General features: G+C 36.5%; 10 protein-coding genes across 23 annotated transcripts; 7 read left to right on the forward strand and 3 right to left on the reverse strand.

Annotated features, from left to right (window-relative positions):
- Nucleotides 1-1,024: 1,024 nt before the first annotated feature.
- Nucleotides 1,025-6,888, reverse strand: LOC122306424 (dipeptidyl aminopeptidase BI). 2 transcript variants are annotated; one of them, XM_043118851.1, is made up of 11 exons: nucleotides 6,460-6,886; nucleotides 6,201-6,379; nucleotides 5,807-6,029; nucleotides 5,551-5,692; nucleotides 5,256-5,456; nucleotides 4,709-4,840; nucleotides 4,449-4,577; nucleotides 2,854-3,272; nucleotides 2,327-2,543; nucleotides 1,793-1,983; nucleotides 1,025-1,631 (listed from the first exon to the last, which is right to left on the reverse strand). In XM_043118851.1, the coding sequence occupies exons 1-11, from the start codon at nucleotides 6,801-6,803 to the stop codon at nucleotides 1,454-1,456; spliced, it is 2,355 nt and encodes a 784-aa protein (XP_042974785.1). In that variant the 5' UTR covers nucleotides 6,804-6,886; the 3' UTR covers nucleotides 1,025-1,453. The 2 variants fall into 2 exon arrangements, with proteins under 2 accessions (XP_042974785.1, XP_042974789.1); XM_043118855.1 differs by lacking the exon at nucleotides 1,025-1,631 and having other exon boundaries at nucleotides 1,841-1,983; nucleotides 2,909-3,272; nucleotides 6,460-6,888.
- A 2,440-nt stretch (nucleotides 6,889-9,328) lies between these two features.
- LOC122306469 (B3 domain-containing transcription factor VRN1-like) lies at nucleotides 9,329-12,364 on the forward strand. Its single transcript, XM_043118900.1, has 6 exons — nucleotides 9,329-9,596; nucleotides 10,062-10,632; nucleotides 10,727-10,908; nucleotides 11,102-11,351; nucleotides 11,527-11,729; nucleotides 11,880-12,364. The coding sequence occupies exons 1-6, from the start codon at nucleotides 9,492-9,494 to the stop codon at nucleotides 12,216-12,218; spliced, it is 1,650 nt and encodes a 549-aa protein (XP_042974834.1). The 5' UTR covers nucleotides 9,329-9,491; the 3' UTR covers nucleotides 12,219-12,364.
- Nucleotides 12,365-18,457: 6,093 nt separating this feature from the next.
- LOC122306459 (B3 domain-containing transcription factor VRN1-like) lies at nucleotides 18,458-21,902 on the forward strand. 2 transcript variants are annotated; one of them, XM_043118890.1, is made up of 7 exons: nucleotides 18,458-18,771; nucleotides 19,275-19,845; nucleotides 19,941-20,122; nucleotides 20,315-20,564; nucleotides 20,742-20,944; nucleotides 21,095-21,387; nucleotides 21,557-21,902. In XM_043118890.1, the coding sequence occupies exons 1-7, from the start codon at nucleotides 18,667-18,669 to the stop codon at nucleotides 21,651-21,653; spliced, it is 1,701 nt and encodes a 566-aa protein (XP_042974824.1). In that variant the 5' UTR covers nucleotides 18,458-18,666; the 3' UTR covers nucleotides 21,654-21,902. The 2 variants fall into 2 exon arrangements, with proteins under 2 accessions (XP_042974824.1, XP_042974826.1); XM_043118892.1 differs by having other exon boundaries at nucleotides 18,460-18,771; nucleotides 21,095-21,341.
- LOC122306432 (B3 domain-containing transcription factor VRN1-like) lies at nucleotides 21,557-26,993 on the forward strand. Of its 7 annotated transcripts, none has more exons than XM_043118868.1 (8): nucleotides 21,557-21,644; nucleotides 22,873-23,072; nucleotides 23,772-24,339; nucleotides 24,429-24,604; nucleotides 24,817-25,084; nucleotides 25,185-25,427; nucleotides 25,521-25,693; nucleotides 26,324-26,993. In XM_043118868.1, the coding sequence occupies exons 2-8, from the start codon at nucleotides 22,977-22,979 to the stop codon at nucleotides 26,576-26,578; spliced, it is 1,779 nt and encodes a 592-aa protein (XP_042974802.1). In that variant the 5' UTR covers nucleotides 21,557-21,644; nucleotides 22,873-22,976; the 3' UTR covers nucleotides 26,579-26,993. The 7 variants fall into 7 exon arrangements, with proteins under 7 accessions (XP_042974802.1, XP_042974796.1, XP_042974807.1 ...); XM_043118862.1 differs by lacking the exon at nucleotides 21,557-21,644 and adding an exon at nucleotides 22,048-22,719; XM_043118873.1 differs by lacking the exon at nucleotides 21,557-21,644 and adding an exon at nucleotides 22,048-22,719 and having other exon boundaries at nucleotides 25,527-25,693.
- A 1,048-nt stretch (nucleotides 26,994-28,041) lies between these two features.
- LOC122306474 (putative B3 domain-containing protein At5g66980) lies at nucleotides 28,042-32,890 on the forward strand. Of its 3 annotated transcripts, none has more exons than XR_006241467.1 (5): nucleotides 28,042-28,310; nucleotides 29,705-30,095; nucleotides 30,194-30,339; nucleotides 31,681-32,110; nucleotides 32,548-32,890. XR_006241467.1 is itself a non-coding variant. In XM_043118912.1 (5 exons), exons 1-4 carry the CDS (start codon nucleotides 28,155-28,157, stop codon nucleotides 31,981-31,983), a joined length of 996 nt encoding a protein of 331 aa, XP_042974846.1. In that variant the 5' UTR covers nucleotides 28,042-28,154; the 3' UTR covers nucleotides 31,984-32,031; nucleotides 32,548-32,890. The 3 variants fall into 3 exon arrangements, 2 of the variants coding, with proteins under 2 accessions (XP_042974846.1, XP_042974841.1); XM_043118912.1 differs by having other exon boundaries at nucleotides 31,681-32,031; XM_043118907.1 differs by lacking the exon at nucleotides 32,548-32,890 and having other exon boundaries at nucleotides 31,681-32,317.
- A 7,082-nt stretch (nucleotides 32,891-39,972) lies between these two features.
- Nucleotides 39,973-42,090, forward strand: LOC122306486 (cytochrome P450 CYP82D47-like). The gene is made up of 2 exons (XM_043118919.1): nucleotides 39,973-40,993; nucleotides 41,382-42,090. The coding sequence occupies exons 1-2, from the start codon at nucleotides 40,037-40,039 to the stop codon at nucleotides 42,006-42,008; spliced, it is 1,584 nt and encodes a 527-aa protein (XP_042974853.1). The 5' UTR covers nucleotides 39,973-40,036; the 3' UTR covers nucleotides 42,009-42,090.
- Nucleotides 42,091-52,246: 10,156 nt separating this feature from the next.
- On the forward strand, nucleotides 52,247-54,372 carry LOC122306490 (cytochrome P450 CYP82D47-like). 2 transcript variants are annotated; one of them, XM_043118924.1, is made up of 3 exons: nucleotides 52,247-53,255; nucleotides 53,620-54,046; nucleotides 54,136-54,372. In XM_043118924.1, the coding sequence occupies exons 1-3, from the start codon at nucleotides 52,305-52,307 to the stop codon at nucleotides 54,144-54,146; spliced, it is 1,389 nt and encodes a 462-aa protein (XP_042974858.1). In that variant the 5' UTR covers nucleotides 52,247-52,304; the 3' UTR covers nucleotides 54,147-54,372. The 2 variants fall into 2 exon arrangements, with proteins under 2 accessions (XP_042974858.1, XP_042974856.1); XM_043118922.1 differs by having other exon boundaries at nucleotides 53,620-54,372.
- A 2,573-nt stretch (nucleotides 54,373-56,945) lies between these two features.
- On the forward strand, nucleotides 56,946-62,246 carry LOC122306504 (protein root UVB sensitive 4). Its single transcript, XM_043118935.1, has 10 exons — nucleotides 56,946-57,557; nucleotides 58,225-58,371; nucleotides 58,800-58,946; nucleotides 59,677-59,739; nucleotides 59,823-59,899; nucleotides 60,618-60,723; nucleotides 61,186-61,288; nucleotides 61,407-61,558; nucleotides 61,659-61,724; nucleotides 61,911-62,246. The coding sequence occupies exons 1-10, from the start codon at nucleotides 57,075-57,077 to the stop codon at nucleotides 62,148-62,150; spliced, it is 1,584 nt and encodes a 527-aa protein (XP_042974869.1). The 5' UTR covers nucleotides 56,946-57,074; the 3' UTR covers nucleotides 62,151-62,246.
- Nucleotides 62,247-62,527: 281 nt separating this feature from the next.
- On the reverse strand, nucleotides 62,528-65,291 carry LOC122306499 (exocyst complex component SEC15B-like). Its single transcript, XM_043118930.1, has one exon. It carries the CDS (start codon nucleotides 65,220-65,222, stop codon nucleotides 62,814-62,816), a length of 2,409 nt encoding a protein of 802 aa, XP_042974864.1. The 5' UTR covers nucleotides 65,223-65,291; the 3' UTR covers nucleotides 62,528-62,813.
- A 12,211-nt stretch (nucleotides 65,292-77,502) lies between these two features.
- LOC122306512 lies at nucleotides 77,503-127,380 on the reverse strand. Of its 3 annotated transcripts, XM_043118941.1 has the most exons (36): nucleotides 126,880-127,380; nucleotides 126,660-126,756; nucleotides 121,368-123,604; nucleotides 120,441-120,555; nucleotides 116,723-117,487; nucleotides 116,222-116,507; nucleotides 115,703-116,145; nucleotides 115,396-115,522; nucleotides 114,727-114,851; nucleotides 112,932-113,599; nucleotides 112,724-112,841; nucleotides 112,509-112,625; nucleotides 97,338-97,432; nucleotides 96,458-96,609; nucleotides 95,633-95,688; nucleotides 95,337-95,550; nucleotides 93,516-93,935; nucleotides 93,153-93,430; nucleotides 92,855-92,940; nucleotides 92,681-92,767; nucleotides 92,286-92,547; nucleotides 91,764-92,174; nucleotides 90,297-90,393; nucleotides 83,274-83,587; nucleotides 82,679-82,795; nucleotides 82,385-82,552; nucleotides 82,080-82,208; nucleotides 81,887-81,976; nucleotides 81,682-81,788; nucleotides 81,450-81,598; nucleotides 80,342-80,424; nucleotides 80,171-80,266; nucleotides 79,941-80,063; nucleotides 79,349-79,432; nucleotides 78,575-78,718; nucleotides 77,503-77,974 (listed from the first exon to the last, which is right to left on the reverse strand). In XM_043118941.1, the coding sequence occupies exons 1-36, from the start codon at nucleotides 127,158-127,160 to the stop codon at nucleotides 77,636-77,638; spliced, it is 9,480 nt and encodes a 3,159-aa protein (XP_042974875.1). In that variant the 5' UTR covers nucleotides 127,161-127,380; the 3' UTR covers nucleotides 77,503-77,635. The 3 variants fall into 3 exon arrangements, with proteins under 3 accessions (XP_042974875.1, XP_042974877.1, XP_042974884.1); XM_043118943.1 differs by lacking the exon at nucleotides 112,509-112,625; XM_043118950.1 differs by lacking the exons at nucleotides 77,503-77,974; nucleotides 78,575-78,718; nucleotides 79,349-79,432; ... (6 more) ...; nucleotides 82,080-82,208; nucleotides 82,385-82,552 and having other exon boundaries at nucleotides 83,274-83,583.
- Between the last annotated feature and the right edge of the window lie 15,346 nt (nucleotides 127,381-142,726).

The raw sequence follows: 142,726 nt of genomic DNA on the forward strand, positions 1-142,726 counted from the left end.
GGCATTCCTGACTTAATAAGAAGAGCATTATCAGACTGGAAAAAGTTACAGTAATCAATCAAAAATTGGCTAGTTAAAAGGAATGGAATCTATTTTCTCGTTTGTTTTCATCATAACTGGGCCATAACCATTGTGTTTGTTCCCATGGAACTATAATGGTAGGTGGAATCATTCTTCTTTTTTCCCATTGATACGTGGATTCTGTGTTCTGGGGAAGCTTGAGAGGGTCCCCTGTTTCGTCAAATCTGGCAGTGTATGAACATAGCACTAACCTTAATCCTTTCCAAAGTACAATGATTTTATCCGGCACCTTTTTCCTTTGTAGGAATGGTTATCTAAAAAGAAATGATGTTCTTTCCTCTTAATTTTTGTTATCTCAATATGTTACATTTTAAGTAATTTTATATAAAATGTGCCACATCACCATGAAACTGGAATGATAAAATTAAGATGAAGAGTATTATTCATCTTATAGGGACCAAAAAAAAAAAAAAAGCAAAACAAGTAACCTACCCAGGGCAAATTTACATTTTTCTTAGAAGAATACAAAGAAATTATACAAAAGTAATATCACGAATTGATATTTTTTGATGTAGTATGTCAGATTATAAATTTATTTTTATTATAAAATATATTTAACAGATTCCATAAAACCACGTCAAGTTATAGCTTTACTTCGAATAATTTCTTTTCTTAGGGTATATCTTTTATACCATCTAAAAGATTGGGATTAGAGTAGAGAAAGAATGGTATAATCTTTGACAAGACCATTTTTTGCGAGGAAGATGTCTGAAATGGATTTCACATTGTCGTTGGTGACAGCTATCCGTTGACAAACTTAAGCCGATGGAAGATGCAGTTGGCTATTAAACTAATAGATTTCGAAGATAATTTCCGTCATAATTGTCAGCGTCATCAGAAAATACATACCATGATAGAAACATATAAAATTGGATCATCAAGTTTCTGTAATTTAAGAAGTCATTGTCAGATGATTAAAAGATAAGAACAGAACACCTTCAACTTCAAGAAATTGTTTTGTATTTCAGTTATAACCAATAAGGTACATGAAAGTGTACATATGACAAACTTAGCGATCTCCTCTTTCTATTTTGGTGTTTTTTTTTATAACAACCATAATCTAAGGTCTTTTTGCTCCACCTACTATAGAAAACCACCCTTTTTGTCTGGACCATAATCGAAGTTCAAGCAAACTGAACCATCAAGTTAGGCCAGATCGTCCACACCCCTAAAAAAAAGTGGGCTTTATATGGCACTACAGCAACAAAAATGAACATTCAATAAACAACACATGCTCTTAGGTCCTGATTGGATCCTGGTTTACTAACTGATGGACAGTTGGGATTTGAAAATTTGATTCCTAAAAAGATGTTTCTTCCCCATTGGAAGCGTTTATGTCTTGCCAATATCAACAGATTTGTTGGTAGGAAATCTAAGATTCCATTACCTTGATAAGAAATGCGGTCTCTAATGCTGATTCCTTGCACTGCAGGTACCTGTTTTCCTCCACTATGTCTGTCGTTAAATTAAGCAATATTGGACGTTTTGGATCATAGATTGCACGTTCACGGACACGTGCTACCCATTTTGCAGCTTCCCACACCCCAAATCTGAAACATGTCCAAAAATATAATAAATGCCCTATATATTCAGTTCATTGGCTAATAAAAAGGCAAAGATAAAAAACCAACCGTGGAAGGCTTTAAAAAGTTAAACATAAAGTCACGCTTTCACAAGTTAATGAACATAACGCAGGAAAACATAATGCTACCGTGTATTGAAAGAGGAGGTAACCAAAACAGCCGGATAAAGAGCATCCTTCTGAATATTATCATAAGGAGAATATTTCTGTATGGCATGAAAATCATCAACATCTCCAGGGTACCCAAATTCTTCGTAGTCAACAGCTGTAAGTGGTAAAATGGGATAGAGAAGAGTGTTGGTTGGATCAAGAAATGGGACCTGAAACAGATACAGCAGATGATGTGACTTGCAAAGTAGAATGCAATAAATGAATCTGGGTCTCTGAAAAGTTTATATACCCAATATCTAGAAACATATGGACATCTATGAAACAAACACAAGAAATTCACATTGCCTTCTTACAACTCTTTAAATTCAAGTGCTGAACTTCAATGCCAAAAGCCTCCTTTTGTTCATATGGTGAGAGTATAATAAGTACCTCTTATACATAAGAACAGTGAACTCCCTTTGATCAAAGCATGCAGACAAAATACCATACAACTAGCACAAGTGAGACTCTTAAGTCTTAAGACATGTAGATAGACTCATCTCTCATGCATACCTCCAAAATTGCAGCACGGAATAAATCTGGACAACAATTTATGGCTGAAGCAACCAAAAGTCCACCAGCACTATATCCCCAACCAGCAAGCTTGTTATCTTGGATGATCCCTTTCTCAATAAGGAATTTCGCACAGGAGAGATAATCTTGAATAGAATTCTGCTTCCCTGTACGTCTGCCATCATGATGCCACTTTTTACCCCCACCACCTCCACCCCTGGGACAGATCATTCAGACCATCGTAGTTAGCAATAGGTAGTAAAACTGCTCTGCAAAATTACAAGTTATCCCAAGCCTCTGAAGTAAACAATTATTATCCAAATGGGGACTTTGAACAGATAACAAGCCACTGGAATCAAGAGGCAGCTCAGTGAACAGAATAACCTTTTTTTTTTTTTGAGTAAACTGTAGTCTTAATAAGGATAGGCATAGCCCCAGTACACAAGATGGTATCAGAATAACTAATTTCTTTGTGAGAAATAAAAAAACCCCAGCGAAACAAGACGTTCGTAATTAATAAAACAAACCTAACATCAGCATAAGCAATAACCCAACCACGATCAAGAAGGCTTTTCAACTCACTGCGCCATCGTTTGTCTAGTAATTCACCATAAGCTCCATGTACATGAAGTAATCCAGGGTGCTGATTCTCTTTCTTGTTTTTGCGTGAGTAAACAATAGTTAAAGGAACCACAACCCCATCGTAAGAAAAGACATCATAGTATTCGCAAGCATAAAACTCAGAGAGTTCATTCCACATGTGATGATCATCAACCAAGACATTGTTCTTGTAGTTGGAGTTTTTGCTATTTGAGTTGCTTTCAACAATGCTTGCAGCAGAGGCTGTTCCATACAATATTCGCGTTCTTTCATGGAGAAAATTTTGCTGCTGAATGATATTCCACTTTCTGTTTAAGAGGTCATAATCGACCACCGCATCTGGCATCTGAGAAAAATTCAAGAACACGTGTGATTAGATTGGAGGCACACACTATCTCATAATAATGTGAAAAATAAAACAACTCATCATCATTACCTTTTGAATTAAAGAACACTAAGCTACCAAGTGAGTTACCCAAGGGTATGAATTCAGTTATTCATCAAGCTGGAGCATGTATGCTATGTATAATGAACCTAACATCAAAGCCTCAGCAGCTGAAAACCCTCAAAATTGAAATCAAGCAGGTGAAATTTAAGCACCAGTTTTTTTTTTTTTTTTTTTCAAAAATGTCAATCGGGTGAAATTGGTCCAGAAAATGTTCAAAATCTGCTCAGTCATACAGGAAAATATTAATCTGCAGGGCCTACTTTGAAAGCCAGAAGCCTGAATTCTAGATGCTAAAAACATTTTTTTCCTGCATAAGATATGTATCACCTATGGCGGTAACTCAGTGCTGACCAATTAGATTTGAAAATACATAATTATATAAATAATTATATAATTTAATATATAAATATAACTGAATTTATAATTTATTTATACATCAATATAATTCAATTGCCAACAAATGTTTGGTTCTTTTAACAAACTTTATGTTGATAAATTCAAGGTTCTAGAAATTCATTTCAGATAATTGAGAGGAAATAGCCCAATGGTAGAGCATAGCCTTGCCAAGGCTGAGGTTGAGGGTTAATTGTAAGTAATCCAATGGCCCTTTGGCCTAATGGCACTAACCCCAGTCCTTATGTAAGGTGGGGTCCATGGTTAGGGGGTTGGGTCTCCAACTACTAGGGTTGATGTTCCTCAAAAAATCCCCAAGCAAGAAGAAAAGTAATCCAAAAACATATTATGTGGTCCCTTAATAACCATTGCAGAAACTTTTTCCCATGAACTAGTGTACAAATATATATTTTTTGATCGGTAAATAAAATTTTTTATTGACGAGAACTAGGCAAAGCCATGGTACACGGGACAGCTAGCGTACAAATATTATATTGAAAACACATCATTCTCATAATAAGTTCCAAGATCCATTTTCCATTCACATCTCTCAACTTTGTTTTCATCAGGATTCATTAGCAAATTGTGGGCCATTACAGTTAGCTAAATGTGATATCAAAATAGTTGATAATATTGCTTCCCAAACAAATTATCTGAAAGACATGATATTTACTCACGTACCACAGGCGATGAGATTGTAAAGCGCATTGTTGACGAATAGTAGTCATAATTAGGTCCAGGTGAAATTTGAGAAACATGTTCAGGAAGAGGGAGGAAATACGGGTTAAGTTCTTTGAGATGCACAGCTCCCTGCCACGAGAGTGAACAAGATAAGAGTAAGAATGGCCAAGAACGTGAGATAATCATGTCTGTGGTGAAACAATTGTTGCCAATGCATGATGCAAACAAACGCAGAATATACATGTATTTTGCGTGCTTACCTTCCTAACAGGCAGAGGGAGACTAATTGAACAAATTCTGAATTTTCGACCTTCCCTTGTAATAAGAACCAAGTGTGTGTCACTGAAATCAACATCTTCAATGATCAAATCTTGGTCATCACTAAATACGTTCTGCAGTAAATCAGACTGCGATTAGTAAACAATATATTAAATATTTGTCATCAAAGGAATCTACATAAACAATCATGAGCCATCAAGAAAAACTAAGCAGCCATAAGCATATAATTAATTAATGCTCATGATTGTTAAATTCTTAAAAAAAAAAAAAAAAAAAAAGAAAAAGAAAAAGAAAAGAAAAGAAAAGAAGCTAATGATCTTTCAATGTGGGAAATTTCTAACAACATCATTTATTCAAAGAATTAAAAAAAAAAAAATAAATAAATAAAAGAGTAAAGGAGAAATGCAGTACACCACAATATATCTCAAGCAGGTAAAGTATCTTACTAAAGATATAAAAAGAAAGCCAATAATCTTCATGTGTAAGAAGGGAGGAGTTTGTTTTAATAGACATGGGTGACCCACCAACCTCCCATTTTCTTGGACTGGAAGACGCATCAACAGGACTACGAAGAAGATAATGATAATCAACTGATTGGCCCTGTTTGGCAGCGTCTGTAAATAAATAAAGGCACCCTTGATGATGCTCAACTATGCAGTGGGATAAACCTTCACACTCCCAAACTAATGTCATGCCAGACAATGGATCAGCTGCATTTATCACAAATACCTAAAATATGATCTCCATCATTATATCACTTCGTCATTAATCAATACAATAAAAGATTCTTAGCTCGCCATGAAAATGTATTGCATAGTGATACCTTGGAAGAAGTAATAGAGAATGTATTTACAGTCACAAATCGGAAATCCTTTGTGTGTCTTATGTTTACATGAACATTATCATCTGATTCTTCCAGAAGCAACACATCTTCGTCAGTTGATCCAATCATGCTACAGTATATCCTGATCCAAAGAGAAAGAATACCATCTCCATTATGTTAAACCCAAAGGGCAACCAATAAAGCATATAGAAAAATGATTGAAACAGAATCAATATAAATTCTAACAGCTACCCACCGGTATGGCCTCTTGTTGTTATCTGTAAGGACATAGAGCAATGCCTGCCCATCCTTCGCCCATGCCAAATTCGAAACACGTTCAGCTTGAGGTTTACTACATAACGAACCAGAATTCAAATTCCTTACAGACAACTTGAAGTAGTCATTGTCCTTATCATACATAGTATATGCAAGAAATCGATGATCCGGAGACACTTCCGATAATTCTTCATAAGCATAACCTGTTAGTAACTGAGACTCAATAACCATCGAATTTGACATTAAAAAATTCCCATTTTTTTTGCTATTTTTATTTCTATTTTTTTGTACTTCTAAAAATTCACAATTAGGCTAAAGTTTATTAATTTCTATTAGGAAACTAATTATTACATAGAAAAGAAAAAGGGCAGCACCTCCAAATCTCTCGGCTTCCAAATTGTAATCAAGCAGCTTCTGCTCAATTCTTTTCCCCGAGGTAAAATCAAATCCAGCTGATGGAGATTTGTGAGAAATGAATTCCTCATTTAAGCTCGCCAATCTCCGACATAGAACTGGATACTGTTTTCCTTCTTCTATTCGCCGATAGTATAACCTGCGCGGCGACAGATATGTTATACCGACAACACATTCTTGAGAATATTGAGAATTGATTGACCATACTCACAGGCGTACCAAGGGCCCCAGCGTAGAGGAGGGGTGGAGAGTTCGAAGGCCAAGCGAGAGGCCATCTCGGACTGGAGCTTAGACTGGAGGCGCTCGGTCCCGGACATGACTGCCTCTGTGTACTTCTCTTCCTGCTCCATATACACGTCCATGTGACGCATGGCCACCTTATCGCTCAGGCTCGACATCCAGCTGTACGGGTCCTCCCAAGTCGAGTCGTGGAAAGTGAAGCTCTGGGGCTTCCTCGGGGGTTTGGGCGGCGTCGGTGGAGCCGGTGCGGTCGGAACTTTGAAGCGGGCCGACCGGAGTAGGAATAGCCTGCGGCACCGGAGTGGGGTTAAGAGGTGGCGCATGGCTGGGGTTTAGGTTTCGGGGTTAGGAATTGGGAAATGCCTTAACCCCTATCAGGGTTTAAGAGTCCACTACCACAAAGCCCATTGTTCACGGGCTGCTTTTCATTTATTATTCTGGTTCATGGGCTATTTAAGTCAAAGCTCCATAATTTTTTTTATTTTATTTTTAAATATAAATTTATAACTGCCAAACCACTGAGCAGTATAGTAGCACTATCCTATAAAAATAAGAATAAACTATAAGAGAGCTATACAGGAAATCTATGAGATAATGCAAAATTTTGTATTATCTCATGCATTTTCTGTAAAAAACTTTCTGTAAAATTTCATTACTTGTATTATAATTCGAGACAACTTTTCTTCAAATCAAATTATATTATATAAGTTTTGCGGGATTTTGATGCTTTCAAGTGGCTATTATAATAATAAAAAAGAAGAAGTTAAAAAGTTAAATATTTTTTAATACTATCAATTATATATCAATGACTTTAGGTGTAAACAGTCTAAACTTTTACAAATATATTTATTCGCTTATAATATATAATTTCAATATTTTTGCTCTTCCACTAAATTTTAGAAACAATGGGTGTAAATAGCCTAAACTCTCTTTCTTTTTTGGACCAGTTCAATGTTCATACCTTATTTTTTTGGCTGGAACAAGGATAGGGGTGTCAAATTGTGTTAACAGGTCGTGTTCGTGTCGTGTCAAAATATGTATATTATACTATATAGGTAAACCCTAACCCGACCCGTTAAGTTTATCGTGTCAAAATCTCAAACCCTAACACGACCCACTAATATACCGTGTCGTATCGTGTCAACCCGTTTTGACCTATTAATGAATATTACTAAATAGGTTGACATGACACAATACAACCAATTTCAAATTGTTTATATAAATGAGTTGAATAGACCTGAAATTAACCTGTTTGACTTAATTAAATTTAACATAATTTTCTGTAAATGTTAAAATCACAATATCTATAAAAATTATAAAACTAACTATAAGTCTAAAATTACAATCTAAACAATAAAAATATTGAAATTAAAATTCTAATAATTTTACTTTTGGTAGAAGGGTATAATTATAATTTTAACTTTCTTAACGTATCATAACGGGTCAAAACGGGTTGACCCGTTATCAACCCGTTAAGCAATCGTATTTTAACGGGTCAACTCATTTTGACCCGAACCCATTAAGACTAAACTCTAACCCACTATTATCGTGTCGTGTTCGTGTTGGATTAACGGGTCGTATAACAAATTGTCACCCCTAAACAAGGATATGGTGTAAACATATAAGAAAACCTTGATTTAAATATATGGGGTGGATTAAATAAAATGGCAAGGAAAAAAATAAATAAGAAGAGTAAGGGATTACTTGAGAAAATCACAGTACTATTCTAAGAACAATCCACATTGGAAAAAGAGAGAGAGAAATATGGATAATACACATTGACTGGAAAATAATGCTCGACTTTTAACTTTTTTAAAACTTTTTTGATGGAGATTGTAGAAATCTAAAGACGAATAAAAGTGATACCTCACAAAACATGGTGCAGTCATGTTTTATTTGTTAGAAGAAGTCATTTTATCACTTGGCTTTGTTGTATGTTTATCAGATGAGATTGATCTAAGCATGTTTTTATCAGCAACTCTAACGCCTGGTTTGATTACAAAATATCAAATCATCTCATTTCATCTCATTTAATCATTACAATTTTTTCAAATTTTTATCAAATTATAATAAATAATTCTTTTTCAAATTTTAAAATAAAATTAATATTTAAAAAGTATGTTATAATAATATTTTATTCAACTTTTAACATAGAAAAATTCTATACACCACGATGTAACCCTTGAAATCTGTTTCCCTCTTTCTCTTCTCTCGTCCTCTTTCCATTTTCTCATTTCCTATTTTATGTGAATTTCTATTATTTTTGACTTCATTCAAAGTACTCCTTCTGTTTTTGTTGGGAAACTTGGCAAGCCATTCTCATCGTGAAAACTCAATCCCTGATATCATAAAAATGTCAATTTGATCTTGAACAACCCAAAAACTGGATTCTAATCCTTACTCTCGACTCCTCGATTCCTCCAATCTGTCATCTATTTTCCCTGAAGCTCAACGGTCTAACCCTTTCTCTAGAGTCCTAGGCTATTGGAAGTCGTAAAACCCCATGCATTTTTCACATGGAATATACGTAATTTTTGAAACGGGAACCTTTGCTTTGGTTTTTTTATTTTTTGGGCGTTGGGGGGGGGGGGGGGGGGGGAGAACACTTTCTGCAACGTGAGAATCTGGTGAGAAATGAATGCCTGAATTCATAACAGAAAACGTAGACAGTAAGGAAATGTTTTTCAATCCTTATGTATCTTACAAGATGTCAGACAAAAGCTGACTTTCTCTCTGCAATTAGATTAACAGCTCTTCATAAGCCTTCGATGAACTCTGACCCTCCTATTTATTCCTCCAATCTGAAGTAAGTTAAAACAAATACATTTACCAAGTAAAGAAGCTAGGAAGTAATTGTGAACTGATTTGCGTCAGAATTCACATCTGTCCCCAATGAGATAACAATTAAATCTCTGTATTATTGAGCACAACCACCCAGCATGTTGCACTGTTAATAGAAGCTGTTTTCATGCTTATTCTGATCCTTACAAGGGAAAACTTCAGGTTTAACTATGGCTTCTCAAGGCCAGAGAGACGATCAAAGTCCGGGAGCTGTGGTGAAAGCCCCACATTTTTTCAAGATAATTCTTGCTGATTCTCTACGACATGGGAAGCTTGTAAGAAGATTCATTTCTATTCATCTGATTCAAGAATTTGACACTGCTGTTTTGTGAAAAATAATCAAATAAAGAACAGTTTCTTTTGGTTTTGCTGTAAGATGCTGAACACACAGAGAGCAGAGCGAGTCTAAAGCCATTAGGTTCTTAAACTTCGAAAGCTGAGAAGCTGTCATAACAACTAGTACTGGCTGAACTTACTCGGAAATAGTACTACAAAAATAAACAAGTCCTTTTCTCTGCTTCAGTTCAGTTTGTAACTTTAAGAGTAGTTAAGTAGGTACACTTTATAGCAAGTATTAAGATTGTTATTTTGTTGGCATCTAAAGAAACAAAGTGTTTTCTATCAAGTGACAGTAAAAGTAAGAAAGTCTCAAGTGTCAACCCAAATTTTGTGTGTATGCGTTTGATGTGTTCTGCTGCATTTTTTTTTTTAATGTAAACTTAATCATGGATTCTTTATAGATGATTCCGAGAAGGTTTGTAAGGAAACATGGAGAAGGGTTGTCAAACCTAGCATTTCTTAATCTTCCAAATGGTGCAGAATGGAAATTAGAATTGACGAGATGTGATGGTGAAATCTGGATACAGAAGGGTTGGCAAGAATTCTTGGAGTATTACTCTGTGAAGCCGGGGCACTTTCTAGTTTTCAGATATGAAGGAAATTCTCGCTTTCATGTACTCATATTTGATATGAGTGCAACAGAAATAGATTATCCCACCCACAGCTCCCAAGTTAAGGGGGGAAATTTTGGTGAAAAACTCCAAGTTTCACCAAAGGAAGAATCTGAAAATGATAGTTCTGTGGAGATATTAGATAGCTTTAGAACATACTCCAAAAGGAGGGAGAAGTTGCCATGCGATCCAAGGCCTCAAAAGATGAAGAGAACGAATCCAAGTGCTAAAACTGAGAAAATCTCCAATCTACCTAAATGGGTTCCTCATTCTACACCAAACCGCACTCAATCTACAGAGGAAAAGCCTAAGAAGCTAAAAGCACTAGGAAATCTGCATCCGACCAAGCAAGAGTTTGAAGGTCTGGAATCTTATATATTACAGTTAATTTGGTTTCTCTCTTCGGGTTAAAGTTTTTAATTATGTCACCTTATCATTTTTTTTGTCAACAAAAGGTGTTGAAGGCATTTCTACCAAGGAAGTTGGATGTCCAAAATCTGAGGTTCTTACAAGGACTCGACCATTGACTTTGATTGAAAAAGCTAGAGCTCTTAAGAAAGCAAGTGGATTCAAATGCGAAAACCCATATTTTATGGTTGTCATGCAACCATCATATGTGCAATTTGGATGGTGTTTGGTAAGCTTTAAATTTAAAACCCATTCCATCATCACAAGTTCTACCACCTTCAAATTGCAGATGATTTACCATTAAAAGATAGAACAAATTTGTGCAGAGATGCTTTGTTTCTGAACAACACCGCAAATCTTTTCAGTTCTGTACTTACGAGGATTTTAATAACGTTTTTAAGTTTTCTTATTCTTACTCTCAGAATGTACCATTAAAATTTGCAAAGACATATTTGGATATGACGCTTGGTGATGTGGTCCTTCGGGCTTCAGATGGCAGAAACTGGTTTGTTAAGTACAGTGCAGGCAAATTTTTATGTTGGAAGGAATTCTCACTGGACAATAATCTGAAAGTAGGGGACGTTTGTGCGTTTGAACTGATTAAGGGCATTAAAGTTTCATTCAAAGTTGTAATTTTCCGTGCAAATGAAGGACAATGCCCTCTATCGCCAGGTAAGAAATCCGATTTTATTTTGTTTATTTTTATTTTTTCAAATTTAGAGCACGATTATGTCTGGAGAACATCATATATATAGGGAAACATGAATAAAGGCGAACATTATATAAAGAGCACGCTTAAATCATATCTGCTGATTTAAGTTTTTTCCTGTATGTTGATCTGGGACAGGGGGACTTTATTTTTCTTCTAAAGGAGAAGGTGGAAGCATTCCTAAATCTCCCATGTGCTTTCAATCTCACATTTTTAGGAGTAAAAAATGGACAGCCAGTGAAAAAGCTAGGGTTCTTGAGAGAGCTATTGCTTTCAATTCTCAAAATCCATTTTTTATGGTCTCCATGGGCACACCATATGCCAATGGCAGATGCAACTTGGTAAGCTTTCCATTCAAAGCATGTTGTAGCATAACAACGTTTGCCAACTTCAATTTGCAGATAACATGCATTAATTGCATATTGAATAGATTTCAATTAGTTGGAGATTTTTCTTTCCTAATTTTTTTTTCCCTTTACTCAACCCTTCAGAATATACCATGCAAGTTTGCAGAGAAATATTTGAGTGATCAGAAGCCTGGCAATATCATCCTCCTGGTTTCAGGTGGGAAAAGTTGGCCTGTCCAATACATTTCTAGAGATTTTGGTAGTCAAAGAAAAACTGAACTTTCTATCGGTTGGAGGGCATTCGCCCGGGATAGCAAATTGAAAGAAGGTGATGTTTGTGTATTTGAATTGATGAAGGGCATTGGAGTTACAAATAGCCATCAATCTCTTGGTAAGAGATCTGAGTGTACCAGCATCATCAGTAAACAGCAAATACTCACGTTAATCAAGCAAACTACGCCAATTTTGAATACCATGATCTGACAAAAAACAGTGTTAGATCTGTGTTGTGTTTTACTCAAGTCTTTCATCTTAGAGTGCACAAAAGTGTGTTTTTATCATTAAACTGAGTAGGGATTTATGCTGATGGTACTTTTGAACATCTGTAGCAGAAAGAGTTTTCAAGAGTAGTGATGCTTGAGCAGGTTGGGGATAAATCGTGGGTGGTGAAATTCTTGAGTTACAACCACAAGTTAAGTAGATGTTTTTGTCTTTTTGTATGATGAAAAGTCCCCATTTTGAGATGCCTCAGTCAAGTTGTTATGGTTAATCTAGCAAATTAGCGAATTTGTTGTTTTATGATGTGTAATTCTCGTCTTACGTTCTTGTTTGAAGTTAACCATTTCAAGACTCAGTCAAAAGAACTTTGAGGAAATGTTGATTTCCTTTGTTTTCCGCGTTCTAATAAATCACCATTTTATTTACTAATGTAAAGTTATATTCTTGAAAACTATGGGTTAAGGGTGCCCATATTAACAGAAGCAAAATTTTCTGCTTATATTATATTAAATCATTATTAATTTTAAATTATTTTCGCACATCCCTCGGATTTACAACTAATCTATAAAAATATTTAGCATATTATTATGGAAATAATATTATTCCCTGCTATATTGGACTCCTCCCAATTAGAGCAAGTCAATTAACACTGCTATTATACATAGAAATACAAAGCTTATTTTCTTTTCTTTCTTTCAATTACATGCTTGCTTCTTGTATATCACCACCAATCAGCTTCTTAGAGCTGGGCAAGATGCCACTGGCTCATCAAATTATAGTCAATTATATCAAAATTGGTCTCCTTTGGACTAGCCGAAACTCAATGGCTTGAGCTTTGAACTATATTGAGCCTTGAGCTACAGAATTTCCATCACTTTCTCTAAATTGGGTTTGTCACTGTTTAAAGATCAAACATTATTTTATTGAATAAATTTATCCCAATGTCTCTTCCTTCCCTTGTTTTTCAACTCTGCTATACTCCTTTTGTTTTTTTATATTTTTTCTGCTCTTCATTTTCTCTCACGCCTAATCACACCCTCTCATTTCTCTCTGCCACTTCTTTCCTTTCCCTCCCTCCCATTTTCTTTCCTAGCGATTTTGCCAACGCTAAACCCTTTCTCTCTAATAACACCATCTCTCTCTGTGTGTGTGCTTTTGAGGCTTTTTAGCTCAGAACAATTACTTGCATGATAATACTCTGTCTCTCTCTCTCTGTGTAAACTTTTTGATTAGGAAGTATTATACCACGAGTGTGATTTTTTGTTCAAAGAGAGTATATTGTTTTGAACATGTTTTTACGTACATTTCTTTGTGTTATCTCTTTCCTGAGCATCTCTCTCTCCTCTCAATTTTTTTCTCACAAAACTACCAAAGTCTGTTGCATTACCTCGAATTTTTTCACAGAAATTTATGCTTCTTTGCTCTGCCCTCATGAAAATCGACTGGGCTCGGGAGAACATCACAGATTCACAGTTGCCTCACCCGCAGTGGTTTGGTCTGGTCTTCGTGACCCCACCGCACAACCTTCTCCTCTCTCTCTAATCCTGCGTGTTATCTTCCTCTCCTAGTTCGACTAGGTATGAGATGTTGATAGAGTGGTCTGATATTTCTTCTTCCTCACACATGCGATTTCTCTACCACATCTTATCGCTCTCTCGATCTCTCTTGCTCTAACTCTCCCTCTTTTTGGTGATTAATTTATCATTTCTGATATGGAGAGAAGTTTGTGGCATACCATCTATGAATTGTTGGGAATTTGGATCTCCAAATTCACTTCCTTAGGATCTACCCTTTACAGGAATAACAAGAAAAATAGAGAAATAATAACAACACAAGAAATTTACGTGGAAACTCCAAAACAGGAGAAAAACCATCAGACCCAGAGAAGAAAATTTACTATGTGAAAAATTGTTACAATCACACAATTTTTCTCCTCACCACACCCACAAAGCTACCCCACTAGTAAAACTTTAACTTTACACATCTTCCCCTTTTACAAAAGGCTAATAGAGGAATTTAACTAAAGTCAAAAGTTACTAAATAAGCTTTCAACTGGTGCACTTAAACTAAGAGGCTAAGGCCCTTATTTATAGCCTTAAGTTTTACCCCTCATTTAATAACCCACCGGTGTGGGACTAAAAAGAAGCAAAACTCAACAATCTCCACATTGCGATTTTGACTGGTCCCACAGCCAAGCTCCACCTCAATGAAGATATTCATAACTTCCGCTATCATGCTTTACCATAAAAGCATACCCACTTAGAATAAACCAATTCCAAGTATTTCACTTCGGCCCATGTCGAAAACAACATTGCTAAAAATTATGGTGTAACTTCCACGTTTGGCTCTCCTGGAAGTTCATCAGCCATTGACATGAATTTCCACCACACACCTTGCATCAATGCCAAATCAATGCCTGTGTGCAAATTTGTGGACCCACTAATATTAACACATCCTCTATCATGGCAACTTTGGGAATTAGCGGCATGCCATAAGGATGTACATTTTTTTTTTTAAAGATCGAAATCTTCCATGGAGAGAGACACAATATTAGCATCAATATCAGTATCTCCATTTACTGACTTGGAGCCACTTGCCGAACCTGCTCCAGCTCTTGGACAATTTTTCTTGACGTGCCCAGATTGTCCACACCCCCAGCAGACTACTTTTTTCTTCATGGAGTTCTTCATCTTCCCATTTCCAGCTGCTACCATCGCTAAGTTCTCAAGTTGAACATTACTTCCACTACTTAGTCTTCTCTCTTCAGAAAAGATTTTACTGGTAACCTCTGAAAAAATTATTTTCTCTTTCCCATGTATCAAAATAGGTTTCATGTGCTCATAGGAAGGTGGAAGAGACCAGATGAGTCTCAAGGCTTGATCCTCATCATCAATTTTAACTCCAATAGCTTCTAGCTCAGCGACAATGCCATTGAGAACACTTAAATGATCTGAAATAGTTGTACCTTCACTCATCCTCAGTGTATGAAACTGCTCCTTCAGGTACACGCGATTTGAGACGCCCTTCGTCTGATACAACTCTTCAAGTTTTTCCCAAAATTCCTTTCCCGTAGATATTCCATGCACATTTGCAAGAACATTTTTGGCTAGGCACAGACGTATCGCACTTGTTGTACTCAAATTCAGATCCTCCCAATCTTCATCGCTCATTTTAGATCTGCTACTTTCACCAGTCACACTAGTACCAGTGCTGACTTCAGGTGTTGGTCTGCCCTTCAATGCCTAGTGTAATCCTGATTGAATCAAGACATCCTTGACTTGTACTTACCACAAGCCAAAATTGATTCTCCCATCAAATTTCTTCACCTCAAATTTGACAAGATTTGAAGGCCTACTTCCTGACATTGCTTTGATGAATTTACTGTAGAAATGAATAGTACCTCACTAAGTCAGTTCCCAGGAAAGATTGGAGGGTCACAATGGACACACTTAAAATTTCCAATCTCCTAGACAGAACCTCCTTAGACTGTACGTATCCACACTACCACATCAAAGCTCCACCCCACAAAAAGAGCCTAGTGGCTCTGATACCAATTGTTGGGAATTTGGACCTCCAAATTCACCTCCCCTAGGATCTACCCTTTGCAGGAATAATAAGAAAAATAGAGAAATAATAACAACACAAGAAATTTACGTGGAAACTCCAAAACAGGAGAAAAACCACCAGACCCAGAGAAGAAAATTCACTATGTGAAAAATTGTTACAATCACACAATTTTTCTCCTCACCACACCCACAAAGCTATCCCACTAATAAAACTTTAACTTTACACCTCTTCCCCTTTTACAAAAGGCTAATAGAGGAATTTAACTAAAGTCAAAAGTTACTAAGTAAGCTTTCAACTGGTGCACTTAAACTAAGAGGCTAAGGCCCTTATTTATAGCCTTAAGTTTTGCCCCTCATTTAATAACCCACCGGTGTGGGACTAAAAAGAAGCAAAACTCAACATGAATGCCTTTTTGAGGTTTATTGGCGTTTTCTAAGGTCTATGTTTGCATTTGTGTTCCTTGTTTGATGTTACAAAATTTAAGACTTACGAAATGGTTCATGTTCAATCTGATTTGGGGCTTGTTTGTAAGCCATTAGATTTCCACATTCAGATCAAGTAGTAGAAAATAATACACACAAAAGGAAAGAATCCAAACAACAATGGTGATCTTTCCAAACCAATGTTGTGAATTCCATTCTGTACTGAACTGGTACGGTTTAAATTTTTCGTTTTGGTGTAGTATCCAGTATACTATACCATACTGTTCCTTTTTGCTCTAAATTCCGATTATTTTAGTTCCGTGTCAGCTATTTTGGTCAAATTTCGACTGAAATGGGTGTTTTGGTCCGCATTCCATTTCGGACTTTTTTTGTAATTTTCTCGTACTTAGATGACATTTTTGTAAATTTTAAATCCAGATAATATTTAATTAATTCTAGAATAGAAAATTTATTTATATAATTTTAATTTTTTTGTAACTTTAAATATTTCCCCCCATTCTTTCCTTTTTAAATATCATTATTTTTAATTATTTATCTATTATTTTATTTATTTTTTTATTTTTTTTGTGTCTCAACTCAAGTTTGTGATTTTTTTAACATATATTCATTTTATAAATATTCAATTATTTCATATATATACACATATACATGATACACACTTATACATATATATTTATATATGTATTTACTTATATAAAATATACATATGTATTTATTCTATTTGTTGTTAGTTTATATATACATATTAATATTTATATATAATATATAATTAATTCCAAAACAATATATCGAAACAGTACCGGTACGGAAATATTTCATTTTAGTGCTTTAACCGAAATAGTTATTGAAACGGTATTTAAAACTTTGCTCCAAATAGTAAACACACACACACACACACAATCTTTCTAGCTAGGGATGAGCACCGATTGGATTAGAGTTGGAATGGCTAACCTTTGACCTCTGACTCCGATTTTGTCGGAAATTGTATCCAACCTCCAATTCCGATTCCGAGATGCACTACTTTAGCTCTGATTCCGACTTGTCGGGGCGTAGTCGAATTTTGGGCTTTTCTTTTTATCTTTTTTAACTTCATATTTGGCCCACTTTTTTTTTTTTAATAATTAAAAAAAAAATTATGTGAGCTTTCAAATTTTAATGTTTTCAAAAATTATAAAAGAAATTAAAGGAGTATTGGATAGTAACTGAAACCTCAATTTGTCAATCATCTTCACGAAGTAAGCTAGCCATATTGGTGGTTAATTCTACATTAAGATGTTAAAGTATAGAAGGTTAGTATCACAAAATGTCAAAATCAACGATTCAACATATATAACAATTTACAAAAATTTCTAAATACATTATTTGAGTCTAACTTATAGCTCTCCGCATTATTAATGGTATCCGAATAATTTTAACTCAAGCATATAGGAGTGAACTTTAATCAGTTTTGCGCACACACAAGAGCATCTATAGTTCTAGGAGCCAAAAAACTCCTAAACGGACCTAGGACACGGCCTCCAGTGCTAAATGACGACTCAGATGCAATAATGGTGATTGGAATGACTAAGATATCTCTTGCCATTAGAGCAAGAATCAGATATTTGGTGGACTTGACATTCCACTAAATTAAAATGTCGAAATTCCCTAAAAATCTCAACATCTTTCAACAAATACCGCTTTAACTTTGACTTACAATCAATCAAGGATGCTAATTTCCACTTTTTATGATAGTTTTTCAAAAAGTCCAAGGGGATTATCAATTGTATGGGTACCATTACTCCCCATTGATGCACTATCTTCATCGTGAGGAGTTGACTTAGACCAGTGATGCACCCACCACCAAACTTAACATATTGTTCATACAAATATTCTATATCTCTCTTGAAGAGTGCAACAAATTTCTCACCCCTCTCATCACTTAATATTTTGTTGAACCAATATACTTAAATAACTAATTTGTATGGTGATCAAGAATGACAGCAATAAACAACGACTTATTTTATCTTTCCAAGATCCAAACATGAGCAGAAAACGTAAACAGTAAGAAATGAATGCCTGAATTCATAACAGAAAACATAAACAGTAAGGAAATGTTTTTCAATCCTTATATATCTTACATGATGTCAGACAAAAGCTGACTCTCTCTGTGCAATTGGATTAATAGCTCTTCATAAGCCTTCGATGAACTCTGACCCAACTATTTATTCCCTCCATCTGAAGCAAGTTAAAACAAATACCTTTACCAAGTAAAGAAGCTAGAAAGTAATTGTGAACTGATTTGTGTCAGAATTCACATCTGTACTAATGAGATAACAATAAATCTCTGTATTATTGAGCACAACCACCCAGCATGTTGGCACTGTTAATAGAAGCTGTTTTCACACTTACTCTGATCCTAACTTGGGAAAACTTTGGGTTTAACTATGGCTTCTCAAGGCCAGAGAGACGATCAAATTCCGGGAGTTGCGGTGAAAGCTCCACATTTTTTCAAGATAATTCTTGCTGATCCTCTACGACATGGGAAGCTTGTAAGAATATTCATTTCTATTCATCTGATTCAAGAATTTGACACTGCTCTTTTGTGAAAAATAATCAAATAAAGAACTATTTATTTTGGTTTTGCTATAAGATGCTGAACACACAGAGAGCAGAGCGAGTCTAAAGCCAGTAGGTTCTTAAACTTTGAATGTTTAGAAACTGTCATAACAACTAGTACTGGCTGAACTTACTCTAAACTATTTCCAGTGTACTACAAAATAAGCAAGGAAAATCCATTTATTTGCTTCAGTTCAGTTTGTAACTTTAAGATTAGTTAAGTGGGTACTCTTTATAAGAAGGATTAGGAGTGTTATTTTGTTGGCCTCTAAAGAAACAAAGTGTTTTCTATCAAGTGACAGTAAAAGTAAGAAAGTCTCAAGTGTCAACCCAAATTTAAGGGTTTCAAATGCAAGAATTGTGTGTACGTGTTTGATGTGTTCTGCTGTATTTTTTTTTTTTCCTTAGTGTAAACTTAACCATAGATTCTTTACAGATGATTCCGAGAAGGTTTGTAAGGAAACATGGAGAAGGGTTGTCAAACCTAGCATTTCTTAATCTTCCAAATGGTGTAGAATGGAAATTAGAATTGACGAGATGTGATGGTGAAATCTGGTTACAGAAGGGTTGGCAAGAATTCTTGGAGTATTACTCTGTGAAGCCGGGGCACTTTCTAGTTTTCAGATATGAAGGAAATTCTCGCTTTCATGTACTCATATTTGATATGAGTGCAACAGAAATAGATTATCCCACCCACAGCTCCCAAGTTAAGGGGGGAAATTTTGGTGAAAAACTCCAAGTTTCACCAAAGGAAGAATCTGAAAACGATAGTTCTGTGGAGATATTAGATAGCTTTAGAACATACTCCAAAAGGAGGGAGAAGTTGCCATGCGATCCAAGGCCTCAAAAGATGAAGAGAACGAATCCAAGTGCTAAAGCTGAGAAAATCTCCAATCTACCTAAATGGGTTCCTCATTCTACACCAAACCGCACTCAATCTAAAGAGGTAAAGCCTAAGAAGCTAAAAGCAGAAGGAAATCTGCATCCGACGAAGCAAGAGTTTGAAGGTCTGGAATCTTATATATTACAGTTAATTTGATTTCTCTCTTCGGGTTAAAGTTTTTAATTATGTCACCTGATCATTTTATTTTGTCAACAAAAGGTGTTGAAGGCATTTCTACCAAGGAAGTTGGATGTCCAAAATCTGAGGTTCTTACAAGGACTCGACCATTGACTTTGATTGAAAAAGCTAGAGCTCTTAAGAAAGCAAGTGGATTCAAACGAAGAAACCCATATTTTATGGTTGTCATGCAACCATCATATGTGCAATTTGGATGGTGTTTGGTAAGCTTTAAATTTGAAACTCACTTCATCATCACAAGTTCTACCACCTTGAATTTGCAGATGAATTACTATTAAAAGATAGAACAAATTTGTGCAGAGATGCTTTGTTTCTGAACAACACCGCAAATCTTTTCAGTTCTGTACTCACGAGGATTTTATTAACCCTTTAAGTTTTCTTCTTCTTACTCTCAGAATGTACCATTAAAATTTGCAAAGACATATTTGAATATGACGCTTGGTGATGTGGTCCTTCGGGTTTCAGATGGCAGAAACTGGTTTGTTAAGTACAGTGCAGGCAAATTTTTCTGTTGGAAGGAATTCTCACTGGACAATAATCTGAAAGTAGGGGACGTTTGTGCGTTTGAACTGATTAAGGGCATTAAAGTTTCTTTCAAAGTTGTAATTTTCCGCGCACATGAAGGACAATGCCCTCTATCGCCAGGTAAGAAATCCGATTTTATTTTGTTTTATTTTCATTTTTTTAAGATTTAGAGCACGATTATGTCTGGTGAACATCATATATAAAGGGAAACATGAATAAAGGAGAACATCATATAAAGAGCACGATTAAATCATATCTGCTCGTTTAAGTTTTTTCCTGTATGTTGATCTGGGACAGGGGGACTTTATTTTTCTTCTAAAGGAGAAGGTGGAAGCATTCCTAAATCTCCCATGTGCTTTCAATCTCACATTTTTAGGAGTAAAAAACGGACAGCTACTGAAAAAGCTAGGGCTCTTGAGAGAGCTATTGCTTTCAATTCTCAAAATCCATTTTTTATGGTCTCCATGGGCACATTATATGCCAATGGCGCATGCAACTTGGTAAGCATTCCATTCAAAGCATGTTGTAGCATAACAACGTTTGCCAACTTCAATTTGCAGATAACATGCATTAATTACATATTGAATAGATTTCAATTAGTTGAAGATTTTTCTTTCCTAATTGTTTTTTTCCTTTACTCAACTCTTCAGAGAATACCATGCAAGTTTGCAGAGAAATATTTGAGTGATCAGAAGTGTGGCAATGTCATCCTCCTGGTTTCAGGTGGGAAAACTTGGCCAGTCCAATACATTTATAGAGAATTTGGCAGTCGTAGAAACACTGAACTTGCTATCGGTTGGAGAGCATATGCCCGGGATAATAAATTGAAAGAAGGTGATATTTGTGTATTTGAGTTGATGGAGGGCATTGGAGTTACAAATAGCCATCAATCTCTTGGTAAGAGATCTGACTGTACCAGCATCAGTAAACAGAAAATACTCAAGTTAAGCAAGCGAACTATGCCAATTTTGAATGCTATGATCTGTGAGAAAACAGTGTTAGATCTGTGAGAAAACAGTCTTTCATCTTAGAGTGCACAAAAGTGTGGTTTTATCATTAATTGAGTTGGGATTTATGCTGATGGGACTTTTGAACGTCTGTTTTTTGTGCAGACTGTACCAGAAAGAGTTTTCAAGAGTAGTGATGCTTGAGCGGGTTGGGGATAAATCGTGGGTAGTGAAATTCGAGTTACAACCACAAGTTAAGTAGATGTTTTTGTCTTTTTGTATGCTGAAAAGTCCCCATTTTGAGATGCCTCAGTCAAGTTGTTATGTTTAATATAGCAAATAGTGTGTTTGTTATTTTATGGTGTGTAATTCTCGTTTTAGGATACTTCATTTATGTTGAATGCTTTTTGTAGAAAAATTTTCCTGTAACCCGAATTTAAGAGCCATCTTAAGTTCTTGTTTGAAGTTAACCATTTCAAGTGGCAAAATATATAAAGTATGTCGTACAATATTTATTATTGTCTGTATAAATAGTTTGGATAACATTAAATAAATATAAATATTATAGGACTTACCATTTTATTTACTAATATAAAGTTATATTCTTGAAAACTATGGGTTAAGGGTGCCCATATTAACAGAAGCAAAATTTTCAGCTTATATTATATTAAATCATATATTAATTTTAAATCATTTTCGCATATCGCTCGGATTTACGACTAATCTATAATAATATTATTATGGAAATAAAAATATTATTCCCTGCTATATTGGACTCCTCCTAATTAGAGCAAGTCAATTAACACTGCCATTATACATAGAATACAAGGTTTATTTTATTTTCTTTCTTTCAATTACATGCTTGCTTCTTGTATGTCACCACCAATCAGCTTCTTAGATCAATCTGGACGATTATGTGCAAAAACGCCCCGTTTTGACACGCTAGTTTTTCCACTCACTTCAAGTGCTCCTTTTTGCTTTGACTCAGTCCAACAAGTCCAGCCCATCATTGATTAAAGTAAAAATATAAAATAATCTAAAACTTACGTAAAAAATATAAATATATATATTTTTTAAAAGAGATGATATTACAGTGAACCATAAATGGTGCATCCATAAATAGCAACAACGCTTGTTATGTTATCATTGTTATGAATCCGCACGCCAAATCCATGGGACGTGCATAAACTTCTTGTGATCCAGTACACACAAAAGAAAGAGCCCAAGACTACAATGGCGATCTCTCTCCAAACAGTAAACACACACACACACACACTCTCTCTCTGTGTAGCGTTTCCATAAGCTTACTGTTCTCTTCTAGTTGAGAGGTTCGAGGTTTTGTTATTCGTAGATTCATTAAAAATCTGTTTGTTTGTTTTTTTAATTGAAATAAGGCGTTATGATCTTAAAGATGTTAACTTGGGCAAATTCAAGTCTAGTTTGGAATTGTATTGATTAACTCTTTTTTCACACAATTACAGTGACAGAGTGTATGTTCATGGAACCCGACCACTCAAAAGTGCAGGCGCTAGCGCAAAAGCTTCTGTTTCATTTACTCTGACTCGGAGCTGGTGGAAATTCAACCATGACTTCTCAAGGCGGGAGAGAAGAGCACAGTCCAGTGAAATCTCCACATTTCTTCAAGATAATTCCTCCTGATTCTCTGCGAGATGGGAAGCTGGTAAGCATATTCATTTATCTCTCTCTTATTTGAGAATTTAACACCACTACTTTTCTCCCTTTTGCATTACTAATTGCAAAACTAATCAGATAAAACACAATTTATTTGAATCCTACTGAATGGTAGTTTGCTTTAAGTAATTGGCTTTTCCGGGACTTTATTTTTGCTCGTTTTAAAATTTCCGGTCTTATTTGATGCCTTAATGCATGATACTGGCATTATCGAAGACCCAAACCAGAAAAACCAAAATGGGCAAAAGTAGGAAGCCTCAGATTTTCCAACTGAGAACGAAGTACCTGATGTAGTTATCTTGAATGGGCAGGGCTGTCCTGTGCATTGCATTGCGCGGTCTTTCTGGTCATGCCAAAGGTAAACGCTTTCATAGCAGCAAATGATTCAACTTAGACTAATATCTTTAGTCTGGACTACCGGAACAGTAAAACCCCCGGTTTGCTTCAATTTGGTTCGGGACTTTTAAGAGGACTACAGTATCTATACTCCTGACTAAATTTGTTTCGACCAGAATCAATTTTTAATCAGGCGGCCCCTTCATCTAGGTTTCTTTGTTTTTGTAGGCCTCTTAAGAGAATATTTTAAGGGTTGTATTTGAACAATAAGAACAGTGTGTATGTATGTGTGTTTTTTCACTTTTCTAAAATTTCTGGTTTTTATGTAAACTTAACTGTAGATTCTTTACAGAGGATTCCAACAAGGTTTATAAGGAGATATGGAGAAAGCCTGTCAAACCTAGCATTGATTAAGCTTCCAAATGGTGCAGAATGGAAACTAGAGTTGGCAAAATGTGATGGTAAGGTTTGGTTAAAGAAGGGCTGGCGAGAATTCATGGAGTATAGTTCTCTAAAGCAGGGGCACTTGCTGGTTTTCAGATATGAAGGAAAGTCTCACTTTTGTGTTCTCCTGTTTGATGAGAGTGCAACAGAAATAGATTATCCATTTAATAGCTCCCCTGGTGAGGACCTGAAAATTCATGAAAAGTTTCCAGTTTCTAGGATGGAAGAAATGGAGAGTGACATTTCTGTTGAAAGATTGGATGACTTTCCAGCATACCCAAAAACAAGGGAGAAATCACCATTGTCATGTCCTCGTCCTCGCAAGATGATGAGGACAAATTCAAGTGCTCAGATTAGGAGTACTGCCAATCTTTCAAGGTTGGTTCCTCACTCTACAAAAAATAAATTGAAAGAGGCAAACCTCAAGAAATCAAAAGGGCAAGCGAAATTTCATTCCACCATGCAGGAGTTTGAAGGTGTGGGAATCTTTAGGTTTCTGTTTATGTTATTTCTTTGGGTCAAAGTTTCTAATATTGTCTCATTTTTATTTGATTGTAAACAAAAGGTGTTGAAGGTATTTATACTACCAAGAAACCCCCAAAATCTGAGGTGCTTAGAAGGATTCCAAAAATGACTACTGATGAAAAAGCCAAAGATCTTCAGAAAGCAAGAGGCGTTAAACCTGAAAATCCTCATTTCGATGTTGTCATGCAAGCCTCATACGTTCGTTTTGGGCGCGTGGTAAGCTTTTAATTTAAAGCCTACTTGATCATCACGATTTGTAAGAAGTTCAAATTGCAGATGATATACGATAGAAGAGAAAACAACATTTGTGCAGAGATGCTTCTTTCAGAACAGCATTGTATATATTTTCAGTTCTATCTTGACTAAACCTGGAAAGTTTTCTACCTTTTTTGCTTTTTGTTTTTTTGTTTTTTTTCCGCTTTCTTCAGAGTATACCATCAGGATTTGCAAAGAGACATTTAAATAAGAAATGCGATGATATCATCCTTCGGCTTTCAGATGGGAGAAGATGGTCTGTTGGGTTCAATTTCAACAGGCGTGCTGCATGCCAATTTGGAGGTGGTTGGAAGGAATTTGTACAAGACAATAATCTGGTTGTAGGTGACGTTTGTTCATTTGAACTTATTAAGGGCATTAAACTTTCTTTCCAAGTGGTGATTTTCCGTGCCACTGAAGAACATTGCCCAAAATTGCCAGGTGAGGAAGCTACTTTTTCTTTTTTAAATAAATTATCAATCAATTTTTTCTGCAGAGCTTCATATATATTCTTTGTTTGTCCCTGTTTTCCAAATGGAAGAATCTGAGAGTGATAGTTCTCTCGAAATCTTGGATGACTTTCCAGCATACCCAAAAATGAGCGAGAAATCACCGCTATCATGTCCTCAGCCTCACAAGATGAAGAGGATGAATCCAAGTGCTAAGACTGGGAATACTCTGTCAAGGTTGGTCCCTCATTGTACACAAAATCAATGCAAAGAGGCAAAGCTTGAGAAGTTTAAAGGACAAGCGAATTTGCATTCTACCAAGCAAGATTGTGAAGGTGTGAAATTTTGTATGTTTCTGTTTATGTTGTTTGTTTCTTTTGGCTAAAGTTTTTAACGCTATCTCATTATCATTGGCTTTTCGATAAAAGGTGTAGAAGGCATTTCTGCCGCCGATCGATGCCCGGAATCTAAGGTTCCTAGAAGGACTCAAACAATCAATGAAAAATCTAGTGCTCTTCAGAAAGCAAGTGGCTTTAAACCTGAAAATCCTTATTTCTTGGTTGTCATGCTGCCATCATATTTGCGTTGTGCATTAAAATCGGTAAGCTTTTAAGAAATTTTGAATCAAAATAATTAAATCCAAGAGAATTTTACTTATAAAAAAATTCCAAGAGAATCTCAAAATCAAATCAGCAATTGATTATATGTAATTACAAACATAATAGTACTAATTATCTGGATTTGGCAAAGGCAAATTCAAACGGTTGATATGTAAAGGGAGTATCTGTGAGCATGCTACTCAAATGAATCCCCTCTTTATATATTTCTACAGTAGCTTGTGAGAAGTATGGTGCTGTTGTAAGGTTATGCACATTCTCTCTGCTACATTTGAAGCACTGATAGAGAAATATCCTTTTGCTTTCCCTAGGAGACCATGCATTAGACCACAAGCAAGAGACTTGTTACTTGATATAGAAAGTACAGCAATAAAATGTTACCTTGTACAATACATACCAATGCTGTGATGTATAAAAATAGAAAGAGGAAAGGCTAAGCATGATAAGCAAAAACACATCTTCAGCTATATCTATTATGATGCATGTGAAAGTTCAATATATAGATAATTAGTCGAGTGAATGGTACCAACTCAAAACTGGGATTTATATAAAAGAATCTTCATCAGTGATTAGTGGATTTATGCTCAGTAACTTCGAATATCTCTCTTGTGCAGGCCGGACTAAGTAGCTTTCTTAACATTAAAAGTGGACAGATAGTGATGCTTCAGGTTGAGGAAAAATCATGGCCAGTGAAGTTTAATAGCTATCCACATTGGTCATACGCTGTCTTGTCTGCCGGTTGGCGTACCTTTGTGGCAGATAACAGTCTGCAAGTGGGAGATGTTTGTGTCTTTGAGCTGATTAAGAGTGATGATGTTATGCTGAAAGTCTCCATTTTTAGATGCCCCAGTAATCCTTTTGGGGGCTAATATTGATTCGTCTTTAGTTATTTTCAGACCTCTTCTTCTGCCTTTTAGTACAGATAGTTATCTTCTTGTCTGTTCTAAGTTCTTTTCCAAAATGACTTTCCTTGAGGTAGATTGGGTATCTTTTGGACTGTAATTCCATAGTTTTTGGAAGAATTTTGACAGATTTGGAATTGATGATTGCCTTGCGTGACCACTGCAATGCCAGGCTTGTATGCCCTTCTTAGAACACAACATTTAATGTATACTTCTTTTAGAAATCCATAAGAAAGCATAAACATGCAGGGCCTGACCTTTCGGTGCTCAGAAGGTAGGGGAAGATTCATATTCCCTATAGATCAATTATCTTAGGGATTCCTTATCTGTATTGGCTAATCATTCGGAATAGTCACAAGTTATAAAATTTGGTGGACAAGCAGATCAGCGGAGTACCCAACACATCTCTTTTTCTAATCTTCTGATACATACACCAGCACGAAAGTCTCCAAAATAGGCTAACCAAAATTCACCAAACCCAGTTGGATTATAAAGCCAATTGGAAAATGCAGAAAACATCCAATATCTCAGTATTCGTAGCATTATCATTATAACAAACGCAACAATATAACAAACTTTTCACCATTATACAGATAGCAAAGTGAGTACATGAGAGACAATAAAATCACCACATAGGCAAAAACAATATGTTTCACCCTCTAAAGTTTCGTGGGCGTAGGCCTTTGGCCCGTTTAATTTTACAGTTATCTCAATTCTCAATTCATCTATCTTATATCATTTTAACGTCAAAACCTATTTAAATATAAACACTTTTTAATTTTAAGTTTTTAATTTTTCAAATAATTATTATAATTTTTCCAAACTTCTAAATAAAATTAAAAAAAAAATTTCAAATCCTAAAATAAAAATAATATTAAAAAATAATTAAATAATAATGTTTTAATCTTATAATATTTTTATTCAATTTTTCTTTTCTCTAATTTCTCAAAAAACTCTATAAAACATGTTAATTCAAATCATTTCATTATTATTCATAAACTATTTCACTATAATTCATAAAATTTTCATCTCATTTATTCTCATCTATATAACTAAATGAAATTTTAATGTCGAATCATGTAAATCTTTACGCCTCTTTATTTATATTTTCTACATTTTAAAAAGGTGTAAGATTTGTAGACCCTTAGGAATGTACGAAACTGGTACTCATTTTTGTTAGGAATTACATCCCACAATTTCATGGCCATATATATGAGTAATAATAGGTTTATTATCATATTATTATTATTTTTTTATTTTTTTTACTTCATAGTTAATAAAGTGGTTATTATTAAAATTATATATATTTTAAAATTTTTTTAATAATTAAGGATGTTAAAAAAATATTTAAAAAAAATAAAACATAAAAATTTTAAATACACAGTAGAAGGCAGTAAAAGGGTAGTAATTGCATCATTGAACTGAAGTTACCCAAGTGCGGGGGAGAGAGCGCGCGCGAGCGAGGAACGTAAAAAGAAACGTGTGAGGCACTGAGTCCGAGGACAGAGTTTGTACGTAAACTTCCTTTTCAATCCGATTCTGGATGATATCATTGGGTTTCCACGAGTGTACTAGAAAAGACAGAGGAAGAGCCGGAACAACAATGCCGTTGTTTCGAGGACGGAGACAACCCTATTTCCCTGAAGACGGCCCCGAGTTCTTCAAAGTTTTCCTTCCCTTTACCTGCTCTCACGAAATAGTATTCTCTCTCTCTCTCTCTCTCTCTCTCTCTCTCTCTCTCCTTGCCATAAAGCTCACTGCTTCTAGTAGTTGGTGGATATGAGACTTTGTTTTTCAGCTATTCAAGATTTTGGTGTTTGTTTTGAATCAAACGGATAAAGTATCCTTTTCTTTTGCTCTCATTGATTCATAAAATTCTTTTCTGGTCTATTGTTTTACCGTATTCTTAAAATCCTGCTATTCTGTTTTGTTACAAGCGAAATCAAGTAAAACAAAAGGCATAGTTTTAGGTGTCAGGGATTTGAGAATTTCCCATATGTCCAAGATATGAAAAGCTACTTGTTACTTGCTAGAGTGTTGTCTATGATATTGATATTCTTGAAGGTTCGTAACTTTGCGTTTTATTTTGTGACGTTTTACGAAGGGATTTAATTTTTGGCAGCCATACTTTTCATCTCTGTTAAGTTATACCCTTATTTCCACAAACCATTTCCTATTTATAATGTTCTTTTGTACTTCTGTTTTTGTAAATTAAGAAATAAAGAGAACAGTGTGTTACTTCTTGAAGTAATAGAAATAAAGCTGTTCATTGTGAAAAATGTATGAGACAACGTGCTTTTAACATCTTAATGGAGCATTGTGCTCCTTTCCCTCCAATACATATATGTATGTATTGATGTATGCAGTAACAGGTTAAGGATTTTCTGAAGGAAAATACTCTTTTACCAGGGCGTTTGATTTTTGGATTTCTTTCTCAAGTATTGATAAACAACATATTCCATTTATATATATATATATATATATATATGTTTGTATATGTTCTTTCTAGAACCTAAATTTCATTTTTCATGTTTGATATGTATGCTAAAACACCATCTATACTCAAAGGAAAAATGTTGTTAAGTATTATGATAGTAGTGATACAAATATAACTCTTTTTACCACCTTTTTTACAATTTTTTTTTTTTTAAATGGAGAGTATCTTTCGTAAAATAGGCTCTAAAGTTGTTATAAGAGTATTGTTATTTTACAAAATTATCCTCTATTTCAAGCGAAGTTGTAAAAGAGTTTTCAAAAAGGTTCATATTTTTCTTTATATATAAGTAAAATTAAAACTTTATTGATGGTAAAAGGAATAGCCCAAGTACACAAGAAGTATACACAAAATACATCTAATAACCACTAAACACTAGTGATGGATACAAGCAAATTATGAAAGCTGTTCCCATTGCAAACAATGATGGAAGCCCAGGGAAATAAATGTGTTAAAAAAGAATCTTTTCAACTCTTCCAATAAAGTGTTCTATCTTTATCATCATGCAATAGACAATAGATAGGATGGGTATCATCAGTGGTGTTTTTTGAATTTAGATGGACTGTTTAATATCTGATGAAATCTCAATCTATTTGCAGTCTATCCCACCCACATTTATCAAGCACTTCACTGGAAACATACCAAAGAAGGCCATTCTCATTGATCATACCGGAAACTCTTGGCCTGTTGAACTGGACCAAATTGGCAGCCGCTTGTGTTTCAAGTGTGGCTGGCAACAGTTTGCAAGTGATCATTCTCTGGAATTTGGGGACTTTCTTATATTCAAATACAATAGAAGTAATGTGTTTAAAGTCAAGATATTCAATAAAACTGGATGCATGAAATATGAAGCTGAAGCTATGGGTAAGGCTCTTCCATGTCTGACCCCTGAAGAAGATTCTACAGCAGGGCAGACTTGTGGTAGATTGACTCGTGGTGGCAAACGAAAGCTTTTGCAGATAGGTCTCAAGACCAATGAAGAGGCAGGAGGTGAGTTGTACTTAATACTTATTACTCTCAACTAGTTGCTTTCTCCCATTTTTTGTCTTTGAATACAAATTATGTATTTAGAAATTGTATGCTTGCAGTTTCATCAAAAGCTAATCAACATAAATCAAGAAGAATTGCTGGAGCAAATCTTGAACAAAACAAGAGCCCTAAAGTGGCCCGAGTTGTTGCACCAAAGAATCCATATTTTGTTACATCCATTACTAAATTTATGCGATATACCTTGGTGAGTTTTCTGGTATTGTATTTTTCAGTGTTTATATTTATCTTTTTGCAATGTCCATATGGTACATTGGGATTTTGATATATGGAGAGGTAAGGGTTTATAATGCTTTTCAGATGATATATTTTGGGTGCAAGGATCGATGATGGACAACACTGTTCACCTAGGAGATGCATATATACTTTTTCTGAACTATTGAGGTATTTTTATTTGGAAATTGGAGGAAGAGTGAGAAGGTTATTGGGATTTTGCTTGTGGATCGTAAGATTAGATGTGGAGAGTATCGTTTTATTATGTATCCTTTTATTTGAGTCAAAACGGTATCACAATGATATTATTTGATGTTTGTTCACTTTTTGATTACTTGGAAATGTATTGGCTGTCCCTTTCCTAAAAATTGGTGTCTCCCTTTGTATACATAATACCTGAGTCCCACAGTGGGAAATAGCCCACATAGAATGGGTAGGTTGTAAAGGTGACTGAGTCAGTGAGTCCCACATTGGCTATTTACTAGGTAAAACTGGGCTTTATAAGAGATTCCATGGAATTTTTAATTGGACTAGTCTTTTTGAGTTATAGTGCTGATGTGGCTATTGCATTCCCGGGTTGTTTATGGTATCAAAGTCATCTAGAAAGGCCAGCCATGTGAAACTGTAGCACTGCACACGTGGCCGTGTGTGGACATTGGGAAGTTAAAAGGGGGGAGTTTGTAACGCCTTATTCCCACATTGTGAATATATATAACCTACATTAAAGGTAGTCATGGGTGCTAAATCCCGCATTGGCTACTTTCTAGGTGAAATTAGGTTTATAACTAATTTTAGGAAACTTCAAAGTGACTGTCTTTCTGCTGTTAAAGCGCAGATATGGTTAGTGCTTTCCCTGGGTCGTTACAGTATACCCCTAGTGTACTTATGTTGTGCTTCTAGCGCTTTTTGATAAAATGTGATATCTTTACATACCAATAGAGAAAATATAATACTATAAATTTAGGAACATTTGGTGGTGTCATCTTGAATGAGCGAGTAGAAACTGAGCTGGATGTAACATGAATACTCATCATTTGTTATTGTTTCATTAGATTCATCTTTTTTGGAAGGCAAAAACTAGTCATTTTTTAAAATTGTCAGAGAGAACCAAAATTGATTTCTATTCTTGCAATATACTCATATTTGTATCAGAACCTCCAAATTCATAATTATTTTTACTTCATCATTGCCATATATGTTGTGTATCAAATAATTCTCTTGCTATTGTGAGTTAACCAGTTATGTCAGCAGGTCCACATGCTTTCTGTAAATGTTTGGAAGAATAGATTTCTCATGACATTGGTTCTGGCTGCAGTGTGTTCGTAGATCTGTGGTGAATGCGTATAACATCAAGCTGAAGCAAGAAGTGGTAATTCGCGGTCCAAATGAAGAGAAATGCCCTGTGAAAATCGTTAAAAGGTCGAATGGTCGAATCATGATCGCGAATGGGTGGTCTTATTTTGTAGAGAAGAATGCTGTACAACCTAAAGACCAATGTGTGTTTGAGTTTATCCTTGGAAGAGGAAATACATGCAGAGAAATGCGTGTTCAAATTCTTCGTGGAAATGCAAGATTCAAGAAGTTACCTAAGGATTGGTTGTATAGGGAGAAGGCATGATATACAAAAAAATCCACCCCCAACCCCCAAGTGCGGCCCAACTTCATGGTAGAAATGCAAACCCAACAGTGCTTGTTCTCATGGCACGAGACAACTTTTCTCAATTCCGCTTTGCAACACATACCTGGTTAGGTTATAGTGCTTTGTACTATATTTTCCACATAGGAGTAAGTTAGGCACTTCAGTAAACCCTTAATCATTCTTGCTGTGGATTTGAAATTGGCATCTTTTTATTCATATACTTATTTTCATCATGAATGAATTGTGGTTTCTTGTCTCGTCTTGCATTTTGGTAGGTTATAACTATCATTATAAGCATGTTTTGTTGCTCCAAGTGGAATGGATACCTTGGGAATTTCTTCATTTTGTTGACATCGTGAAATTTGTGTTTGGGCCACGAGAATCATTCATGCCATCTTAGGATCGATTGCATTGTGCACAATACATATATTTACAGCTAGCAGTGGAAGTAGGGAGTTCACACACATTGTTGGACTAGACGAAAATGAGAAATATGGTAATAATCTTTGCCTCTGATTTGCCTTGTTTCTTCTTCGTTGACAGTTGACTCTCTCTGGCCACTTATCCAAGCCACCATGAATGGTTCCCTCAAGATTTTGGGTTTGAAGGCGGCATTTCTGCAGAAATTTCTTCTTTTAGCCCACCAACAAATGCTCCAATTTAAGCCCTTTGTGGCCAATTGACAACTTCTTCAACAAGTCTTTCAAATTCATAATATCATTCTCTCAATGTTTCTTACTGCCTGATGCATAGGTAGCTTTGTCAAAATTTGCATATTCTATATAACTAAACTGTACTGCATATGCTCCACTAAAATCCCTTCCTCCCTCTTTCCTTGAGGGTTTTGGTAATGGGAAAAATTATACTGTCATTAACTAGCATCCAATTACTCTCTCTCTCTCTCTCTCTCTCTCTCTCTCTCTCTCTCTCTCTCTCGTTTTTAATTTTAAATTTTTTTAAATTTTATTTATTTATTTATTATTATTTTTTTCTTTGGGGGTAGAAGAAAAAGAACAATTGGATTGGATTGACTTAGCCGATGACATCTTCTCAATTTTTAACTATGATGGATTGGGGTCAGAGGTTCAGTTGAAAAGCCATAGTGTTGGTCGTGGTGACTAACGAAAGCCAATTTTAAAATAGTGAATCTTAAAGTTTTTGCTTAAGCTGGAGTGCGATGAATATGGCAGTCATCTAACTTATTTGTGATAGTTCATGGGGATGATCTCAAAAAGTCACATATTCTCATCTTCCTAAGAATAAAGACAACCATGACAATAACTATATGAAAGTCAAAGATCCCTCTAAATTTACATGTTCACTCAAACCCCTTCTTACTCTGCCATGTGAGCTGCAACAAACCCTAATTGCTGTTGACTCTGACGCTGAGCTCAAGCCTCTTTGCCCTCCTAGCTAGTTTGTATATTTTGTAACCACCAAAAGATTCCAATTGTTAATGAGCAAAAGACCTGCAATGCTCCCCAAGTAGGTCGTAGGTCACCTATTATCAGCCATATGCACCTCCTAGGCGGACACAACTCACCTAAGAAAAACTGGGCGCCATGGCTCACCAGTACGGTTCAGCTCCAGAATTTCAAGTCTACTTGCATCCCTTTACATCTTTGTAAGTGCTGACGTGGCACGAGGAATTTTTTTCTCTCAAGTGTGAGAGGTGATTAGGGTTGCTATATGGTGCAAGCCTCTGGCCCCATGTCTTCGTTGGTAGAATAAGGGGCTAGTATAGTGAAGGTTGATTAGCTAGAGTAGGGGAAGACGACACATCCTTCGCGTCTTGTAGAAGGGGCATGGGTAGTAGGCTATGCGGATGTTGTGCTTTCGAAACCGCAACTTCTCCCAGAAGTTGGTATTCTTGTGTGTGAGCCTCGGTTTCAGGAGGGAGAGATGTTTTTCCTTTTAAAAGCAAAGATTAGACTCTATATGTGGATTCATCAAAAATCGATGGGGCTTGAAATCGATATCGGTGATTGGGCAACCACGAAATTCATGCAATGTTTTGGTTCGCATGTTGAAGGAGGATGATTTCATCAGTGTTATGGCACGAGGAAACTCAGAGATGCTTGGAAGTCATTTTCGGGTTTTCCATGGGACACCATATTATTTGGAGGATGAAGATTCTCCTTGGGCTCCTGTTTGGCTTACATTACCGGGTCTGCCTCCTAACTATTTCCAGGAGTCTATGTTAAGGAGTATTGGAAATGGTTTTGGTCGGTATCTAAAGTGAGATAATGCAACGGCATGTGTGACTCAGCATGAGGCTGCATGTATATGCGTGGAGTTAGATGTCTCGCAACCACTACGTAAATCTTTTTGGTTGGGTCCTCTGGGGTTAGCGTCTAGTCATTACCAGGAGGTTGTTTTTTATTCTACACCTGCCTTCTGTTTTTGTTACTGAAAGCAAGGGCATTTGATAGCTACTTGTAAACGGAGTATGCAATTTGAAGACGATAAAAATGAATTGCAAGTGGGTATGAAGTTGAATGGTAAGACACAATCCAATAAAAATATTTGGAAGGAAGTGGGAAAGAAATCAGCAGTGGATATGGTGAAGGGGGAATCTTCGAAGTCTCGTCGTGATTTTATTTTGGAGGCTATTCAGAAGTGCAAAGAAGTGACTAATGAGACTCCTAAGAAAGTATGGTTTGTGTCACAGGTGGGAGAATTATTTGATTCGTGTATGGGTGAGATCAAGGAAGGTGTACCTCAGGAATCAGATTTTCACGTCCAGAACCAACAAGTGGGGGAGATCCAAAATTCTGGGGAAGATTGGATTGGCATGGATGGGAAGGCTGCCGAGTATTGATTTTCAACGTAATGCCATGGGGGAGGTGCAGGAACCATCAACTGGGGGGTCTGTCATTTCGGATAGGAACTAGTTTGAACATACTGAGGATGTTCTTGAGGAGGATGTTCAAGAATTACGTAAAATTTCTGAATCAAGAAGTTCTTTGAAATTGGTGGATGAAGCCTTAGAATTTGAGTTAGGAGGCTTGGGCAAGAGGGCCTTGTTTGTGGATGAGGATTTGTGTAGGGCGAATTCTGAAGGGGATTATGAGGAACTTAATGAACTTGCTGCTAAGTGCTTCAATTCGGATCCTGAGATGCATGTACCTTTGAAAAATATGAAAGGTATACAGAGAGAAAAATCTATTGTTGTGTTGAGCGATGTACTCGTTCCAAAAAATTACTCTAACTTTTTAATGCATATTCTTATCTGGAATATTATGGGATTCTTTTGTCGAAACGTAGACTTCGGCATCTCTTGAATAAGTGTCGACCTTCAGTGGTTGCCATTCTAGAATCTTTCTTAAATTCGAATAAATGCAGGCAATGGGTGAGATAGATGAAATTGTTGTGCTATACTAATAATGCTTAAGTAGGGAGAAAATTTTGGCTGTTTTGGGATGATGGCTTGGACTTCAAATTGTTGGCTATGTCGGATCAAGCTATTAGTGGATGGTTTGCGCATGGAAATTGCCGGGTGCTTGCCTCTTTTGTTTATGCCAGTTGTTTTCAGGCTAAACAGTTGGAGCTTTGGGACTTTTTTAGGGCACAAATGTCTGGTGGCCTCCCTTGATTTATTGGGGGAGATTTTAATATCATTCGTAGTGATTCCAAAAAGATTGGTGGTCTTCTACAAGCCTCTCGGGCCAAAATAGAATTTAATGAGTGTATTCATGATTGTGCGTTGGTGGACCTACCTTGTGAAGGAAATCGTTTGTCATGGTATAATGGAATGTTAGGTGGCTGTCGAATCTGGGCACAGTTGGATAGAGTGCTCGTTAATATGTCTTTTTTAAACTCCTTTAAGGATATTACGGTTAAGTACTTACTGCGAACCACATCGAATCATGCCCCATGGTTGTTCAATTATTGCGAGATCGGGTGTCTATCCTTCAGCCATTCAGATTTCTTTAGATGTGGGGCTCTCATGAGGGTTTTATTCCTCTAGTTCAAGGTATGGATTACACGTGTGGATGGATGTGTAATGGTTCAGATTAGCTAAAAATTAAAGCTCCTTAAAAGTGCTTTGCGAGTTTGGAATAAAGAAGTATTTGGTCGTATAGGGGGGGAGTTAAAAAATTTGGAAGATCGAATTATTGGGTTGGAACTTGAGCTATCTAGTGAGTACTCGACGCAAGTTGAAGCATAGTTGTTGAATTGTAAGCAGAAACATTTGAAGTGGGTCCATTGTGAAGAGATGTTGGCCTGTCAAAAGTCTCGGATAAAATGGCTGGAGGAGGGTGATTCGAATACCAGTTTCTTTCATGCATCCATGAGAATGAAGCAAAAAAATAAAAGGATTGACCGATCACTTCTTGAGGATGGGCGTACGTTGACTACGTGGGAAGAGATTATGGACGGGGCGGTATCCTATTTTCAGGAAATTCTTTCAACGTGTTGACACGCTGCAGGAGGATTTCGAGTTGTTAACACCAGTGGTCTCTATGGGGGACAATGAAAGTTTGTGTACTGCTCCCTCTATGGAGGAGGTAAAGAATTCTCTGTGGTCTATTCTTGCAGATAGTAATCCTGGTCCAAATAGGTTCTCTACGAGTTTTTCATCCTGTCCTGTGATATTGTTAAAGATGATCTTTTAGAAATAGCTAAAGAATTTTTTTAGGGGAAGCCACTGACTACATTTTTTAGGACTACAAATTTGGTATTAATTCCAAAGTTAGACGAGCCTTTGGGTTTTGGTCAATTTCACCCGATAAGTCTTTGTTTAGTGGTGTATAAAATTATGTCAAAATTGATGGTTTTTCATTTGGCGCTGATATTGGAAAAACCATTTCTCTTGAGCAGGCTGCATTCATTTGGGGTTGTAGTATTTTTGAGAATATGTCTCTAGCTCAGGAATTGGTACAAAGCATGGACAAAAAGGTGAGAGGTGGGAATGCAATGTTGAAACTTGATATGGCTAAAGCCTATGATCGGATGAATTTGAGTTTTTTGTTAGAGATGCTACGGCGATTGGGCTTTTCGGATCATTGGAGGAATATTATCTTTAATGCTATTTCTTCTCCTTTTTACTTAATAATATTGAATGGGAATATTAAAGGTTTTTTTCAAGCTTCGCGAGGGTTACGGCAGGGTGACCCTGTCTACCCCTATTTATTTATTTTGTCTGAGGAGATTCTCCCTCGAATGCTAAAGCGGGAGTTCAATTTGGGGTGAATTAAGCCTTTTCACCTGGGTGGAGGGACTCTTATTACTCATTTTCTTTACGTCGATGATATCCTGATTTTTGCCAATGGTGGAAAGACATTTATTCGGAATCTTATGGCGGTATTGAGAAGGTATGAAGCATCGTCTGGACAGAAAATTAATCCCGATAAGTCTTCTATATTTTTCTTATCTTCTATGTCAATTGATCGTAAGAATGGGTTGAAAACAATTTCGGGTTTTGAGGAAGGCCAATGGCCATGCATGTATTTGGGCATCCCTCTTTTTGTGGGACCATTGAAAATTCGTATGTTTGAGCCCCTATTAGCTAAAGTTCAAAAGAAGCTTGCTGGATGAAAGAGTAAGATACTATCTTTTGGGGGGGAAATTGTTTTATTGAAACGTGTCTTGAGTAGTTTACCTATCCACATGCTTTAGGTATTAAATTTGCCAAAAGTAGTACACTCGCCTATGAAGAAATTTTTTTTAGATTTCCTTTGGGGTTCATCGAGGGAGACTAAAAAAAGGAAGTGGATTTTTTAGAGGAAAATTTGTTTGTCGGTTAAAGAGGGTGGACTCGCAATTCGAGATCTCCAAGAGGTTCAAGAGTCATTGCTTATGAAATTTGCTTGGAAGAGTATAAAAGGAGGATCGATGTGGTCGGAGTTTTTTCATCACAAATATGTCAGTAACTCTCATCTATGCTTAGTGTTGCAACTCAGGAAATGATCCAGATTCTGGAAGGGTCTTATGGATACCATGCCAAAGGTTTTAAGGAACACAAAGTGGTTGATATGGGGGGCCAGTCCAAGTTTTGGATAGACAACTGGATAGGGGATGGATCTTTGTGTGATTTGGTGCCTATTATTGGAAGTGATGATTTGTGTGTGGTGGACGTTTTCACGTCTTCGGGCCCCAAAGTTGAAGGACTACAGGAGTTGGTTTCGGATGATGTTGTGCAGAAAATATGTGTAGTAGGCGTGAGATTACGACAGGGTGAGGATGTTTGCGTCTGGCAGTCTTCTATTGATGATGACTTTATGATTAAATTAGCTTGGCATTTAATTCGACAACGAGGGGACTTATGCATATGGAAGAAATTGTTGTGGAGGAATTGGTTACCAAAGAAAATGTCGTTCTTTGTATGGAGAGCAAAAAGAAAGGTTATCCCAACTGATGATGTTGTCCATAATTTAGGAATCCCTTTGGTCTCTAAATGTGAATGTTGTGCTCAACCTCGCATAGAAATTGTTAATCATATTTTATGTGAGGGAGAGGGAGCACGAAGAGTATGGAATTTTTTTGCTGATGCTTGTCATATTAGGATGTCTCATATCCGGAATTGAGAGGAGATGATGAATTTCTGGTGGCAAAGAGCGGTAATGAATTCTTAGGTTGGATGGCTTTGGGGTTTTATTCCCATTGTGATTTCTTGGGCACTTTGGAGAGCTAGGTGCATGGAAAGAATGGAAGGGGTGAAGTTTAATGTTGTAGGTGTTATTTGATCAATTAAAATATGCATTAGAGAGGCATCGAGGATGATTAAAAAATTTTGAGTTTTGGGTGAACATGATAGGGCGATAATTGAGACTTTATCTTGTCCAGTTATTCTTGTGGTTACAAAGAAATTGAATTTAGTTGTTTGGAGACCACCGGCTAGAGGAAGACTTAAATTGAACATTGATGGAGGATCTTGTGGGAATCCAGGAGAGTCAAGGGGAGGTGGCATTATTCGAAATCATAAAGGTGAGGTTATGACTGGTTTTGCGCACTCATATGGGTATGCTACGAATACCATTGCTGAATGCTGTGTCCTCCTTGATGGTCTTCGAATGTGTAAGCAAATGGGTTTGTGGGATTTAGTGATCGAGTTGAACTCAATGGTGATAGTTGGCTGGTTGGCTTCAGGAGTTTATAAGTATTGGTTTCTATGGGATTTTTGGGAGGATATTAAAGTGCTGGTCGTTGATCTTAATGCCAAGTTTCAACATATTTTTAGAGAAGCTAATATGTTTGCAGATTTTTTAGCAAAGCAAGGGGTTCAAGGGCGTAACGATGAGTTTTATGGCGCAAATTATGTTCAAGGAATTATTAGGGGATATATTAGGCTTGATATACTTGGGATACCTTATATTAGGCGTTGATGGTGAGTTTTTGGTTGGTGGGAGGGCTGGTCTGGATCTGGGTATTATTGTAAGCAACTGGGTTTTCTTTTGATTATGTTTGTATTGATAATTTATAGGTGTTTATGGTTCTATTTTACATGGTATTCTTCCCTCATGAGGGAGGGTTTTTTGAATAAAATTATGAGTGAGGGTTTTTTGAATAAAATTAGGAAGGGATACTAATGACTCATAAAAGGTGATATCAAATCTTTTCTTAATAAAAAAATATAATAATAATAATAATAAAAGAACGACGGTTCAGCTTTAGAAACCCAAGCATCCTTTAAATCCCGGCCAAGTGTCAAACGAGGTCGTGAAGTCCAAGTTGAGCGTTTCCAAGTAACAGGACAAATTACCAGATATAACAAGATTGTTGTTTGAAATTCTTGGGTAATCGGTCATGGAATTGCCGTAGTTCTGATTTCGACAACAAGCACTCATTTTCTTTATAATAGAAAAAAAAAAAAAAAAAAAATTGCTGGACTGAAGTCAACATGTCAGCGGTCGAACTTTGTTTTTTCTTGAGAAAATGGCAACAATCTATGGCCTCAGAAGTCGGCTATTCTTATCTTCCGAAGAAAAAGACAAACATAAGAAGAAAACAACATTATAATCAAAGAGGATATCTAAAGTTACTTAATTCGACAAAACCTGTCCTGTTAGTGACACTCTCAGCTCTAACAATGGATCCTCTACTCCAATTCCTATTGACTCTGTTCTCTGGCTTCTTTGCTTTGCTAGTATGTATCTGTTTTCAGTACTTGAGAAGGAAAATTATTCGTGAGAACAAGACCTGCACTGTGCCTCAAGCTGGTGGCGCTTGGCCTATTATAGGCCATATGCATCTACTCGGCAGCCGGCAATTGACCCACAAAACACTGGGTGCCATGGCTGACAAGTACGGACCAGTTTTTACTATTAGGTTGGGTTCTCATAGAGTTTTGGTTCTGAATAGTTGGGAAATGGCCAGAGAGTGTTTCACTGTCCATGACAAGGTTTTCTCCAACAGACCAAGCATTGCAGCCTCAAAGTTGATGGGATATGACTATGCTATGTTTGGGTTTGCTCCATATGGATCATACTGGCGTGAGATGCGCAAGATAGCAACAATTGAGCTTTTGTCGAATCATCGGCTTGATATGCTGAAGCATATACGAGCTTCAGAGGTGGGAACTGCGATAAAGGAATTGTACCAGTTCTGGGTTAGCAAAGGCAGTGCAGAAAGTGGAGTTCTTGTGGACATGAAGCGATGGTTTGGGGATTTGACTCATAATCTTAATTTAAGAATGGTTGCAGGTAAGCGATACTTCGGAACCAACGCTGATTTTGATGAAGATGAGACACGTCGCTGTCAGAAAGTGATGAGGGAATTTTTTCATCTGTTTGGCGTGTTTGTGTTGTCTGATGCAATACCGTTTCTGGGGTGGTTGGATTTAAATAGATATGAGAAAAGGATGAAGAGAACTGCGAAACAATTGGATGCTCTAGTTGGAGGGTGGCTGGAGGAGCATAAACAGAAGAAGTTGACAGATGGGAAGAGAAGAGAAGAGCAGGATTTTATGGATGTGATGCTCAACACCCTCGAAGATGCCCAGATTTCAGGATTTGATGCTGACACCATCAACAAGGCTACTTCCCTGGTAAGTTCTTCGTGACTTTCATCTCTTTCGCAACGAGTCCCGAGGTAAAAACTTGCCGGGTGATAGCTAAACCACCCAAAATAAACAGAGAATAGAGAAAGAGGGTAAGAAATCCTGAAAAATATGAACATAATTCAATACTCAAGTGATCAAAACAATTTATTAATTTTTTATTTTTTTTTGTCGCATAAAGTTTTCACTTTCAAGGCTATATCAAGGAATCCTTAGGGGCTGGCTCAACCATTAAGGGCTGGCTCAACCGTTAAGGGCGTTGGTCTTGGGGATATTCCCCAAGTTTAAGGTTTGTTAAAAAAAATTAAAATTAAAAAAAAATCGCCAGAAGAAGGTGGATGATTTATTGTTTAGTCACGAGTTATTATTTTGGCAGAATCTAATCTTAGCAGGAAGTGACACCACAATGGTCACTCTCACATGGGCTCTGTCTTTACTACTCAACAATAGTGATGCACTAGAGAAGGCCTGTGATGAGTTAGACATAAACGTTGGCAAGGATAGACATGTGGAAGAATCCGACATAAAAGACTTGGTCTATCTCCAAGCCATTGTCAAGGAAACAATGCGCCTATACCCACCTGGTCCGATCATTGCTCTTCGTGCTGCCATTGAAGACTGCACCCTCTCAGCCGGCTATCGCATTCCGGCCGACACACGGTTAATGGTGAATGTCTGGAAAATTCACCGAGACGAGAACATTTGGCCCAACCCTCACGAATTCAGACCGGAGAGATTCTTGACTACTCACAGGGACATGGACCTGAGAGGTCAGAATTTTGAGCTCATTCCTTTCGGTTCAGGAAGGCGATCTTGTCCAGGGGTTTCCTTAGCTCTTCAAGTGGTGCATTTGACGCTCGCCAGCTTCTTACACAGTTTCAACATTTCTAAGCCATCCAATGAAGATGTGGATATGACTGAGAGCGTTGGCTTGACAAATTTGAAGGCAACCCCACTTCAAGTTCTCCTCTCTCCACGTCTTAATTCTGATCTCTTTGTGTAAAAATACTACTTTTATCTTAAACTTTGTCATCTTCGGTCACATTTACTGATATGATATATTTTAAATAATTTTATATGTCTAATACTTAAGGACAATCACTTAAAATGTGTCGTATCAACAACTATCAATTATGAAAATTACTTTAACTATATAGAAATTACATAAAAATAAACTCACAAATTAATATAACTTGATATGGTATATCAGATTATAAAATTACTTTACTTTTATAATAACGTAAATCTAATAGATTTCATAAAACTACATCAGTTTGTGAGTTTATTTTATGTAATCTCATTGTGTATTATTATTTTAACTTGTATTTGTAAATGTTCATACCGGAAATTTAATCGCATATTCCAAAATTCGAGAAGGCTAACTCGTGGGGTAGGTTTGACCTACCTATTTCTTGCAATCAACTCCAATGTTATTGCGTTTGGAGGAAGAGGCGACAATAGTTGTTCAAATATGCTCGAGGATTCATGAGCAAGGTTTAAAAACCCTCTTGTTTCGGTCAAAATGATCAGAATTTTATGTGTCATAATAGTAATTGAAAATGTGTAATGTCTTCTTCCATTTTGGCTCAAATTTTAACTGTTCTAACCTATTTTGGTCCATTTTGGCTAAATTCCGATGTCTCGACGAGAGCATGTACTCCGATATGAAATTGGATTAAATAGCAATTTGGAAAATATTTTAAAAAGAAAAGGGCAAATTTGTAAAAGTCTCAACCCTTTTCATCAAAGATATATACACCATTTTCCATACAAGCAAGTTAATAAAGCCCTTAAAATCTAACATAAAGAAATAAATACACAAAAAATGTTAATACATGATTTGAAGTAAAGTACATGGGTGAAAGAGGTAAATAGACTTGATAATCTTTTTAAGGTAATTAGAAATAAAGGATTGCCAAAAGGGCCCCTAGCAGCGCAAATGCATTGAGTTTTTTTTATGAGGACATTTGATTTGTTTTAGCAATTTTTTATTTTTTTTTACATCAATTTTTTTGGTAGTGTGATTGGGAACTAATTACAATTTAGAAATATTATTGAGTTTTTTAAATATATACATTTTTAAGATTTGTATTAATATTATTTTAAAATATAATTTATATATATAATTTATCTATATATTAACTATTCCGAAATAATATATCAAAACATAGTGATATTGAAATATTACGTTACAATACTTCTGCCAAAACGGACACAAACAGAATTCAAAACTTTGTTCACGAAGGCCAATAAGGCCAAACGGACACAAACAACCCTGTTGAGTTGATCCACCTGTTTCCGGGTGCAGACTTTGGGCGTGTTGGAATCAGGACGGGGAGCGCTGACCCTATAATATTTGCTGGAGTGCATCTCTGGCTAAATGTTGGCCTTTACCAAAGTCAAAAGCTTCATCCTCTGAAGCATAAACCAACGCAAAAAGACATGCATCAAATTTAATGATTGCCCTGGGCTCCTACCATTTCTATAAATTTCTTAAGAAAACTTGGGCCGAATTATTAAAATCAACATTTTATTGTCCATTTTCTACATTTTCTAACAACCCACTAGATTTGAATATCCAAGAAAATTCTCAAAAACTCTTAAAAACAAGAGTTTAGTTAGATACAAACATATTTTATGCATTAATTTGCGTATTGATGACTTTTTTTATTTAAAAAAATATTAAAAAAATTGAAAGAAGAAAAAAATCTTTTATCTCATGAAAATTATTTTCGTCTTCAATTCATATCGTTTTATTAAACATATACTTTACATATCAATATTGATGCGCGAATTAGTGCACAAACTACAAAGTGTGCTTGCAAAAAGATTTTTCCTAAAAACAAAAACAAAAAAAAATCTTGAGGAGCTAGCATCTTTAAAAAAAAAAAAAACTAGCATATATTTCTTTTTTGAAAAATAAATACTAAAAACCAGCTACTATTCACCTCAACACACACCACATCTGATGTCATCAAATTTTTTTCTTTCTCTTTTCTGAGTTTTGTTACGCATAAGCTCACTTACCACACACCACACATTTTTTTACTTTCTTATTTTTTAAAATTTTTTTCTAAATTTTTTTTGAGTTTATTCTTCTTAAACTAATTGATTTTTTTTTTCATTATCCATATATAGAATATTTGGTAAAAAAAAATTTTAAAAATATAATCTGTGGTGTGTAAGTTATGTTTAGAATTTTTTTTTTTTTTTTTTAATATCAGGCCCATGAAGCTATTTCTTTCTGGAGTCTCTCCTCAGTCTACCTTTTCAACCACCATTCGCCATCTCTTTTATCAAGGTCTCTCACTCTTCGACCTCTCTCTCATCAAACCCTCATCTCTCTCTTTAATATCTCTCTCCTCAAGTTCACACTCTCTCTCTCTCTCCTTAAGCTCCCTCTCTCTTCTACCTCTCCCTCCTCAAGCTCTCTCTCTCTCATTGAACCCCTTTCTCATCAAGTTCTCTCTCACCGAATCCCCACCCCTCTCTCTCATCAAGTTTTCTCTCTCACATACCCTCCTTAACTATTCTTCCTATTCAGCCAAAACCTTTTTTTTTTTTTTTTTTTTAAATCTCTTCCCTCTCCCTCCTCATCCTTTTCTTATCAATGGTTAGTCTAAGTGATACGTAAGATGTGGGGGTGTAAAATGAATTAAGGGGTGATGAGAAGAACAATTCTTCTTATTTTCAGTTAGGTAGCAATTTAGAAAATTAATTATTAAAAAATAAAATGAAAAATAATAAAATGGTTGAAAGTAGGGAGTTCACACACATTGCCGGAGTAGATGAAAACAAGAAATACGGTAATAATCTTTGCCTCTAATTTGCCTTGTTTCTTCTTCCTTGGGGTTTGATACTGTCAGGCCGCTTATCCAAGCCACCATGAATGGTTCCCTCAAGATTTTGGGTTTGGAAGGTGGCATTTTTGCAAAAATTTCTTCTTTCAGCCCACCACCAAATGCTCCAATTTAATCCCTTTGTGGCCAATTGACATCTCCTTCAACAAGTCTTTCAAATTCATAATATCATTCTCTCAATGTTCCTTGTTGCCTAATGAATGAGGGAGCTTTGTCAAAATTTGCATATTCTATAGAACCAAACTATACTGCATATGCTCTAGTAAAATCCCTTCCTCCCTCTTTCCTTGAGGATTTTGGTAATGGGGGAAATTATATTGTCCTTAACTAGCATCCGATTGTCCTTTCTTTGTTTTGTGTTTTTTTTGGGGGTCGAAGAAAAAGAACAATCGGATTGGATTGACCTAACCGATGACATTTTCTCAATTTTGAACTATGATGGATTGGGGCAGAGGTTCAATTGAAAAGCCTTAGTGCTAGTCGTGACAACTAACAAAAGCACCAATTTCAAAATAGGGGGAGCTTAAAGTTTTATTTAAACCGGAGTGCAATGAATATGGCAGTCATCTATCTAACTTATTTGGGATAATTTATGGAGATGACCTCAAAAAGTCACATATACTTATCTTCCTAAAAATAACAACCATGAGAATAACCATATGAAAGTCAAAGATCCCTCTAAATTTACATGTTCACTTAAGCTCCTTCCTGCTCCGCCATATGAGCTGCAAAGGACCATTCTCCTCTAATTGCTGTTGACTCTGACTCTGAGCTCAAGCCTCTTTGCCCTCCTAGCTAGTTTGTATCTTTTGTAACCACCAAAAGATACTGTAAAGGTAAAAATTGGCTAGAATTAAATAACTATATGATAAGACTTATCTTATCATTATATTTGAAATTGTTGGATGAATATAAAATAATTATTGATTTATCTCTAAACAATGTTGAGTCTATTTAGAAGTTTTAGAGATTGTTTAGATAAGTCATTGAGGTAAAAATCGAGTCCAGGATGATCTATATTTATCCAGAATGAAAGCTTAACAGAGATCAGTTACTGCAGAAGAGTGTTATCGCAAAATGTTAGCAATTCGTCAGGAGACATTCTCACAACATATCTATCTGTTAGCAGAATCATACTTCAACTGGAACCCTTTCCAAATTTTTTATTTAAGAGATCCTATTGGGATCTATAGAGATTCAGATCTACATATTTTTTAGAGCACTTTCTAGTGCATATTTTGGTAAGAAAATTCCTTAGTGAATTTTCATATCTGTGATCTCTCATTGTGTGTGATTGTACTTCAAGTATGAAGAATCATTGATTAGATTTCAGCCACTAAAGAGAAGTCAATAGTTTGAAGATTGCTAGAAGTTTTAGCTGCTACTGCGGTAGAAGAAAAAATAAGTCATTTGTTTGGATAAATAAGAGAGTCAAGTTACAAAGGTTTTGTAATTGAGAATTACTTGTAATTGATTTTTAAACAATAAGATTAACTTTCCTGGGTTTGGCTACTCCATAGAGTTTTACCTTTAAAGAGTTCTTTAAAGGGTTTCTCTTCGTAACCAATCATTGTGTCTTGTAAGTTTGATTATTTTCTTTAAGTTTTTTATTCATTTAATAATCATAATATTTAGATCTAATCAATTTGTTTAAGGAAATTGGTAGACAATTTCGTGATTTTACAAGGGTACGTGGGAATTTCAATTGGCATCAGAACGTGGTTCACTTATTCGAGTGTAATCCATGGCCTTGTAGATCATGTCGACGTCATTGTATGTCCCGCCACACTTTGATGATGATATAGATCTCATTGTAAGGAAATTCAAAAAATTCTTGTTTTACAAGAAAACTAATGGAAAACAAAAACGAGGTAAGGAGTTTTCTACAAAGATAAATTGATGGGAACCAAGGTGAAGCTATCCTTAAAGATTCTTTGTAAATTCCAGATGAGCCAATTATAAGATCAAGAGCCAAGAAGATTAAGGAAGCAATGTAAAGATTGGTGCGATCCACTTGGGATGAAGTTAGGAAGAGCCCAACACTCAAGATGGACTTGAATGAAGAAGAACCAATTTTGATCCACTTGATACAAGCTATGGAAGACATAACTTAAAGATTGGGTCTATTGTTGTTAAGCCTTTCAATTTGTTTTACGATATTTTATTATTAGTTTAGAAGAAGTGGGCTTGATGATTCTTGGCCCACATATGTCTTATTACTAATAGACTAGGGTTATTTTTGGGAATGCCTTGTATTTTAGTCAAGGGTTTGTTTGGAAAGTTATAATTTTATATCTCACTAGGATTTCAGAAGTTACTGTAGCGCGGCGTATGGCATTGTTCACGCTACAGTACCTAAGGCATTGTTTACTTAGGATTTTTGGGGATTGTCTATTTAAACCACTTGTAACCTCATTTGAGAGGCAGACTATATGGAATTGTCATTGAGAATTGAGTTATCTCCTCTTGTTCTTCTTGAACTTTTGAACTTATCAAAGGTAAATCAAAACTTTTGTGACGTTCCTCCTTTGAAATCTAGGTTATTGAGAGGGGTTCTTCAACGGGTCTAGATTTTAATATAATCTAGGTTTTTTGAACGAGTTCTCATCGGGTCTAGATTCTCCATCCATATACTTGAGTTTGGCTTTCTTGGGGTTGTTTTTCCAGTATTCTTGTTGGATCTCAAAACAAGTCGATTTGGGTTCACATCATAAATGAGTCTAAAAATTGGAATAAAAATAAATTTGAGAAAAATGATAAAGTTAAGTGCCATGAATGCTTAGGATATGGTCATATAAGAGTTGAATTTCTAAACTTTAAGAAAAATAAAGGAAAAGTATTGAATGCCACACTTAGTGACAATTCAGATTCTGAAAATTCAACCTTATCATTTAATGATGAAAAATCTTTTATAGCTTTTCCTACTATTGTGAATGATTTTCCTGATATTGCATTAACAAAATCTAAAAGTGATTGTGATTACAGTAATTCAGATGTATCACTTGTTGATACTGACCAATAATTAAGTTTACAGGAAGCATATAATGATGTGTGTGAAGAAGTGATCAAATTAAAGAAACTGAACAAGAAACTGTATAATAGATTTATTGCTGTGGAGAATGAGAAAAACAATCTTTTTGAGGCATTAAAAATTTCTAATATTGAAGTATCAATATTAAAATATCAAAAGGTTGCACTAGAAAAAGAATTAGAAAAGTTTCATGAGTGCAAGCAAAAAACTGCAACACAGAAATTAGAAGGGATGTTGAGTTTTCAAAAATCTAGTTGTGATCGCACTGGTTTGAAGTCTATGACCTCCTAAGGTATGGAACTTAAAAGCTCATCATCTGCTACCACTTCATCAAAAGATATCATTTTTGTTAAAGGAATTCAAGATGAGGAAACTCCAAAGAAGGTCGTGTCTAAAACTTATGTTCCAAGAGTCTCACCTGATTGATCAATGACAAAGAATCTCAATCAAGGTAAGTTTACTCTTACTTGTCATTTTTATGGTATTATTGGCCATATAAAGTCACATTGTTTTAACTTGAGAAAAATACAGAAAAATAAAAGAAAAATAAAATATACAATAAAAGAAAAGAATTTAGAAAATAAGATTGAAAAGTTGAGTCATCGAATAACCTCTATAAGTCTTAAGTTTGGTGAATTAGCAGAATTTTGTTTTCAAAATAAAGAAAAGATCATACAAAGTGTTATTGATGAAAAGAATATGTCAAAATTTAAAGTAAAGTGGGTGGTCAAAGAAGATGCCATGTCACATTAATCGATATGACTACTTGCATGTTCTTGTATTCTTTATATTATTACATTAGTATAGGACATGCATTTTATTTTTTTGTTTTACTTTTAGGTTTCTGCTTTTTAGTTTTAAATAAGAAAAATATAATATAAAATTTTTCTAGTTTGGTTCAAAGTTTTTCTTTAAGAAAAGTTCATGCTTGATATGTCAAAATTTGAGCACTTATGTTCTCACTTAATAAATTCCTGAACCTATGCATCTCTCTACTTTGTGCAATTTACTTTGTACTTACTAACACAATGGATTATCGCGGCAAAGTTCCTTTATAAAGCATTGTCAGAAACTTATATGTATGCATATAATAATTAAAGTTTATATTGTTTAATGAGATATTCAGTATAGAGGAAGTTCATGTCTTTAATTGATTAATACTAGTTGAATCTAGCACATTAATAAAGAGTTCTCTCATTGCCAAATGTAAAAAATTGATCCATATAGAAAAAGTAGGTATTAAATTATTGTGGAAAAAGACTAACACCCTATACAAATCTATCTCCTTAAATCCTTATAAAAAGAATCGTTACTCAAATCATTGTAGAAAAAGATGAGCAACAAAAATGAACATAAAAAATAGACATTGTGCAATGTAGTGTTTGGAGGATATACTCATGTATCTAGGCTCTAGCATAAAGTTTGACTTTTGAGGTAGGTGACAATCTCTTGGGAGCATCTATAAGAGAAAAATACTCATGGATAATATTATAAAAATATATTGAAGAAAAAAAAAAGTTACTACCTTATATAAGTTTGCTCACTCATACAGTCACATGAATTTTGACATTGATGATTTTATGAGAAGTGAACATCTATAATAATTGTTGCAAATAAGAGGGTATACTCTATTGCATTTGTTTTATGAGTTACACTATATTTGAACTAAGATGTATCTAGACATGTTACTTACCCTATTGCTTATTTATATATATAAAAAAATTCAAATTTTTTATTTTTTTATTTAATCTCTATTTATTTTGGTTTATATAAAATAAATATGAAAATAGAAAATATAGTTTGGATTTGGTCAATGTTATTTATTTGTGATTTTGAAGTATAAATCTGAGACATGTTTTTTGGTTTAATGGTATAAGTCTCAATGGGACTCTATAGCTCAAGGCACATGCATGAGCGTTATTCACTTAAGTCACTAGTAAAGTGCCTAGGCTTCTCCCGATATACATGGCTCGCAGCACTTCCCAGATGCGAGTTGTATCCCTTTGCATCTCATTCACATCTCTTTCGAGTTTTTTGGGATGAATACTCAGTTTCTAGTATCTTGATACACTAATCCATCATGGTAAGACTTCAATTTTATTCAAATATATATCTCTCCTTCTAGTTATAGGTTTTGACACTTACATATATGGAGATTGGGATTTTGATTGTTATTTAGATGTTGGGGTTGGAATATCTTAAGTTGGAATATCTTAAAATCTGAAATATATGCTCATATGGTTTGATTTTATGCATGTATTGAGGACGATTTCTAGTGGGTTATGTGATTATATATTTTAGTTTTATCCTAGTGCATACCAAGTGTTTGATTTTATTTTATTTTTTGTCTCAATCAAGTTGTCTCAATTATTTGCTCATTGTTTGACATGCATTCATACTTATACATCAGGTGCATTTAATCCATGAAAAGTTGAGACACATGGAAGTTGTTCATCATGTCTTTCTTAGTGTTTTCATCTTGACACACATAAGTAATATTTATTCTCTTATGAGTCTTGTCAGATTAGTGACAAAAAGTGGGAGTATTGGAAGAACAAATTAAATTTTGGTATTGTAAAATTTAGAGAGAGTTTCAGTAAGCGTGTTGCTGAGTGAGTGAGAGTTTAATGAATTTTCTAAAAATAAAAAGGGGAAGCAACAGAATATTGAGGGAGAGAACTATATACTTTAGGGGAGCAGCAGAATATGGATGGGGAGAAATAAGTACTGAACATGGTTATTGATGATGACTAGAACACTATTTTTGTAGGTTTAGATTATGTCTAACTTTGATTATTATTGAGACTAATTTCAAAGAGTGTTGTATGTCATTTCTTCTCATTACTATATTAATATTTTCTTCACGAGATCTAAATCTTAGTTTGCTGGTTGTTTTTGTCTTAGGTACACAAGACATTTCTTAAGTTTGTTTTGTCACTAATCTACCAAATAGGAAGATTGTAAATGCAAAATTTGTTTATGATTAGATAACTATATAATAAAGTTTATATTATCATTACATTAAAAATTGTTGTATGAATGTAAAATAATTATTGATTTATCTTTAAACAATGCTGAGTCTATCTAGAAATTTTAGAGATTATTTAGATAAGTCATTGAGGTAAAAATCAAGTCTAGGAAGATTTGTATTTATCCAGAATGAAAGTTGAACAGAGATCAATCACTGCAAAAGAGTGTTGTCACAAAATGTCAACAATTCGTAAGAAGACGTTTTCATGACAGATTCTATTCGTCAGCAGAATCCTACTTCAACTGGAACTCTTTCTAGATTGTTTATTTAAGAAATCCTATTGGTTAGGATTGTAGAGATTCAGATCTACATATTTTTTAGAGTACTTTCTAATGCATATTTTAGTGAGAAAATTCTTTAATAAATTTTCATATTTGTGATCTCTCATTATGTGTGATCGTGCTTCAAGTGTGAAAAATCATTGATTGGATTTCAGCTACTGGAGTTTTAGGAGAGAAGTCAATAGTTTGAAAATTGCCAGAAGTTCTGGCTGTTACTGTAGTAAAAGACAAATAGGTCATTTATCTAGACAAGTAAGAGAGTCAAGTTATAAAAGTTTTGTAATTGAGAATGAATTGTAAATTATTTTTAAACAATAAGATTTACTTTCTTAAATTTGGCTGTCCTGTAAGATTTTACTTTTAAAGAGCTCTTTAAAAGATTTTTTTTCGTAATTAATTATTGTGTCTTGTAAGTTTAATTATTTTTTTAAAATATTTAATTTATTTAATAATCATAATATTAAGATTTAATTAACTTATTTAAAAAAATTGATAAATAATTTCGTGATTTTACATGGATTATGTTAGAAATTTCGGATACCAACTGTTAATGAGCAAAAGCCCTGCAGTGCTCCTCACGCTGGTGACGGGTGCTCCTCAAGCATATGGCTGACAATGCACCTCCTTTGAATCCCTGTCAAGTGTCAAAGGAGGTCTTGAAGGCCAATTTGAGCGCTTCCAAGTAACGACAAAGTACCAGATCCTCCGGATATAACAAGATTGTAGTTTGAAATTCTTGAGCAATCGGCCGTGGAATTGCCGTAGTTCTGATTTTGACAGGTTGAGGCCGGTTACAAGTGGTGGGGTTAGGTTAAGTCATCGTATGCTGGCAACAAGCACTCATTTTCTTCATAATAGAAAAATAAATAAATAAATAAATAAAATGCTGGAGTGCAGTCAACATGTCACCGGTCGAAATTTATTTATTTTCTTACTTGAGAAAATGGCGACAACCTATGCCCCGGAAGTCGGTTATTCTTATCTTCCGAAGTAAACTACAAACATCAGAAGAAAACAACATTATAAGGAAAGAGGATATCTAAAGTAACTTAATCCGACAAAACCTGTCTTGTTAGTGACACTCTCAGCTCTAACAATGGATCCTGTACTCCAATTCCTATTGACTCTCTTCTCTAGCTTCTTTGCTTTGCTAGTATGCATCTGTTTTCAGTACTTGAGAAGGAAAATTATTCGTGAGAAAAAGACCTGCACTGCGCCTCAAGCTGGTGGCGCTTGGCCTATTATAGGCCATATGCACCTACTCGGCAGCCGGCAACTGACCCACAAAACACTGGGTGCCATGGCTGACAAGTACGGACCAGTTTATACTATTAGGTTGGGTTCTCATAGAGTTTTGGTTTTGAATAGTTGGGAAATGGCCAGAGAGTGTTTCACTGTCCATGACAAGGTTTTCTCCACCAGACCAAGCATTGCAGCCTCAAAGTTGTTGGGATATGCTATGTTTGGATTTGCTCCATATGGATCATACTGGCGTGAGATGCGCAAGATAGCAACAATTGAGCTCTTGTCGAATCATCGGCTTGATATGCTGAAGCATATACGAGCTTCAGAGGTGGGAACTGCGATAAAGGAATTGTACCAGTTCTGGGTTAGCGAATGCAGTGCAGAAAGTGGAGTTCTTGTGGACATGAAGCGATGGTTTGGGGATTTGACACATAATCTTGCTTTAAAAATCGTTGGAGGTAAGCGATACTTCGGAACCAAAGCTGATTTTGATGAAGATGAGGCACGTCGCTTTCAGAAAGTGATGAGGGAATTTGTTCATCTGTTTGGTGTGTTTGTGTTGTCTGATGCAATACCGTTTCTGGGGTGGTTGGATTTAAATAGATATGAGAAAAGGATGAAGAGAACTGCAAAACAATTGGACGCTCTAGTTGGAGGGTGGCTGGAGGAGCATAAACAGAAGAAGTTGACAGATGGGAAGAGAAGAGAAGAGCAGGATTTTATGGATGTGATGCTCAACACCCTCGAAGATGCCCAGATTTCAGGATTTGATGCTGACACCATCAACAAGGCTACTTCCCTGGTAAGTTCTTCGTGACTTTAATCTCTTTCACAACCAGTACCAAGGTAAAAACTTGCCGGGTGATAGCTAAACTAACCAAAACAAACAGAGAATAGAGAAACAGTGTAAGAAATCCTGAAAAATATGAACATAATTAAATACTCAAGTGGTCAAAACAATTTTTTTTTTTTTGTTGCATAAAGTTCTCTTTCAAGGCTATATCAAGGAATCCTTAGGGGCTGGCTCAACTGTTGAGGGCTTTGGTCTTGGGGATATGCCCTAAGTTTAAGGTTTGAATCCTTGATAAATAAATAAAATAAAAAATAAAAATCATCAGAAAAAGGTGGATGATCTATTGTTGAGTCATGAGTTATTATTTTGGCAGAATCTAATCTTAGCAGGAAGTGACACCACAATGGTCACTCTCACATGGGCTTTGTCTTTACTACTCAACAATAGTGATGCACTAAAGAGGGCCTGTGATGAGCTAGACATAAACGTTGGCAAGGATAGACATGTGGAAGAATCCGACATAAAAGACTTGGTCTATCTCCAAGCCATTGTCAAGGAAACACTGCGCCTATACCCACCTAGTCCGATCATTGGTCTTCGTGCTGCCATGGAAGACTGCACACTCTCGGCCGGCTATCGCATTCCGGCCGACACACGGTTAATGGTGAATGCCTGGAAAATTCACCGAGACGAGAACATTTGGCCCAACCCTCACGAATTCAGACCGGAGAGATTCTTGACTACTCACAGGGACATGGACCTGAGAGGTCAGAATTTTGAGCTCATTCCTTTCGGTTCAGGTAGGCGATCTTGTCCAGGGGTTTCCTTAGCTCTTCAAGTTGTGCATTTGACGCTCGCTAGCTTCTTACACAGTTTCAACATTTCTAAGCCATCCAATGAAGATGTGGATATGACAGAGAGCGTTGGCTTGACAAACTTGAAGGCAACCCCACTTGAAGTTCTCCTCTCTCCACGTCTTAATTCTGTTCTTTATGCGTAAAAATACTATCCTTTATCTTAAACTTTGTCATCTTCGTCACATTTATTGAAGATGTCATATCTGCAACTTAAAAATTTAGCATGAACAACAGTAATCTTTTGTTTTTTTAGCATGTATTTGTGGTCACTGTGGTCTATGCCAAAGTCGAATGCTTCATCCTCTGAAGGAAAAACCAACGCAGATAGACATGCATCTAGAGGAGCTAGCATCTTAAAAAAAGAAGTAGCATATATTTCATTTTTTTGACTAAGGTAGCAATTTAAAAAATTAATTAGTCATTAAAAGTTTAAATGAAAAATAATAAAATGGTTGAAAGATTTCAATATTATTTAAAATGAATTAAGGTATTATCTATAAAGTATCATAGAGAGGAGTATAAGTATTTTGGACTTCAAGTTCTAAATTGTTTAGTAATTATTGACATGAATTTTAAATTATTCTAAACTTAAATCATTTAAATACATGGTCATTTAATATAGGAGTGGATAATGTAGCTCATGGTGGGCAACAGATTCACATCACAAAATGTTGGGGGTATCCCCTACATTAGGCAATAGACAACACAAAGAGTTGCTTTATTGCTACCTAATAGCCTTTTTTTTTTTTTTTTAAAGGAGGGCGAAACTTCCGAAACTTAATTGAAAACCCTCACTTTTAGCGTAGGAATACATTTGTAACATCTCAAACCAGCTTATTAAAACAAATCATTAAAATTAAACAACGTCTAATATCTAATAAAAACCTTAACAAAAACCAACTAAACCCAAAATTGAGGTATTCCTAATTTTCCAACCTTCAAAAAACCTCTTAGTAGCTTTGGAATATCTGCATAATTCTCCCAATGATCCAACAAGCATTACGCTCCTAATTTTGTAAGAAAATCTACCGAAGAATTACCTTTCCAAAAAACGTGTTGAACCTTGACATCCATAGACCTCAACAATACTTGAATTTTATCCCAAAAATCTTTTAAATACCAAACCGAACACCTATTATCTAGCAATCATTTTATAACCAACATGAAATCCATTTATATATAAATATGCATAAAGCCAAATGATTTTACAAACGGCAAACCATGCAATAGTCCCAATAATTCCTCTTTATTATTAGTTTCTTGGTAGGTGAAATTGGCTTTGCAATGGTTTCAAGAAAGTTAGAACTGTTTGTTACCTTGACAGATTGAAAATATTACCATTGAGAATTTAAATATTCTTTTAGTTTAGTTTGTAAAAGATGTCGCTAGAGAGTTCAACGGTCATTTACGTAAATATTAAAATTAGAACTTTTGAGTTCCTTGAGTGAGCGAAGCGAGCTTTGGGTGTTGGAGTGTAACCAGAGGGCAGAGAGTTCGGGGATGTGCTCCTTGAAACGAATAAAGTAAGGAGTTCGAGTTCCAGTGTCTTCAACACAAGTAACCAAAGCTGAAAATTGAAACTGTTTGTTATTGTATCTTCCGTGAAGGGAGATGAGCATGGCGAAGAGGATGAAACGCAAAGAGTTATAATGATTCTTTGCACTTCTTTAAATTCTTGTATAAAATATAATAAAATATTTAATTTTTTTAAATCTCAAACTAAAATTGATATTAAAAAATTATATTATAATAATATTTTATTCATTATTATTCAAAATATTTAATCTCATCTTATCTGAATTGAATAATCAAATGGAGTCACATTACTCAAGTAATTATTTTCTTTTAATGGTTATACTATACTTCCTATTTTAAGTGTTTTTTTCCTTTTTTCTTAAAATACTAGGAGAGGTTTTTAAAATAAAAATATGGAGTCTAAAATCCTCATTTTTCAAAAGGGTTTGCTACATACAGTCGGCGTGCAGTCGGCTATACAGAATGAATAAAAAAAAATTATAAATTTTTTTTTTATATTCAGGGAGACCTACATGAATAAAAAAAAATTAAAAAAATAATTTTTTTTTTCATGTAGGTCCCGTATTAATTTATTTTTTTACAGCCGACTGCATCTACCGACTGCAAAAAGTATTTCTCTTTTTCAAAACCAGAGACCTTGTCTTTTCCATTTGACATGGATCCATTTGTGTGCCTTTCTTTCGTCTTTTCCAGTTCTAAACTTCTAATTTCTATCTCATTATCTTCTTCTTCTTCTTCTTCTTCTTCTTCTTTTTTTAAATAATAATAATTTAAAATCAATCTCATTAAGTTTTTAATGGAACTCAAATAAATTTCGATCTAGAAGCTTAACGCCCGGATTGGTTAATTAAAACTAAAAATCTCATGTTATCATTACAATTTTTTTAAATTCTAATACAAAATATAATAAATAATTTAATTTTTTAAAATCTCAATATAAAATTAATATTAAAAAATTATATTATAATAATATTTTATTTATTATTATTCAAAATATCTCATCTTATTTCATCTGTGTAACTATTTAATTAATATTGAGGGCATCAAAATTTTATTAAAAATAATAGAAAAGAAGAAGTTGAAATGGAGAATTTTTTCTAGAATAATTACATTTTCTTTTTTGGTTAAGTGAATAACTATTGTATCACTTGCTCTCTTAACTCCTTTCTTAAGTAGCATTATTATTATTAAAAAATTATATCATTTAAATAAATTAATATAATATATTTTATGTGCAACTGTTTAAATAAAAAATTGATTAAAATGTAAAGTACAACTCATGTATAAAGATACCCTGTTAATTGTTAAAGACTCTAACTTCATGGTCAGCTCTAAAACCCTAAACCCTGCACCCATCCTTAAAAAAAAAAAAGGAATTTAGGCGGTAAAATATCCCCCAATTCCAAACCCTAATTTCACTCTGTTCTTAATTCTCATGCAATCGACATCCTACACAGCCCCCAATTCCCAACACTTTTCTCTTCCATGGAAATCTCCGGAACCCCATTTTACCACCCGGAAATCAACCCCCTTTAAATCCAAAAGCCGCTTCAAGACCCTCACTCTCACCAATTCCCTGAGACCCTCGCTCGACTACGAACCCGAGGAAAGCATCGATAAAGGGCCCGGACCCGTAACCGCATCCCCGGGTCGACTCCCTGTGGTGATTCGGAAGTCCGGTAGGGTTTCTAGGTACTTTTGGGATGGGAATTGTTTGCGATTGGTTCGCGTGGATGGCGGTGCGTCGTCGTTTTCTTTCGATTTTGATGACGGGTTTAGGAAATTGTTTAGAATTCTTGCTTCGGCTGTCAGGGATTTCTTTATTCCAAAACAAGTCAGTGAGAGTTACATGGACTATGTGAAGTGGAAGTTTTTGCACCGGGTTTTCAGCTCCGCTCTCCAGGTGCTTGCCACTCAGGTAATAAAATAGTGCATTATTTTTCGAAAAAGAAAAGAACTTTCGCTTGAATTACTTGGAAATGCAAAGATAGGTTATATAACGTGTCCTTCTTTGGGTAGCTATGTATACAGTCTCTTGAGCTCAGTTTAATACTGAACTTAAAGTGAAGTTGGTATTAAGGTAATTGTTAAAATCTTTACAGGTAGAGGGGCGTTTAAATTTCTTTGTTTATGCGTTTGAGCTAACTTAAAACTATAATAAATATTTGATGATTGTGATTGTTCATTAGAGCATGATACCACATCAGAGAATTGACATAGGGTTGGTGTAAGAAGGGTTTCAACTTTTTCAAATGAACTGAAGAATTACTACCGGTTTCTTCTGTGATAATTATTTTAGACTAAATGAAAAGGGAACAACGGAGAGTCTGCGTAAGGAGAATTCACATATTGTATTGATAAGCTTTTTGAGACAGAATATTCTGTAGAACCTAGCAGATGCAAATTAATTTATTGAAGACTCTGGTATCTCCCCCAAATGACTCTTTCTTTTTCTTTTTCTTTTTTCCCCAACAAAAATCCTTTTTGAAAGGAAAAAAAAAAAAAAAAAAACCTAAAAGGTGTAACATTTAGATGAAGATTCGGTACACAAGCTTTCATACTGTTTGGGGAATGATTGATATCAGGCAATGTTCCGGGCTATAGGAATTGGATACTCTCATTCACTTTCGTCTGCCGCTGCTCTTAACTGGGTCTTGAAGGATGGACTTGGACGGCTAAGTAGGTGTATCTACACGGCTAGCCTAGCCTCTGCTTTCGATACCAATCTAAAGGTATGACTTCCATTCCTGTTAGAATTTGGTTAACTTATTCTTTCTCATTCTCATTCCCTTCAAGGTCGAAGGTTCAACACCTCATGGGTGCAAACAATCTTTTGGGGCCACACCCCCTGGTGAAAAGCCAACGATTTAACCAGTTCCGTGTAGGGAAACTTCCGAGGGTGCGGTGCACGGGATCGGGGTTTATTCTGCAGGGGTGGGTCCAAAGGGCCCTGCCTTGGAGAGGTTCCCCGACATAAAAAAAAAAAAAAAAAATTATTTCTCATTAGTTTTGTGTTTCTAAGTATCTTTATTTGCAGTGCTTGCAGTTACCAGCACTGTATTTTGGCGTTTGGACAAGATAACCAAAAGTCCCAAAGTACAGTGATTGTATTTCTTAACATTTGAAATCCTCATCATTTTTTTTTTTTTTCTTTTTGAAGAGAGTTAGGTTCTCAACGTCTGTTATCTTCACTTTGAGCATTGGAGTGGAGTTGTTGACTCCTGCATTTCCGCAATACTTCTTGTTGCTTGCATCTGTTGCTAACATTGCCAAACAAATAAGCCTTGCATCCTACTTAGCTACAAATGTAAGGATTCGGACCTTAATTATTTTTATGTGATTTTTCATATCTATTGATTTTTTATTTTTTCTGATGAATGCAAGTGTTGTTACTTGCTTGAAATCTTTTTTGATCGGTTTACTTGCTGGAAATATGATGATTTACACTATCGCATGCTTTTTTTTTTTTTTTCCCTCATACTCTTTATTCTTTACTAAAACCTTCCTAGTTTAAATACATCGTCAGTTGTGCAATGATATTTCTCTGTATTTGCTACTGTTTTTTTTTTTTTGGCTAACAAATCGAAGGTAAAAGAATAGTCTAAATTTTTTTGCCAGACAATCATGCATGGGTGTTGCTCCTGTATATGTCCTGTTTACTTGGCCTATGCTTATTTCTTTCATCGATAAAATGCTTCCTTACAGATAAGAAAGAAATAAATAAACAAAATTCTATGCCACATGTAAGAAGAATTTTTGCCCACTACATACCCTAATCTCGTGCGTAAAAGATCAAACAAATGGGTGACAGGAAAAAGGGGAAAATGGAAAATATGAATTACTTTATATTCTTAAACCTAACAACTACATGTAGCACATTATTTCTTACAAATTATTTTTTAGTTTTTTGGTTTGAATTGATCTATGTAATTTACCTTCACAAATTCAGGGAGTACTGTGATTGGGATAGCATTTTTCTTGTTACAGAATATTAAACCTTTACAAGTGGAGTTTTTATGTTGTCTCTGTTTAAGCAGACAGCTGTTCATCGAAGCTTTGCAATAGGAGATAACCTTGGTGAAGTTTCTGCAAAGGCACAGGTTTGTTATAATTTTTCATACCATGTTAGTCGTATATGCTTCGGTAGCATGGGATATATCCTGACTTTTGGTGTGGGTTTCAGATTCAAACAGTATGCTTTGATAACCTTGGCTTATTGCTTGCTGCACTTCTGAATATGTTGTTGAAGAACAGTCCCAGGTTTTTCCGCCCTGGCTTTCCCTTTATCTCATTTATTTTTTAGATGAATTTATCAGCTTACTAAATATAGTTTGCAAGTCCATTCTTCCCATTTTTATTTGAAAGAATATATTTTGTAACATTGAAATCATTATCAATAATGAAATAACAGAATCTCCCCGCCCAAAACAGCAAGTAATGTGGAAACCTGTGGATTGGTGTAACTATCTGCCAATACTTCTGCCAAAATATTTTACAGCCTCCCACCCCATATGTATTTTATCAACTTGGTTGAGAGAAAACTATATTGACTTCCATGCGTTCGTCACTAAAGGTATTCATTCATGCTACAAATACAAACCTAGTAAGTAGTTATAGTTGCTGTTGTAGTATAACTGATTGAAAAGAATTTAAAACATGCACGGTCCATATCTGTTAACCCTGAGGGTTAGCTCAGTTGGTCAGACCTCAGATTTGCTCCCTAATGGTCACTAGTTCGAGTCCCCTCAGGGCCACTGGAGGTTTACCTGGCCGTTAACTTCAGGATCCCATGGGATTAGTCGAGTTGCGCGGAAGCTGGCCCAGACACCCAGGGAAAAAAAAAAAAAAAATTGTTTTTATGTAGAAAAAAATGCTGCCTGTCATTCGAATCCCTGTCATTTGGATCTGTGCTTGACATGTTTATCGTATTCATTATAGTATGCTTCCATGGTTCCCTAACTTTCCATTAATGCTGAAGATTGCTAGCAGGTTTACCATTTGTTATATACCCAATTTTCTCAGCATTTGATCTTATTGGAATATATCAGGGGCTTAAACATGTCCATCTGCCGACACTAACTAAGGTGAGTTGGCATATGAGTTATATAAAGGATCGAAATGACAGTTGGCTCACATTTTATTTTCTTTATAACTAACATTTGAGGAATGCAAGATTGTGCCCTCCATGTGTTCTATATGAATTGCCCACAGCCATTATTTATTCAGATTTGTTTGCTCAGTGGCCAGTCTTAAAGAACATGAATCTTGTTGGAAAACTTTTCCTATTTGCCATCCCTGGTTTTGGTGTCTTCAATCATGACTATTTGGTCCAATTGGATTTTGCATACAAAAGCCCCACCCTGAACAGCCTCCTTCCCCTGCCCTTTCATAATACACAGGCACGTGGGCTCATATAACAGCCCCTCTATTAACAAGTTAACTTCCACAAAATTTACAATATATGTGCACCGCTACTACTTTCCATTGTTTTCCTTGCAATATTATGGAGGTCATGGTCTGAATTTTTCTGTTGCTTTTATGATCAGGATAGACTTGAGATTATACTAAACACTTGGATTGAGTTAGGATATGTCCCTTCACCCGCAGATGTGAGCAAAGAGGAAGGAGTTGATTTTCTGTGGAGCAAAGGTGAGGTCTCAGCATTGTGCTTCTCACAGCTGTGTTATAATGCTTTGATTTAAGCTGCTGTAGAATGGAGCGTGCATCATTGATGTAACTTATACCCAATTATCGAGTTTTGAATCAGGAAAAAACGCTTGGCCCATCAGAATAGGGTGCTTAAGTCCCGAGGATCAGATACCCAAATGGTCAATGATGGCAATGCAATATACAAGTAGTGAGGATTATTACTTCATATGCATGGAAATCTTCCGCAACAGAGTGAAGAGAACTAAGCAAGTATGTTAGGAAACCTATAAACTGAGTTTCCACCTCATCTATAAAGAATGTTTCTCACATTTTCACTTTTTCTTCCCCTGCCACGTTTACTAAATTCTAGCAAGGAATGCTTCTTTGTCTACGGGAAGGGGCCATCACTGCAAATATTATCATGGGTTTTTTACAGGTAGTTTGAATGCTTTCATTTCCTATTTCCTTTTTGTTTTTGGGAAAACTACTTTTTAAGTGCACGTATAATCTTTAGTGTGCCAAATGCTCTATTACCATGAACGGAAACTTCGTCTATAATTTCCATGTCAAGTAGTTTTCCTGATCTTAAAGTTTGGTGCAATCTGTATGTTCTGTACTGTAGGCGTGCTACATTCGGAAGGCAATCCTTGTGAAGAGGAGTTGGTGGGAGAACATTATTGGGGGTAGTGATCCATTGGATTCTGTTTTCAATGAATGGTTTCAAGTGATGGAGGATAGCAAACGATGTGCGCAGAAGGATTTGTCTCTATTGAATGAACAAATGTTGGGCATGGGTTGGGCTGCTAAAAACATTTTGTTAAGTACACCGGAGCAGGCTCGATACAGTTTTGTAGATGACTGAAGCTTTGGGAATGTTTTCTTGAGATCGGCGGATCTCTCTTTATACGGAGAGTTTTGGGGATGAATCTTTTAATCTAAAGCTATCAATTTTTGCAAATCATCTGTAACATTCTGTTTGTCCAATCAGCAGTTCAAGCTTATTTGATAAATATATATATATATATTTATTCCATTTGTAAGAAGTTAACCCATAAAAAATTAACGTTCTTTTTGTACATGCTGTTTTCATATGTTGTATGAAATTATTACTATTTAAAAGGAAAAAAAAAGGTTTATATCTAGTTTGGAAACTTTAGACCAAAAGCCATACCTTCTGAGAGAATTTTCACCAAACTTTCATAAGCCCACATATTACATTCAGAATAACTAGCACGCAAGGATGGAATTGCATTTGCATTGAAAGATCAGACATAAGTCCAAGTTAGAGTAAGACAAATAAAGTGATATGGCTTAAAAAAACTCAATAAACAACCAATATAATAATCATGAAAGGGATACATACAAGATAATTCAAGCAAATTTCCTGGGACAACCAGGGAACACCTATTGGCAGGCTTTATTCTCAAGCAAATGTTTGCAAATAACCGCTATAAACAAATGCAAATGACAATCAGCACAAGTAAGAGAAGAAGATGAATGATTGTACATACAGTCAGAAATCCGATCAGCTAACATCCTTGAGTCTTTTTATCAAAGCGTCCAGAGACTTCTTTTTCGGGTTCTGCTTTGCTCCCCGTGTCCCAAAGGTTCCAAATAGCCGATCTGAGGAATCCCTCAACTTTTCTGAGATCGTCACGACTTTCCTGTAGTCCAAAGTATTGTAGCTCCTCTCTCTGATTACTGGATTCAGAAAATTCTCTGGATGATTACTCAGGAGCAAATTAATCAATTGCCTTGACTCAGCAAGTGACGTTTTCAACTGATTTACATCCCCATCTGGAAAAATGGGAGCTTGGTTGTCCGCAAACGACTCCAGCAACCGAATATCGACATCAATCCCCATGATCGCATTAACGTTAAACCTCTTAACCGAGTCACCGAGTAAAAAACCAACAATCTTCTCGGAGATGTGAGAAAGAACATTTTGTAAAACCCTTTTGAGGACCTGAGCCGGCAATATTTGTTGAGCAGTTGAAACTAGAGTTTCCAAATATATAATAACCTCATTCAAATATTCGTTCCCACTCTGTGGAGGTTCATCAGCCATCCAATTCACGTTCTCAATCAACGTCATGAACCCATCAACTTTGGCTTTCAGCAACCCAGAGAGCATGTCTTCCGCGGCATCACGGGCTCTGCTCAAAGGAAACTGTCTCCTACCCCTCTCGACCATTCTCAAGGGGATCCCCGATAGCTGAGCAGCATGACGAAAGAAGAAACGACAAGCACGCTCCATGGCAGCCATATTGGCTGCCATCTGCATCGCCTGCGACACCCCATGCACAGGCGTATTGATAAGCTGAAACAAAGCGTCATCCAGAACCTCGCTCAACAGCCGATCTAAGTACTTCTTAACCGCATCATAAAAATCTAACTGTCCACCATACGACATGAAACTCACGGAATCCTCCACAAAGGACCTCGCAATTCGACAACAATCTGGCACTGTAGACGAAAACGGCGCCACATAAGGAAATGCCGGCACAATATCCGACGTTTGAAGCTGAAATGAAAGTACGTTCATAGAATACTCGTACTCCTTTTTCATTAACATCTGTTCAAACTTATCGGCCGCAAGGGCCTCAATAATCTGCCTTCGGCAATCGGACAACAACAGTTCATGGTATTTATCCCTATGTTTACTCAGCACGTCTAACAAAGCGTCCACCGGGTACCCGTACCTCCTCAAAGCCACTCCCAACAAGCTCACATAGTCCTTGATCAACAAAAAATAACTCGCGGTCTGCATCCTAGAGAACTGATCCTCCAAGACGGAACACATTTTACTGACGGCTGTCTCCCACAAGTTCTCGACCTCCAATTTCGAAATCAAACCCCCACCGGTCCTCAAAACCCGATCTTCCACGATAAAAAACCCGGCGATCCGTGCGAAAAATGTTTGGTGGGATTCTAGAAATGGAGTCATGGACGATACCTGAAAGTCCGACGTCAATTGGAGCTTCCGGTTCTCGAAGTAGTACTGCTTGAACCGGTCCTCAAGTCCTAGAGTTTGGTTTATGTGATAAGCTCTGTATAGCGGTGTCAAATCGAAGTTGCTGTTACTGTCGTTGCTCAGTACGTTGCGGTTGTTGTCGTGTTCCTCGTCCTCTTCCCGAAGAGCGTAAACACAGTCTCGGAGACTAAGACGGGTCTGTTCCTCCGCTTGGCGCTGCTTCATTCGGAGATCCTCTTCAAGTTGGCGCGCCGAGGAGGCTTGGCCAATGGCTAAGTGGCCTAGGTTCCGGCTCACTACGCGGATCTCGACCAGCCAATCACCGAAATCCTTGCTCACTTTCCTCTCAATGTGAGCCTGAATCTCGGGAATCTTCTTCTCCAGCATCCTCTTCAGCGTGGACGAATGTATTTTGTCCAAGAACTCGGTCTCGATGCAGTCCAAGCACTTCAACGCCATGTAAAGATTGTTGTTGGAAAGGTGATAGTTGGATCGGGAACAAACCTCGATAAGACGTATACATGTGGCAAGGGATTGGAGGGCAAGATTGACATTTTGGGAAACGACGCGGGCCTCGAGAAAGTCATCGAGGGAGGAGAGGAGTGGACCGGCGACGGACTGGAGGCTGGAGTTGGAGTCGGAGAGGGAGGACTTGAGGGAATCAACGTCGGAGAGAAGGGACTTGAGATCATCGACGGCGAGGATGAAGTCCTGGTAGTGAGCCCTGCAGACCTCCTCGATTTCGGACTCTTTAGATCGGGAGAAGTGACGGAGGTGGTGGAGCAGAGTCTCGGGCTTCCCAGACGAGAACGCCTTGCGAATGAAGGGGCCCAAGTCCTCGTTGTTGCAGATGGCCGACGAGAGGAGAAGAAGCTTGTCGGCAGAGTCCGCACGGTCATCGGAGGCGGCAGCGGATCCTGCGGGGGCCACGAATCGGCGTGGCTTCGTGGAGGGGTGCATTGTGACGTGCGTGGTGCTCGGAAGCGTGTAATAGCATTTACAATCAAACTGTAATTTGCATGTTCACACTGACTACATTTTAGCATATATATATAAAGGAAAATACTTGTAATAATAAATTAATAATAATAATAATAAAATTAATATTAATTAAATATTAGTTTACAAATAAATAATTTTTAAAAATAAGATAAGAGTGCTGTTAAGGGTGCCCAGCAGTGACTTATGCAAAATTCATCTTTTTAATTTTTCTTCTTTATATTTTTTTTCATACTTTTAAATATTTTTAAAAAATATAAAAAAATTAATATACTAATACTCACTTCCTTAATTAATAAATAAAAAAATTAAATACATGAATAGTCAAAATAAATAAACAAAATAGCAATATTCGTGAGATAAATGCCAAAACAGTTGAGAGGTGAATTTTAGTAGGAACAGTAGCATGTATTATCCACCTAACTAAACTTTATCGATTTAATTTTGAATAATTAATTAACTGGTATGCTATTATTGGAAGTGGAATAATAAATATAGATTTAATTTTGAATATAATTATGAATTATTTTAATATATCTTAAATATTAAAAAAAAAATGGATGTTAGAAATGTAGAGGATGTCTGGATTTTGTGTGTTTCTAACTTTCTGGAGCCCAAATAAGGCGGATAGCATGTGATGTTGTCTTCCCATTCTCCCCTGTGATGTGGCCGAATTAACTCAATTCCCTCGACATCATAGACGTCGTCGTCATCTTTCACCAGCCTGAGGTTATCTCCGGCCACCTGGTGGCCTACTCCCCCCCTCCCCTCTATGGGAAAACAACATTATTATATACAAAAAGCAAATGCTCTTTACAAATAAACTTGTCCAAAAATGAAAACCATTAGGTGAAATAAAAATCCTAAACATAAACCTAAACACTACACATCATGTTTTTTTTAAAAAAAAAAAAAAAAAATTAATCAAATGTTTGATATATGGATAATAAAAAAAATTGAATTAGTTTAAGAAAAATAACTCAAAAAAAAATTTAAAAAAATATATATATATAATATGTGGTATGTGAGATTATATGTAACAAAACTCTTAAAGTGAAAACATCTTTAAATTTTGAGAAACTCCTAATTAGCTCTCAGAATCTAATCAAGCAGACAACCACGTGACAAATATGACATCATGTATCAATCAATCACAAACTAACACGTGTCATTTTTTAAATTAATTTGACATGAACTATACATTATAAAACCATAGTAAAAATATGAAATATATTTTAAAACATAAAAAAAAAAAACTATTTAACATTAAAAACCTTAAATTTTTTTAAAAAACAAAAAACAAAACAAAATAAAACAAAACATTCTTCTTCACCATTCCCACGGGATGGCTCACAACCACCCAAGAGCCAAGAGGTGTAGGGTCTAGACCCCGAAGGTGGCTTGTAGCAACCTTGCATGCCAACCCGCAAATATTTATGTTATTCCAATTTATTTGTTTAATGAATAATACTGCGTACAATCATGTAGTGTATAAGTGCGGTATAATTATTTTAAAAATAGTGAAATTTACTATTAAAAAAATTAATTTTTATCATGTTAGTTCCATATGTATTCAATCTTTTAAAATTAATTACACAGCACTTGCGTATTTATAACTGTAATTATTATTTTTCGTAATCAAAATAGCACATATTAGCTTTTTGATTGGTTGATATTTGTCACGTGACCGATACCCTTTTAACAGGAATTGGATAGAGAAAGCTAGTTGCAAGTATTTTAGAATCCATAGACTAATTTTGCAAAAAAGTGAAAAACTAAAGAGCTATTAGCAAAATAGTAAACTCCGACTCTAGATGCTAATTGAAACACAGATGATCGAGTTTAGCAATAAACTCAAGTAGGCAGGTCGAAAAAAATAACCATAAACAACGAACAGTAAGAGCAATATGTGTAAAACAATCCAGACTTTCATAGAAATACAACCTACGTAATTAAAAATAAAAATTAATTGTAAATGTCGATGAAAATAAAAATGCATCAAGAAGAGATGTGGATAGGATTCCACATTCCCATCAAATGGAGTTGAAAGGATATCCAGATTCTCAAGAACCACTAGCTTCATACAAGTTTGGCTATGATCCAAATGCAACAATATACCCTTCATACAAGTTTCAAATCCTAATCTTGTGGTAACTTAAAAATAGAGATAAAGGAAGTCTTAAATTATCGAGAGAACATGGGGAAAAAAATAGAAATCAAATCCTATCCTATGTCACACTTCTCTGCTTGTTAAAAAGAAATTGTAGGAAAGAACAAGGAAAAACCCAATTCGAGGTTAGGGACCTCTGGAAAAAGTGAGAGAAAGAGATAATTGTAATACTTGATAATTTGTTAGATAACCTCCAAGTACACAGCTATGCCCTCACATACTCGAGCAAGAATTAACAAACATAACAAACTCTGACATTGTTCTAGAACACCGGTGGAAAATGAAAGAAAGTAGAAATATTGTCTTAATAGTAATGGGCCTAACATTGAAATTATTCTAAGGGGACAACAAAGCCCTAACCCAACTCATCAATCGATGATTTGAGCCCTGTCCTAGTCTCACCCAAGCTCACAGTCTTCAAGCATCCTAGGTCCAGCCCACAGTCCACAGCCTTCAATCAAAAGTGACCCTGAATATTCAGTTGCCCTAATTTCATCTTATTTCTCATTTCCTCTCTTAGCTTGCTCTATCGTCGTCGAGCCTCTTCCTTGGTAAGGACTGACACTATGACAATTCCCACCATTTTTTAAAGAACCTTGCCCATAAGATGTCGGAATGATGCTTTGAGGGAATTGTAACTCTCCCAAGTTGCGTCATACGGGCTCTGTCCCTACTACCATTGCACTAGGAGTTCCACCGATGGTTGATTGCCTTCCTTCATACTTCCGCTTAAGACTTCTTTCGGTTCGGATTTTAAAACCCCTGTTATGTTGACTGGAGGAAGAGTTGGGATCGCGAGAACGCTACTTCTCAGCTTGACCTTCAATTGAGATACATGGAACACCGGATACATAGAACGTTGCAGACAATAGGCCATGACCCCGACCTTTTGCAAAAACTGAAAAGGCCCATAGAACCTTGGAGACAGTTTTAGATTTCTGCTTCCACTTACTGATGATTGTCGGTATGGTTGTAATATTTGGTATACCCAACTTCCAACTTCAAAGTTCTTTTCTTTTCAATTCAAAACTAAGTATTTTTTTCATTATGTCCTGAGCTCAGTGTAGATTGTGCTTAATCAATTGTAAGATAACATCTCGAGTCTTTAGAGTAATATCCATGTCCTCCACAATGGAAGAGCCTGGTGTGTAGGCCATTAGTTGAGGGGAAGGATAGCCATAGAAAGCCTCAAAATGGGTGATCTTTTTGGATGCATGCTAGATGATGTTGTACCACCACTCAACCAAAGAAATCCAGTTAGCCCAGTCCTTAGGTCTGTACCCACTGAAACACCTAAGGTAGTTCTCCACATATTTGTTCACAACCTCTATCTGGTTGTCTGTCTGGGGGTGATAGGTCGTGCTGAAGGCCAACTATAGACCTTGGTCTTTTTAATATTCCTGTCAAAATTTACTAGTAAAAGTACGGTCTTTGTTTGAGATGATGGAGGAGGGCATGTCATGGAGCTTAAAAATACTTTGGATGAAGAGTTGTGCTACTCTAGAAGTAGTGTAGGGGTTTGTATAGGGGTAAAAGGGTTATACTTGGTTAATTTGTCGACCACTACCCAAATGCGGTCAAATCCCTTGGATCTGGGAAGTCCTCCCACAAAGTCCATGGTTATAGAGACCATGGCTTGCTGGGTATACCGTATATGTAGTGGTTGTAGGAGGCCACTTGATAAAGTCTGGTCAGCTTTGTTTCTCAAACAGGTGTCACAATTTCGAATAGATTCCCTAACATCTCCCTTCAATCCTTGCCAAAAGAAATCATGCTTCACCATGTGTAAGATCTTATCATTCCCATAATGGCCCCCTAGGGGGCTGCTGTGCAATAGCTGTAGTAATTTCTACTTAGACTGTGGGTCTTCAACCACATAGTCCCTCTTTTTGTATAGCAACATGTCAGATTTGGTTGAACAATCTTTTTGAGGTGCTTCCTTCTCATTATATAGAAATAATTACAAAGATAAGATTGAAAATTCAAATTTGAATCTCAACAAACTAGATCTTTATAGAGTAATCTCAACAAACTACATATTTATCTCTATCTAAACTAATATGATTTTATCCTATCCAATTATGTACAAGTTTAATTTAAATACAAGATAACTATTAGAAAACATATCCTATTAAGAGACTGCCGCATCTTAAGTAAAGAAAATCCTAGTTTCCTTTGATACACTCTCTCAAATTGATCCTAGTGAGTCAACTAGCAGCAATTTGCTAACTAGATATTGATGTCGTTGTCGAGTTAAAGTTTTGGAGAAGATATCAGCTACTTGGTGTTCAGTTGGCACATGAGGGAGAATGATAGCTTTAGACTCGTAAGCATCTCGAATATAGTGACAATCAATCTCGATGTGTTTCGTACGTTTATGAAAAACTGGATTGGCTACAATTTGAATGGTACTTGTATTATCACCATGAAGAGGTGTGGGATGTGTTTGTGCAAACCCGAGTTTTGAAAGAATACCACGCAACCACATGATTTTTGAACATGCAGCAGAAATTGCCCTATATTTAGCTTCTGCAGATGACTTAGATACACAATCTTACTTCTTACACTTCCAAGAGATAAGTGAATCCCCAAGCAAGACATACCATCTAGTAGTAGAACGTCGAGAGTCTGGACAGCCAGCCCAATCTGCATCACTATAGACAATCAAGTGAAGAGAAGAACCATTAGGAAAAAACAATCCACGATTAGGAGTCCCAAGTAGATAACTAATAATCTGACAAACAACTACCAAATGGAGATGTCGAGGTGAATCCATGAACTTACTAACAGTGTGGACAGCATAAGAGATATCAGGGCGCGTGATGTTGAGATAAATCAAGCTGCCAACTAACTTATGATATAAGGTAGGATCTGGGAGTAGTTCGCCTTAATCTTTTTTATACTTAACATTCACCTCCAGAGGAGTATCAACTGGAGTAGTATCTTCTAATCTCCCTAACTGAATTAAGTCTTGAATATACTTGTGTTGATTTAGAAATAAGCCATGTGGCTGAGACCAAACTTCCAACCCTAAAAAGTAGGTAAGATCCTCAAGATCCTTCATGTGAAACACATTATGAAGATGTTGCTGAAGTTTTTGAATCAATGGTCCATCCGAGCTAGAGATGATAATATCATCCACATAAACCAACAAAAATACTACTCCAGCATCGCCCTTGTGCAAAAATAAGGAAGCATCGTACTTACTTTGCTTAAAAGAAAATCCTAGCAAAGTATTATGAAATTTCTCAAACCAAGCTCAAGGAGCTTGTTTAAGACCATAAAATGACTTCTTCAATTTACATACAAATGTAGGGAATGAAATAGGCATACTAGATGGGAGCTTCATGTAGATATCTTCCTTTAGAGTGCCATGCAAGAAAGCATATTCAAGACTTAATCTTTTCTATACTTAACATTCACCTCCAGAGGAGTATCAACTGGAGTAGTATCTTCCAATCTCCCTAACTGAATTAAGTCTTGCATATACTTGTGTTGATTTAAAAATAAATCATGTGGCTGAGACCAAACTTCCAACCCTAAAAAGTAGGTAAGATCCTCAAGATCCTTCATGTGAAACACATTATGAAGATGTTGCTGAAGTTTTTGAATCAATGGTCCATCCGAGCTAGAGATGATAATATCATCCACATAAACCAACAAAAATACTACTAAAAATAAGGAAGTATCATACTTACTTTGCTTAAAAGGATTTGGCATAGGAAAGGGAATGAGCTCATCATGAAGAATTGAAAAACTAGATGAGATAGGATCGACATGAGAGAGAAAAAATTGCTAATGTTCAAAAAACACAACATTCCTGAAAATTCGAATTCTTCGTGCATTAGGATCGTAGCAAAGAAATCCTTTTTGAGCTGAACTATATCTAAGAAAAGCACACCGAACTGATTGAGCAGTTAATTTATGTCTTTCATGTGGTGGGAGATGAACAAAGCACACACAACTAAAGATATGCAAATCAGAATAGTTAGGTGTGTGACCAAACAGTATTAAATAGGAAGAAACATTATGTAAAACTGGTGTGGGCAATCGATTAATTAAATAGACAATAGTAACTAATGCTTCACACAAAAAATGAGATGGAACAGATGAATCAAAAGAAGAGCCCGAACCATATCAAGTAAATGTACATTACAATTATTTTCAACACGCTATCTAACTGAAAGTAAACTAGAGGAAAGGTTAGGAAAAACCAAAACATTTCGAATGATAGTAGAGACATCACCCACAGCAGAAATTGGTAGTGAACTACCACTTGTCGTGTGTATTTTGAGAGGACCATCATAGGACTGAAGATTATGTAAGGAATTGGAATTATTAGTCATATCATTTGAGACACCAGAATCTATAAGCCATGAATTAGGGGATGACTTTGTTTTACCTGAGAGGCCTAAAGTGGAAAAAGCAGAAATAATCATTTGTTGTACCATATTAGGAGTAAGAATAGTAGAACTGGAACCAGCAGGCACTGAAACATGAGTGGTGGCAGCAAGAGTTGTAAAAGAGGATGTACCTGACGAATCAACCAAGGTGGAATAGACACGCTTTTGCTTTAGAGGTGGTCGGATTGGGCAATCCTTGATAATATGTCCAGATTTTTTACAATAATTACAAAATTTCTTCGGAAAATGGGTGGCAATGTGACCAAAACCCTTGCAACTATAGCATTGTGTAGTGCTATAGTCTCGACCCTTTGATTTCCCTTGTGCTGTAAATGCCACTTGAGATGGAGGAGCCAACTACTGTTCCATTGTACTCTGAGTAAATAACCGTTGCTCCTCTCGAAGTAAATCACCCAAACAATCATCGAAAGAAGGAACTATATCTCTATTCATTAATTAAGAACGAACGAATTCAAAATCTGGATGTAGTTTCATAAGAAACTGATCCCTCCTACTGGTTTAATGCACTCTTTGCACATGAGGGAGACCAACGACAGTGACAGAGGAATACACAGTGTCAGTGTATTTAGCCCACAGATTTGAAGAACCAGAATAAAATTCCTCTATAGATAAGGCACCTTGAGAGAAATTAGCAATCTCAATTTCTAGCTAAAACCTTTTAGCAGAATTATTTTGAGTATAAATTCTTTTCAAATACTCCCACATAGCTTAGGAGGTTCTGTAGGGTCGAAAATTGAGAATGATGTAAGGCTCCTTAGAGCCTAAGATCCAAGAAATGATCTTGGCATCCTTACTTTCCCACTTAGACTTCTCCGTAGCACTTTCTGGGGCTGGAATATTGCCATCAATGTGACCCCAAAATTCTTTACCCTTGACAAGAAGTTGAAAATGAAATGCCCATGCAGAATAAGTTTTACCATTGAAACAAATGCACAAGGAATCAGATTTTTCAGATGCCATGAGAACAAACCTGTCAAATTTCGAGAGTAAAAAATGGCTAGACCTAGGAAATCACCACCAAACAGAGTTTCGAGAGCCAGAAACTGAGACAAAGATTGTCAAAAAATTCCCTGGTGGTCTGGACCGAGAGCACGAAAGTCACTAAACAGTCGAGTGCCAAAACAAGGCCACCCAATTGCCGAAAATAGTATAACTCAGCACAGAAAATGCCGACAGACTATGAGAACCCTGGTTGTCTATGATAAGTACGAAGGCACAAAAGTGCTGAGAATACCCAGACCAAGAATACAATCTCAGGAAAAAAAAATCACAGAAGGTAATTATGAACCTGCTCTAGATACCATGTCAGATTTGGCTAAATAATCCCTTTGAGGTGCTTCCTTCTCATTACATAGAAATAATTACAAAGATAAGATTGAGAATTCAAATTTGAATCTCAACAAACTAGATCTTTATGTCTATCTAATCTCAACAAACTACATCTTTATCTCTACCTAAACTAATATGATTTTATCTTATCTAAATATGTACAAGTTTAATTTAAATACAAAATAACTATTAAAAAACATATCCTATTAGGAGACTGCCTCATCTTAAGTAAAGAAAACTCTAGTTTCCTTTGATACAACATACCTTCATTGATCTGATAAGGATGGTTTAATTCTCCACCCTCCACCTTCTGGATGATTTCATGTACCTTGTTGTTGGTTCTGTATCCCCACTTTAGTTCCTCCAACCAGGTAATAATGAGTAAGAAAATAGTTGTTCAGGTCATATTTTCCTCCTCAAACAGTCTAGAAAGGGCATATGCTTCCCTATTCTCTTTGCCCTTATTGTATTCTATTATAAAGCCTATCCAAGCAATTTAGCTACATATTTTTGTTGTGCAGGTGTTCCAACCCTTTGATCCAACAAGTAACTTAAACTTTGGTGATCTTTCTTTACTATAAAGAGCCTACCAATGAGATAAGACTTCCATTTCTATATTGTTGAAATCAATGCAAATAATTCATTCTCATAGGTTGAGAGATGTTGAGTCCTTCGTTTCACAACTTGGCTATAGTAAGCAACAGGTCTCCCTTGCTACATTAGTACAACTCCTACTACTGTCCCAGAAGCATTACATTCGATAGTGAACCTTTGATTAAAATCTGGTAATGTCAGCATTGGGGAGCTGCTAGAAGGCCTCTTGAGCTTCGATACTCCATTTAAGCTGCCCTTTTTTAGGAACCGAGTTAAGGTAGCAGCTATTCTCCCATAACCTCTAATAAATCTTTGATAATACCCTGTTAATCCTAAGAATCCCTTAAGGGATTTCGAGGATGTTGGTTCTGGCCATTCTACAAGGGGCCTTAATTTTTCATGATCAGCTCTACCCCTTTAGCCGATATCAAGTGCCCTAGGTAAGCAACCTCTTTGCATCCAAAGCTGCATTTGGACTACTTAGCATAGAGTTAATGCTGTCTTAGTGTGTCTAGGGTCCATGTTAGGTGCTGTAAATGCTCATCATTGCTTTTGCTATGTACCAAAATATCATCGAAAGGCCTAAATATCTCATTCATTACACTTTGAAATGTGAAGGAGGCATTTGTTAGCCCAAAGGGCATAATAAGAAACTCGTAATACCCCTCATGTGTCCTAAATGCAGTCTTGGGAATATCCTGGGGTTTCACCCTATTTTTGTGATTTTCAAACCTTAAGTTCAGCTTAGAAAAATACTTAGCCACATGTAACTAACTCATCTAGAAGTTCTTCCACTATAGGAATGTGGTATTTATTTTTGATTGGTACTACATTTAGGACCCAGTAGTCTACACATCTTCCAAGACCCGTCAGCCTTCCTCACAAGTAGCACCAGGGAAGAAAGAATAAGGGTTTTGGCTTGGCCTAACAATCCATATCTCAGGTAATTCCTTAACTATTCTCTCAATCTCATCCTTTTGAAAGTAAGGATATCTGTAGGCCTAACAGACACTGGTTTAGCATCAAGTATAAGTGTGATAGCATGATCATGGCTTTTGCACGGGGGTAACCCTCTAGGTTCCTAAAACATATCTGTGTACTGCTTCAACAACGCCAAAATGGTTGGATCTGTCTCTTTGTTGCTTGTGTTTTGTTGTTTCAATAAACTGCAAGAGGAGGCCCTTCTATTCCAGCTTGTTAAAATGATTGACGGTGCCCTCTTCAATCAACTTAGCTTAAGTCAATTCCTGCAACACAACTGGGTTACCTTGGTAAGTAAATTTCATAGTAAGTTCCTTAACATTCCAAAGAATATACCCAAGGATTTGCAACCAATTGACCTCCAAAACTCTTAGGTCTTGTATCTTCCCTTCACTCACTACCATCTCCCGTTAGCCACTCTTACTTTAATTGTTTCGTGTATACACTAAAATTTGGGCTCTCCGTACAATGGCAAAATCTAAAAGAAGTTGTGGGTGCTTCATGTATCTACCAAAATGGTCAAACAATGTGGTCCAATCTTACCCTTGACCGTCATAGTATTTGGATTGAGGGTTCCTGTAATTGCATTTAAAGAGATTTCAGGATGTTCTACCAAGGTGAAGTTCTCAATATTCCTAATTCTCTAGTATCACCCTCAAGTGCCTCTGTTAACATCTCCTCATTTATTTGGACCCCTACTTCCTCAATAAAAAAGAACCTTGGATTTTGACACTTGTGTCCTGAGTTCCAATGGACATCACAATAGTAACACAACTCTTTCTCTCTACGATCCTTCATTTGATTATGTTAATTCTTTGCATATACACCACTCCCTTTTGTGGTATCTTATTCACTACTCCAACATTTGTAGAGTCTTTTAAGGATTCTTGGTTCTCCTGAGTGGGGTACTGCCTTCATACCTCTTTTACTAACTCTAATGTTTTCTTCCTGTAGTTTGGCCAAGCTCTTATTAGGCTATGATTAAACTAATGGGATTGAACATACGCACTGGAATCCTAAAGCCATCTCAAAGGTCACTTAAGAAACAACTAAGCTTGTAAATATCCGATAAGCCCCATAGCCCATTGGACAATGTTTTGAAACTAGACTTATATTCCTCTACTAACCCCATTTGTTTCAACCTAATAAGTGCCTCCATGGGATCACTGTAAGCACTGGGCCCAAACTTCACCAACAAAGCCTTCACAAAGACATCCCAATCAATCAAGTATCCAGACTCCTCTAAATCTTGATACCACACTAATGTCTAGGGGTGAACAGAAATCGACGCAACCGGCCGCCACCGATAGGAACCAATCGAAACCAACTGAGTCCGGTAGAGAACCAGTCGGCGTGCAATGGAAATTTGGAGGAATCAATGTTCAGCGGTTCGGTCTCGGTTTGAAGTTGGACCGGACCACTGAATTGGCCAATCAAATAAAACTATTTTTTTATATACCCTACTCAAAACGATGGAGTCATCTTCTTCTCCAGACTTTCTTCCCCGATTCAGTTTCTCCTATGCAACTCTCTCTCTCTCCCTCTCTCTCTCTCTCTCTCTCAGAAGAAGCTCGTCGTTAGGAGAACCAAACACCGACCAAGAACAATCGAAGTCGATGCGTTCAGTTTTCCTCCTCCCCGTCGACCAGTTACGATCAGTTGCTCCTCCCTTCTTTTAGACATTAGTCAACGTCAATTTTGCCCAAAAAGCATGCCAAAGGTGTCTGTTTTCACGCCTACTAATGCCTTCCCTTCCATGTGGAAGAAGGCAAGGCTCAACCTCTGCTGTGGTAATGTGTTGTAGTAAGAGAAAAAGTGAATTACCTTATACAACCATCCAATTGAATCTTCACCATAAAAGGTTGAAAATTCCAATCTCACATACTTGTTCTGCACCTCCACAGTTCACTCACCCTCATCACTATTCCCCTTGTTTATAGAGGTTGATTCCCACACTGATTATAGTGATTTTGCTTCTACAGTTCCAATATAAGAGCTGCGAGTTGACGCAATACCCCATTTGACTCACGTTTGAGAGCCATTATCTCAATTTCTAATGACTTGAACTGTGACTCAATGGCTTGTTTGAAGGAATTGAGCCCCTCCTGGAGTTGATTCAAACATGTCCCTTCCACCATGATAGCACAAGAAGCTACACAAAGATGACCTCACTAATACCAGTTTGTTACACTTCTCTATTTGTTAAAGAGAAATTGTAGGAAAGAACAAGGAAAAACCCAAGTCCAGGTTGGGGACCTCCAGAAAAAAGAGAGAGAAAGGGTTGTAATACTTGATAATTTGTCAGATAACCTCCAATTACATAGCTATGCCCCTATATACTAGGGCAAGAAATAACAAACATAACAAACTCTTGACATGTTTCTAAAATATTGGTGGAAAATAAAAGAACCCAGAAATAATGTCTTAATAGTACTAGGCCCTAACAAGGTAATTATTCTAAAGGCCCAATAGAAGCCCTAAACCAACTCGTCAACTGATGGTCTGAGCCCTAACCTAGTCTCGCCCAAGCCCCCAGTCTTGAAGCCCACGATCCACAACCTTCAATCAAAATTGACCTCCAATACTCAATTTCCCTAATTCCATCTCCTTCCCCGTTTCCTCTCTTCTCCTGCTCCTACTACCGTCGTGCCTCTTCCCTAGTAAGGGCCAGCGGTGTGACATGCTAATAGGAAACTAAATCCTAGAATTATTAGGAAACCGAAAAATAGAGAAGCCCTAAAGATACTGGGGAAAGCCATAAATAAACTAAAATTTACAAGGAATCCTGGTTAACTTGTCCTATATCGCATCATCAAAAATAAAAATAATAACATCCATGCACATTACGGCTACAAAGCTATACAAAAGTAGTTCATTCATTGTTCTTGTTTGTCAAGAAAACTCAACAAAAATCCACTCACAATCCGTCGTGCTACAGGATTCGGAATACCTCGACATAATCGCCCATCAATGTATGCCAGCATGCCTGACAACACAAACTTGCCAACTTCCCATTTCCATAGGAATTTTACCTTCTGGGGGTCATCTTCAGTGGGGCTTGCGGGGACTATTTCTTTATGATTGTCACCGTCTGATTCTCTTTTCCATTTGATGTTTGCCATAAACTTATTTGCTTGCTTTCTCAACATGCGGATTGCAAAACTCACAAATAGGTGTTCACACAACGTCAGCACTGTCGGTCCAATTTTCCATTCCTGTGGCAAAGATTTCCTTGCTTAAGTATTTTAAATGGATGACGGGATGAACGTATGTGCACATTGATCACAACAGGATGAATGAGTTTGAATGCTAATTATAAATTAAATCTACTAGCCAGGCTAAAAAAGAGAGAAATAAGGTAATTAATATAAATGCATAGAAAAATGTGAAGGACGCCAACATTGATGCCAAAAGTGAAACTTCTGTTACAGGTTTACACTTTCTCCTCTCAAGTTTTGGCTCAGTAACCAAGATTTGTCCTGCCGCCACAAAATGAACCATATATATGATGATTATCAGGAAATTCGTGCTCCTACAAGTATAAGAGTTTTTGCCAAGAGATCTTTTAAAGATGCCAGTATTTAATGCATGACATGCACATAATAGCACGTATCTATAAACAAACTGCTCAGATGACATCTTCAACATTAATATCATAAAAAATAATAATAATAAGGTTACGGTTTATGTCTAAACTACCCAAGTTTCACTTAACAGCCTAATGTGAAACGTAAGTTGTAATTTGTGCCCTTGCTAAAATCTAACTACTTAAAAAAAAAGAGGAAACAGAGGCACACATGAATGGATGCAATTACCCTTTCTCGTCGAATATGGTGCAAGGGGTGAGAAGTAGTTGAAGAATCTCCTTTTAACAATGCCTTGCTCATAAGGAATGCTTTCACACGGTCCACAATCTCCTCAATGAGCGAACTGTTTGGGGGTAGGTTTTTCAGGAACACCTGGACACATAATGCGATATGATCAGGAATCGTGAACTTTAAGCAAATCAAATATTTCATAATTAGGCATGCCAGGCATGTCTTTTACTATTAGCCCAATGTACAAGAATCAATAGAAAATGTAAATTCCTTATGATCCAGAATATCCGGATCTACAGTGTTTGGTCTCCACCAAAAAGCATTGCCCTTGGTATTAAGCTGGAGATAAGCAGACTCAAACTGCTGACATCTTCCACAGGGTAAACCACCACCTCCCAGGCCCCCGATTAATTTTACCATAAAGGCAAACGATAGACAATAACTCTCTGGGGAGTGTTACAATATGAACACCAACACCCCAACCTGGAGCCAATGACCCACTAAGACATCCCTGAGCAGCAGTTGAACGGGCAAATGAATAGTTCATTATCTAATGGAATTCTCCATTCCAATACTCCATTGAGAGTTACCAATATTTATCAAATTTGTTCATAGAAATGGAAGGGACGCTATTGGTGCTATCAGTTAAAGGAAACAGAGCCCAACTGCGAGCATTTTACAGGACAGTCATTACAAGATCAAGGTTTCATTTGAAAAATTGATAGCATTTTTATGCAGCCTCGAAAATATTTCCCCCCTTCAATAAATTACCTGATTGTCAATGACTCTGACTCTAAGATATTCTTGTCTATACAGAGTATCCAACATAGCTTGCAGGTATCCTTCAATATATAGCTGTAGTAATCAAAACAACCAATCAGTAATTGATTTCAGAAATAAAGACTTCTAAAAAGTCAAAGAGACCTAGCTTCTTGTAGATACTTAACACATACATATAACGTATACACTACAAAAATAATTTTCAATTATGTTGCACGAATGGAAATGCGCATTAATATTTTACCCTTAAAACCTGGCTCATTATAGTCTGCTTGGTGATTGGGGTCCCATGGTCTTTCGTTAGAAATACCATTAAAAATTCAGAAGGCTGGCTAGCTTACTGGATTAGTTGGTACAACATGTTACCAGCAAAGAGGAATATGTAAACTAAACGTGGCACTAAAGCATCAATAGGGTACGGAGGGGTTATGCAACATAAATAAATATATAATTAAAACAAGAGAGTAACACACTATTACAAAAACTTTCCTGCCACCTAGATTAATGAAAAAAGGTGCACCCCAAAGAAATAGAAACAATTCCCACTAATTATGTCACGTGACATATGTTAAACAGATTTTACCTCATCAACCCCAGGACTGTGATCAAGTTTGATCTTTCGATCTGGACCACCTTCCATCAAAGCAGTTCCTAAAAATGATGGCTCCATAGCCAATTTCAATATTCCTTGACGAAAGCCACTTACCTTAAAAACAACCATGGGCAGCCAGAAAGGCAATGTAAGCAAGCTAATCAAAAAAATATTACAAAATGCTTATTGTGGTACTCAATAGTGGAGAAGATTAATTGCACCATTCCATTAAAACCACTTGTTTCTGATCCTCTCAGAACAGAGTCTGATATTTCAGTTACAGCAGCAAAGAGTACATTAGATCCCGCTGTTCTCAACTGCAGAAAACACATTGATAGTTTTTGTGAGTGCAGAGTCAACAATATCTGATAATTAAATAATATCGAACTTACAGTTTTTTCTAGATCACCAAAGTAGCGTTTTGTCCCAGAGAACCCTTTACCATCAATACACTTACGGATGAGTTTAAATGTACCTGTCCCCAATAGCCAAAGCAGCAGAGAGATATTACAACCAGACCTTCTCAAATAAGATAACATAGAAGTCATGAACGAAGTGTTTGTGTTTGAAATGAGCATCTAAAGAAATTACATGGCATATCATGTTCAAGTGCACATCTTTAGGAAACAGGTATGTCAAAATGACCTAGATCTGAATCTCTTTGATATCTATAAACTTAATGTTAGCAACAGGACAAACTTATAAAAAAAGACGTAGGTAAAAGGACATTACATTTTGAAGTAATATTTCTATAAGATCTAAGAAGAAAGCACATAACTGGAAGCTCACTAAAATCATTAATTGTTCAGGCATAATCGAAATCCCACTTGATGGGCAACCTCTAAAGATAAAAAACTCGGTACTTACTGTCTTCATTCATTTGTAGCATGGATACTTCTAGAGGGGACTCGTATTTGTATCAGAAACAATTTATTTCAGATACTTCCTCATACACAACTGGTAACTCATAAACTAGTCCCAATCACTGAATAACATCTCTGAGCACGGAAATGTATCTGATACTCACAGGATACTCTTGTACGAGTCTCAGATACATCTTCACCAATCCGATATTATCTTTCCCAAAAGTATAGAATTGAAATATATTTATAAATGATAACATAGGAACTGTACGAAGGGACCATGTCAGATGTTTAAACTAAAATATGATTTACCATTGAATGCACGATCATTTTACTCCACATAACCAAAGATATCCAACAATTTAACAAAGTTGATGATTTCTATGTTATATATTTTTTATAAGTATTTCTAAGTTATATATTAGGGGATCCCTATCAAAGCATATCCCACTTTTGGAGAAGAATTTCCAGTGACATATTTGAATTTATATCCGTGCTTCCTAGCAGCTCAGAATATCCAAACTTATTGATATGGCTTAAATATTCACTATTATGAAAAGGGGAACGTAACAATACTAGATTACTTACCAAAATAGAATAAGGATGAGCGAGTGAAAAAAGAGTGGAGAAAAAGTACCTAAAGTTAAACCTGGAAGATTCGTCAATCCACGGGAAGGATCAAAGAAAACATCAAGAGAGGATGAAGACAAATCATCAAATATAGAGACAAAACCCGGTGGAAGCAATGGGCTTCCTTTTGCGATATAGATGGCCCTCATGACATACCTGGATGATCAAATCAATTTTCATTAATGGCTTAACAAGGAAAACACTGAAGGAAAAAAAGGTACACGGAATAATAGGCTTACCATGAATAATGTTGTGCACATCTGATACATAATTCACGCATCGTTATCAGAGCATGGGTAACCAGCACTCCATTGAGCTCAACAACTTTATTTTTTATGGGAGGCACCTAAAGAAGTTGAAAAATGTGGGGGGTCTCAAACGAAGAAAGAATGCGCTTATAAAAGGACAGCATAGAAATGAATCAAGAATTTAAGCGTGACATACCTTTACCACACTATGCAGTAAGGACCTTAAAGTCTCCTGGGCTGAGCTATAACTAGAGAATGATTCCCCAGGAAGAAAATTTGCAAAAATCTACAAAAACAGATACAAAGACAGGGGAGATTCCAAATATTTAACAATATGGAGTAGAGACTCAGAATCACAGTCATGAAGCTAATAAGAAAAAGCATCACACCTTGATTGGATGGATCTCAAAATGGTCAAAGTAAAACTGCCGGCTATGAGAAGTAGAGTCACTGAGAGATGTTCTCCAAAATGGGACGATTCTCATTAATGTCTCCTCATCAAGGTTCAAATCAACTGGCTGTGTAGGACCAAGTCAGAGAATCAGAGCTAGAACAGCTAAATATGCATACAAATGTTATATCAAATCTTTTTCATAGCATTGACAGTGACGATGTGTCAGAAGCATATTATTAATTTTCCTACAAGTGACCAAAAAACAAAAGAAAGGTCAGACATGCACTGCCAGATTTTTACCTGCAAAACTATAGATGAGTATTTTACTTGTATAACATTGGAACTTGCAGAAAGCAGCACAAAATCAACTCTCAGTACACAATCATTTGGGTTGCTATCGTCTAACTGATGCCTGCGAAGCATTGCTGCAAAAGGAGCTCCTACCCACTTCTCCTCTAAAGACAATGACTGGATTGAATACAAGGCACTATTAATATAATAATTTGATGGAAATAATTACCCAAGACCATAAAACTTTACAGAGTTGAAATAATAGGCCTTGTAGGGAAGATATCAAGCATATGGAATCATTACCTGTAAACTGATCTGGTTATATTTGTACCGATCAGTAAATGCAGAATCCAAATTGATATTCCCAAGCCTCGCAATTATGATCGGGGAATAAACTGGCAACTCACTCTCGTCTCCATCCTTCAGAGAAACATAGAATTTTAAATCAAAACTATAAATACCAAGAAAAAAATTATAAAAACTCAAAGTTGAAAGTTGTTCATCGAAAATGAAATTTATGCCATTAGAGCCTGCACTCAGAACAACAATAGAGCATTGTATTCAAAGGCAAAGTCCTATCTGCTATGGCCTTAAAGTGATATGATCAAAATTATTGAAGCAACCTGAACGCTATTGTATGGGCTGGTGCACATTTTCTAAATTATCTTGAGCTATCTATTTAGTCATTTATGCTAGAGAACTGTGTGAATAAAGTATCAACCTCTCAGGTCCAAGCAGTAGTTTATATATAAATGTATATGTGATCATCTATGCCCAAAAAATTATAGTAAAAGAACAAAGGAATCAAAATGACGCAACTACACAAAAAACAAAAAAAAAAATTATGGTTTGGGGGGGAGGAATCGATACACTATCTATAACAGAGAATTGGGCTTACCTGCTTTCCACGTTCAAGTAGGTGGATTGCGAAATGGGAAACTCTTAGTTGAATCTTTGTGCATGATTGAAACACTGCCTCTCCCTTGTGACTACCGGAGATAGAGATTCGTAAAACCCGCGTGGGACCATCTGCATATACTTCGTAACCCACTTCCACCGTCTCCACGCCATTAAATTCACCAAAGTTGTTCCTCTGGTCCCCAGAACTTTTATTAAAAAATAAATTAGATGCCAATCCTCTTTGCTGCCTAAATTTGTAGAAAGGCTTCCATGGTCGTACCTTATCCAAATTAATCTCACGCACAACACTATCTACAAGAATATCAGATGTCATATTTACTTTTATAATCCATAAACCCAGTAATTTATTGAACCTGCAATCTGATTATACAAGTGATACACGTTTATGTTTCATGCACACTTCTAAATGTGTTGCTCCATGTCATTCACAGCAAGGTTCATGGAAGTATGATTCATCAACATGTCCCACAAAATAAAGGAAGAAGGTTTTGTTGGGTGGGAATTTTCAAGTATAAGCCATCAAGTATATTTTCACATTGGTTTAATACTCTTAAACTTTTTTTGACAAGTAAAGATTTTAGGCTTGTTAATTAAAAAAACAAAAATAAAATTAAGCAATCACAGAAAACACCAAGACTTGAGTGGTTCGGCTTAAAAAGCCTACATTCACAATAAAGAAATTCACTAAAACCAAAAGACGAATGGGATTTTTTACCAAAAGAAACTAACTCCCTAACCAGAGACATATCTAATAAAAAGAACACCCTCTTTCTTATTTGCTGCGTGCTGTGGCCCTCTATTCACTTGTGGCTCTCTCAAACCTAAGCCCTCTCTTTTCACTTGTATGAACAAGAAGCCTCTTCTCATATATTTTCTAATAAAGTACTTATAAAAATATATATATATTTTCTAATAAAGTCACCAACTACCAGATATATTAAACACCTAATTCACTCTCAAATCTCTCTTTTTGATACGGTCTTTCCTCAATCTTGCGCATACCTTTAATCAATGGCCCATCATGTCTATATATATTGTTGGCTAAAGAAAGAACACGAATTGTTGCTAAAAACCTATTTTATCTAGGTCTTTTGCCTTGCAAATTGGTGAATTAAATGCACTTGAAGTTGTGCATGTTAATGAAAAAGAAAGGAAGGCAATCCTATAGAGAAATGATGAGAGATTAGAATGTCATGTTATAATACAAAATTTATGCAATCTTATGCCTAATTCAAGCCATGTGTCAATAAATCTCCACCTCGGCTTGAATTCCATCAAATCCGACCATATGAATCTTCTTTTCACTTGTATGAACAAGAAGCCTCTTCTCATATATTTTCTAATAAAGTACTTATAAAAATATATATATTTTCTAATAAAGTCACCAACTACCAGATATATTAAACACCTAATTCACTCTCAAATCTCTCTTTTTGATACGGTCTTTCCTCAATCTTGCGCATACCTTTAATCAATGGCCCATCATGTCTATATATATTGTTGGCTAAAGAAAGAACACGAATTGTTGCTAAAAACCTATTTTATCTAGGTCTTTTGCCTGCAAATTGGTGAATTAAATGCACTTGAAGTTGTGCATGTTAATGAAAAAGAAAGGAAGGCAATCCTATAGAGAAATGATGAGAGATTAGAATGTCATGTTATAATACAAAATTTATGCAATCTTATGCCTAATTCAAGCCATGTGTCAATAAATCTCCACCTCGGCTTGAATTCCATCAAATCCGACCATATGAATCTTCTCCAAACTGTCTCCCCCAAAACCCATTAGGCTATCACAAACCATGAATACCAACCAAGTCCAAGTAATGCTTGAACTATAGGCCTAGAACCTCTAAAGATAGTAGAATGGCTGAACCTGTCAATGTACTATCCAAAGAAAGTAGAGGCCATCAACCATGTTACCTTCCATCAAAACCAACGAATCTTTGCAGACTATGATAACTCCATCTTCACTAGATTACCAATAACAAATGGGAGTTAAAAAAATCAAATATGATACATGCCGAATATCACTTGAGTTCCCACAATCCTGTCATGAATCCCTAAGCGGATTGCAGCAATCCAAACAATCTCACTACTCATTTCGACTTATGTCAAAGCTGAACTACCATGGATCGACTCATAGGCAATAAACCAATCTTTTTCAAATACACAAAATGTACAAACTGAATCAAGGACCCATATAGCTAAAGCGACCTCTAGACATGTTGAATCCAGGAGGGTCTTTAAACCATCAGAACTTACTTTGACGAGGCTAGCTACACTAGCGGAACTCCTTTCCTATTTTTTAACTTCAGCACTCAACCTTATGATGATCAAATTTGCAATAATAGTAACACTTCCTTGTTAGAAAGACTTTTGTTTGAGCCTTCACTAGAGGAATTCTCAACAAATAAACCCTCAATCTGATTTTCACTACTTTTCCCATATATTTTTTTTTTCCCAACTCCTTAGAATTCAAAACAAACTTAACATACCTAAGGACATGATATCCCTATCACACCTCATCAAATTAACAAAATTATCAAAAGGGTCAGGTAGAGAACATCACAAAATTAAGGTCCCGTCCTTATCATCAAGCTTAATATCAAATTCCTCAAACTCATTTTTTTTTTTTATATAAGTAAAAATGTATTAATATCAATAGGCGTAACCAATTACACAGGGTGTATACAAGAGAAAACACCTAGCCCATAATAGAGAGCCCCTAATGAACACAGCCCGAGAGGGAGAAATTAGAAACCTATCCAATAGACACCAAGCCCGAAAGGTACAAAACATGCCTCCCCAAAGCAAAGCAAATCACTGTAACTACCCCAACCCTTGTTTCCCACAAGACTAATACTCCACCCAAATGATCCTACAAGGACGGAGTAAGGCTTCATACTCCTGCCCTCCCTCTAGTCCTCCCTCGACTTGTACTACCTCCGTTTGCATTGTAGTTGATTGCCCAAGAAAGGCGCTTTAACTCCCTACTCTTCTTAAATCTTGATTTTGTGTCAAGTGAGTGACCTGCCTCAATTGCAATGAGTACTAAGTAGTGCTATAAATTGGTTGTCAAATCCTCCACATGTAGTCCCCACACACTACTGTATCTCGTTAACCTTTTGCAAAACCTCAATCCGATGATGAACCAGCTATATTGTTTATCGGAGGAAGAGATACCAAGGGGACAACATCTTCCCCAGACACAGGTCCCAACTGTACACTAGGCCTTAAACATTCCTCCTCACAAGGCACCAATGACAAACCCATATTTGCCCCCCCACAATCTCCTGCATTCAAATCCAGTACCTCCTCAACAACTCCATTGTTACTGTCACAAGATGTCTGAATAGATACTGACAAATTGGTATCTTGCAGCATTGGAGGTTTTGGGTTGTTAGCAAGTCTCAGCAATACATCAAGTTCCTTCAACCCCGGGGTGGGTGTCGTCGTTTCATCGACAAGAACACTAATTGGCGGTGCGCTGCCACCCAGCGACCCTTTATGTACAACTTCGACGAACCCTACATCTCCCTCAGACCTCGGCCTTACACTATTTTCCTCCAACTCCGGCATGGGTGCCATAGTTTCTTCAAGTAGAACACTGACCAAGGGTGTAACACTGACTATCAGCCTTTTGTGTCCCCTATGGCAGAGGGCATTCCATTTCAGCCTTCTCTATGCCAATACCCGATGTAGAACCCACTTTGAATGACCCGATTTTCCTTTTGACCTGCCACACTCTTCTGGATCTGGTTATAGGGACTGGGAGGAAACCGATTTTCCATTTTCCTTTATCTGATTTTAAAAAATTCAGGCCTATCAGGCTCATTTATTATAGCCTTGTTGCCTCTAGCTGAAAGCAAGTCTATTTTCGTAGACAAAAAAGCGACCACTGCATTCAACTTGACAAGCTGGGTTTCCATCTCCTTTAGTGTACTGTGCATCTCTTTTTCAGCCTAACTGCCATACTCCTGCTGGTTTTTAATTGAACTCGTGATAACAGTTTTTCATCGAAATGCTCAAAGAAGGTGTACATTCCTGCATCTTAACTCCCAAACTTTTTGAAACTCCAGACTGTTTCTTTGTCAATTATTTCTTGCAAAACTCCACTTGAAAGACACAACAGAAGTGCACCACACAATTTCTCTTCAAGTTATACTAGATCTTCTTTTGCAATGTTAAGCCCACCTTATCATCTAAAACCATTGCCAAAACTTATTGTTGCAATAAAGCATGCATCTTGATGCACCATAAACTAAAACTATTCTGACCATCAAACTTTTCTAATTCTACTTTGTAGTAGCCATCCCACAAAAGAAGCCTACACTCTTATACCAGTTTGTTGGGATAAACAGAGATATTAAGATAATCAAGAAATAGAAAAAGAAGAACAAAACTCAGCAATCACAAAACCACTAAGATTTAAGTGGTTCAGCTTAAAAAGCCTACATCCATTAATGGAAATTATCAGAAAGAAAATCACCAAAAGCACGTGAATGGTGATAAAATACTCAACCCAATGCCCCAATTTCTACCAAGAGTGACAATTTCTATAATTTTCTCCAATTCATGAGATATCTAAAGAACAAGAACATCCTTTTTTTGATTTTTTGACAAGTGAAAAAATACCTTTTTCAACACTGCAACACTCTTTTATCATGCGGGCCAGTTGATCTCTTAAATTAGAAGTCTCCTTTCTCTTTTCTCTAGAGTGTTGACTTCACTGAAGTGATTGCGTATGAAATGCATATAACACCAAAGCCACACCCAAATCTCGACACACTCAAATCTCTCTTTGCCACGCTATCTTTTCTCAATCTTACGCAGACCTTCAATTAAAGGCCCATCATGTCTATATATATTGTTGGTTGAAGAAAAGAAGACCAACTTGCGGCCAAAAGAACCTATTTCATCCAGGTCTTTTATTTTGTATATATGAATGACAATGAGGCATTGCAGCGTGATGTACTATACCAATATTCATGCACCCTCATCCCTAGTTCAAACCAAATTTCACTAAAACCAGAACAGTCTCACATATGGCACCAACAGTGATACTTCATTCAACCCCAAGGTACAAAAGATCAAACTATGGAATGTTGACAATTTAGAAATATTACCAGTTTTTCGTATGTAAAGGTTTGATTAATCAAGACCTTTTCAGTTTTCACATACGTATGCAGATACGATGCCAAAAAGGGTAATCGACCTTCTAGCTTCTTGGCAGCATCCAGGGAAACCCTTAGATTGCAACAGTGTGGAAGATGGTCCCAATTTGTCTATAGTGGTGTATATGGAGGGAGAGGAATGCAAAAAGCTTTGAAGATCGAGAGCATTCAATGGATGAGTTTAGAAGTTTATTTTTCAGTACTTTACTCCATTAGTCGGTTGTAATTGATTTAACGGCATGTCTTTTCATGACGTCCTCATATTGTTAAACTCGCATGCATAGGCGACGCTCTTGTATATGTCCCGTATACTCAAGCCTTTGTCTATTTTATGCAACATAAAATTTTGTTTACCGATAAAAAAAGAACATATGTATGCTCGAGTAGCATACCTAAGTCCACATGATATACATAGGGCCACAACAAATGGTCAAAAAATCACCTTGATCGATTTTGATGCATAAAAAACAGCATTAACCCTGGGTATAATAGTCTCTAGACCGTAGAGTACTGCTAAGTGATCACTTCTGCATGGAAACTACATTTGGAAATTGATTACCTAGGTGCCACGAAAATCAAACGAAATAAATCTCTCTAGATTTCCAAATTTGCAACAAAAATGTCATATCATACCAGAAAAATTCCTAAACTTTAACAAAGAAAAGCAAACCGGAATTTGAACTATTTACATACACCAAATGCTTGATTTGAACTTCCGTGAAATTTTATTTCTAGAATCCAGATAGTGGCATTAGAAAATCCTGCTATTAGATCTGTAGTGATAGTACAATTGCATGGCAAGGTCACTACAAGAAGTGGCCAGAACAGTATAGACCATGACAACAACCTTGACTCCATTCAACAGTTATCTTCCAAGAGATATGAAGCTCTATAAGCTTCATCTCAAAGTTGAATACCAGAGAGAAAATACAAATAGTGGGACCTAAGTGTTAAAAAACTCTCAAGCATCAATGAAAATTGAGATTCTCTTCAGTACCCCTTTTTTCTTTTAACAAAACAGAAATATCACTTAAGGTTTGTCACTCAAATGGGTGTAAATAGAGCAGTAATACTATTGCAATTTAAGATAAACAAAAAGAATCTAACTAGTTTAATTTTCCAATTCTCTATTATATCGAGCCATTACTCTGATTCTTTGTATTGCATACGGCATTAGTCCAATCCATTGTATTGTATACAACATTAGTCAATCCTTTGTAGAGACATACTCTTATCTACGAAACCAAAGAGATTAAAACTATATTGATACACACAAAATCTTGCGTTTCAGCATCTACACGTATACATAAAACACAGAACTCTGACATCACACCACATCCAACATTATTAAAGATTGATGCCCACATTTTGAAGAAACGATTATCCATATACCGTAGTATTCTACCTGATATATACACAACCGTGAGATGGAAAACTACTTGCCTGTTAAAAATGAAAAACAGATCAAGCTTTTTTTTTTTTCCTTTTATAATAATTAAGTCAAGTTGATTCTGCAATAGAGATGAGCAATGCCGAGAGCTAAGAATCTCCTAAACGAGTCACATATATGTATAATATTTTATTAAAAGTTGCATAGATAACTTTTACGGAACACAAGCATGCAATGCTAAGATGGATTGCCCGAGTAACATGATATGGAGCTGTTTCAGAAATCCAAGGTGACGTATGTCTCCACCATAGTGATTAATCATTCTAAACTTCATTCTTAACCAAATTATCATGAATAATTTTCTCAAAAAAAGGTCATGAAAGAACCAAATTAATAGGATAAAGTGAGTAACGTATAAGAGATCGATGATTACCACTGATTTGGACAACCAGTTTATGTGGAAGAGTCAAATCATCCCAGACATAATTCACACTACGGCTGGGTTCTAGAATCTCTGTCTCTATTGATTCCTGCAAAATTTCCAAGTGAAAATAAAAATAAAAAATGTAAATTACACCAATCTCTCTCAAGCTACAACCCAACTTGAAATTACCATCAAACTATCAATTTTGGCAATAACCCCCTCAAACTTCCAAAACATTGTAATCCACCCCGTGTAAAAAATTGGACATAAACACCCTTGATAAAAAGATTAAAATGGCTAAAAATAAAAACAATAATAAAAAAAAATGAATCAAAGTTAAAGAATTCAATAATCATTCTATAACAAAAAATAAAAAACTTCTTTTAAAAGCTTTCTTCACTTTTTAAACTTCATTTACTTTTTTGTTTTTTTTAAAGTGTACATTTTTTAAGTTGATAGGTATTTTGACTTTTTTTGACAAATTTAAAGGTAGTTTTGTCTTTTTAAGGGAAATGAGGTCCATCTCACAATTTCCAGGTAGTTTGAGATAGGGGTGGGCGGCGGGTCACCCACCCTTGCCCTAGCTTGACAAGCCGCCTGCCTAAGTGCTGGTGCCGCCGCCTCCCCCTGGGGGGGGGGGGGGGGGGGGGGGGGGGTGTGGTGTACCCCACCCACCCGCATAATATATATATAAGCATTTTTTTTTCTTAAATCCAGCATATAAAAACTCAAAACCCTAAAAATCTTTCTCCACCCACGGCCAAGCTATGGAAGTGGGTCACAGCCAAGTCGTGGTCTACAACTATATGACCCACAATGACGGCTTGGTCATGGGTCTCTACTCAAAGAACCACAACTGTGGCCATGAATCTATGAGTTTTAAGACACAACCTTTGTTGTGAGTCAATGAGTTGGGTCTCTGTGTTTCTCTGCACAAATATGTAGAATTGTACATATATATGAGATTTTTTGTTGATTTTGTGCAATTATTTGATGGAATCGCGATTTTGGATCTTTGTGCTTCTGTGCACAAATATGTAGATCTATGCATCGATCTGAGATTTTTTGTTGATTTTATGTGATTATTGGATGGAATCGCGATTTTGTGCTATGGATGTACAATTATTGTGTTTTGGTATTCTGTTGGTGGACGGGTGGGTGGACAGACGGTGGTGTCAATCCGCCCACCCAGCAAGTGGATGCGGACAGTCAAAGATGTGGGCAGGGATGGGGTCAATATAGCCACCCCGACTAGGCGGGGACAGGGTGCTGGGGGGTGGGTAGCACCACTTGTTTGAGAGGACAATTGCCAAAATTGATAGTTTGGGGTGCGATTGCAAATTGGATGATATTTTGAGGGGGACTATGTACTTTTTCCCCTAAAAAATACAGAAAATTAACATGCAGATTACATTTCCAATCTGCACCAACTAGATTAGAAGATGATAAAAAAGGAAAACGGAACAACAGCACAACCTTTTGGTAGTAAGTTATAGCTACATCTTGCAAGCAATTTTCAATTCGATATGGTAGACTGACATCTGGAGGTTTCTTGAAGTGCAGAACAAGAGAAGAACCTTCTTCTACGACATGAACAGCTGCAAATTCTGTTATATGTACTGCTGCTGCAGTGGATTGATTTGATTTGTTTTTCCTGAACTTCAGGAAAAAGCGTCCTAAGGAAGCAATACAAACTGGCCCTGACCAATTAAGTTCAGAATCATTCAATTGAAACTGGATGTATAGTAACAAGTCATCATTAGCATTTCTGTGCTTTCTAATAAAATTCTCAAATAAACTGAACTCTGTCCCCTTGCTAACTCCATTCCGCAGCTGTAAAGTTATTCTCTGTTTGCTGCTAACACAGATCATGCCTGTCATGTCATCCTTCATAGAGACAGAAAGCAAGGGAGGGAAGGATAAGAACATGCATAACAGAAATCTACACGGACGTGAGCTCAAGCAAAAGGCACCTCCACTAATATATTGAGAGCAAACCTGTAAATGACATTGACGGACAGTGATACTTTCATCTGATTCATTTAATACAACATAACGTGGGACCATGGTCACATATTGAGATGGCAAATCTACTTTACTTGAAAGTGGCCCCATGGACACCCCAAGCTTTGTAGTAGATTTGACTCCAGATCCTTCTTCTACTTCCAAGCTTATCTCTGTAAGACCTGATAATGCATCCAAGTCTAGTAGTGACTCTGATGCACAGTCTTCTAACAATTTGAGCTGCACTTTGTTAGATCTAGCAACAGAGGGTACATAAGATGACCATAAGACAGAATTGGAATGCTTATAAAGTCTATCAAACTTTAGGGCATACGTAGAAAAAATGGAACTCACACATTCATAAAACCATTGTGAATAAATTAGCTTACTTTAATAACCATGATTTAATTGACTTTGGAGGCACAAGTAATCCCAACTCCAGAGGTATGTTGGAACCAGACTTCCCAGCTTCATCCCTGCATATACATATATTTATGGGTATCAAGATAGTCAGCAACCTAGAGTGATGCTCAAATTTAACTAATCTCAAATGCAGTGACTACCTTGATAGAGGCTTCTTATCAGGTGGAAAGAAATAAAGAGAAAAATCAGTATCATTTTTCAGGGCATATGATGTAAAAATAGCAGCCTGCAAGTAAATACCAAGATAAGATTTCCAACAAGGCATCTAATTTACACAATGAACCAAGTAGAAATAATTAGGAAATATATGTACAAGTTATTCAGTATCCAAAAGAGTGATAAATAGGCAGAAAGCACCCATCCAATTTTAATGTTGATGCTCTTTTGATCACAAAAATATCAAGTGAACACTAAAAGCAAATGTTGCTGTAGCATAACCTCTAATATGCCTCGGTCCCCTCGAGACAATCTTAAGGTAGCACGATACTTTCCACCACCAAAATCCAGATCAATGTCCAGATGATGGGCATCAATTTTCTGCTTTTGTAACTTTTTGACCCAATCACCACTATTCACTGGTTTGCAGCTTGTATCAAAAGCAGTTAAAGTGACAGTGAAGAAAATAATGGCAGGATTAGCATAAAGATCACATGTTGAACCACATGATATGGTTGCTTCTTTCCCGATGTTTTCATAGCCACGAGTTGTACATAAATCTGCACAAGGAAAAGTGATAAATGGTTATGAGCCCAATCAGTAGTAAACTGAGAAATATTTATCAGTCCATGAATTTCAGCTTACCTGTTTCACTCAAAACAACATAAATCTCTGTGTGTAATAAATTGGACACCTGTATGGTCGGAAGAAGAAAAATTTCCTTTTGTTCTCGTAAAGCAACGGGTAAATCCCTATTTTTAAACCCATCTCTGAATGTATCAGAAGATACGACAGGCACATCTCTTCCAATCCTCTGAATCAAAAAATGAATGCTTGCAACATCTGAACCGTTGGATTTGAGAACACAGCATGCTGTACTGAAGGAACATTTTGCAGATCCAACAAATAAAGCCTTTCGGACTCTATAGCTTAATTGACCCAAAATTCCAGAGAGACGAACTGCCTTCCCACCTTCAAGATCATCTGACCACTCCACTGAAAGGGAATCCTTAGAATTTGTTGAGCCATCTGAAAATTCAGGTCTGAAGGAAAATAAGAAGTTACCTGCACATCAGTGGTCAACGAGGCTGATTTCAGGCAATAATATAATTATCAATTAAACTTCTACTATCAATCTTGAAAAATTATTGTGTCATTTTGGTCAGCAGCAAGATAAAAACTCTAGACCTTACCCCCCCTCCTCCAACAAAACCTTCTTTTCACAGTCACCTTCAATCTTTTGCCAGTGTGCTACACCAACTTTGGAATCTCCCAATATTTGTTTGTCATTTTTTTTGAAATACTATTATTAAATTGTGCAGATTCCTTAAATTCTATAACTAAGGTGCATATATGAACTTTTCCATCTCAAGACCACAACTAGGACTCACCAAGAAAAAGAAAACGACCATAAACTTGGACAATAAGCTCAAACCTTTCCACCTAATATGACTACAAACCTTTTTTGTTTCAAGAGCACATTTGTGTGAGCCATCACAAAAGGTATCACTTGCTGCACCTAAGAAACCCTTCTCTTGGCCAATAATAATCTAATAAGCACCTTTTTTCTTAATGGCTTTTCCACCTCCCACTAATATTCATAGACGATTTTTTTTGGTCAAAGATAAATATTATTGCATGTGAATTCAGGTGTGCCTGATAAACATCAATACTCTAGTGCATTTCTCCGAGTCAATAAAAATTGGTTTTTGAACAAGAAAACACTTGTTTTGATTCTACAAATTGTCCTTTTGAACTAAAAGCAAACTTCTTGCACAAATGGTAACTTTGTGCATAATTTACTTTTTTTTGTAAGTACATTGTGTATACATTCATTCTCAATATATACATACTCTTTATAACGTAAATATAACTATTGCCCATGAATCTACATGAGAAATTAAGCAAAGATGCCAATTGGCGTATGAGCCATTGGCTAGACATAGCACCATTTGATAAAAAGGAAGTGATTTTTCACATAACTTCTCTTTAAAACACAAGCAAACATATGTCACTTTATAACAGTCACATTTTTCCCTTCAATTTTAAAGATATTTGATATTTTGGATCACATGAGACTCCAGATGCACTTCTCCAAGTTCAATCCATGCCTGACCAGTCACAACACCCAAAAGAGGAAAAGAAAATTATCGCCATAATTCAAATTCAAGGAGTAGCATCATCATTTACATGACAACATCTACGTAGATTAAAGGATCACATACACGCAAACAAATTGGAGCTTCAAATCTACATTGACATCCACTAGAGATATGTGCTTCTGAAGTGACAAGACACATTTATCCATAATTTTAACCACTGGGTAAAAGTCAAACCACTTGCTAAAGAACAGACTGACAATGATGACCAAAAAAAGGGAAGAGATAGAATAGTGGAAAGAAGTATGAATGACTTGGAAAATTTGGAGTTTGGATAGACTCAAAGAACTGGAGTTCCAATGCATACCAACACTTATAGATACCAGTGCCTTCTTTAATCCACCTGACAAACTTACAGCATCAAACATGGCCACGGAATCGTCAATTGTTTCTCCCGATTTTAGCAATGCAGAAGCAATCTCATTGTCATTATGTTCCCGTCGTTGAAATCGTAACTCCATAGCGAATCCAGTTTCATTATGTATTCTTGTCAAAGAAGAAACTACAATTGACAATCCATCCTACAGAGAAAAGGAATCAACAAAATGAGGCAAATCATGAACTTAATAAAATACAGAAGTGCAAATAAATTTGGGAAAATACCTCAGATTTTCTTGAAATGTCAACTACTAGAAAAGGCCCAGGGTATGTTTTTGAATCTGTTCAAAGAAATAACGGTATAAGCTAAGCCCAAGAATATTTTATATGATCTAATGTTGAAATCTTTTGTACAAATTGGGAAACTCGAATTCATAAATCAGCCAATCAAGATAAGAAGATTAAGAAGCCAAGGAAGCTCATCTCAAGCTGATCCGCCCAATCCGATGTCCTTTTGTATCTCATGTTACATGGGCTCTTACAAATTTTCACTTTCTTATTTCATAGTAATTAACAAATAGAAGTCCAGCCTACTCCCCCCCCCCCCCCCCCCCCCAAAAAACAAAAAACAAAAAAAATTCTCAAATTTCAAAATGAACAAGATTAAATCATAAAATAGAAAGCAATTGGTCAAATAAAATTTTAACTAGGAATTTTTTTTTTTTTTTTTTTTTTTTTTAAGTTTACACAACGTCATACACATAGAGTGAAATACAACATACTATCCTCAAAGTTAAAAATGCTGTGGCACTAATTTTGGTCGCCAAGTTCATAAAAAATCAACCCCATGTTGCACTTTGTCAAGTCATAAAAAGGTATAAATTTAAAAATAAAATAAAATTGAAGTACAAACATCATTAACACCTTTAACAAATTCATTGACACTCTTCTCATGCTGCCTTTAAATATAAGAATCTTTCGAACAACTAAAGTGATGAGATGTTCGATCTAACATACAAATACCAGAATGCACGCTACACCTAAAGGGCATATGGCTGGCTGTAAAAACCAAAGATATTCAATGACATTGTAAACAATGGACAAACATACCTTCGACCGACATTATTCGTGTCCTGCAGGCGAGTGCTTGAGCTTCTAAAAGCGAAATGCGAATGGGAGAAGTTTTGAGGGATCCAAGATTGGCAAGTTGAAGTGAAACAACTGATTTGATTTCTGGAGATTGGTTGGCTATACCTGAGTTCCTTGATAAGATCAATTGCTCAATCAATCAATAAATCACAGAGCAATCCAAATTGAGTTAGTTTATGTATGATGCAAATACATGCATACAAGCAAGTTTTAAGTGTAAATGACCCCCCTAAAACTAAGAATCTCTAACAATCAAATATATTTTTTGAGGATCAAATTCTATTACACTGCTAATACTTGAAAACTCTAGTCCATTCTGGCTAAAAATTATTTTGGAAAGACCTGTCATATTTTGATGTTAAAGTACCCACAAACACACATATGTTTACCTCAAGCAAGCATGTATATATGAGTGCATGAAACTAGAGGAAACAACAAGCAGGTTATTGCATAAAAGCACATTTCAAGCAGCAGCATCAAATTAGCAATCAGATTTCCCTTATTTATTAAATGTGTAATCAGAATAAGACTCTATTATTCCTCTTCATTCATAGAGGATAGACAGCGAATCAAACCAAAAGGGAAATAAAAACCAAGTAGTTCAAAATTTTCTTCACAAAAGAAATGTGGTCTCAAATGGATAGCCATTGTCATCTAACAGATATGATAACACATGAATAATGGGCCCAGATGGGACATTTTATCTGATTGGTGATTATTAAAAGTTAGGTCCTCAGAGAAGTTACTGCAAAGCGCAAGAACAACAAATACGACACCTACTCTAATTTTGGCCCACCTCATATACATGAAGATGCATGATTGCTATATTTTGGGAAGGTACCTTAAAAAAACAGAAGCCGACTGATTTCTAGCTATTGATAAACTTTGCTCATTGTAGAATTGACAAAGAAGGTTTAAGCCTGATTGGTTCTCTACCTGTTCCAGAAAAAGAGATGTTTAGGATTCATCATAAATGCTCACATGAATAAAGGAGAGAGAGAAAAAGAGAATGAAGTGCCAAAAAATATAATCTAACTAATATGATGGTGATCAAATTTTTTCGTTGATGAGGAATCCCGGAGACCATGCAAACACTACATGTCATTTATCCAATTAAACCCCAAACCCATGCAACGCGTTCCCATCACATAGATCAAGTAAGGCCTGGTTTGAAAACAAACCATCTCAACTCAACTCATCTCATCATTACAACTTTCTCAAATCCCCATACAAAATAAAATAAAAAATTCAACTTTTTCCAATCCCAAAACAAAAATAAAATAAATAATTCAACTTTTTCAAATTCCAAAATAAAAATAATATTAAAAAAATATACTAACAATATTTTATTCAACTTTCAACTTTAATCTCAACTCATTTGTGAAAACAAACGAGGCCTAAATCATCGGCTTTTCATTGATGGAACGTGGCCCATAAAAATTGTTTGCACCTGTAGAAACATATGGGAAAGATCTTGATGATTTCATTGATGTACAAACATATACCCTCACACACTTATACTAATTACAAACATGTCCTCTAACACTCCCCCTCAAGCTGGGGCATATTTATCATATAAACCCAGCTTGAAACAAATAAGTTTTAACCAACTCCAACACAAAGACTCAGTAAACACATCTGCGAGTTGATCGGCAGACTTCACAAAAGGTATAGCAATATCACCACTTAGTATCTTATCTCGAATGAAGTAACAATCAATCTCTATATATTTAGTTCTCTCATAAAACACAGGATTAGAGGCAATATGCACTGCGGCTTGATTATCACAAAATAACTGAAAAGGGGTAGGAGCTGGAAACCCAATCTCTTGAAGAAAATGTTGCAACCATGTCAACTCACTAGTAGTGTGAGCCATTGCCCTGTATTCGGCTTCTGCACTAGACCGAGCTACTATTGCTTGTTTCTTACTCTTCCATGTAACCAAGTTACCTCCTACAAAAGTACAATATCCAGTAGTAGATTTTCTATCTAAAGGGGATCCTACCCAATCAGCATTTGAAAAGACTTTAACCCTAAGATGTTTATTTGGTCAATACAGTAATTCAAGGTCAGGAGCTCGCTTAAGATAACAAAGAATATGAATTACAGCATCCCAATGTGAGACCCTAGGCGTTTGTAAAAATTGACTCAATACACTCACTGCATAAGAGATGTCTGGTCTAGTGATAGTGAGATAATTCAATTTCTCAACAAGTCTTTGATACCTACCTGTATCTCCGAACAACTCCCCTTCATCTTTCAAGAATTTACGATTTGCATCCATAAGAGTGTCAATAGGTCGTGCACCCAATCTGCCAATTTCTTCCAGAAGATCAAGTACATATTTCCTTTGAGATAAGTTGATACCCTCTTTAGATCTACTGACTTCAATTTCAAGGAAATATCTAAACTTGCCCAAGTCTTTTGGCTTAAACTGATCATGTAAACATTGTTTCAGCCTAGCAATTCTAGCAGAGTCACTCTCAATAATTACAATGACGTCCATATATACAACCAACAAAATGTGACCTGCATCACTATGTAGGTAAAATACCGAATGATCTGTTTGGCATCTACGAAAACCAAATAACAATACAACATAAAAAACTTCCCAAACCATACTCGAGGAGATTGTTTCAAACCATATAATGTCTTTTTTAACTTGCAAACAGTACCTCGATACTCCCTCTGAGCAGCAAACCCAGGTGATTGCTCCATATAAACTTCTTCATGCAAGTCACCATGTAGAAATGCATTCTTAACATCCAGTTGAAATAAGGGCCAGTCTAAATTAGTAACTAAAGAGATCAACACTCGAATAGGAGAGATTTTGGCAACCGGGGAGAAAGTCTCCTTGTAATCAATGCCATATGTTTGAGTGTAACCCCTAGCAACCAAGCGGGCTTTCAGACATTCCACCGAACCATCAAGATGAAATTTGATTGTATATATCCATTTACAGCCAACAGATTGCTTACCAGGTGATACTGGAACAAGATCTCATGTCTCATCATGGTGAAGGGCATCCATTTCATTTTTCATAGCTGTCCTCCATTCCGGATCAGATAAAACATCCTGAACTATCTTAGGAACAGAAAGTTTTAAAAGTTGAGATGTAAAACATGAGAATGAAGAAGATAAGGCATAATATGAGACAAATTGACCAATCGGATGTTGAGTAACACAAGATCGAACACCTTTGCAAAAAGCAATAGGTGAAGAGACTGAAGTACTAGGTAACTCAGGATCCGAAGATGGAGACACAGTTGGTGAAGGCATGGAAGCTGGTAGCCGCGAGCGACGCGAGTAAACCTGTAAAGTAACTGGGGGAGGGGGTGGAGAAGGAAGACCAGCGACAAGAGGAGAAAGTGTAAAAGTAGGTAATGGTAGAGGATCACACTCAACACTCGAAACTGTGTCAAAAAAATAGGGTATGAACTCAAAGAAGGTAACATCAGCACTTGTGAAGTAGCATCTAAGAACAGGACTATAACATCAATATCTTTTTTGAGTCCAAGAATAACCAACAAAAAAATACTTTGTAGAACATGGATCAAGCTTATCAAAACCTAGGCTAAAGTTATGAACATAGCAAACACACTCAAAGATTTTTGGAGTAAGGGTAAATGGTGGAGATGAAGGAAATAAGATGGAGAAATGGGAGGAACTATCGAGAAATAATGAAGGCATACAGTTAATAAGGTGACAAGCAGCAAGAACACCATCACTCTAAAATTGTTCAGGAACATGCATGTGCAGTAAGAGTGCTCTGGTTACATCTAACAAATGACGACTTTTGCGTTCAGCCACCCCATTCTGTTGGGGTGTATAAGAACATGAAGTTTGATGAAGCAAAGGCACTAGATAGATATTCTTTAGCATTATCAGAAAGCAACACCTGAACCCTTTTGTTAAATTGAGTTTTAATTTCTTTCCAAAATACTTTGAATATGGAAAGAAGTTCAGATCTAGCTTTCATCAGAAACACCCATGTCACACAAGAGTAGTCATCAATAAATGTGACAAAATACTAAAATGTGTTTGATTCAATGTTGATTGGTCCCCATATATTATAGTGAACCAATTCAAAAGGACTCGAGGCTCGTTTATCAACTCGAGGTATAAACGACACACTATGATGTTTACTAATTTGACATGCTTCACAAGGGAGACACATTTCCTAGATTCCTGACCTGATGCTTCAAAAGGGAAAAAGCAGGGCAACCAAGACAACAATGCCATTCATAAGCAGATGATGAGGATGTAAGGGCTTGAGTGGGTGACTATTTAACATCAAGATAATACAAGCCATCAACTTCATGCCCCGTATCAATCTTATTTCCTGTCTTGAGATCCTAAACGACACATGAAGAGGGATAAAAGGTTAATGAACATTGAAGACGTTGAGTAATTTTACTAATGGACAGCAAACTAAAGGGACAACTAGGAGCATATAAAACAGATGACAATGATATAAAGTTAGTGAGCTTAATGGATCCAATGCCTATAACTTTAACAATAAAAAACCATTAGCGAGAGTAACACTTTTTTAATATGTCACAGTATCTAACTTAGATAAGACAGAGGATAGACTAGTCAGATGTTCATTAGCTCCTGAATTAATGATCCACGGGTGAGGCAAGACATGCGGATGCTATACCTGAGTGGGTAAGAGTAGTTGTGGAAGATAAAGCCCGTGTGTGACCCAAAAACCGCTCATACTCATCCTTCGATATACTAATCATATCTGGAGCTAGGTTAGAGTTCGTTGACTATGCTGTAGCATCTTGGCAGATGGCCCAATTGGCAAACCCAGATGGTCTACCATGTAGATCCCAACAATAGTCCACCAAATGGTTAGTGCGACCACAATGAGTGCACTTACAAGGCTCTTGACCTCGAGTGCGATTACTTTTGGCATTACGTCCCCCACGTGCACCTCTACTACCTAGGCCTTCACGCCCACCAAGAGCAACATAAGAGGTAACCGCATCATATAACTGTGACTCAAATTTAGATGTCATATCTGAGAAACTCCACACAATATCACAACTGAACTTGGAGATTGAAACCCCACACAATATTTGAGAAAAATCACAATTCAAGTTGAAAAATCCGAGAAACGCAATCTGAAAATGTAGATACTTAGCCCAAGTACCCGAAAAACAACTCGAATACCAAAATTTCGGTCCTGTATCGACCTATATCGAGTCTGAACCGGTCTGAACTGGGATGTATTAGCTGTGTTTCGGGTCTAGACCGGTATAGGTTTAAAAACTGAGTTGAAACAAGAATAAGCTATCATAAACAAGGATAAGAATACCATATACGTGTTACTAAACAGGTGTTATTCCGAATAAGAATACACTCTTACTCCAGGTTTTGGCTATTCAAACTCAAGGATTCGATAGCTTATACCTACAACCAAACACTCTAGGGCTTCAACCTTTTGCCTGCGACAGAGGCCCTTTCCAGTGGAGATGACAATGTTAGTAATCACAGACAAGGCCGGCAAGTCCACCCCTAGTGCCCAGTTTCAGAGACAAGACCAGAGAATGGCCGGAAACCACTTCAAACCAATGTTTTGAATACCGTACCGGTCAAGGCACTGGAACGAAATATTTCGGTACCGGTACCGTTTCGTGTACCATTTCGGGATAGTCGATATATAAATAAATTATATATATAAATATATATATAAATTATATTTCAAAATAATAGTCTATATATGAATAAATTATACATGAATACATATGTATATATAAATTATAAATAATCTAGTATGAATTGGGGATCAAAAAAATGAGATTATAGCTTTAAAAAATGAAAAAAAAAAAAAAAAAGATAAAGGGCCAAAATACCGGTCTGTACGGTACGATACCAAAAACACTGCTTCAAACACCTTCGATCGCCAACGACAAAGGGAAAATCGATTTGGGTGTGAACCACCGTACACTACTTGGATCTATCCAACGACAGGTGCTCTGATACCATGTAGAAACATATGGGAAAGATCTTGATGATTTCATTGATGTACAAACATATATATACACTATATACAATAGACACTTATACGCTCACACGCTTATACTAATTATAAACATGTCCTCTAACAGCACCTAAGGGATTGAATCATACACTTGGGGAGAGTACCACCCCCAAAGCCAATGCCCTTGCCACTAGAGCCAACCCCTAGGGGTTGATAGTGATCAAGATTATATCGAGAAAAGAATACTAATAGCACTCAATAGCACCATCCACATTAATCACACTACTCAAATTACCTTCTTAAAAAGTTAAATCACACAAAACAATATTAAGTTAATGGTTATGAAGGCAGTGGAAGCATGGTAAACAAAAAACCCGCAGGTTCTAGGATCATAACCTAGCTTTTATATTATGTGAAGTGTTGTAGCACCACTTTCCCAAAAACTTTAAGCTGATAGGAAGAGGTAAGTTTCATTATCTAAATTATATTTTAACACTTCCCCCTAATGTGTGGGCCTAACTCTCCAAAAAAAGTGAGTCCAACACATGCAATATTTAATTTGATGGAGTGAAATGTAGAGTAAGGAACTCAAGACCTCTATTCTGATGCTATCAAATCACTCCTTCTCCCAAAAGTTTAAACTAATGGGAAGAGATAACTTTTATTATTTAAATTATATTCTAACATAAGGAATAGCGTTCGAATAGAAGAGGTGAGGAAGAGGGTGATTTTTCCTTCCTGTCTACATTCTTTTATTTAGATAAAAACGTTGACCCAATATTTATTAAAAAATATCCCCCCATATACTTCCTTACTAGAAATATACTATATTCTCAATAGGAATTTGTTCCACAAAAGATGTTAGCAAATTGATAGTACCTTCCAAATCATATTTGGATTCATGCATCTCAACTTATTTCTCAATAATAATGATCAACTTCATACATATTGTTAGAAGATATGCTTTTAATTAGTAAAAGTGTGTGAGGGTATAAGTGTCAAGTGTATTTAGTGTATATATATATATATGTTTGTACATCAATTAAAGAAAGTGAAGTATTTTTCCTCCATAAACGTTTACATGGTACCAGAGCTGTTGTTTGAAGTGTTGGTGGTTTTCTGAGCTTTCCGATCAGTTTGTGGTGGTTGGAGGAAATGTTTTCAGCGGCCAGAAGCTCTTTGAAGTGTTTTCCGGCCACTTTCCAGCATCGTCTCCAGCGTTTTCGGCGGCCCATAGCACTTTGAAGTGTTTTCCAGCCACTTTCCGACGTCGTCTCCTGTACTGGGCAGTAGGGGTAGACTTGCCGGAATTTTTTGTGGTTACCGGCATAGTCATTGCCGCCGAGAAAGGCCTTCGTCGCCGGCCAAAGGTTGAAGTTCCGGGCTGTTTGGTTGCATGTACAAGCTATCTAATCTTGAGTTTGAATAGCCAAAAGCTGGATTAAGAGTGTATTCCTATCTGGAATAACTCTTGTTTGGTAACACGTATAAGGTAAACCCAACTTACCTTATCATTGATTAGGAATAACCTATTCCAGTTTCAGATTAGGTTTTTAAGCCAGTATCGCCGAAACCTGATACAGGCCAAAATTCATCCGAAACAAGCAGGTTCAGGCCGAAACAGTCCGAGACAGACCCGAAACGGGCCCGATTTCGGCTTATACAGACCGAAATTTTGTTCTTAGAGTTATTTTTCGGGTACTTGGGATAAGTTTCTACATTTTCAGGTTGTGTTTCTCTACTTTTTCAAGTTGAATTGTGATTTTTCTAAGATATTGTGTGGAGTTTCTCCAAGTTCAGTTGTGATAATTGTTTTTCTGCATCCATTTGCCAAGAAATGATTAGTATATCAAAAGATGAGTATAAGAAGCTTTTGGGTCGCACACGGGTTTCAACGTCTGCATGTCTTGCCTCATCCACTCAAGATCCATGGATCATTGATTCGGGAGCTAATGAACATCTGATTGGTCGATCCTCTATTTTGTCTAAGTTAGATACTGCGACATCTCCAAAAAGTGTTACTCTCGCTAATGGTTCTCTTGTTAAAGATATAGGCATTGGATCCACTAAGCTCACTGACTCTATATCCTTGTCATCTGTTCTATATGTTCCTAGTTGTCCATTTAGTTTGCTGTCCATCAGTAAAATTACTCAAAGTCTTCATTGTTCAGTGACCTTTTATCCCTCTTCATGTGTTTTTCAGGATCTCAAGACAGGAAACAAGATTGGTACGGGGCATGAAACTGGTAGCTTGTATTATCTTGATGTTAAACAGTCACCTACTCAAGCCCTTACATCCTCCTCATCATCTGCTTATGAATGGCATTGTCGTCTTGGTCACCCCCATCTTTCTGTAACATACGAACCTAGAATTTAGGTTAATTCAGTTAGAAATTATTTAGTTATGTTATGATTATATTTATTCTTTTTATTAATTACTTATTTATTAAATTATCTCTATGGTAAGATTTTAAGTAATTAGATTGCTACGACACATTTTCTAGAAAGATTAGTAACTTCTAGTGCCTCGTATAGGTCACGAGCTACGACGTGAGATTTCGGAAGCAGCGCTAAGAGGTAAATAGTATGATCATATAAATGTATGTGTAATGTAAATATTATAATTGGGTATGATAATATGATATAATTTTGATGGTTATCTACGTTGCGCTAAGAGCCAAGTCAAGGTTAGATCGCTTTCACGAACTTCTATGAATTACGATGATTTACATGAAAGTAAGCCTATATATATGTTATGCTTTTATGGATTGTTGATTGATGGATTGAATGTTACTAAAATCTGTGACGCCCCCAAATCCCCACGCCCGAATACGGGGAAATTGAGACTTCCGGATGGTGACAACCCGGGTCACCATCCCATCGACGGGTGCCGAGTGTGTGCAAGGCAACAGATGTGTACAGAGAAACACGCAGCGGATAACGAAAGTCATAACTAAGTACCAGAATTTTTCTCTTAATGTAATACAAGCTGTTTAAAACGTACATAGATAAAATATTACAAAACACAAATACAGTTTTAACAAATATAAAAGATAGCATCAGCAACCCGGCGAAGCCGCATCCTCGGGCTCAGCCTCCTCCTCTTCGTCCTCTAACTCTGCACCAAAAGCTACGGAACCACGAATGGTACCGCAGGTAAGTAAAACTCAAACACTACCAGATAAAAACACATAAAACTCAAACAAGATGCATGAACCATGCCCAATGCACAAAGCTCATAAAACACAAGTTTTCCACACACGCCAAAAACCCATTTGGCCCAAAAACACATCCTTTCCGAAAAACACGCCAAAAGTCACATTTGGCCGCCAAAAGTCCATTTGGCCCAATATCTCGCCAGAAGTCCATCTGGCCCAATATCTCGCCAGAAGTCCATCTGGCCCACGCCAAAAGTCCCATTTGGCCTCACAAACCATTATCCAATTTTAACCGTATGCACCATGACCTCCCCTAGGGATCATCCGCACACCCTGGCTCCAGTGTCACACCGTAGAGTACCACCGCGCATGTGACACCTAACGAGCGATGCCCAGTTCCGCGCCCCGCGCGTGCGTAGCCAAGCATCCTCTAGCCCTCGCCAGCGAAGGGCCACGGAGTCGGTGAGTAGGGCGATGCCCGGTTCCGCGCCCGGCGCGTTCGTAGCCAAGCATCCCCTAGCCCCGCTCCCGTCATCGCTCTCGACAACTCAGGGGACATCACTCAGTTTATTCCGCTCCCGAGTGACCAGAGGAGCTCCACCGAGATAATAACCCATCCCGGCTTGGGCTCGTGATACACACGCACCCGTAAAACCACTCACGCCAATACACAGGCTTTTCACACAATTCCACAAACACACGTGCATGCACCATGTAATGCCATAACAATGCATAATAAAATAATCCCACAATCATAAATCAAATAAACAGGCAACTCCGTCCTCCCTCCATCCGACCCCCGAGACTCCTCGGACTCAGTCCGGAATCAACAACCAACAACAGTAAATAATTGAATGAGCAATATATATTAAAATCTGAAAATAGGGTTTGGAAAATACTTACAGCGCTATACAGTAATTTTAGAAAACAAGCGGCGTTGCAAACGGCGGAAAAACAGCAACGTCACAGTGAAAATTCACTGTGGCCGTGGGTTGTGAAATACCCACTTTTGAACGGGGACAAACTAGGACACGAGATTGATAGGGTATGGTCTAGGGATGGTTGTGAAGCTATTGGAAGTGATGAACGGCCGTGGGTGGCGGCGGAATCGCCGGAAAATGGCCGAAATACCCAAATAGGAAAACAAGCTCGTAGGAGCTGCTCCGGTGGTCGTTGGAGGCCGGAAATGGGTGGGTTAGGACGGCAAGGAGTCGGTGATGAAGTGGTGAAGAAATGGTGGCCGGAGGTGGAGCGACGGCGGCGGATCGGAGCCAAAACCGTGCGGCTTTGCTGGGCTTTTTCCGGCCAAATGGCCGGCCGGTTGGGGGTGAGCTTGGGTGGGATGGTGCACCGGAGGGAGGGGAAGAGAATGGGACCGGTGGGGGGCCGAACGGTGGCCGGACGGTGGCGGTCTGAACTGAAGAAGGGGACGCCGGCGTGAGGGAGAGGGAGGAGAGAGAGAGAGCTCGGGGGGGGTCCGAACGCGGGGAGAGAGAAGAGAGAAAAGAAAAAAGAAAAAAAGAAAAAGAAAGGAAAAAGAAAAGAAGAAGGAAAAAGAAAGAGGAAAAAGAAAAAGAAAGGAAAAAGAAAAGAAGTGTAGGGAAAAGAGGAGATCTAATCCTCATCCGGAAAACAAAACTAAACCGCCAAAAAGAGATTAAAACTACAAAACAACTAAAAGAAATAAAACACAACCTCAAATAAATTAAATTAAATTAAAAACCAATTTTAAAACGCAAATAATTTAAAATAAATAACTGATATATTAATTAAAATAAAAACAATTATTTCAGCGAAAATACACTCAAAAGCGGGTCATCACAAAATCACATGGAAGTCATGATATGATCATATAATAATTTAAGATAGGTATTCTATGAATTAAAATAGCCAGATCATGCATGCTTCATTCATGTAGTACTTAGACCATATATGCCATGTATTATTCATGCAATAACTTAAGTCAAGCATGCCATTTAATAAATAGCCAGATCATGTATGACATGTTCATTAGTTCTCAGATCATGCATGCCATGAAATGTCATAAAATGATTAAATCATGTTAGGCCATGTCATGCTATACTATACCATGTACAAGAATATATCATGTTATGCCATGCCATGTACAAGAGCATGCCATGCTAGAAAAGTCTAAGAAGTCCAAGAAAATTATCATGCATCAAGAAAGATAAACATTTTAAAGTAATACGGACCCAAGCGTGTTTACCATAGTTATATTAAGACAGTACCACGGACTCAAGCATGGTTACCACAAGTTAAGTGAAACACGGACTCAAGCGTGGTTACCACAAGTTAAGTGAAACACGGACTCAAGCGTGTTTCACTCCATGTCATGCAAGTTAAGTGAACATGGACCCAAGCATGTTTCACTTCATGTCAAGCAAAGATAAGTGAAACACGGACCCAAGCGTGTTTCACTCCATGTCAAGTAAGATAAGTGAAACACGGACTCAAGCGTGTTTCCCTCCATGTCAAGCAAGATAAGTGAAACACGGACTCAAGCGTGTTTCACTCCATGTCAAGCAAGATAAGTGAAACACAGACGCAAGCGTGTTTCACTCCACGTCAAGCAGGATAAGTGAAATACGGACTCAAGCGTATTTCACTTCATGTTATGCAAGTTAAGTGAAACACGGATTCAAGCGTGTTTCACTACATGACAAGTTATGTGGTGCCATAGACTCAAGCGTGGTTCACCATGAAATAAGTACAATTCAAGATAAACAAGTTACTCATGCATTCACGCTTCATGTTTGCCATGATTATGAATGTTTCCACTCATGTTAATCCATGAATGTTATATGAAAGTTATGATAAGGCTTTAAAAATCAAATTTATGCTAAGTTAGATAGTATTTTACGGTATGATGTATTATTTACTGAGTATTCGACTCATTTTTTGTTGTTTGTCTTTTTGTTTTCTTCTATGTTGATTGCCACAGATGGTGATTATGATGATGCAGAGCTGGATGGCCAGGAGTAGATTTAGTATAAGGACTTAGAGATGAATAAATGTCTTTTACACAAGGATTAAGTTTCTTTTATGTCATTTCAATAACTAGTCTTGCTTAAGACTAGCTCATGTTTTGCTTTATTCAATTTCAAGTTTCAAGACTATTTATATCCTTTCAATTAAGTTTCTTTCAATAAATGAGGTATTTCAGAGTAATGAGTCTCTTTAGCGGGCATTTTATCATGTTTGTTAGTAACGTCTCTATCCTACGGGAACGGGGTGTTACACTTTCCCTTTTGAAGCGTCAGGTCAAAAATTTAGAAAATGTGTCTCCCGTTCCTTATGAAGCATGTCAAATTAGTAAACATCATCGTATGTATTTTATGCCTCAAATTGATAAAAGAGTATCGAGTCCTTTTGAATTCACTCACTCTGATATATGGGGACCAATCAATATTGAATCAAACACATGGCGACTTGCATGAAGAAGTTTATATGGAGCAACCACCTGGGTTCACTGCTCAGAGGGAGTATCGAGGTACTGTATGCAAGTTAAAAAAGGCATTATATGGTTTAAAACAATATGCTCGAACATGGTTTGGGAAGTTTTCTGATGTTGTATTGGCATTTGGTCTCCATAGATGCCAAACAGATCATTCGATATTTCACTTACATAGTGATGCAGGTTACATTTTGTTGGTTGTATATGTGGACGACATTGTAATTACTGGGAGAAGAATAACTTCAAACCGGTTTATCCTACCAACCCTTATTATCGGAAGCCAATAGGTGAAAGCCACGTAAGGGCTACATCACCAACTTTCCAAGCCGCAGCGCAGGGGAACTGTTACTCTCTCTCACACAACATGAAAGCAAAACCCCTCTCTTTGCTTCGAACCCATCAAGCGAAACCCCTCTCTCTGCTTCACCTCTCTCTCTCTTCTCGCTATCTACTTCACCCATCAAGCAAAATCCCTCTCTGCTTAGAACCCATCCTTTGGTCTCTCCTTCTCACTATCTCCCTCTCTCCCCCATAAAACCCTAACCCTCCATCATTTTACAAAGAATAACAAAGCTTGAAAAACAGAAAATGGAGAAAGGAAAAAAATTTCGGCTTCCATTTTACAAAATGAAAGTACTTTTCTCTTTGGGTTCGAGTTTAATTTCTAAAAAGTTGGACCATCTATCACTTAATGATCAAAGGGATCTATAGGAATTTCTTTTCAATTTTTACAACAAAACTAACCCATCACCACAAACAATAGAATACCAAACAAATTTAATACCATGTTAATGGAATACCGAACAATAGAATACCGAAAATTTGTATTTGTGTTAATGAAACTAGCTTGAAAACCCCAATGGTAGCAGTTAATGGTAGCTATTGATGGATTCCTGTTGCTTGCTTGCAGTACGAGAGAGGGGGGGTCTTCGGTTCGATACAGAGAGGGGTTTTCGGTGTGAGAGAGAGAGAGAGAGGGGTGGGGTGGGTTGGGGGGTGGGGGGAGGACAGAAATAGAGAAAAAATTACCTGCAGCGCAGCGCACAGGATAGTTGAAGGGTCACCAACGTGTCACTAGCTCATTCATTTCCATTTATCTCCACTTAGAGGATTGTCCTGCCAGAAGCATTTCTCTACTGGGAGTGACTCTTTTGGAATTGCTAGGCTGAAACAGTGTTTACATGATCAGTTTTAAACAAAAGACTTGAGCAAGCTCATATATTTCCTTGAAATTGAAGTCAGTAGATCTAAAGAGAGATATCAACCTATCTCAGAGGAAATATGTACTTGATCTTCTGCAAGAAACCGACATGTTGGGTGCACAACCTATTGACACCCCTATGGATCCAAATCGTAAATTTTTGAAAGAGGGAGGGGATTAGTTTGGAAATCCAGGTAGGTATCAAAGACTTGTTAGAAAATTGAATTATCTCACTATCACTAGACCAGATATCTCTTATACAGTGAGTGTACTGAGTCAATTTTTACAAATGCCTAGAGTCTCACATTGGGATACTGTAATCCATATTCTTCGTTATCTTAAGCGAGCACTTGGCCTTGGATTACTGTATCAACCAAATGGACATTTTAGGGTTGAAGCATTTTCAAATGCTAACTGGGCAGGATCACCTCCAGATGGAAGATCTACTATGGCTATTGTACTTTTGTAGGAGGTAACTTGGTTATATGGAAGAGTAAGAAACAAGCAGTAGCAGCTTGGTCTAGTGCAAAAGTTGAATACAGGGCAATGGCTCACACTACTAGTGAGCTAACATGGTTGCAACACTTCCTTCAAGAGATTGGGTTTCCAGCTCCTACCCCTCTCAAGTTATTTTGTGATAATCAAACCGCAGTGCATATTGTCTCTAATCATGTGTTCCATGAGATGACTAAACATATGGAGATTGATTGTCACTTCATTTGAGATAAAATACTAAGTGGTGACGTTGTTACACCTTTCGTGAAGTCTACTGATCAACTTGTAGATGCGTTTACTAAGTTTTTGTGTTGGAGTCGGTTAAAACATATTTGTTTCAAACTGGGTTTATATGATATATATGCCCCAACTTGAGGGGGAGTGTTAGAAGATATGTTTGTAATTTATAAGTGTGTGAGGGTATAAGTGTCAAGTGTATGTAGTGTATATATATATGTTTGTACATCAATTAAAGAAAGCGAAGTATATATATGTTTGTACATCAATTAAAGAAAGCGAAGTATTTTTCCACCATAAACGTTTACACATATCAATATCCACAATTCATCCATCACCAAACCAATAGCCAATAGACAATCACTAGATAAAGACTTAGAAAGGAATTCATCTTTTATATAAAAGAAATAGGGAGGCATGGAACAGAAAAATCTGCCACCGCTACTCTTGGCATCATTGACTCAAAGAGAGCTGCATTAGATTCATCCAAAGATTTATCATTTGATTGCCTACCAGCAACCCATAGGATATAGTTGCTAAAAAATTTACATACCTCCAAAAACTCAAAAGGCTCGCTTGACATAAACACGAGTTGGTAGCATTTCAAACTAGTAAAGATTTAAATGATTAAATTCACTCTTTGATATCAACTTGAACTTTTGAATAATTTAACATGGAATTAAAGAAATAGTCCTACATTCAAACTCTTTCTCTAGCTCCCCAACGTAAAATCTCAAACCCCTTACCTAACAGGTGGGTCCAGACGATGTTTGGTTCCATGTGAGAGACAATGTCAGATCATAAAATTTATATGATTGACTTCACCATTTCTTATTTCATAAGCTTTTGAGAAAATTGGTGATTTAAACCAGAGATAAGAATATTTGGACTCTCCTTTGCATGATTTCCGGTTCAAGAGTTGGCTACTTGGCCACAAGTCTCTGTCTATGTCCAAACAAACATAAGAGTGAATGTAAAAATAGACGAAATGTGAGACGATCAGAAACCAAATAAAAGATCATTTGTCTTTCAAAATAGCTATGTGCAGTAGAATCATTTTTAATAACGAACTAACAACATGGTTGACCAAATTTATGTTCTAATGAATAACACATTTTTATTAGATCATTGTTTATGTTCTAATGAATAAAACATTTTTGAACCGTGAGAAGTCATGACCTTGAAAAACTAGAAGTCCCCTCATAGAATATAGAATTTTCACCAAGGTGAGTGACTCCATCAGAACTAAAATTTAACTCAAATGCAACAAATTACAACTCAATGACCCATGTTTTGACATTGGAATTTGCCAAAATAAATATTAACCTTAACATCAACTATTTGCGAGAAGATAAAAAGCACAAGCAAGGGCATGTGTCTGCATGCAGTGATGCATATATACATATATGTATGCATTAATGCTTCATATAAAACAATAACATGACACAGTAGCAAACCTTGCAGCAATTGGCTAGAATCATGGAGCTTTTCACTGAATAAGGACCAGCCAACTCTAATTTCCCAATGACAAAGAGAAGCATGTCTAATGAAAGCTCAGTCAGGGATATGTTTAACTGCTAGGGCACCATACATCAATTTGTTAAAAATGGTGTAATTAGGAAAAGAAAGAGAACAACAACAATTATATAATTTGAGAAATCATGTTACTGACCTCACTAAATCTGCAATAGATATGAACAGGCACTCCATGTGAAAGAGCTTCTGAATCCTGAATCTGGGAACTAGAACGGTAAAATATGCATATTGCAACAGGGTAAAGAAGTTCTCGCCTTCAATTTCAAACCAAAATGGAAGACTTATTAGAAGGTAGTTAGATGGGAAAACAATTTCAAAGATAGGCTATTGGACTAAACACTCACCATAAGCTTCTTTGGGCATCAAAGTAATATACTGCAGTACTTGATGTGCTTATAACACGGGTTTTAGTAGATAGAACTTGTAGAATAAGATTAACATTACTAATGCAACCACAAAGGAGAGGGAATCTGTCCTTTGTATCCAAGAGTTCATGAACAACGGTGAGAGAAATTTTGTCAATTCTGATATCAATGCGAGGGGGATTATTGCTCAGCCCAGAAGCTTTCTCTTCACCCAGATGTGCATCATGTTGCAGACTAGTTTGCGGAGCTTCCACAGGGTGACTATCTAGCTTTACAGTATTACGAGCCAAGGAAAGATGATGGAATACTTTCAACTTGAATGGATTTCCAGGCTTCCTTACGAACTCTGGAATTCCATTAACGAAAGCAACAGCACAATCATTCTTCTTGTTCACGAGGTAAAAGGTCCTTTTAACCAACTGATTGTAAGGCTCCCAGTCTATATCGCCCTTATAACTTTTGGGCTCACAAGAAAGTAATCTCCAAAGGGCCCAACTCCTATCGTTAGTGCTAGAGATGTCAACAAAACCTGATCCTGGACTATAGTTTAAACGCAAGGGTTCCCCCAAATCATTCTTGGCATGCAATGATATCAAGGAGAACCATACAACTTGCGACATCCATATTCTTTGATGGTGGTAGTTGACCTAGACAATAATTTTTAGCAGATATCAAGCAGCACATCATCATGAAGGCATCTGAGACTACCAATAAAAATCATTAAGTACCCCAAAGAAAAGAGTGGATGAATCATAGGATCACTTCTTGTGATATTGATAAATTAGACGTCTTTAAATTTGACATCAATGCAATATCTATGTGAAAATTTTTAATACATCACCACTTTTCTTCTTTTTTTCCACCAGAAGGTCGGGGGTGAGGGGGGGCACATGAGCTTAGGAGGAGAAGAAAGCCATCTGAAGAGTCTGAAAAGGAAATCGAAGTGAAAGCCATCCACCATTCAAAAATCTAAAAAGCTCAAATTTCAACCTCTCTTACAAACTAAAATCTATCCTTATTTGTGTGACGTTCCCCAATCATACTCCCTCAGCTAAGGGCCCGTTTGACAACACAATTGTTCTCAAATATTCTCAGATATTTCATTCTGAAACATCACTCAAACACAAAACACTTTTCAATTTCAATTCTTCAACTTTTTCATCTAATCATTACCCATCATTAAAACTTTCCCAAACTCCCAAACAAAACACAAAAAACACTACTACTTTTTCAAATTTCATATTCAAACAATTTTTAAACTTTATAACATTTTTATTCAACTTTTTCTCTCTCATTTGCCAAAACCCAATAGAACATCTTAACTCAAACCATTTCAATAGCATTCACGGATATACTGAGATATTCTAAGTATCCAAACAGACCCTAAGTATCAAGAAGTAAGGATATAGCACAATCAAATCATGATCCATATTAAATGACAAGCCCCAAATCCCAGCACTCTACCTGAATAGAGCATATGCATAATCAGCAATCCTTCTCACTAACATAATAAACCAAAGGATTTGGCCGAATACCTATGATCCACCATTAGTGTTGAACCAGATATTACACATGTATGCATATTTCTTTTTTTTCTTTTTCTTTTTTTTGATAAGCCATGTATGCATATGACTTTTGAACGTTGTCATGTATGCATATAACTACATAGAGCTTATATAATTTTACATTAAAAAAATTATTTTAAAAAAAAGAAACTGGTATTTTACAGAGCCTATACATTAAATAGAACTGTATATTGTTAGAAATTCCATACCCTGAAAAGCGCCCTTTCTCCAACAAGAGAATAATGAACCGCCCCAACTAAACTGTACTTATTTTCTCCACTCTCAACAGTAAAGTACATGTGCTGGTGGACATCTTGAATTGCAACAATTGCTCCTGTAGAGATTATCGGTATGATTAATTCAAGTTCCATTAATTATGTATCTTTATTTGTTCATAAGAAAAAACAATTTTTTTTATTGGCACCAGATGTCCCGGAATAGCATCCCGACTAATCACGGGAGTGCACAGACCCTCGGCAAGAAGTTTCCCACAAATACACCTCAGGTAATTCAAGGAAAAAATCTCTCAGTCTAATGGCCCCTAGAGATTGTTTGCACCTAATGGGATTTGAACCTTGCACCTTAGAGGGAGCGAACCACCAAGACCAATGCCTTAACCACTTGAGCCAAGCCCCAGGGGTTTCATAAGAAAAAGCAATTAAATGTGAAAGAAACACATTTAACCCTTAAGCAAATCAGCATACCATTGGTAGGGCTTTGTTCGGTTCATTTTCCTATATGGCCTTGGGGTAGGGCTTTGTTAGTTTCTGCACCCCAACTAGGTGTTTTCTCTTGTATACATCCAGTGTACTTGGCTACGCCTATTGGTATTAATCAGTTTTTACTTATAAAAATAAAAAATAAAAAAATCAGCATACCATTTGGAACCATTTCTTCCATACTATTTTCCAATTCATGGCTACTGGACCCATGCCTTTCGTTTGATTTGCTTGTCATTTTCATGCCAAATAACCCAGAGAAGGATGAGAATGTAGACAAAATCATCTGAAGCAAAGATAGCAGGTAAGATTCAGTGACACATGCCTTAATATTTGTAAGACAGAAACAAGGTAAGATCACATTTTGATAATATTGGACAAAGTATAGATCAAGTGCAGGAACAAAAACTAAGAGAGGAATCAAAACAACTTATTTGAAAATTTGGAGAAACTATAAAATCCTAACCTGTATTTCAGACAGTGAAATTGTCAAATCAAATCCAGAAACCAAACCACTGCCCACCCAAACCTGATTTAGGTGCAAAGGAACATTATCTTGCTTCTCCACTGCCATAGAAGCACATAATTGCTTCAAGATTTGGTTCTGATGACTTGAATGGAATACCTTAGATTCACAATTTTTTACTAAAACTTCGTTCTGGGGAACAGGATCACTGGAGCAACTTGCTTCATTAACTGAATGAATCTCATTTTTATGTTGAAATCCTATAGCAGAATCCCCGGATAATGTGCCAGAAGAAAAATGAGGAATTTGCATTTGCTTTTCCAGACTATCATGAAGGACTTGAGACAAGATTGATAATCGAGAAAGGTCAAATTTAAATTTCCTTCTCATATTTGCTAACTCAAACTTCATATCAACCTCAAGTATGAATTCCCGAACACCACCTGCATGAGTGAAATAATCATGTAGATAGATACTTGCCGTAATTATAACTTATAACTAGAGTAGAGGAACATATACTAGATTCGTCTTCAACCACAAGGACAAGAGAAAACTGGGACACGTCTATTAGAAAAGCTTCGATCAGTTGCTTTTTGGCTTGCAGAGATGCATAGAGAGTCTTTTGAGCATGCTCCTTAACAGAATTATCATTTGGTTGAGTCCCTGACACATCACGTAAAGATTTTTCCTTGTGTTCGGCAGATGATTGAGTGAGAGAGAAAAGATGTGTGGCGCAGTGAAGATATGATGCAAAACATCGAGTGAACATTGCCAAAGCTGTTGTTTCAAGGAAAATGATACCACCCTGCTCAATAGCATCAAGTTCCACTCCAATCAGAAACTAAGGATTTAAGTATAGTGACATTTCAATAATGCACACCCATCTTTAAGAATTATAAAACATGAAGATGAAAAGGTTTTGAGGGCATTCATATGACTAAATTAATCAAAAGATGCAACAAAAAAAGTACAAGGAAGCTTATCGATGTCAGCCAAACACATTATCCTCCAAATTATCACCTGACTTCTCCACGAGATTGTTTGAAATTCACCGCCAACAGAAAGAGATGATTGAAGCTTAATCAACTGATGTAGTCCAACCAGAACATTCTTTTGAGAGCTTCTTGCCATAGAAATCTCACCCAGTTCAACATTTATGACTAACCAATGAGTTGGCCTTTCAGAATCAATTTTCATAGAGGAACTTTCAACCATGTTGCTGAGACTATAGGAAGAAGATGCAATTTCAGGAGGGGGAGCCAACCATAAAGTAATGATGCAATTAGAAAGTGATACTTCATATAAGCAATTAAGAGATTGCAGCAACAGATCCTTCAGTACAGGGTGATCAGTAAGTTTTCCTCTTTCATTCTGATATCTAAAAATTACAGACTGTACTCCTGACAAATCAGTGAGCACTTCCACTTGTTCCTTGCCCAATATCTCAACGCTTGTTTGCTTAACAGATAACCAAATTCCACAACCAGACAAGCCAGTCTCAGCAAACTTTCTCCTAGTTAAAGCATCAAAAAGTCTCATAGAACTCTCCACATTATCGCTCATTCTAGAAACATGAATAACCATATCCACTGACTTGAGTTTGAAGGTCCCATGGATTCTAAATAGGATACTATCATAAATCAAGGGAGCTCCTTTCACTGCTATGTCCGCTTTTTCAGGTTCAGCAAGCACAAACTCTTGCCTGATATATTCTTGAGCTGCAGGACCAATAAGATCGAAGCTACTATACAAATCTGATACTGCAGACGATAAACTTCCAACCACCTGCCAGAAAGAATATTTCCTTAGTCCAAATTTGGGAAGAAAAATGGACCATATGCATACCCAGCTAAACATAAAAACAGAAGAAGTCAATGATAACAAACAGCCACATAATGTCAAAAAATTTCTCCTCTACCCTACTTATCAGTCCTTTTCAACTGAAACAAGAATACCTGCAATGATAACTACAGTAAGGGTACAGAATTGACAATCTTGAATTTATTAAGTTAAATATCACAAGCCATGGTCATTGAAATCTACAATCCCAACTACATAAAATCTTCAAACTTTTGGTGGCCGTTTGATTCTAATCATGAATAAAATCTATCCTCAAGGCATAGCCAGTCCATCTGTTCTCAGCACCTCCACCGAGATCTTTTTCAGCTGCCCATCTTCCTGCCTAATAGAACATTCAACATCCACCGGGTCACTTCCAGAAAATTGAAAGTGACAAAAGGACAAGACGACTAAAAAGAGGAAAGGTAGAGACAATGGATTATCACCAAGAAAAATAAATTTCAGCAAGATTATGAACATTTTCTCTGCAATGCACAATTCAGAAAGACCAACAGCAAAAGAACTACAATTGTATAGCAAAAAATTGATTCCATACTCTAAGCAACAATTATCCCATTAGAATTTGTAACCTTGGTAGTAACAAAAAGACGTTTTCCACACATTTGAGAATACATAAATATGGAAGTTGTACCTATTATTTCATACACAAGAATCTGAAAACTCAAATTTAGTACAGTCAAAAATTTTGATTTTTATATATTTAATTATGATCCGACTGTTGTCTGTTTTTAGTAGGGTTTGACCTCATTAATTACTAAATTGTTATGGTAGGCAAGTATAAAAGATTGCCAAAAGGGCTCAACACATTTAGGGAGACTGTAACAAATATGTCAAATTAATTTCAGCACCCTAAAAGCCTTAAATTAAGGCCACCAACCATTTTACTGCTAGTAGGAAACTCCCATCATTGAAATAGGGTAGGAACTAGGAACCTTCCAAAAAACCATAAGACCAGCCTGCTGAATTTCCTAGAGATTAGAGGATAACTTACCTTGATAAAATAAACGAAGAAAAGCCTCCAGGAACCATGATCTGTCATCCCTCTCATAAGTTGCTAGGGATGACTCAATTCTCTATAAGCAAGGAAAAAGCCTGTCAGAAAATCATCCTATCTTTCTCCCAATGTACCGCACCCCTCTACAAGCTAGAAGATCCACCAACCTCCTAGGCATCACCCACGCAATACTAGTCCTATTAAAAATCTCATCCCATAACGCCTTTGCCACATCACAGTAAGGTAATAAATAATCCACAGATTCACTTCTCTTTTTACAAATATAGCACCAATCCAATACAATGAGACTCTGCTTTCTCAAATTGTCCGTCATCAGAATTTTCCTATGGGAAGCCATCCAACCAAAGAAAGAACCATTGAGAGGCACCTTTGTACTCCAAATACACTTCCAAGGAAAAGAGTTATGGGATTGACTTGACATGACCATGTACAAGGATCTGACCGTGAACTTCTCATTCCCTGGGTGAATCCATAGCAACCTTTTTTATAAGTAAATTTCAGAAGAGTTTCTGGTTAGTCTAGATTATATCAATTGGAATTCATGGAAACCTATCCACCTCAACACTACCAATGTTCGAAGGATACAACCTAGAATATTCAGTGATATCACCCACATCCCAGTCCTGGACAGCCCTAAGAAAATGCACATTCTACTGTAAAAGATCCACTAAATTTGTTCAAATAATCTGCCATGAAAGCATCCTGATCATCAGAAATCCTGAAGAGGGAAGGAAGTTCCATCTTGAGGGCCAAGAAATTTTTAATTATTATGATATGGTGTCAGGAGAACATAATTTATTTTCAGTTGTTTAAACTTGCTACATCTCGTTTTTCTATTTTTATAATAAATAGCATGTTTTCTTCGTAAGTAATAGAGGATTTTATTGATGAGGAAATTAGGCATAGTTAACGTACACAAGAGATATACAAGAGAGAAACCTTTTTTTTGATAAATATACAAGAGAGAAACCTTAGTATGATTTTCCACAGATATGAGAAAATCATGGACACTTGACTCAGTAAAATCAATTACATAATTACAATTGCCCATCACAGTAAAGCGTTGAAGAAGAAAACTCTGAGTTCATCCATAGTCCACACTCCGTCCTCGAAGCTTCTATCATGTTTTCCCTCCAAAAGCACCATAGCAGACAAATGGGAGACATCTTCCAAATTGCTGTGAGTTGAGAATTACTGTGTAAGCCCCTCCAACTTGCTAGGAAATCCACCAACCTTCTAGACATCACTCATGCTAATCCCACCCTATCAAAGAAATCATTCCATGATTTCCTAGCAATCTCATGGTGCAAAAGTATATGATCAACTGTCTCCCCTTATTTTTTGCACATACAAGACCAATCCATAACAATGATCTGGTGTTTCCTTAAATTGTTAGTGGTGACAATCTTCCCCAAAGAAATAATCCATACAAAAAAAAAAAAAGATGCTTTCATTTGTATCACTGATTACCTGCTGCTAAGTTAATAATTCACATTCCTAGCTGTACAAGTAGGGGGCGTAACATATTACATTAGATCAACGAAACATCTTGAGACTGAACAGACAAGAAAGGCCATCAACAACTACTTCCTTCCACAAATATGTTTTTAAGATTAAAGAGTGCTTCCAATAAAGGATATGGTGAAGATGCACTTAACAAATAACAAGTATCATAGTAAACACCATCAAAAAACACTTTCATCATCAAGAAGAGGTGAGCGCCACACATAAAGAAATGGAAAACTTGAACTTCAATGACAGATCTTTTCAGTAAAAAGGACGTATGCATTAGTTTGCATTTATATTAAGACAAATGAATGAAACATTATCAAGTTTGATTGGGTGATAGAAAACCACTACTACCTGAAAGAGAACATACAACTCGTCCATATATGATAAAACAGAGAATCCCATAGCACTCCCACACAAAGCTGCTGAGAAAGCGACAATAGCTGTACCAAATGTATGAACACACTCCCTGCAACATAAACATAATTCTTTCACCATCAGAACAGAAAGAAGGTTTTGTCAGCAAAGTTTGCCCTTTTAGAGGTTGATGTTCAGGGAAAGAGATGAGTAAAGTCTTTTAACTTCTGCCAATGCCATGATACCATGATCAAGAAAAAGAAAAAAAAAAACAGAAGAGGTCAGATTTTAGCAAAGATTTGGCAGATAAATCTGTCCAGAAAGATTGCACAAAAAGAAAAGGATCTGAAAATGTCAAAAAATAACTCTCTCATGAAGTCTTTATATGTTACTTCGTCAAAGTAAAATGCAATTATGCTGTGTGCTCTTCAAATTGATAAAAAGATAAGAAAGATTATAACAATAGTTGTCCTAATTAGGAGTTCCAAATTAAGAGAATTCAACTTAGAATGAAAATGTGTTAGCTCTTTGACAAACTTTATTTTTCAGTTGATTTTATCCTTTTCACAAATAATCACAACTAAAATCATACTAAGAAATATCCTGAATGCACTTAGAACCTTGACAACTATATTTAAAATGAGAATCTAATAAAATTAAATAAAGAAAAATTCTACTCATCATCCTTACACCACACACCTGCTTTTATTTTTTATCTTTTTTTTTTTTTTTCCCCTAGCAGGAGTGTGGTGTCGGAATAATGAGTAGAAGAACTCTTAAATAAAACATCATAGCCTTAAATTTTTTTTCTTTTCTTGAGATAATTTCAAAAGAAAGTTTCAAATAATCTATACAGACCACCAAAAATAAATATGAAAATGGTGCAGAGAATAAAAAATGCAAAACTTGATGCCACAATTCTACCTGAAAGACGATAACTGGAGTGTCATGGGCTTTGATTCCAAAATTTGACTTTGTTGTAACTTCACTGAGTCCTCCACATAAGCATTTAAACCATTAAATTGCAAATATGAAACAAGTGAAATACAACCATGAGACACATACTTTTCATTATTCGATTTAGGAACATCAATAATATGAGGCTCTTTAAACAAGAGGCATTTCTTTTCAGCTTCTTCAGAACCTTGAGGCCCAACCAATGATGCCAGATCTGTTCTGGAAGTTGGCCAAACAGCAACTTCAATGTTATGAACATCAAAAGCAAAGTGAAAATCATCGTGATTGACTGTATGGCTCATGTTTTTATTCATATCATCAAATTCCTTTCTCAATGACATGCGGATGTGAGGACCAGTTATAAGTATCCCAAGTTCAACATTTTTTTCAGGAAGCACTTTAAGCAAGGCTGTCTTCAATCTGCTACCATTGTACTTGTATTTACTATCCATCCTGATTTCTGGTTGTTCATCTACGCTTCGTGAAGAATCTGAAAGAATTCTTGCTTTCCCACAGTCCTTAGCCCAGCTTAGGACACCTTGTGTATGCCTAAGAAGCAGATATATTGATAATATTGATGAATATTCCAAAGCCAAATTCAGCTTTCCTAGTATCAAACTGCATTTCAAAGATCCAGAATATGTCAAAAAGTTTTTGATCTCACAGAGAAGGCTTGGATTCTCTGAATATGCAATATGACTTTCTTCAAATTTCACACAAGCTCTTTCCCAACTCAACCACATTTCTTCCAGAAAGTTTTCCAGAATCGGTCTGCAAGTAGCTTCATCAGCAGCACCAGAGCCAGAATGACTAGTTTCTGGAAGGAAGAACTTTTGTGCAGGCTCAGACCACAAAACAGAAAGATTATTAACTCCCTCCTTCGGCTTCCTATGTTGTTTTACAAAACTGGAATGATTTTTTGACTTGACCTTCCTAAGGGAAGCCCCCATAGAAGATGATGAATTAATCTTCAATTGCCCACAGGATAAAAAGAAAGACTGTTCACAAGTTTTTCGTCCATATACTAGTAACACTTCATCAATTGAAAGAGAGAACGAAAGGAGATTGGAATAAGAGATCCCGATATGTGATTTTAACTTCTCATTTACAGAAGGTTGTATTTCTTCCATTTGACAGATAGTGATTAAAATTTTCCCAAGGTTCAAAATGAAGCAACTGCGTGAATAGGGATCTTCAGATATAGGTCCACAGTGCCCATCATCTTTTGGCTCTTGAGCCAAAACTTTCCTCAAACATAATAATTTTACAACTACTAGGAGCATGTTGCATATGAGTTTCAAAATAAATGCTAGTAGATGAAGGATCTTGGAAATAATCTTGAAGTGATTATCAACAACAGATTCATTGTTGGTTTCTTTGACACATTGTACACTGGATGCTGCTCTGTAACGGGCAACGCGCCGTGCCTGTGAAATAGCTTCAGCAGGCAGCTCTTTCTCAACATCAGTGATCAACTTCCAATGGTAACAAGCAGAACTCAAAACCATTTTGTCCTTGGATATCTCAGTACAAAATCTTTCTAAAAAGTGGTTGGCAGGATATCCAATTAGTGACAATATATGCTCATATGCATTGACATAATGTAGCCAGAGACGAGCAACAATAACAAGTTTATGTAATGAGAATCTGGGAGCTGAAGTTCCATGGCTAACTTTGCTTGCAGCTAATTTCCACAGTTGTCTACCATCTCTAGCATGCTTAGGTTCTTTGGGAGATATTTTACCCAATGCTGAATACATAGAAACATCAGCTGGAGAAAAAAACAAGCTTAATTCTGGAACCCTAAGAATGAAGTCCACAAGATGAAGATCATCCAAATTGATTTGAGCGAACAGATCTTTTGACAGTAGCAAGTGGTTAATTTGATCTTTTCTCTTGCAGCCAATCTCGAAACCACTACCATTGGCAATATAAGTGATCTTTTTCAAAGGTATAAAAATTGCACCAAAAATACCCCTAGCAAGACAGCCATGAGGGAGACATTGAGATTCTGCATTGAACTCCTTTATTTTCGACCAATACATAAACGAATCATTCGAGATGGGGAACTCCACATTCAGACTGATATCATGCGTCTGAAGTTGACAGTATTTGAGCATAAGAATGAAAAAAGATGTATTAAACCGATTTCTTGAAGGCTTGGTGGCAAAGATCCTTTCAAGAATGTCATGCAAAGCACTACCCTGAAATGCAGTAAAAAAAAGTCAGGGAGAATGACAACTAAGCAAAGTTTTAATTTACATATGTGAGTTAACTACACTACATATGCAAACTCTCTCAAAACCTCATGCCGGACAGAATAGAAGATTATTCTGTAGGCTAGCTAAACAACGGAAGCTAGAGATTGAGATTGAGAAAAACCAGAAATAGAGAGAAACTCGAAGATTAAGGTTTTACGATAACATAACTCAAAGGTTATCCTCTGAAGCCCACAAGCCGGGCTTAAATAGCTAACCAAAAATGGAAAATTGTAATTAAGGCCAAACAATAGAATACAAAATAAGAAAACTATAGTTAAAATCTAGCCTAAGAATCTGGTATGAAATCATTACTAAAGATAAACATTATCATAAAATAAATTTAACCAAATTTGAAAAAGTTAACTAAAATTGACGATTCGAAGGTAAAAAGGGCTAATTTTGGGGTCGAGAAGGGGCCCCACCAAGGAGAGCTTGGTGACCACGACGTGCACGCCGAAAAGAGCTTTCCGAATTTGGGTCATATGCACGATTCTAACACCTGTAGCCAAAGTTTTAATTAAAATATTGATATCGCCATGCCTCCCCTCCCAATCGAAGAATAAGTATCATCAACCAATCGAGGGATCAGTCTCCTCACCCAACCGCGGGATAAGTCTCCTCGCCCAAATCTGCCGCTCCTTGCCCAAATCTACCGCCTTTCGCCCAAATCCTAGGAGTACTAATCCTTGGACTTGGATCCTCTTGCATCAGTCTCTCCAATTGGAAAGAACTCACCCTCATGTTCGCATAAGCATCTATGAAGAATGCGTGGACTGAGGTGGTCATCTAGAAGGCGCAACCAACATAGACTCTGAACCCGGATTTCTCTTTTTTTTTTGTGAATTTTTTTTTTCATATAAATTTGAACCCACATACTTACATCATTCTCACTGATTTGAAGAGAATTCAACCTCGAATTCTAAATCTTCTTGCCTCAGTCTTTTGGATGTCCAATTATACCCATCTTTCTCTTGTTTTAGATTCCAGTCCTAACAATCACGACAGAGATGACATAAATTTGATTAACTCAAACTAAAATAGTATTGAGCATCTCATAGTCTAAAATCAAGTCTCCATCCCCCATTCCAAATCCAAAAACAATATTCTTCCTCAGAGAACTTGAGAAAAACTCTTCAATTCCCAAAAAATCAACATAAGTAACTGGCTCAAAAGTTGTTTCTTCTTCAATCTTCAAATGTTCACCACCATCTTCGTTTTCAGAATTTTCTATATTTTCAGAAAAAATAGCTATTTCTTCCACGGCTTCATCTTCGTTGGGATAGGTATCATAAATCAGTATGGATTCCATCTTGTGGAAGAATGTTCCTCTTCAAAGTCATCTTTCTCAAAGTGGTAATCCCACTCGACCTTAGGCAACATATCAACGAAACTTTCAGTTTGCAAAGTACTAAGAGATTCTGGTATGTCAACTCTGACGCCTAGGTCTGCGTGTCTTTCCTCCTTGGTGTAACCATTAACAGATTTCCTTCCCTGCCTCAACGTGTGAAGTCATTGAAACAAGGTCTGAGTATATCTGAAGAGCAAAAAGTGACACTTCATTTTCTTTTTCATCTTCTCTCATTCGCCAATCTTGGCTTTACCCTATCACTTCCGAGACTGCTTCAACTACACCCACTAGGCAGACGCTCGGCCCTTCAATTTGTTGGTGACTAGTCTCACCTTAATACGATCTCGGACATCCTTGTATTCAAAGGTACGTTCCACTTCATGCAACCAATCGATTAAGCCCTTCGCCTGAATGGTACCAAAAAATTCCAGTAGATCCACTCTGAAGCCTAGGTCTCCACATCACTCCTCCCTATCACAGTACTCCAGAAAAGGAGCACAATGGATACGGGTTCTCAAAACTAGATTCAAACTCTTGATCATAAGTCTAACCCTCTTGGTTTTGCGCCTCTAGATGTTGGGATAATTCTGCTATTTATCTATGCAAATCTGCAATCATCGCATCCTATATGTTATGATCACGGGGAGGGACTTCCTCATTCGGAACCTATCCACGTCAATCACAACCTCTACCACCAACCATGCAAACAAATGATAATTCACCCCAAGAAAACACTATTGCTCTGATGCCAACTGATGCCAGACAAAATAGAATATTATTTTGACAGCTAGCTAGATAACGAAATCTAGAGATTGAGATTGAGAAAAATCACAAATAAAGAGACTTTGAGATTAAGGTTTTACGATAACATCACTCAAAGATTATCCTCTGAAGCCCACAAGCCGAGCTTAAATAGCTAACCAAAAATGGCAAAATTGTAATTAAGGCCAAATAATAGAATACAGAATAAGATAACTATGGTTCTAATCTAGTCTAAAAATCCAAAATGAAATCGTTACTAAAGATAAACATTACCATAAAAGAAAATTAACCAAAATTAAAAAAGTTAACTAAAATTGATGATTCGAAGGTAAAAAGGGCTGATTTTAGGGTCGAGGAGGGGCCCCACCAAGCAGAGCGTGGTGACCACAACATGCACACTAAAAAGAGCTTTCCGGATTGGGGTCATATGTGCAATTCTGACACATATAGCCAAAGTTATAGTTAAAATACTAATATCGCCATGTCTCCTCTCCCAACCGAAGAATAAGTCTCCTCGCCCAACGAAGGGATAAGTCGTTCCTCACCCAAATCTGCCACTCCTCACCCAAATCTTCTGCTCCTCGTCCAAATCTAACACCTCTCGTCCAATCCCAAGAATACTAATCATTGGACCCGGATCCTCCTAAATCAAAACCCAATAGCCCCCACATAATCATCCAAAAGCTCCTTCACAGGGACATGAGACTTGTTACGCATTTCAAGAATCTTTTGTCCCTCTTTAGTCACTATGAGTCTATAACTCTACTAAGCATCCGAATTGTAAACTTCAATACCTATAGGGCACATGTCCAAAATAATGCAATCACCTACTTTAGATCTTCGTAAGAGACTAGAAATCAGAAAGCAAAACAAATGGAACGTGAATACCTCAGGATCAAGCATGGAAAGCGTCTTCTTCATAGCCACGGAAAACGTATCCTTTGGTTCCCCCACCCTTCTCGAACGTCCCTCTTCCATCACCTCCCTTCGAGTAAAATTCCAAAATATCAATTACACACTCAGAATTACAACATCCAAATTTGACACATGCAGTCATACAATTGTAGAGATACGCAAACGCACGTCAATAGGAAGTAGAATAACTCACCCAGGTGATAGAGTCACATGGATGCCTTTAAGTTCGATCTTGAAGGCGGGGACATACCAATTCGAGAACCAGAAGCTCAAGCGTTCGACGGTGACCTCTTTGAAGGAAAGACGAGAGGGCTCGTCGAAGAGCTGGTTGAGAACCGAAGTGTCGAAGCGCAAGTCCTTCGCGACCGCCTGAGAATTTATAAACCCTAATTTGACTTCCAACTCCGGCTCTTCTCGCAACCAGGGCTGCAATAGAGACGCTAGTCTCCGTTGGATTATGCTGTCCAGGAACATTATCTGGGTAGGGTCTATTTGAAGCGCAGGAAATTAGTAGCTTTCGTTCATGGTCATGGCTTTGATTGAATCTTTCTTGGGACACAAGCAGGTCATATTTTGCCCTGTCGGAGAGGAAAAAAGCCGTTGCCGACCATGCGAGTAAAACGGCGGGAAAGTGACCGACTGAAGGAAGTATATATGATCGACGAGTACACGACGAGGACTCGAGCTGCATATGCACGGATATAAATAAAATTAGAAAAATTCTAAATATAAGCCGATACATCATACATTATACATTTTTTTAATTTTTTTCTTTTACCAAATATTTAATATATAAATAATAAATAAAAAATTTTAATTAATTTAAAAAAATAAATCTAAAAATAATTTTTAAAAAAATTTAAAAAATAAAAAAAATAAGGTATATAATGTGTGAAGCTTATGGACAACAAAGCTCATAAAATTATACTTGCTTTATCTTTTAAATATCCCTCACAAATTATAGTATAATTTATCTTCTAAATATCCCTTGCATATTATCTAAAAAAAAATACTAGATGCAACCAGCTGGTCGAATCGTAGGGAAATTGCATCTCATGTGGTATAAATGAAACGGTACTAGTTTATTCAACTTATCAAAACGCTTTCATCTCTTTACGAAGCCATAAAACTCAAAGTTCTGTTTGATCACTAAGATTTTTTATATAAGAATTTTGAATTTTAAGATTAAATATTAAAATATTATATTTTAATATTATTATTGTATTAGAATTTGAAAAAAGTTAAATTGTTTATTATATTTTGTATGGAGATTTGAAAAAATTATAATAATAAAATGAGAATTTTATATTTAAGATGAAATTTTCTTATGGCCAAAGAGTACCTTATTCTTCATGAAGCCGCATAACTCTTATCCTCCATGAACCACGAAGCCATAGAGCCAAAAAAAGAAGCCACATTCGTCTTCTTCATGAACCCACGCAGCCACAAAGCGAAACCCTCTTTGTCTTCTTCATGAACCCACAAAGCCACAGTGCCAAGCCCCCATGTCTTCTTCACTCAAAGTTGAAATCACCCTTCCCACGAATACACAAAACTCTGGATCGCAGCTGTTGTATAGATAAGAAATGTAATCTTCAAGCATACTTTTACAACCGTTAGTAAATACGGAGAAGAGGTGATCTGCCATGTTCATGTTGTAGACTAGAATAATTTTTTTAACTTTTTTTTTCCCTCATAATTTAGCTTTTTTGGAAGAACTAAATTTTGGGACGTTAGGATTAGATAAGTTTTCCACACTTTCCAATATTTTTTTTTCATGAAAACCTTTTACGTCATCTTGGCCCTTGGTAGTCTTTCACAACTTCCTCAGCTTGTATCGGTGTCTTCAACTTCAATATCTCACCATTAGTTTTAATAATCTTTACGGTTTTCATAACTCCCAAGCTATTTCCCATGGAGCTTAGTTTCTTTCGCAAGAGCCAATAATGGCTTCTCTAGCTCTATGAATTAAAAATGAAAACAAAAGGGAGGTAGCTTGATCTTCTTGATTGATAAGGCTGGCAAAAAGCCTGTGATTTGTGGGGGAAGATGACCTCTGTTTGCTTGAAGACCCACGCCAACTCACACAGACTTCTCTCTGCTTCAATTTCTCCTACCCATGATGACTCGCACACATGAAGACAACAACAGATCTATTTCTTCAACTCGTGTTATTTTCTTGTGTTTGTTTTTTTTTTTTTAAATATATACATCAACTGATGTGGTCAACTAATTTCCCCACGATTTCCTATCTCGATTGAAGGTAGAAGGACATTATCAAATAATTTAATAATAAATAATCAGTTCTTCTATGGGCAACCAGGGGTGGGATATAAAATGTTAAAGTAATTAGATAAATTTTTTTAAATACCTAAGTTGTAAACAAGCCTAAATAATTTATATACAATGAAATTATGTGATATTCATTAATCATATATATAAAACGTATGACATTATTAATAATTATGTATATTTATAAAGAGTAAAGTTTAAGTTAGTAAGTAGTAACTATCAATATTATAAATATAATTATAGTTAAATATTTTTTTAATGAGTTAGTTACATAATTCACATTTATAATTTACTTAATTTTAATAATTTAAATAAAATTTTTTATTAATTTATTTAGAAAAAATATCAAAATGATTTAGCAGAATCAACAGGATCGGATCAGATTGATAACTACCTGTCCGATCCCTATAAGTGTTTGGTTTGAGAAAATGATGATCACCCTCAGGATTGACCCGAACCAACCGGATCGATTTACATCCCTAGTTAGACGTTTAGCTTCAATGTTGACATGTCGTGCCCCGAGTATTCCCTTAAATTAAAAAATAAATAAATCACTTTAAATACGTCACTTTAATCGAAAATGAGAAAATCCTGGTTAAAAAATGTTATACCTGGTCCCAAGCCTATGCCCAAACCAGATCAAGTCAACCCCTCAAGTAAAACATTGTCGTATGGGTGAGTTTCTTTCTCATTTCAATTTTTCCCCCTTTCTGATGGTTGCCGTTTTTGCTTTTCCTTCCCCATTCAGTTTTTCTTTTTTTCTTTCTTTCCCATTTTTCCTCCACAATGATGCCAATTTCACCCACACCTCAGCAATTACACGGGTTGTTCCTCACTTTCAACATCAACCTTGACAGAGTATTGCCCTCTCCCTCTTGCTTTATCAGAAGGAAGGAAGTTGAATACATTGTATTCTGTATGAATAAAACCTCACTTGAATTAAGCAATATTATGTATGCCTTTATATAGGCATTCGATTACAAGCAGAGTAATGGACGTAGTGCAGTATAGAGTAGTGGAGTACAGGAAAAAGAAATCTATTACAAGGGACAGTACTAGCTAACAGAATATACAGCTAATGATTTATTCCTGAAGATTCTAGAACTTTTGTTGAGGTGGAATGCTTTATTTTATTTATGTTAATACGCCCCCGCGAGTCCAATGGGGTGTCATACACATTGAGACTCGTTCATAGAGAGGAAAACTTGATCGCAACCAGCGGCTTGGTAAAGACATCGAGCTGGTCATTGCTGCTACAAAAAGAAACTTGCAATGTCTTGGCAGCGACTCGGTCTCGAACAAAATGAAAGTCTATATCCATATGCTTGGTACGGGAGTGATAGACTGGATTAGAAGTGAGATATGTCGCACCAAGATTATCACACCATAGAATGGGTGGATGATGAAGGGAGAATCCAAGTTCTTTGATTAAGATTTGTAACCAAATGAGCTCAGCTGTAATGGTTGCTAAGGAGTGGTACTCAGCCTCTGTGCTTGATCTAGCAACTGTGTTTTGTTTACGGGAGCTCCATGAGATCAGGTGATGGCCCAAAAAGATGCAAAATCCTCCAGTGGAGCGTCGATCATCGGGACAGCCCACCCAATCAGCATCCAAATAGGCATGAAAAGTAAGCTCAGAATTTTTTGTAAAAAAGAGACCATGATTAATAGATGATTTGAGATACCTCAGAATATTTTTTACGGCTGACCAATGTGTGAGTTTAGGATCATGCATGAACTGGCAAACTTTATTCACAGCAAATGAAATATCGGGTCTAGTTAAGGACATGTATTGGAGGCTTCCAATTACACTTCTAAACAGAGTAGGATTATCAAATGAGGGAGAATCAAATTTTGAGAGCTTAATGGACGCTGACATGGGGGATGAAATGGGATTTGCATCAGTCATATTTGTCTTACTGAGAATGTCAGAAATATATTTTCTCTGTGATAGAAGCATACCATTAGGTAAATAGTCTAATTCCAGCCCAAGAAAATAAGACAAGCATCCTAAATCTTTCACAGGAAAACATCGACCAAGAGCCTCAAGATATTGATCCGTAGCAACAGGGGATGAGGAAGCAATAATCATGTCATCAACGTAGACTAAAGTAAAGATGCAGAAATCAGATTTCTGCAAAATAAACAGAGAAGGATCCCCTTTGGAAGCAGTGAAGCCGTAACTGAGAAGCCAGTTGCTTAGTTCAGAGAACCAGGCACGTGGTGCCTGTTTGAGGCCGTAGATGGCCTTTTGAAGTTTACACACATAGTCAAGATGATTGGGATCCAAAAAACCAGGGGTTTGTTGCATATAAACAGTCTCATTTAGCTTTCCATGAAGAAAAGCATTTTGGATATCAATTTGTCTAAGGGACCAATTTTGAGAAATGGCAAGAGAGAGGACTAACTGAATAGTAGTAGGCTTAACGACCGGACTGAAAGTCTCTGTGTAGTCCACGCCAGGCTGTTGATGAAAACCCTTCGCAACAAGTCGAGCTTTTCTCCTTTCAATCAAACCGTCCGACTTCAATTTTGTTTTGAACACCCACCTGCAACCAACGAGATTAGAAACATCTATAGGAGGAACAAGTGACCATGTGTGGGTCCGAACCAGAGCTTGGTATTCAAAAGTCATGGCGTCTTGCCATTCTGGGAATTTTAAGGCTAAGGCAAAAGATGATGGTTCATCGGGAATGAGTTTGGTAGAAAGAAAACAATTTCGGGTTGGGTAAGGAATGGTGCCATCATTGAATACTCGGGGACGGGAAGAATCGGTCTGGGATCAGGTGATAATGGGGGAGCGTGGAGGTATCATGCGTGGTAAGGGTAATGGTGCAGTGGAGGTTTCGGGGGATTAATATGGATTATGGTACATTTCGCTCGAGCGGCGGCTTCTGGCCGCTTGAGCGAAGTCAGGCAGATTCAAACGCTCGATTTCTGCTCGACAGTGAGCTCGAGTGAGTTGCGGGAAAAGAGATCGCTCGAGCGGAGGCATTTGGCCGCTCGAGCGAATTCAGGCAGAGTCGAACGCTCGATGTTCGCTCGACAGGCCGCTCGAGCGAACTTAGGCAGAATCGAACGCTCGATGTTCGCTCGACACTCCGCTCGAGCGAATATCGTATTTTACAGATCAGGGTTTATTCCGCCGTCAGAGTATATATATGTTTTTTTTTTACATCTTAGGACTCTTGGGCTGGAAAACTCGGTTTTGAGTAGAGAAACACTTAGAATTCATTTTTCCTTTGATTTTCGTTCAAATTCAGAGAGAAAGATTCATTCAATCAATCATTCACGCAGCTACACAATTTCCACTGATCATTCACTCACATTGCATTAGATTGAAGAACTCCTTGAGGGGTCCAATTGCCACTACAACTCAGCCTCCTCCACCGCTTCGAATCTTCATCTCCATTCAACTGGTTTGATCTTTTCAATTCCCTACTTGCTATTTCATTTCAGTTTTGAATTTCTGAATTATTTTGGAGAATTTTAATTTAGACGTTTGAGTAATTCATTTGTTATTCATTTAATTCATGTTATTTATTGTCATCGTTTCGTTAAGCTTTCATTTTAATAGTGATTACAATTACGGTGGTTTAATTTGAGAATTTGTGATTTGAATATAATGATGAACCCTAGAACATTGAATTTGGGGCTTTTCAATTTTCAGTGCATGTTTTATCAATTACTTCCTAATTTAGTTTAATTCTTAATTTAGTTTTATTAATTTCTGAGTTTAATCTATTAGTCCTTTACATTCCAATCCGACAATCAAAATCTAAAAACATGAATCTAGTACATGACTAGTACCCTTTTCCATCCATTGCACATACCATCATTTTATTTTCTCTTTGTTTCACATTTTTCAACGAGTTTGATTTTTAAATAACTTTCCCTGAGGAGACGATCTAGTAATTTATTCCTAATTATTACACGACATCCTCCTGCACTTGGGATAGCTTTAGTACTACTCATTTTTGAGTGAGTCAAGTTTTTGGCGCCGTTGCCGGGGAAAGTATTTTAACTTAAATTTAAACTCGTTATTTTTGTTATGCTCTTTAAACTGATATTTCATGTCATGGGTGATGGACAGTTCAAATAGGTTGCATAGAGTCACATCGAGTGTTGAGAGTAATATACACAGTTTAGAGATAGATAGCTCTTTTGTCTTTTCTATTAGTGAGTCAGGTGAGGAAATTGAAATTGAACCAGAAAACATGGCTGCACCTGCATCACGCACTCTTAAGGATTATTTGCAACCCACTAGCACCACTACACCTTCATGCATTGTTTTACCTGAAAATGCATCTAATTTCTCTGTTAAGTATGTCATGATGTCAGTGATACTTCAGTTCCACGGGATGGATTCTGAGAGTCCTTACCAGTACTTGACAGATTTTGAGTTGGCTTGCACAACTTTTATCACTAGGGCTGTTACTGATGAATTCATTAGACTTCGTTTATTTCCTTTCTCTTTAAAGGATAAAACGAAGATTTGGTTTAATTCTTTGATGCCTAATTCTATTTCTAGTTGGTCTGATATGCAGCGTGAATTCTTACAAAAAATTTTTCCTTTTCAGAGAACTCAATTTTTGCAAAAGCAAATTAGTCAGTTCAATCAGAGACCTGATGAGACCTTTCAAGCCAGTTGGGGAAAATTTAAAGATTTGGTGAACATCTGTCCACATCATGGTTTTGAATCTTGGAGGTTGGTGAGCTATTTTTACACTGGTCTTACTCCAGAATGTAAGCAGTTTGTTCAGGCAATGTGCAATAGGGAGTTCTTCAGCAAGGAACCTGATGAAGCACTATCATTTTTTGACTACCTTACTGAGAGCGCACAACAGTGGAACACTAGTACTGATCGAGTTCCATTAGCAACACAGCCACTGAGGGCTATTTCTGGAGGGGGCAGATATGAGTTTAAAGAAGACACCGATGTTCAGGCCCGAATAGCTGCATTGACTAGAAGACTAGAGGTAATGGAAATAGAAAAAGTGAAGGCTGTGAAAGTAGTAGAGGCATGTTCTATATGTGCTGATTCAAACCATAAGACCTAAGACTACCCAATTATGCCAGTATTTCAAGAAGGTGGGTCTGAGCAGATGCAATCAGCTAACTAGGTTAATAGAGCACAGAATCAGCCTTTCTCCAACACATATAATCCGGGGTGGAGGAATCACCCAAATTTCTCATGGAGAAATGATCAGTCTGGTCGGTCCCCACCACCTCAGCAGCAGCCATTTAATCAGGGTGCTCCTCAGCACCAGTATCTGCCATATCAGAATCCTTAGAGCTATCCTTATGTAACTCCTCCTAGATTTCAGCCTCATGTAGCTTCACAGAGTTCTTAGCCTTCATCATCTGCAAAGAAGACTCTAGATGACAGTATGGCTCAGATGGCCAATACACTTCAGCAATTCATGCAGATTTAGGCCACCACAAATAATCAGAACACTCAGGCCATAAATGAGTTGCGAGGCACTATTAATAAGATGAGCACAACCTTGAGCACCCTAGAGAAAGGAAATTTCCAGCACAGCCTCAGCCTAATCCTCAAGTATACAGGCAGCAACAACAGCAAGTGCATAATGTCTCAGGGGATGTTATTGAGACAGCGAAGGCAGTTCTTACTTTGAGAAGTGGGAAGGAAGTTCCCCAACCAGAGATGCCTATAGACACACAGGTAGTTGGTCCTACACCTGAAGATGTAACAGAGACTGATGAAGTTGAGAAAGAACCAGAGGTAGTGAGACCAGAGCTGAAGAAGCCTGTGAGTGCAGATGTTGAGACTAGTAAGGGATACCAACCTGTGGTTCCCTATCCTCAGAGATTGGCAGCTGGCCAAAAGAACAAGTATCACACGGAGATTCAAGAGATTTTCAAGCAAGTGAAGATCAATATTCCATTCTTGGATGCCATACAACAAGTGCCTTCATATGCAAAGTTTTTGAAAGACTTGTGTACAGTGAAGAGGAAGCTGAATGTGAAGAAGAAAGTTTTCCTAACGGAGCAAGTTAGTGCATTGATATTGAGCGAGACTCCTCAGAAGTTTGGAGATCCCAGCTCTCTCAACATTTCCATTATGATTGGTGAATCACGCATTGGGAGAGCTTTACTTGATTTGAGAAGTAGTGTGAACTTGCTACCGTTCTCAGTATATGAGCAGTTGGGATTGGGTGAGCTGAAAAAGACCTCCATCATGCTACAGCTGGCTGACAGATCAGTTAAGGTACCGAGGGGTATTGTAGAGGACGTGTTGGTCCAGGTGGACAAATTCTACTACCCAGTAGATTTTGTGGTTCTTGACATGCAGTAGCCGGTCTCCACTATTTATCAAGCTCCTGTCATCCTAGGAAGACCATTTCTAGCTACATCAAATGCATTGATCAATTGCAGAAGTGGAGTTTTGAAACTTACCTTTGGGAACATGGCACTTGAGTTGAACGTTTCCAACGCCTGCAAGATGCCAGCACATTTTGATGACACAAGTGATTTAAATGCTGTGGAGAGTTTGACACCAACATATTTTATTTGCTCAACTTCTCCCTTCTCTGATGATGATTATATTTTTCAAACACCTGAATTTTTACTTGATGAGAAAATTGATCATATCAATGAAGATGACTTTGATTTTTTGATTGTTTTGCAGATTCTTCATTACCACTTGAAGTAAAGTTTGTGGGAGCAAGATGGAAAGCCCAGTTTGAAGCTCTACCACCACCAGACATGCTTAAATCTTCAGAGGAAGAAGTTCCCCAGTTGGAACTGAAACCACTTCCTCAAGATTTAAAGTATGTGTTCCTTGGTCCTGAAGAAGGCACTTTTCTGGTGGTGATTTCCTCAAAACTAAATCAGAAGGATGAAACCCAGTTGATTGAAGTATTAAGGAAGTATCAAGGCGCAATTGGTTGGACAATAGCTGACATCAAAGGCATTGATGCCGCTGTATGTACCCACAAAATCCATCTTGAAGACGATGCTAGACCAGTTCATGATGCTCAACGTAGGATCAATCCTACCATGAAGGAAGTTGTGAAAGAGGAAGTGCTTAAGTTACTTGCAGTAGGTATCATTTACCCTATCTCAGACAATAAGTGGGTAAGTCCAACTCAAGTGGTACCAAAAAAATCTGGTTTGACTGTCATAAAAAATGATAAAAATGAGTAGATTCCAACTAGAATGGTTACTGGCTGGAGAATGTGCATTGACTATAGAAAACTTAATTCAGCCAGTAGGAAAGATCATTTTCCTTTACCATTCTTGGATCAAATTTTGGAAAGAGTAGCTGGTAATGCATATTATTGTTTCTTGGATGGCTATTCTGGTTATTATCAAATTGCTGTAGCGCTTGAGGATCAGGAGAAAACCACTTTCACCTGTCCTTTTGGCACTTTTGCTTTTACTAGAATGCCTTTTGGTTTGTGTAATGCTCCAGATACTTTTCAGAGATGCATGATGAGTATCTTTTCTGATATGATTGATGATATTTGTGAAATATTCATGGATGATTTCTCTGTTTTTGAAAAATCCTTTGAGAGTTGTTTGCATAATTTGACACGTATTCTCCAGATATGTGAGGAAAAAAATCTTTTACTTAATTTGGAGAAATGCCAATTTATGGTTACTCAGGGCATTGTATTGGGGCATATTGTTTCTTCTGAGGGTATAAAGGTTGACAAGGCAAAGATTGAATTAATATCTAAACTTCCTATTCCTAGGACAGTTAGGGATATTCGTTCTTTTCTTGGTCATGCTGGCTTTTATAGGCGGTTTATTCAAAGGTTTAGTTATACTGCAAAACCTTTGTGCACTCTTTTACAAAATGATATTGAATTTGTTTGGACTGATGAGTGCCAAAAAGTTTTTGATACCCTGAAAAAGTCGCTTACCACTGCCCCTATTGTGCAACCTCCGCAGTGGGAACTTCCCTTTAAGATTATGATAGATGCTAGTGACTATACTTTAGGAGCTGTTTTGGGGCAGCGGATGGATAATAGGCCATTTGTGATTTATTATGCTAGTAGAACCTTGAATGATGCCCAGAAAAATTATACCACTACTGAAAAAGAATTGCTTGCAGTGGTTTTTGCACTTGATAAATTTCGGACTTATATTCTTGGTTCTCCTGTTACTATTTTCACTGATCACTCTGCTCTTAAGTATTTGTTGGCTAAGAAAGATGCAAAGCCACGCTTGATTCGCTGGATTCTATTATTTCAAGAGTTCAACATCAACATTAAGGACAAGAAAGGAGTTGAGAACGTGGTAGCTGACCACCTGTCTAGATTGTCATCATCTCCTTCTTCAAATGTCAGCCTTCCTCTTGATGATAGTTTTCCGGATGAGCAGCTGTTTGTGGTTGATAGAGCTCCTTGGTATGCTGACATAGTCAATTATCTGGTGACTGAGCGAATGTCTTCTGAATGGTCCACCCAAGATAAGCGTCGGTTTCTCTCTGAGGTACGACACTTTTATTTTGATGATCCATATCTTTTTAAATATTGTTCGGACCAATTGATTCGAAGATGCATTCCTGATGATGAGTTTTCTTCGATTTTGAGATTTTGTCATATGGGTGCATGTGGTGGTCATTTTTCAACAAAGAAAACAGTTTCAAAAATTTTGCAAAGCGGTTTTTACTGGCCTTTCATGTTTAAAGATGCTTATAATTTTTGCAAGGCTTGTGAGCCTTATCAAAAATTGGGATCCATTAGCAAAAGAGACATGATGCCTCTTTCCCCTATTCTGACTTTAGAAATTTTTGATTGTTGGGGAATAGACTTCATAGGACCTTTTCCGGTTTCTTTTGGAAACACATATATTCTTTTAGCTGTGGATTATGTTTCAAAATGGGTGGAGGCCATTGCTTGCAAAACAAATGACCATCATGTTGTCCTGAAATTTTTGCAATCTTTGTTTGCTCGTTTTGGCATGCCAAAAGTTATTATAAGTGATGCGGGTTCTCATTTTTGCAACAAACAATTTTCTACACTTGTGAAGAAATATGGTATTACACATAGAGTTTCTATCCCTTATCACCCTCAAACAAATGGGCAAACTGAATTGGCAAATAGAGAGATAAAAATTATTTTAGAGAAAACCATCAAGCCTAATAGGAAAGATTGGTCGGTTAAACTTCTTGATGCTTTGTGGGCTTATAGGACAGCTTTTAAAACAAATCTAGGGATGTCTCCTTATCGATTAGTTTATGGTAAAGTTTGTCATTTACCTGTTAATATTCAGCATCGAGCTCTTTGGGCCATAAAATATGTTAACATGTCACTTGATGAAACTTCAGGGTTGAGAAAATTGCAGATCAATGAATTGGATGAAACTCATTGGAATGCTTATGACAACGCTCAGATTGCAAAGGAACGCATGAAAATTCTGCATGATCAGAAAATTCATCCAAAGCATTTCACACTTGGTCAGGAAGTTCTTCTTTACAACTCTCGCTTGCATATTTTTCCTGGAAAGTTGAAATCCCGATGGAGTGGGCCGTACATTGTAAAAACCGTTCATCCTCATGGTGCGGTAGACATTGTCAATCCGAATAATGGTAATAGCTTCACTGTCAACGAACAACGTCTAAAGTCATTTCTGAAGGTCTTTGATCCACATGAAGAGATCTTGCTTGTGCAAGACCCTAGGGAAGTGTTTTGATTTGTTTCTCTTTCTTTACAGTTTTCTTTACTTGCTTTGTTTTTATTTGTTCTTTTGCCTTGATTTTATATTTCATGTTGATTGTTTGTTTTGCTTGCTTAGTTCTGTGCACTTTCTTTTCTTTCGTTCGACTCATTGAGGACTATGTCTCTCACTAGTTGGGGGGTAGCATGTGTGCACAGTTTCAAAAATAATAATAATAAATAAATAAATAAATAAGATTTGTGAAATTTGAGCATCTTGGTGGAATAGTTGAGCGGGATCATTTGTGAAGATTTATTTTCAAGCTTAAACATAGAGCATGATTTTTGATGCATCATATTTTGTTGATATGTGGCTTGAAACGCCGGGATGTTATGCTTATTGAGATGAAACTTGATAAAATTTTTGTAGAACGAAAGAAAAATTTTGAAGGACATTTTGCACATGTTTACGCTTGTAATGTTCCTTATTTACCATTCATTGATTTAACGCTAGAGAAATAAACTGCAGGACTACCGAGCCATGCCAAAAAGAAAAAAAAAAAAAACAAAGAAAACAAAAAAAAAAAAAAAAGAAAGGAAAAGGATTTGAAAAGATTAGAATGAAAAGAAAAGAAAAAAAGAAAAAAAAACAAAAAGAAAAGAAAAAAAAGAGAGAAAAAAGGAATAAAGGCAACTTAAAGAACTTTCCTAAGTAAAAAGGGCTAAAAGCAGTTACCCAAGACTTTGGGGTTGAGTGTCCAACCTTTAAAAACAGAGCTGGTGTGAAAACTGCTAGACCCTTAGGCTTTGAGGTAATTAGAATCAGCAATGATTAATCTTAAGGTTGAAAAATCATATGGCAAATCATGGCTAGTAAGGGTGAATTCGGTCCGGTCCGAGGAGGTTTTACGGACCGAACCGGACCTATTCGGTCCAGGGTTTTCCCACCCTGGACCTGACCGAACTTCATACGGTCCGGTCCGGTCCAGTCTCATCCGGTCCGGTCAGTCCATTCGGTCCACCCTATGAGTTTTTTTTTTTTTTTCAATGACATTTTGTTTAATACTTATGTAATTATATTGTGACATATTTAATATATATACATATAGTATACTATTATATATATTAGTAATACACTACTACTATTAGTCTATTAGTAATAATACTATAACTAATAATTATATGTAATAATAGTAATAGTGATAACTATATATGTAACTATATCATGTAATAATAATAGTAATAATAGTAATATATGTAACTATATGTAATATTAATAACTAATACTATTAGTCTATTAGTACTAATAACTATACTAGTACTAATACTATAACTAATAAATATATGTAATGATAGTGATAATATATGTAATATTATATTAAATAATAGTAATACTCTTATTACTAATATTCTATGTAGTTATAGTGATTTAATGCTAACATATTACATATTAAGTTAACTATACTAATACTATTATAAATTTACAAATATATAATATATTATAATTTATACTATAACTTTTATAATATGTTAATACATTAATATATATACTAGTACTATATTTTTTTTTGATCGGTTATACTAGTACTATATATTATAGTTAATAGTTATATATTAAAGAATATAGTAATACACTGATACTAAATATATATATAATATAGTTATAGACTTACAATGATTTAGTTATTATGAATTTATAATTAGTATAACTATATAATTGTATTAGTATTAGACTATTAGTAATTCAATTTGACTATATTATATTAGTAATATTAGTTATGTTGAACTTGAATCAGTTAGTTAGTATAACTGTATTCTATATTATTTGTATTAATATAAATATTAGTATTAGTTGTAACTATATAGACTATATTAAAATTGAGAGTCTTAGACTATATAATATACTAATAGTATTAGTATAACTATATAAGTATACTGTATAGCTATATATTAGTTTTAATTATAGTGATTAGTATAACTATATAATATTAGACTATTAGTATAACTATATATTAGTATTAGTTATACTGTTATAGTGATTTAGTATATTATAATTTATATATTATATTTATACTATAACTCTTATAATATATTAATATATACTAGTACTATATATTATAGTTATATATTAAAGAATATAATAATACATTCATACTAAATATATATAGTTATATTTCTAGTGATTTAGTTATTAACTTATTATGATTAGTATAACTATATAAATTATAATAGTATTAGACCATTAATATAGCTATATATTAGTAATATTAGTTGTGGTGAATTAGTGCTTTAGTATAACTATATAAGTATTAACTATAATGATTAGTATATCTATATAAATTATAATATAGTGATAATTATATTCATTAAATATAAGTATATTGATAATTAAATTATATTAATTATAGTGATAAATATACTATATAGCTATACATAGTATTAATTATAGTGATTAGTATAACTATATAAATCATATGATAGTATATTAATATTAATAGTAAACTATTAGTATAGGTCACTATAACTATTGTTGAAGTATTAGTTATAGTGATTTATATAACTATATTAGTATAAGTATAACTACAATCTATATTAGACTATTAATATTTTTTTATACCATATATAATTATATAATTAATTATATACAACTATTATATAAATAATAAATTTTTTTTAATCCATTCGGTCCGGTCCGGGGTGAAAAACCCCCGGACCGGGACCGGACCGAATACCTTCGGTCTCTTAAAAATTGGACCGGGACCGGACCGGACTTATTCGGTCTGGTCCGGTCAGTTTTTCTGGTCTGGACCGTTCGACTTTCAGCCCTAATGGCTAGTAATGAGGAACACACAACCGGTCTAACTCCATACACACATTTGAGTTCTGAGACATTTGCCTTAATTCTATGTGAAAGATTGTTGAGATAGTCTTGGTGGGTATAATCCTTGGGGGTTGAGTAGTAACGTGTCACTTTTGTGAGAATTCAGAATTATGTTTGATTGTTTTTGTTTGAATTTCAATCTTTATGCAATATTCATCTCAATTAATATTCGCTATTTTGCTTAAGGATTAGCAAAATGCTAGTTGGGGGGTGTGATTGAGTTGAACTATTATATTTTTAATGCTTTTGGAGCTAATATATATTAATTCTTTCATTACTTTATCATTGGTTTTATATGAAAAAATGAATAAATCAAAGTTGTGATTTTAATTGATTAAAAGCATGAATTTCTACTCTAATTTTATCAACTGTTGATTAATATGGATTATGGTACATTTCGCTCGAGCGGAGGCTTGGTCAGGCAGATTCAAACGCTTGATTTCCGCTCGACAGTGGGCTCGAGCGAGTTGTGGGAAAAGAGATCGCTCGAGCGAATTCAGGCAAAGTCGAACGCTCGATGTTCGCTCGACAGGCTGCTCGAGCAAACTTAGGCAGAGTCGAACGCTCGATGTTCGCTCGATAGGCCGCTCGAGCGAACTTAGGCAGAATCGAACGCTCGATGTTCGCTCGACACTCCGCTCGAGCGAATATCATATTTTACAGATCAGGGTTTATTCCGCCGTCAGAATATATATATGTTTTTTTTTTTACATCTTAGGACTCTTGGGCTGGAAAACTCAGTTTTGAGTAGATAAACACTTAGAATTCATTTTTCCTTTGATTTTCGTTCAGATTCGGAGAAGAGGATTCATTCAATCGATCATTCACGCAGCTACACAATTTCCACTGGATCATTCACTCACACTGCAACAGATTGAAGAACTCCTTGAGGGGTCCAATTGCCACTGCAGCTCAGCCTCCTCCACCGCTTCGAATCTTCATCTCTATTCAACTGGCTTGATCTTTTCAATTCCCTACTTGCTATTTCATTTCAGTTTTGAGTTTCTGAATTATTTTAGAGAATTTTAATTTAGACGTTTGAGTAATTCATTTGTTATTCATTTAATTCATGTTATTTATTGTTATCGTTTCATTAAGCTTTCATTTTAATAGTGATTACAATTACGGTGGTTTAATTTGAGAATTTATGATTTGAATATAATGATGAACCCTAGAACATTGAATTTGGGGCTTTTTAATTTTCAGTGCATGTTTTATCAATTACTTCCTAATTTAGT

The sequence above is a fragment of the Carya illinoinensis genome, chromosome 1, assembly GCF_018687715.1.
Source record: "Carya illinoinensis cultivar Pawnee chromosome 1, C.illinoinensisPawnee_v1, whole genome shotgun sequence".
NCBI lineage: Eukaryota > Viridiplantae > Streptophyta > Magnoliopsida > Fagales > Juglandaceae > Carya > Carya illinoinensis.

What these genes read in the sequence shown, in the direction of transcription:
- LOC122306432 (XM_043118868.1), top strand. Translation starts at nt 22,977, where the DNA reads ATGACTTCTCAAGGCGGGAGAGAAGAGCACAGTCCAGTGAAATCTCCA. An exon ending in CACCATGCAGGAGTTTGAAG is followed by an intron (nt 24,340 to 24,428) that starts GTGTGGGAATCT and finishes TGTAAACAAAAG; the next exon opens with GTGTTGAAGGTATTTATACT. An exon ending in TACCAAGCAAGATTGTGAAG is followed by an intron (nt 25,428 to 25,520) that starts GTGTGAAATTTT and finishes TTTCGATAAAAG; the next exon opens with GTGTAGAAGGCATTTCTGCC.
- LOC122306459 (XM_043118890.1), top strand. Translation starts at nt 18,667, where the DNA reads ATGGCTTCTCAAGGCCAGAGAGACGATCAAATTCCGGGAGTTGCGGTG. An exon ending in TGCAATTTGGATGGTGTTTG is followed by an intron (nt 20,123 to 20,314) that starts GTAAGCTTTAAA and finishes TCTTACTCTCAG; the next exon opens with AATGTACCATTAAAATTTGC. An exon ending in CCAATGGCGCATGCAACTTG is followed by an intron (nt 20,945 to 21,094) that starts GTAAGCATTCCA and finishes TCAACTCTTCAG; the next exon opens with AGAATACCATGCAAGTTTGC.
- LOC122306469 (XM_043118900.1), top strand. Translation starts at nt 9,492, where the DNA reads ATGGCTTCTCAAGGCCAGAGAGACGATCAAAGTCCGGGAGCTGTGGTG. An exon ending in CTCTACGACATGGGAAGCTT is followed by an intron (nt 9,597 to 10,061) that starts GTAAGAAGATTC and finishes GATTCTTTATAG; the next exon opens with ATGATTCCGAGAAGGTTTGT. An exon ending in CCAATGGCAGATGCAACTTG is followed by an intron (nt 11,730 to 11,879) that starts GTAAGCTTTCCA and finishes TCAACCCTTCAG; the next exon opens with AATATACCATGCAAGTTTGC.
- LOC122306504 (XM_043118935.1), top strand. Translation starts at nt 57,075, where the DNA reads ATGCAATCGACATCCTACACAGCCCCCAATTCCCAACACTTTTCTCTT. An exon ending in CATCCTACTTAGCTACAAAT is followed by an intron (nt 58,947 to 59,676) that starts GTAAGGATTCGG and finishes CTGTTTAAGCAG; the next exon opens with ACAGCTGTTCATCGAAGCTT. An exon ending in GAGTGAAGAGAACTAAGCAA is followed by an intron (nt 61,559 to 61,658) that starts GTATGTTAGGAA and finishes ACTAAATTCTAG; the next exon opens with CAAGGAATGCTTCTTTGTCT.
- LOC122306490 (XM_043118922.1), top strand. Translation starts at nt 52,305, where the DNA reads ATGGATCCTGTACTCCAATTCCTATTGACTCTCTTCTCTAGCTTCTTT. An exon ending in TCAACAAGGCTACTTCCCTG is followed by an intron (nt 53,256 to 53,619) that starts GTAAGTTCTTCG and finishes TTATTTTGGCAG; the next exon opens with AATCTAATCTTAGCAGGAAG.
- LOC122306474 (XM_043118912.1), top strand. Translation starts at nt 28,155, where the DNA reads ATGATATCATTGGGTTTCCACGAGTGTACTAGAAAAGACAGAGGAAGA. An exon ending in GACCAATGAAGAGGCAGGAG is followed by an intron (nt 30,096 to 30,193) that starts GTGAGTTGTACT and finishes GTATGCTTGCAG; the next exon opens with TTTCATCAAAAGCTAATCAA. An exon ending in AATTTATGCGATATACCTTG is followed by an intron (nt 30,340 to 31,680) that starts GTGAGTTTTCTG and finishes TTCTGGCTGCAG; the next exon opens with TGTGTTCGTAGATCTGTGGT.
- LOC122306512 (XM_043118941.1), bottom strand. Translation starts at nt 127,160, where the DNA reads ATGTTCCTGGACAGCATAATCCAACGGAGACTAGCGTCTCTATTGCAG. An exon ending in ACTCATCTATAGTTTTGCAG is followed by an intron (nt 82,209 to 82,384) that starts GTAAAAATCTGG and finishes GGTCCTACACAG; the next exon opens with CCAGTTGATTTGAACCTTGA. An exon ending in TTGGTGATCTAGAAAAAACT is followed by an intron (nt 80,267 to 80,341) that starts GTAAGTTCGATA and finishes TGTTTTCTGCAG; the next exon opens with TTGAGAACAGCGGGATCTAA.
- LOC122306424 (XM_043118851.1), bottom strand. Translation starts at nt 6,803, where the DNA reads ATGCGCCACCTCTTAACCCCACTCCGGTGCCGCAGGCTATTCCTACTC. An exon ending in TCTCTATTACTTCTTCCAAG is followed by an intron (nt 5,457 to 5,550) that starts GTATCACTATGC and finishes ATCATATTTTAG; the next exon opens with GTATTTGTGATAAATGCAGC. An exon ending in TCCCTCTGCCTGTTAGGAAG is followed by an intron (nt 4,578 to 4,708) that starts GTAAGCACGCAA and finishes CTCTCGTGGCAG; the next exon opens with GGAGCTGTGCATCTCAAAGA.
- LOC122306486 (XM_043118919.1), top strand. Translation starts at nt 40,037, where the DNA reads ATGGATCCTCTACTCCAATTCCTATTGACTCTGTTCTCTGGCTTCTTT. An exon ending in TCAACAAGGCTACTTCCCTG is followed by an intron (nt 40,994 to 41,381) that starts GTAAGTTCTTCG and finishes TTATTTTGGCAG; the next exon opens with AATCTAATCTTAGCAGGAAG.
- LOC122306499 (XM_043118930.1), bottom strand. Translation starts at nt 65,222, where the DNA reads ATGCACCCCTCCACGAAGCCACGCCGATTCGTGGCCCCCGCAGGATCC.